The 125,626-nt window shown below is 33.6% G+C and overlaps 2 protein-coding genes across 11 annotated transcripts; one reads left to right on the top strand and one right to left on the bottom strand.

The window, feature by feature from the left end:
* The first annotated feature begins 12,411 nt into the window (after positions 1–12,411).
* Positions 12,412–76,414, top strand: LOC126818460 (centrosome and spindle pole-associated protein 1). Of its 10 annotated transcripts, none has more exons than XM_056100351.1 (52): positions 12,418–12,755; positions 13,640–13,738; positions 14,551–14,634; positions 16,879–16,998; positions 18,358–18,501; positions 19,578–19,724; positions 22,859–23,011; positions 24,126–24,206; positions 25,707–25,931; positions 27,086–27,340; positions 29,503–29,607; positions 30,913–31,044; positions 36,002–36,127; positions 36,993–37,118; positions 37,357–37,488; positions 37,729–37,857; positions 38,506–38,631; positions 39,897–40,040; positions 42,167–42,205; positions 42,820–42,882; positions 43,248–43,322; positions 47,703–47,800; positions 47,945–48,020; positions 50,438–50,481; positions 51,712–51,802; positions 52,622–52,657; positions 53,488–53,556; positions 55,169–55,301; positions 56,354–56,450; positions 57,150–57,308; positions 58,027–58,287; positions 60,478–60,596; positions 60,999–61,116; positions 61,601–61,703; positions 62,736–62,785; positions 63,083–63,180; positions 63,756–63,952; positions 64,537–64,590; positions 65,196–65,345; positions 65,687–65,824; positions 66,116–66,241; positions 66,796–66,927; positions 67,971–67,995; positions 68,294–68,382; positions 69,003–69,076; positions 69,433–69,551; positions 69,849–69,983; positions 71,338–71,409; positions 71,991–72,097; positions 72,780–72,891; positions 73,331–73,397; positions 75,133–76,414. In XM_056100351.1, the coding sequence occupies exons 2-52, from the start codon at positions 13,652–13,654 to the stop codon at positions 75,194–75,196; spliced, it is 5,706 nt and encodes a 1,901-aa protein (XP_055956326.1). In that variant the 5' UTR covers positions 12,418–12,755; positions 13,640–13,651; the 3' UTR covers positions 75,197–76,414. The 10 variants fall into 10 exon arrangements, 9 of the variants coding, with proteins under 9 accessions (XP_055956330.1, XP_050401841.2, XP_050401839.2 ...); XM_056100352.1 differs by lacking the exon at positions 66,796–66,927 and adding an exon at positions 67,551–67,619; XM_056100353.1 differs by lacking the exon at positions 66,796–66,927.
* A 1,534-nt stretch (positions 76,415–77,948) lies between these two features.
* On the bottom strand, positions 77,949–100,518 carry LOC126818049 (E3 ubiquitin-protein ligase HECTD3). The gene is made up of 18 exons (XM_050545226.2): positions 100,126–100,518; positions 97,852–97,988; positions 96,929–97,160; positions 94,884–94,999; positions 94,252–94,365; positions 93,443–93,528; positions 92,627–92,792; positions 91,687–91,768; positions 90,737–90,813; positions 90,005–90,160; positions 88,266–88,434; positions 87,237–87,359; positions 86,542–86,631; positions 85,504–85,707; positions 84,944–85,073; positions 84,357–84,510; positions 83,576–83,644; positions 77,949–82,170 (listed from the first exon to the last, which is right to left on the bottom strand). The coding sequence occupies exons 1-18, from the start codon at positions 100,408–100,410 to the stop codon at positions 82,086–82,088; spliced, it is 2,475 nt and encodes an 824-aa protein (XP_050401183.2). The 5' UTR covers positions 100,411–100,518; the 3' UTR covers positions 77,949–82,085.
* Between the last annotated feature and the right edge of the window lie 25,108 nt (positions 100,519–125,626).

Genomic DNA, 125,626 nt, shown 5'->3' on the forward strand with positions numbered 1-125,626 from the left:
GCAGACATTGTAGATGAATATCACAATAAATATAGATTATTCTTAAATAGGTTAAATGGCAGTCGAAACGAAAAGGCCAAGATAAACAAAAGGATCCTCTTAGGTCAACCAAAGAAGCAGCACACCTCACCATTAAAGGCTTTTGACATCAAAACCTGCTGGAAAGATGAAGAAGAAAGACAATTAGTTGACAAATTAGATACAATGGCTTTGAGGAACATATGGAAGGGAAGCAATCCGGTAGGTGAAAGTCACAATGTAACCCCAGATCCCAATCATGTTTGCAGTCAACCCATAATGAATGTTGATGCTATGACACCAAGTCCGAATTTGGCCAAGACACGAACTGGTCGAACTCCAGGTGGAAGAGTCAACAAGAATATTCAACCAACAAACTCTTGCAATGTTACAACCACAACCGATAGCACGGATGTATCCAGTCAGTTGCCGATGGAGTCCTACAACATATGGGCCAATGTTTGGTCCACTGGAATTCGCAGAGAACAGCCTCCAGATATCACACCTGGACTGTCATTGCATTCTCAAAATATTCCAAGACCAAACGAAAACGTCGAGGAAGGATTAAAGACTAAGGGTACTTCAAAGGCTTTTTCGGAAACAAGTGTATTCCACGATGACGGAAAGTCGATCCCAGTTCTAACGTCAACGCGTCACCAAGATAGAGACAGGGCCCGAGCCAAATCAATGAGAAGCGAATCATCGCTCACAAAGATTGGTACGTCGAATTTACCGTCAGTACCCAAGTTACACTCGCCAAGAGAAACAACCCAGTCTAGTTTTGTTGAGGGCGGTTTTTATTCAGAGGTTTCTAAGAACCCAGCTCGAGGTCGATCAGAGATTTTCCCTAAAGAATCAGATTATGCACATCTTCAGCCTGGTCTGTTTTCCTTACTTCATGAACCTGAAATTTCTAAAGTTCCGAATTCAGATCCCTTTTCGTGGACATCTAAGAACCCAGCTTGGGATCAATCGGAGATTTTCCCTAAAGAATCAGATTATGAACATCTTCAGCCTAGCCAGTCTTCCTTACATCATAAACCTGAAATTTCTAAAGTTCCGATTTCAGATCCCTTTTCGTGGACATCTAAGAACCCAGCTCGAGGTCAATCAGAGATTTCCCCTAAAGAATCAGATTATGCATATCTTCAGCCTGGCCAGTCTTCCTTACATCATGAACCAGAAATTTCTAAAGTTCCGATTTCAGATCCCTTTTCGTGGACATCTAAGAACCCAGCTCGAGGTCAATCAGAGATTTCCCCTAAAGAATCAGATTATGCATATCTTCAACCTGGTCTGTCTTCCTTACATCATGAACCTGAAATTTCTAAAGTTCCGATTTCAGATCCCATTTCGTGGACATCTTCCAGTAGAGCATATGACTTGACCAAAACCCAGTCTCCTTCCTCCAGCGAATCAAAGTTCCATAATGCCTTGAAGCGATATGGATGGTACAAGGAAAATTTCGACACCAAACCAACGACTGAAACAAAAAACACCCAAGGTGTAAGGTGGTCCTACAGTTTAGGACAGGTTTGTGAACCATCGACTGTACCTTATCAGACAACCCAATCTGATCATTCCGTTTCATCCAAACGTCAACTCTTTAGATCACCATCACCAACAAAAGGATACATCAGATCTCATAATTTGGATAACAGAAGAACCTCTCCACAAAAAAGATTCGATCATTTGGGCAGTTTAAATTTCTCTAGATCTCGAAGCACGTCGCCGTCAAAAAGGTTATCTCTTCATAATAACAGCTGGAACTCACAAACATCATCCCCGAATTTGGATTCATCAACATCGTCGCTTATGCTGCAATCTCCAGAGCCAGCAAAAACTGCGTCACAGTTGAATGCTGCTTCTGAACCGTTTATTCCAGCTCATCTCAAGAATCATCCTTCACCATTGTCACCTTCCCCGACCAAATCTGCTACTTTAGATTTTAGTTCTAAACAGGTAATTAGTAACACTTTGCTTTTACGTATTCAAATTAGAGTCATTGTTCTATAGATTATTTGCAGTGGTGCGGAAGTGTCTGGATTGTCCGAGATATTAAGGGGAATTTTAGGTTCTGTAATTTACAGGGATAAAGAATGCGGACTAATTAGACATACTTTTGTCAATTTCTTTTCAGAAAAATTGCCAATCTCCGAACCATGACGCACTCAAAAGACTTCTACAGTCTCCCGAAGTTCTAGTTTCAATGGTGGCGAGTAATGACGCAAAGCAGGCTTTTCTGATCCAGCAAAAACAGCAGCAGATCCAACAACAACCGCCGCAACAGGTTCCATTTAAATCTCCGAAATCAATCAGCAACGTTTATTCAAAAGCTTCTATGATTCAGACACAACCTGCAAACAACGGAGTTCGGAGAGAGACTGTTATCACCCAACGACCGCCGATTATGACTCATAAAGAAACAACACCGGTGCAGTCTCAACAGTCTAGTGTGAACATGCTCAGTCATAAACCCCAACCACCCCACATCTCTTACACCCCACAGCAATTCCAAGTACACCATCAATCCCCGTTTACCCAAACGAACACATTCATTCCGCAATGGCCGTGTTCATCTGTGCCGCCACCACCGCCTTCCAGATATCTTGGTGTCAACTTTGCATTCAAAGAACCCCGTCCGAGAACTGTTCCTCTTCCTCAAAGGTACGTACCTCCAGTATTTACCTGGCAGGCGATTCCTAGTTTCCCACCACAGACGATTCCTAGTTTCCCACCACAAACTAGAGTCATTCATCATCAAGTTTTTAACATGAATAACAACTGTGGTAGCTACGATGATACACAGCATACCAGCAACAGTAGCAATTCTGGATATGAAGCTGACACTGAAACAAAAAATGTGCCTGTTCCTCCTTCACGTACTGCTCGCCCAATTAAGGCAAACCCTGCCAACCTCATTCATATTAGTACCAAATTATCTAATAAATAACTTGTTTTATTTTCTCATATCACCCTTTTTATCGAATGACTATTATTCAAATCTGTTTCTGTTTTAAAGTATTTATTTGTAGAAATGTCAACAAATTTTAGACCGTTCAGCTGTTATTCTTGAAACTATTCAATAGATTCCTTGCATTTTCAACTGTTGTTTAATGTGAGTAAGGATGTATTTGTTAAATTCGATTTCAAATTTCAAAAATTTAACAGGCAAATAGTTAATTTATGTTATGAATTAAACCAAATAAGTTGTGATTCGCGTTGAAGTTTAAATTAAAGTGTTACAGTGAAATATTCGTGATTCTTTATCCGAGAAAATGTTACATCTTGTTACGATAAAAAAGAACTAAAGGGGATATTTTATTTTCGCATCGTTTTAGTTTATAAGATATTTATATTCAATATTGTTATTAGTTTATCGTTATTTTAATAAAGATTTAAATTGTTATCTTGGCGCGCTTGCGGGGTGAATTTGTATCCTTAAAAATTCGTGTAAGATTTAGATACAGATTGATTGATAATAAAATAATGAAAATATATTTGAACTCGGGCATTGCTACCGAGGCGCTGCTAATATACGTCCACATTCCTGCTTGGATTGATATATGAAGAGCATGAAAAATGAAATGACTGCAATGACTATAATATGACAAGTTAGTCTCGGTCACCCAGAACCGCCCAGTCTTCAACGTACAGAGGGTCTGTGACCGTTGTCAATATTTGAGAAAAATCCATTGTAGAATCGAAGAAAGGGGTTTGGTTAGGTTGAAATGTATGGCTGAAAATTGTACGTTTAATTATCTCTAGTTCCAGCTTGTGTATCTCAAGTTTTTCATGAAGAACCTCATACGTTCTTGGGCAAGAGTTTGCCACATGTTGCCCCATCTGTGGTAGAAAGCGTTCTACCCAACGAAAATTTGGGAAAAAGTTAGAGCCAGTCTAAGAGACGAGAATTAACATTAAAGTCAATGGGGAAATAATTAGTGATCTGTGGCCATAATGTGGTTGATTATCCAGTATCTTCTGGCCAAGCCAAGTAACAATCGAGCCCCTTCCCGCCGTAAATCCCATAATTCTTGCATTAATATTTAAACAAACATAAATCGTGACGACGAATTAGGATTAAATTTAAAAAACATAGAAATTGCCCATAAAGAGAGAAATTTTACAATAAAAAAATAAGAGTGTTGGTGATATTAACTGGCGTGCAATCAAATGGATTTTTTGAAATGGCATTCTTGAATTAATTTCATGGGCGTCAACATCTTGTTTTAGGACTAGTTACCTCCCTTGGACTTTGATTATGATAATGTAAAGGACCGGATAATCTAGCTAATTTTCACATTCACTGTAAATGCTCTAAACTAATAAGCGCCTCGAATATGACAATTCTTTCCCGAACCAGATTGTATTTGTTCCCCAAACATGTAAGCCATTTAATTGGTGATTTTAACAGTTTGTTTGCTTTTGTTTAACCTGGCTTTATTATCTATCGATATTATGGAAAGGTATCGCTGCCAATATTAATTGCTCTGCTACAATGTCGTTTCCATTGATTATAGGTAAAAAGTACAATGTACAAAGTCCTAATACCGATAATAATAAAGTCAACGTACCTCTAGGCAAGAGTTAAAGGTAAAACGTCAAATGTTAAGTGTTAAATGACAAATGTTTCGTGGGAAAATGCTTTTTTGACGTGTCTACATTTTACATTTCTCTCATTACATTTTACATTTGCGCTCTGCCACATCCCATTTTTCCTTCACGCTTTCTAAATAGCATCTTTCACACAGTATCGACTTTCATATACAAATGTAGGATATCACGTGACTTATTAACATATACGGAAACCTGGCACACTATAAGCCAGAACAAGGATATTCGCGACACCATAACAGGAAATCAGCTTAGCACACAATAAGGAAATTACTTACCATGACCCTTTGGATGGTATTTTACCATAATTACGGGGGTGGGGTGGGGGCTGTGCAATGTCCAAATACGAAAATCCAGGTATCATGTTACATATTAGTGAAAAGCACGTTCATTTCTGTTTGTAAATATGTAAATAGTTTTCTGGTACAATCGTATTTTCATAATTCAAATCCAATAAATATCACACTATTAAAGGGGTATTCAAGTAAAAATACTGGTCTAAATACGAAATTCCAGATACCATGTTACGTACCACTCTTTTCTCTTTTCAAATATGAAAATAATTTTCTGGCACATTCATATTTGCTTAACTTTACAAAATAAGATGAAAGTTGAAGTGAAGGAAGGGGGGGGGGGGACTAAACTAAACTAAAATAAGATACCGGCCTTAATCAAAACTACCCTTAGTGCATACTAAAAAATGTATAGTCATTCCTCTCTTTGTTGGGCACAATCAATGCTTATATATATATATTTTTTAATGGATGAAAGTTAATTAAGCTCTGCTCAATTCTTGTTTACAGAGAGACCGGAAAGAATGGGGGGTGGGGGGTTAAAATACCAAAATACGCGTATTAATACGAAATTCCAATTATTGTGTTATAAATTACTTTGTTTCTTTGAATCTATCAATTATTTCGTGGCACATTCATGACTACGCACGCTCGTCTAGATAATTTCTTATAGTGTGCGGTGAATATCCTTACAGTCTGCTGGTATATAGTGTGCCGGGTTTCCGTATATATTAATAAGTCACGTGATATCCTACATTTGCATATGAAAGTTGATGCTGTGCGAAAGATATGCTATGTAGAAAGCGCGAAGGACAAATGTGATGTGGCAGAGCGCAAATGTAAAATGTAATGAGAGAAATGTAAAATGTAGACACGTCAAAAAAAAAAAGAGAAGCATTTTCCCACAAAACATTTGTCATTTAACACTTAACATTTGACGTTTTACATTTAACCTTGGAGAATTTTTTACTTTATCTTTATCAGTATTAGGACTTTGTACATTGTACTTTTTACATATAATCAATGGAAACGACATTGTCGCAGAACATTTAACATTGGCAGCGATACCCTTCCATACGATATCACCCAACAATGCATGATCTTAACATCTCAATATATTGAGTTGTACATCCCATTACATTTATTGAGTTATGCATTGCATTGTTTTTAAGTTACGCGATGCAAAGCATTAATCTTTGTTTTTGATATAATGGGATTTTAACTTGTTATAATGAGCTGTCATGTTAACCCGTATATATTGTGCCAGAACATTGATTGCACAATAATTTGGTTTCAAGGTAGAATAGGCTGTGATAGATCTAAGATTCCCTGCGGTCCTGTAATTCCATTCTTTCTTAAATAGAATATCAAAAATATTTGTTTTAGTACCTGTCCCCTCTGTGTTTCCGTATAGCGAATGATACAATTCATTTATAATATCAATACAGATCATTTTGTTTCACTCTATAAAATTTACACAATTAAACACACGAGCTTCAAAATACAGCATTAAATAATACAACTTTGTAAAGTGCCCCAGCACACGTTATATGACAGGGCTCACTATAAGTAGGCTTTAATAATAAAGATAAGACACGAGCTTATCACGGTTTATGAGAGTATATTATGTCACGTGAACAGACGACAGATCATTACGAAATTCAAAAGGATATCATATGGATTACATATTACCAGATCTGCAATAATAAGCTTTCTGTCGATATGTTATTAACGTGTATTTCATTCTACAGGCGGAAGATATGTCAAAAACATCGAGTTTATCCGCTCAACAGTGTAAAAATAACCTGTGCACTTGGGGTAATCGTATATGCAATATACTTAATTATATGCTCAGTTAGAAATACAGCTAGTTCAGTTGCAAGCGAGTACAATCGAGGCGGTTTGCATAGTAAAGTATACAGTTTACCTGTTAGAAAACCGACTATTGTTAACGCGAGCGAACTGTGTGACGACGCCATCAACAGCCGTAGAAATATTCCATTGATGGTGTGTACAGATTATTTGTTGAATAATCCCTCCATTTGTAGCAACGTTAAATACCTCTTGACTTTAATTGTTGTTAATTCAGTACCCGGAAATTTTAAACAACGGGATCGTATGAGAAGTACCATCGGGAATCGAACAATTTTACCGGCACCAGTAAGAATTGTGTTTTTACTGGGTACAGTGTTAAATGGTTCTTTGCAAAATCAATTAAAAGCTGAACATAACATATATGGTGACACGGTCCAAGGTGACTTTTTAGATACTTATAAAAATTTGACATTAAAATCTGTGCTGGGGTTAAAATGGGTAACAGAATACTGCCAAAACACAGAGTTCGTCATTCGATTAGAGGATGACACCACGGCTGATATTTTCTACCTCCTTACTAATATTTTATCAACATATATTGGAAGTACAAAAACTATTTTCTGCGTTTCTAATGTCTTGGAAAAGGCAGGAAATGTAACAAACCAATGGCCCACACCGGACACTCGTTGGTTCGTGTCGGATGCCCGTTTTGAAACTAACACTAAATATTTGTTCTTCAATTGTGTTGGGTATCCCGCCATTATTTCTACAGATTTTATTCCAAATTTATATCTAACTGTAGCCCATGCTCCTAGTGATATGAACAATATGACGTTATATGACATTAAAGATGTTGTAGGACACAATGTGTCCACTCGAGATCATGAATGTTTCAGAAGAAGGCAGGACCCTTGTTTATTCATAAGTGGACCAGAGGGAATGCTGTTAAAATATTGGGAGTACGTTTATGAAAAACGGTATGACTTTATATCGACTGCTGTTGATAATTTGGACATATTTGAAGGATTTTAAAAAAGATACAGTAACCAACTTGGACTTCAAGATTTGGTGTCCTTCTTTATTTGTCCACCTGTAGTCTTTTCATACAATCTGGGGGTTAGATGGCCGAATGGTTAGCACGTGCTTTACTAGATAACAAACCTCACCTCTCAACCCTCCGTGTACATCAGTATATATCTACGTTCTCGTAGCTAATGCTTTACACGTGGCCCATGATTTTGCATGAAGAACAAAATCCCCCCCCCAAAAAAAAAAAATTATATGTGTGTGTTGGGGGAGGGGGTGGGGGGTAGCAGTCCCTCCCAGTGCCACCGGCTAATATAGGGTTGTATGGAACATGATAGAGTCGATTTGTAGCATATCTGACCCATGAATCTGTTTGATATTGGTAAAGCATTATGATTATAATGTTGAAAACCGCATTGGAGCCGCATGATTTTTGCCATTTGCGAGGAGGCGTAAAAACTCAAAACCATGACGCAAAACGTGTCATTGCTTCCCTCTAACTTGGGCCCTGCTTAACATATAACTAGCTAATCCACAATGAAAATGAAGCCGTATCGCATATTTCTATGAAAAGTCCAACAGCTAGGCTACTCGAGATTTTACGATGTAACGTCATAGACAATTTGTCACGTTTCCAGCGAAACGTCGAATCTGATTTTCCAATTTTGAGTTTTTACGTAGTGCTCTGTACATTCTGGTTAATCTGCACTTATGACGTGATATTCTACTACACAGACGATCGGGAGCCACGGTGGCTGAGTGGTTAAAACGCTGGCTCGCTAGCCTGGGGGTCGGTTTAATGTGTTGTTTCTATTTTTATATGGAGCCATGGTGGCTCAGTGGGTAAGACGTTCGCTCGCTAACCTGGAGGTCCTGTTTTCAATCCCTGCCGAGAAAGTTCATCCAGATTTTCCGGCGTGGTTCCCCCCTGTAAGTGATGCAGGACGGAGGGCCCTACAAGGAAAGCTGTCTAGTCCTTTGGGTGATACGAAAAACCGAGGTCCCGTTTATACATTGCCTTGGAAGTCAAGCTGTGCACATGAGCATGCATTCCTCTGTTAAGTGTGGAAGCCTATTGTGGCCATTTCATTAAGAAAACCAGATATATATCCAACCCTTGACAATACTGGTCTTACCTTTTCATTACAAAATCTATTCGTATTATAACCACACGTGTCGCAGCCTTTGTCTACTTCTCTTTTTTGAGGAGAGGCAACTGAACTGTTAAATATGCATGATATTTTATTATCTTTTACATGCGCACGTTTTGTTTTGTATTTCCATATGTTTTGTACCCTGTGTGTGGGTTTTGTACTGTCTGGTTATGTGATTTTATACTTTGTAAGTTTTGTTTCGTATTTTCATATATGTATATATATATGTATCATGTAATGTAGGCAGGTTCTATACTGCCTATTTATATGCGTGCTCTGAATTTATACCCATCCATATTTTTGTTCCCGTCCAAATTTTTGTACTTGTATTTGATATCTTGCATATTCTATGCCATCCTCAAAGGACGTTCCGGTGGAATGAAATTCTTCTTCTTCTTCATATTATACAACGGTACTAGTGATCGTCTAATGAAATCTCCAAACAACCAAATTCCCAGATTCGTCGGCACGCGAAAAACGCGACGAATTATTGCTCTATTCAAAAAAGTCGCTTCCAAAATGTTAAAAGCAGTACCAAAAAGAGAAACTGTTCGGTGCCTATTTTAATGGTTCATGTTATACTTCAAAACCCCAAAAAAACATTTAATTCAATATAATATTGTGACGATATGTGTTGACAAGTATTCGTATGAATCAGTGACGGGTCATGAGGGCGTCCGGGGGTCCTAACTTCTAAGCCGTTAGTGTCGACAGGATTAGTAATCTGAATGAAGTTGTTGCAGATCATATTCCTGAATAGTGCTGAATTTGTTTCTTCGCGAATATATCCAGAGACGATGACACCGGTTCGCGATTCTTCTTGTTGAGCGAGCTGATAGAGTGACAAAACGGGGGCCCGACGAAAATATTTGACAACTGTAGTGATATGCAGTCTATGAGTGCATGTAACCGCAATCTGAACGACAGACTCACCCTACCTGCAGAGAAGTGACTCTGACACAGTGAATAGCCATGATATCCATATGATGTTATCTAAACGTCACAGGTCATGAGGTCACATCAACAAACAAATGTAAACACTATCATTATGATCATTATCAACATTACAAGACACAATGTTACATTGTAAACTACAGCCTTCTTGCAGCCTTTAGGACTGTATAATCCGTACAGAACGTCTTATCGCTTCTTCCAATGATTTTTCACAAAAATAACATCATCTGCAACTCTAGATTTGACGTCGGCATATTGGCACTATTTTGTGCTTCGGTCGTGTCTATTTCAGATATACACAATCAATTCTGTTAATGTTTTTAGCGTGGGGATTGACTAAAAGTTAATTTATTTCAGTTCTAAACAAAAATTTAAAACTTTAACGCAATTTTAAAAAAATAGCCAAATTATGGCTGGGATTACTGAGCAAAATGGCCATTCACTGTATACGTGCGAAAAAAAAAAGCCAGCTACCATTTAATTTTCGTACGTTAGTTAGGTACGATAGTAACCGCTGGCTACAAGTACACAATTTCGTCAGGTGTTCTTATGTGCACTTAAATATTTCCCCATCAGTAATCTCACATTTTGACATAAACTATTTTAAAAAATTTAACTTCTGTTTTGCATGCCAACCAAAACAATTACATTGTTATCACGCGCCACTGAATGCATAAACATTATTAGATTAGAACTTTGTCGATAGCAATTGCCTGTGCACCCATTCACTCGGAACACAGTCTATATTTATATAAACATGACAATCAGAACATACTCAGCTTTTAATTACACATTTTAACAACATGTTATATATAAGCATACAGCGAGACGACGAAAGTAGACAATTATATTAAATATACATTAAAAAGCAAAATTCAATGACACAAAATAACATAAAATTATATACGGACAATATCTACAGTATTATCTTTATCCACTTTTCGAAAAGGTGTCTTATTCTCACCTTATCCTCTATTTAAATTCATGTTTAATGACAGGTGGCCTACTTTATTTTATGGTAGCAATTTTTTTCAACATAACTTAAACCTTACATTCAAAAGTTAAGTTACTTAAGTTAGCCTTTACTCGACTAACATCATAACACTGAAATATGGACTAAGAGTTTCAAAATGATATTAGCTCTAGCTAAACACATATACGGACGACACAAACAACACAAATGCTAGAAATCTAACCTTACCGGTATATTTAAAAGTTAAATTAAATTAATTTTGAAACTTGGACTAAGAATCTCAAAATTATATTAGCTCTACTTAGCTAAACACATAATCGAATTTTATTCCCTATTCCATTTCCTTTATAGTTATACTAAGAAAACAAAAATATTTGTAACCTACCCCCTAGACCCACTTTAAATCCAACTTGACATTTTTTACTCCAGGTCATAAACAATATCATATTTTCTACATTTAAAATACCTAGCTACTCATATTATATTGTTTATAAACTTGTCCATCAAAACTTAATAATGAATATATTTTATTCCCATATAAACTGATTTACATTCAATCGTTTCTGTTTTTATTGAATTTCTAATCAGTTACAGTGTTGGGCGAAATACGCCAAAAGTATCAATCTAATGGCAATCTCTAGCGTCTTGTTATTCCAATCTACATCGATAGTATACTCAAAGCCATTAAAAACGCAATTCCTAATTCGTGAAATATTTCTGGTAAACGTTTTCTTGGGCTTTCCTATTTTATGGCACATAGTTGAAACTTGTGATGGGACTCCTTTTGTGGAGTTCTGGGTTTGAACCCAATATCAGTTCTCGGTAATGAACTTTGTTCGTGCAAACGCAACATTTGTCTTTTTTTACGATATTAAGCACACGTTTTGCACATGCATTCCCTGCACTCTGGCCCTTTAAATACAGATTAATATTTCAACATTCATGACTTCGGAAAAATGTCACGCCTTACACACAAGAAAACAGGAACAGAGCTATTGGCATGTTGGATCAGGGGGTTTCACAGGTAGCCGTCGCCGTTTGACATGACTTGTAGAATAATTATGTCTAGCCGATCGTTCGAGTCCCTTGTTACAAAAGGCGCTGAAACGCATTATGGTACACGATGCGTGTACCAATGGTAAACTGTTTATTTTGTCTTAAATATTGGATATCAGAAGCCCACCTTTTCCCAGTAAGATCACAACATCAATGTTGATTTAAATTGACAACTTTGGTTCAAGATTTTATTACTTACCGGTTCTTTTAAATGTTTAAAAAAATATCACGTTTACTGATCTTTTAGAACTTTATAACCTGCATTAAGCTTATAGATAAATTACAAAAGTACAGAATGCTATAAATACTGATCATCGTGTTGTTCCTAGTCTCACTATATTAACAGTTTCAAATTTTAGTTTGTGTATTTCGATTGCCCCATGCGTCGGCGATGATATTGCCACTGCCCTGGTCAAAAGAGACGCTTGCGTCCATTCTGCCTGGATGTTGAAGACCAACATGGCCAAAAGGGAAACAACTCTATCTTGCTTCCGTGGCGCGCGCTGAACCGGAATTCCTAAATATTTGTTGTTAAGTGAAATATTTCACCATTTATATCTCAAAAGTTACAAAATTATGCTTTCATTTACGAATGAATTAAATGAATTATTGGTGCAATATCATTTCGAAAGTTCATAAATAACATCTAGTGATATTTCACATTTATTTTGGTATCGATTCAATTTGTTTTCCCAGTGTTTTGGTTTGTGTTCACCGTTGCTATCTAAAAATAAATCAATATTGATGCAAATTAAGCGCTGTATGGCGGTCGTATGAATGTTCATCCTTCCATACAAATCTTGTCCCAGCTTGTTTTAGATACCAAAGGAAAACTGGAGAGTTGAAATGGTAAGAAGCGTGTGCTAGAAATAGACAGCAAAAAACAGTTTTAAAAAAGTTTAACGTGATATTAAAGACTGGGAACTTTTTCAATCTCAGACTCAATGCTGTCACAATAAATTTATACCATTACCATATGGCAATTGTAATTGATTGATATGAAATAAGGCAGAATCTACCATCAAATACCATAATCAAGCGTCAATTCATCTAAAAAATAGACAATAGAGTGACAGATTGGGGGTTTGAGGTGGGGGGGGGGGCGGCGGATATTTCTGCATCTTCACATTCTTAGAATTTCTAAAATTTGACTTCCGATATCACGCTTACACTTTTATGATTAAAATTTAACAAAATTAACATATTTATAACATCCAAAGGCAAACCCACCTTCACTGTCACCTGCACCTGATGATATTCTGTTATGTAATTTCTATGCTTTAGGTGGTGGTTGGAACACATCAACAATACAATAGTTTTGAAACAGAAATCTAAAGTGATCGATGATCATAATAATAGCTATATAAGTTTCCCCATACAATCTTGCCAGATTTACAAGACTACATGTACATAGTATTTTTTTCAAAGCACAGCCTTCATGTTTTGAAAGCATGGATTTTTTTATCAAGAGGCATGTTAAAATAGGCCCTGATTATTGTTTGCTTATGTAGGCTATTATACAATAACTGAGATTTCTTATGTGACAACTGAACAATTAATTAGGTTACTTGCATTTAGTGCAATTACATAAACTTAATTGATGAAAGAAATGCTTCAGTTAAAACTATTGACCTGTTTGCCATCAGAAAAGCAACAATGCTTCCTGTTATCTATTTTAGTATTAAAGTGCAGCATCAAACAAATCCTTGAGATTTTTATTGATTTTATTTCAGCAATAATTAAAGATGTCTAGTGCGTTAGTAGATACAGATATAGATCGGTTTATCAGAGAACAGAAATCAAAACTAGCTTCTGAAAAACATGACTTGAACGTAAGTACTGGTTAATGACAAATTGGTATATGATTTCAATTTATCTATGACTTCACAGTGTCTAAAAAAAAATAAAACAAGGTACATGGTATTGTTCCTCTTTGTAAAGTCCTTGATACAACTTTTCATTTGTATGGAAAATTCACATAGCAACAAATGTCATCAAAATAAAATAACTATTCTTCCGTGTACCATGACTGTTCTCTTTGAGTCACCTTTGGTTAGTGGAACTACCTCACATAATGCACGTCTTTTTGATGTTTGATGTGGTTACATCACTTTCTACCACACAGAGATTTATTGACTGCTAATTCTGAATTGTCTCTCAGGACAATTAATTAGTGTATCACCGTTTTAATCAATGTTGTCACAGTAACGAGAGACACTTCATTATTTGTTTATGACATGATTTTGTTGAATTCCTTTGAGGTTTCAAGCCTGATGTAACACACATTATCCATCTACATATATATATTGTTGTTTTGACTTCGCTTGATATTTGTTGTGTTACACATAGTGGCATCAATTATAATACATTCAAATACATTGAACTACATTCACTCTACACCAAAGAAATCATTAATTTGATTTATTGATAAGTAGAGAAAATATATGTAGAACCAAGTTTTTAAATAGTCTAGGATAATATTTCAGGTACAGCATTTATGTCAAAAGTCTGAATTTTCTTTTTTAGGACAGATTTAATGCAGCTGAAAATATTTGGTTGATTTTTGACAAATTTTATCTTTGTATGTCTGGAATTTATGTTTTTTATCTTTGTAAAGTCATGTGATATTTATATTGTCCAATAGGAAGATGATAATTACTTTAAAACTAGTCGTCGACAATGGGCAGAGCCTGATAAAGAGAATTTTATAATAGCCGGTAGTAATGAGGTACGAGTGATGATATTGTAGGATTGACTGTAGAATAATAGCATTGTGAAAACCCCTTTGTCTCTCATTAACAAGTCAATTCTGGGTTTCTGATAGCAAAAACAATTGTTTTTATCCAATAATTTCTGTACAGCATAGGATTTAAAATAATTATGGAATGGGATGACTTGCTCAGAAAATCCATGACATTTTCCGTTTTAAAAAAACGTTTCAGATGACTCAGTCAGTAAATCCATTACATGTTCCATATAAAAAAATTGTCACTAGCAAAATGAATGTTTTCACTATCTTGAACCCAGTGGAACAATACTAACTGATAAAGACAATAGCCTTACGAAATTGTGTGTCACCTTTCTTCTAAAGCTATTTTTCTTCTTTACTCTAACCATGTTCCCGTTTATTGTTAGGTTACTAATATATTTATGAACTTGTATCAGTGGCATAACTAATGTTCAGTTTTCATTAAAATAACTCTTAACCATTCTGTGTTGATGCTTTTCATACTTGTGTGCTCCAGCTACAGCTCAAGCAATTGCGATTTAAAATACTGATTGTTATAGTTCTGTCTCTGTCTCTTTCTTCATTCTTACTTTGTAGATTTAGCAAATCTCGAACTGATGAAATAGTAATTATTATTAATTTCATTTTTAAATATGAAGACATGAAAAATATTATTGATGTAAAATTTGTTTAGTTTCTCTAAGATTATTTCCTACCTGTAACTCACTATGCTATGCAAGTTTGAGCCCCAAATATAATCTCGACAGTGAGTAGTATATATGCAAGCTTCCTGTACTGCTTTCTTTATTTGCTTGTTATCTTTTTAATTATTTGTAATGTGGTTATACCGGTATATTGTTGTCACTTCTGTCCGTCGGTCTGCCCGTTGGCAGGTACTTGGTTAGTCTTATACTATAGTGTAAGTGGGTGGTTAGTATTGGGGTACTAGATGATCCTCATTGATTTTGACTATTTCGCAAAAGTAGTTACAGTGTTAAGATCCCTTAAAATGAGTGTTGATCAAAGTATATATTACCAATCTCATACTCACTCCATAGTGTGCGTTTCTCAACCGATTTGAACAAAATAGTTGATAATGGGGTAAGGAGGATCACTATAGATTTTGAGTATTTTCACAAAAAACATGTCATTTAATATACAGCCATTTAAGTACATAGATTGTATTGTGGTAAAAAATCTCTTTCAATTGGCAGGCATTTTTGCAAAAGTAGGTCCCTGACATATTTTCATTAATAGCTTACAATTCTGTACTCTTACTCACTCTAGAGATTACAGCTTCCAAACCATTTTCATCAAATTTCAAGAAATCTTTAGTAATGTTTTGAAGATGGTCTTTATTGATTTTCGCATTGTCACAAAAAATTAGTGCCTGAGGTATTGTCCCTGCTTGTAATCTCTCCACAGGTTACAGTATTTACAATATATTTTTTAAAACCCAATCAGTACCAATTCAGAGGCATGCATAAATTCTTCACAGAATTATTGGCATTGAAACTTTGTAATTGATCTACAGTTAAAATATAAATAATTTTTAAGATTTTTTTTTTCAAATGTACTGGGACTGTTCAAATAGGTGTATAAGGATTAATGCTAACGAAAGTCATAGTCTTTGATCATTTATTTGCAGAGTTACTGCCCTTGTCACTAAAACCATGTAATCTCATGTCAAAGTTTTTTACATTTTTTTTTTCAAACTTCCTGGGATTGTTTAACTACCACAGGTATTTCCCTTGTCATAGAAACCATTTAATCACCCTACAGGTAAAGGTTGTTATTCCATACTGTATTATTTGGATATTCTGGAAAAATTATTTTTAAAACTTCAAAAAGGCTTGTGGTGGGAGTATGTTTTGTTTCCCCGCAAACCGATGTTTATGCTATATCCACAAATACTTTAATCCTTTACATGTGAATTTTACTTAAAATTCCAATTTTAAAAATTTCACTCAGATTGGTATAAGTATAAGTAATTTTGATTTTATTATTGCAATTTATCTAAAAAGACTTAATTTTGATGAAGATGGGCACAAATATTGACACCATATAATCTTTAATATTTCTTTGAGTAGATTTATGTACTCTAGGCTCAGTTATGACTTTGATTGTATTAAGTTAACATTCAAATCAATGCAATATAATGTATATGCACAGCTGAATAAGTGTAATTTGTTTAAAACTAATTGTCTAAATAGTTATTATTATAATAATATTTTGGTAACACAGAGAGATGAACGTGCTGAAACTCCTGCACACCAAGGCTATCCTGTAGACAATCGCCAAATAATCAAGCAACGTAAAGAATTGTCTGATCAGAGAAAACAAGAATATAATAATTATTTAAAGGTATATACTGAATATAATCAGAACCATTAGCCGCAATTGTTTGAGTTTTCATACCTGTGTGAACTGTGAACCTTTGACTAATTGTTTTATTCTAACCAGTAAGACGTCAATTCTCAACGAACCGAAAGGATAAAGATTAATTGATAAAAGATCATTCTAATCAATCTCTGCAAGATGGATGTACAATTAGAATATTTGATTGTCGTTTAATTTCACAAATCGGGGAATCCCAGTTAGACTTCACTTCCCTGTTAGGCTCCACAACGCAGAAATATATATCGGTTGCCCGAGTTGTATTAATTCATTAACAATTAACTTATTTTGAATATCTTAGAATTGTGGTCATAGCCATTAATTTGTGTCCTCTGGAGGTTTACAATTTGGAATTGCCTATTTATGATAATTACTATAATATTGTTGTTACTTTTTGTAGTCACACTCCCACTCGAGAACAATAGATTTTAAATATTGTAGAATGTTGGCCATTATTATTCACATGCCACTACAGGATATATATCAAGAATTTGTTTGCATTATAACTACCAGTCTTTAACTTGCACTCTAGGATGTGATGGTTTATAATTTGTAATTTCCTATTTATTTTAATGAAATAGTTATATACATCCTGATAGGTTAAATGCATCCCGATAAGTTAAATGCATCCTGATAAGTTAAATGTATCCTGTTATAAGTTAAATGCATCCTGTTATAAGTTAAATGCATCCTATGATTAGTAATTAGTTAATTGCTAACATGAAGCCAATCCCAAATTGTAAACCTGTCCGACACAAAGTTAGTGGTACTGGTTGGTATTAATTACCACAGTGCACACCTAGACCGCAGGGATGGGGGTGTCAGAATGGTTTAACGTGTACACATTAGATTATAAGGTCTGTCATTGAGTCAAGTGGCGTCATTTGATCCCTGCTTGTGTGTGACAAGGAGTAGGGTCGCCTGTTCAACCTTGTGGGTTCCTGTGGTTTCCTCCCACTGCTAAAGACCCCTACAAGCATGTGGATTAGATGTTGTAATGTTCACAGTTTGCATTTATTTTTATTTGCACCTCTTGCACATTATAAAGTATTTACCACTGAGCATGAAAAAAACCAAACAATTCTAAGAGTTGTTTTAATTTTTGAAAATAATCATTGTGGATGCTATAAATTTGAGAGAACTGCAAACACTTTGTCTCATTTTTTTGCAAAATTTAGAATGTATAGCCGATTCTGTAACCAGCAAGTCCACTCTCTGGACAATATTCTCTATACTCAATTGTTAATATTAATGAATAATAAAAAAAAAAATAACACACTTCTTATCTGGAAAATCGTCAAAATCTATAAAAGCAAATATTTTCAGACTCATACGGATAATCGGAGAAAACCAAAGAATCTCACACCAACTCAAAAGAGTATTCAAGTTGGGGAATATGATAATAAAATTAAAGAGAGGTTACATGGTCAGAGAAAGAAGGAATATAATGATTATTTAAATAAGGCACAGGTAGCACTTCAGTTTCTTCACCTTTTGTTTAGAATTTTTGTTTATGTCTCTATACAATGGCTGCGAATTTGAGGAAAGGTTCCATATATATTTTCTAATATGTATTAATATGTCAATCAAATTCTGAAAAAGGTCTACATCTTTTATTGACAATTGACAAAGTATTATTTTTTGAAAGGCAAAGAAAATTTTTCAAGAAATAGTAAGACACTTTCGAAAATTTAATTAAATTATATTGTGTGTATTAAATTTAAAATCCTATTTTAAAACCCCATGAAATTTGCAGTTATTGTGTTAAAATTATCTTGTGTGCTTTTTTTTGTGTTTTTTGTGTGTTTTATTTTTTGTGGTGTATTTGTCACTTCTGTGCAATGCTGAATTCCTTAGTAAATGTTTTATTGATTATATCTATTTGGTGGGGTGATTTTGGTTGAGGAGCCCATTTTTAACAGGTCTTCAGCTAAACAAATTTAAAACATGAATATAATATACTAAATCTTCCCACTCTTTTTTTTTTTTTTTTTTTTTTTTTCTGTTCCAAGCGAAAAACAATCCTTTAATTGAATATGATTTTTATAAACCTACATTGAAATTTGCTTGTTCTGGGTATATTGTCGTCACAACCGTCTATCTGTCCATACATCATCCACAATTGCTTGTAATGTGGATGCTCTAGATGATATCATCTGATAAACTTGAAATTGATACATGGAGTTTATATTCATGATATAAAGACTTCACTGATTTTCAAGAATTTCTGATGATAACTTTTCAGTGATGTGATACATAGTCGGTGTGTTCATTAGATGAAATAACCTTGATAACTCAAACATGTAAAGTTATTAGCTTTAACAATAAACTTGTTGGCCCTGATCACTTTTTAATCTATGCTAAACACTGCCATTACCAACAAAAGAGTAAATATGTGACATCCTCTATGGACTACTCAAATGACTTAGCTGCTGTTTTAGCATTGCATTAGAAGATATTTATATAGTGCACCTTTGTTTGTTGTGTATGGTTTTTGTTGTTTTTTTTGTTTTGCATGTGTGTTTTGTTTATATCACTATTCACAGAAAAAGGGCAAAACTAAAAGAGGAAGAAATTTTAAATATCACAATCATAATGCAGTTTTAACAGATCGTTTTGATCAGCATGATTATGATGCTGTTGCTAGGCAGCATCAGGATGAAAACTATCATGACTACGATCTTCATCTTCAGGTAGAAACAATGTAGAATGTAGAACATAGATTAGTTTTTACAAAACATTTTATTTTCAGGGCAAATCTCAATACAGTTTGCGATTATCTTGATTTTGATTTCTTTAAAACGATTTCCAAATCTCTTGCTTTTCAGAGAATATAAATACACTATATAGAGCCAGAAATATTGAGTATTAAAACATCTTCTAAACAGCTCAGACTCATAATATTCATTTCATTGTGACTTGATCAGCTAATTTAGATGTCGGCAATTGAGAATTATTCAAGGAAATTTTGTTAGAAATAGGATGGGTATATTACTGGAAAATAAGAAAATGTTTGTAATAAGTATTAAGAGAAAGGACAGTTGGTATTGTATTTTTGGGAGGAGGGGTGGGGTATTTGTTAGTTGCCCAAAACAGAATTTGTGGAGGCTTGAGATGGTTTGTTGTTTTTTTTTGGTTTTTTAGAAAGAGATGATTGTTGGTTTAAAGAGTGATAGTAGTTGTTTGATCTGAAGTGTTGGTATTTGTTTTAATAAGCATTGTAGTTGTTGAGAGGTTTTAATAAAGTGATGGTAATTGTTTGAGAATTTGATTGTAATTGTTCAATAAAGGGTTGGTAGCTCTAAAAGGATATGGTAATTTGTTGAAATGTATTGTAATTGAAGTTTGCAGGTGAGTGGTTGAAAAAAAAAACAGAACTGGTTGTTGTTGGTAAAAACTGTGGATGCTATTTTATTTGTCTTGACAAACTTCTGGTAATACTGTGCATTTCATTTGAAACAAGGATAATAAATAGCAGTAGATTTGTTGGCATTGGTGTTTTAAGTTAAATGTTTTAATGTCTGTCTGTATAAATAGTAAGAATTTATATTGATTAATAGAATCACATGTTGTGATGCTGTGTCATGTTGTTCTCATCTCTGTCTTCATCTTGTATAGGATCTACATATAGTTGGTGTTAATATTGATTATTTAACATATTATTAATTGGTTTTGTCTCTTGTCATAATGGTTACCTGGAGGTTACTATGGTAACACATCAACAGTAGATAAAAGTAAACATGGAACTTTTCAATTCAATAAGAACAGGTTCTTCAACCTTTCATAACACATTGGGTATTATTTTAAAGGAAGAGGTTATTCGTAGCCACAGTATTTAGGGTTAGGGCAACCTTTTTTTGGAGACATTTCATATAATAAATAATAAAAACAAATACAAGGAGCGTCTGTAAGCTTCAATGAGCTATGGTTGGGGTTAAGTCATCAAGGCATCATAACTATTTAAGTATTTACAAGATAATTGTAATTCATAAATGAAGTATTTACGAGGGGATCTTTATTCATAAACCCTGTGGTCAGGAATAATCTCTTCATATTTTGAAAATATAATTTTACAGATGTAATAAGATAGATAAGATGAGATATCGATTGTATTAAAACGTCCATAAAATATGTGCATACCATTAAGGATACAATTTTAAAGAATTCCCTGTTAAGCTTCCACTTTACAGTTTTCCATTTAAAACATTGAACTTATCACTGATATACTAAACCTTGGTCTATGCACTTTCTTTTTAAAATTCTTCAGATAGATATTCCTGGGTCAGCACCTATCTTTTGATAATAGTGATAAGTTATAAGATTTTCACCCATTGTACATGTACTGGTACACAAAAAGGATTTGCATTTTGATTGATACATGATTGTGAATTATATTATTATAGATAAGCTTATTATAAGAAATATTTGTTATATTTTCTCAATTATTTGAAAAGTCATAGATTATGGATATTCAATTTTATACAAGTAAGTCTATTCAAGCAGAGATTCTTATGTAAAGGGACATTTTGAAAAATATTCGCTGAGGATTTCTGTGAATAGAAATGAACCTTTGAAAATATCAAATTTTGAAAGCCAGAATTTTTTAATATTCTAGATTAATACCTTAGTTAAAATGGTTATGACAAAAAGATACATAAAAAAAATATCAAAGTTCTGAGTTTGTAAGACTCATTTAGTCATAATATGATTTCCATTGGTGAAAAGTCCCTTTAATAAATAACAACAACCAAACATGGTTTATAAATCATGGAATATTAATGATGTTCAGGTTATCCAGTCATCTGGTATTCTCTTATGGAATCATTGATTTTTGTCTGGATGATATTGTCTATCTGTGATTGTCTCCATCCGTTGTCTCTGAGCTGTCGTTGATAGTGTTTAGAGTTTGTTGATTAGTAACGAGGCACATCAGTAGTCCGGATTCCATCATCTCGTTATATCTTGCTCATTAAATACCCAGACACATCAGATTCTAACTTTTTGGATTTAACTATATTTCCTTGTCATGTAAGTTTGTTATTAAATCTTTATGTTTAATTGCTTGAGGATTGATTTCAATATTTTGGCTTGCATTAAGAGCGGATTGGTGTTAATTTATTTGTTGAATTTCTATGATTAATATGCATACATACCAAGCATACCATACATACGTACATACATACATACACATACATCCTTGAGTTGCTGAAAACTGTATCTACATGAGTCTCCCAAAAGGGTTTTAAATAAAATTTAACAATTCTGGTCACAAAGGGGTTTCAAATGATTATGAATAGTTTGATAGTTATATATGAAAATGTGTTTTAGATTATCTAATTAACTTTGTATTAAAGAAATTTTTATATTTTGTGGCCTTTCCTGTCAAGGACTACTGTATAATTCTTTTAGATAATACTTAAACACCTGCGTATTTATCTGATTTTATGATGTAGATTAGTAAATAAATCTAGTTTTTTTTTAAAATTACAGTTGTTTTATGATTTGACATTGATGTAAAATAAGATGTATGAGATGTAAATGATTATTGATTTTCTAACCTATTGATTTTTTTAAGCTTAGAAATTATGTAATACTACATTAATTATATTCTCCTGTGTCTTTGATTCCTGGGCAGTTGAGTTTTCCTGCATTGTATACTCGATCCAGTCGCAAATTAGCAAAAACAATTTTTTGATCAATATATAGAAATGGTAAATTAAATAATGATTTTTCTTGTGAGATTTAATTTAGATTGCATTTGCACAATAGTGGTATTTATTGATTAATAACTTGTGATTATGAAATGATTAAATGTTGTTATATACAGCTTGGATCTCCGGTAGAATATTATGAAACGAATGATGTTTATCCTGATAATGATACGTCACGTGTCGCTGGTTTACCAGTTGGTCAGTATGAAGAAAATAAAAAACGTAATGCTGAGGAAACTAAACGCAAATATCGTGCCGATTTAGAAAAGGTAATTTCTAGTTAGAGATATATGAATATGCGTAGATATACATGTATATAGATAATAATAGGCCTACTGACAAACAGGGTGAAAAATCTTTTATTAAGTCCAATAGTATTACAGTACCTTTATTGAAAGGTGGCTCTTTGTTAACATTAAAAAAAAAAATACTTAAAGATGCATTATGTAAGATTTAGATAAAGAGCTGACATTTCTCCTTATAATAGTTAAAAAAATAGTACAATGAAAAGGGAATATGTTGAAAATTTCTGTCAAATTAGTTCATTCTGAGCTGAGTTATCATCCATTGCAGAACAGTGTAGTCAAGATTATCAAGATTGTCATTTTTACCATTGTTATGATAATAAACAAAGTATTGATTATCCCTTTTTAAATTAAATCATTAAGTGCCAATCGTATTTAAATTTGTTGAAAATTTAGAGCATCTGATGGCATCGAGAGTTGATTATGCTCTTTGAAAGCTAATAAATAAATGTCTAATTAATAATTTATATAACATTTAAGGCCAAGAGAAAGACCTGCAATATGCAGATTTTATCTCTTGAATAATGCATCTCTAACATACTATATTTGAAATCAATGGGGGTGTCTTTTTAAAATTACTTCAATGACTAACTGACTATTTATAATTAACACAAAATACTATTTTATGGATACACAATTAAACTATAACACATACTTATGGAAGAACAATTACTGATTTATTTGGGCAACGTTTCGAAGAGTATTCTCTCAACGTTTTCAAGCAAGAGGAAAGATCATTATCGTCATCAGTATGGAGATGTGGCAGTTTCCTCTTGCTTGAAAACGTTGAGAGAATACTCTTCGAAACGTCGCCCAAATAAATCAGTAATTGTTCTTCCATAAGTATGTGTTATAGTTTATTGCTCTATCCAGTTACTAAATGCCTCTATGTGTCGTATAGTATTAAATCCAGGAATTGTGTATTCATTAAATTGCATATTATGTTTACTAAATGCCAATCAAAGAAGATATTTTAGAATTGATGACAAATTTTAATTTTAATGGAAATTTAACTCAAATCATACATCTCTTTAAGGATATACACAGTTTGTTTATTTAAGTGATTATCCCTTTGTAGCAATTGAGAGAAAAAGAAAAGATTATAAAAAGACAACATGGTGTTAAAAGTAAAAAAATCTCTCGAGACGAAAGAGAAAAGGTATAAGTTACATAGCTAGCTACTCTCTTCAGTATTGTTATGTGTTACAAAAACTACAAAGCATTTACTCTTGGTTAAATCAGGTTGTTTGATTGGATACGACCCTTTGTGATTGACGGTATGTGTGAATATAACTGTAAAGGTTATTCTTATAGGAGCCGTATTTCTGAATGCAAATTAAAACATCCACTATTTGTGCTTAATAATTAGGGGTTTAGCTGCTAGGTTTGGTGAGTTTGACACTGATTAAGGGCTTTAAGGAATTGAGAACACTTTGAATAATAATTATCTATTTTTTGTTGTCTATATATTCAAAATCATTTATTTTTTAACTTATATTCATTTGTGCCATGCAAACTATTCTGAAATTGGAATCCTTTTAAGCTGTCTAAATATTTGGGGTATTTAATATCAAATGCTAATATTAAACAGCCATTGCTGAATATAAATATCATATTAGAAAAACATGATTTATACAATGATCAACTTAATCAGTTTTCCGAAATGTGAATCTAGTCAATGAATTTATCTGTCAGAAATTAAATGAAATGGGGTTTAACATCCTACTCTTCTGCTCTGACTGGGCTAATAAAGACGGATCTGTCAGACAAACTATGCTATAAAAGTATAAAAGAGAAGAGTAAATGCTGAAGTAATTTTTGCACTTAACAATGTGAAGATAAGAATTAAAATAGAATGAAGTTATTTACTTACTTAAGTAGAGCTGAACTTGAAATTTTTAGAATTAGTATATAATTACTTGAAACATAGAATTCATAAATCAAATAAATATTAATTGGTTGCTTCTATACTCTTCAAAAAAAAAGTAGGGAATATTGAAATGCAAATACCTATGCAGGTTGCGATATGATAAATAGTCATGGACATTTGACATGCTTTGAGAGTATGTTCACAGATGGAGAACTTATTGCCCCAACAGAACCACTGATCTGCACATGTGACATGCAATAGCGCCATACACGTGGAAGGGGTTCATTGTAAAATTTGACATTTCCTAAGGAAGGGTTGATGAAAACTGCCGGGTGCTGGTTTATCTATCCATGTTTGCTTTCCTATCGGTTCTTGCATAAGATTTACTGTTTAACGAATCTTTGTTATAGTGTGTTTAATTTGATCAGGAGACGTGTTTGTAAACGTAAACCGACAACACTGCAAGAATTGGTCGTGGCACTGCAAGAGGAGTGGGTCAGATTGCCCCAAATCGTGATTGGACGGTTGATTAGGAGCATGCCACGACGAATTGTTGAATGTCTGAGGATTGGTGGAGCAATTACTCATTATTAAGACAAAAATCAAAAACGTCCATTTTCACTTTTGACGGTGTATCTCTTGGAAACAAAAGACGTTATTTTTTTTTAAATGTTCATTCTGGTGGAGTCTTATGTATGGCTAGTTGATCCTTTTTAAATGATTAAGGTTTATTAGTATTGAACAGGTGTTTAATGATTAATAATACCCAGGTATTATAAAATATTGTAGCAACTGAGGATTAGAGAGGAAATGTTGAGGAAACAACTGAGAGTTCAGGGCAGCCCTCGTAGATCTATTGAGAAAAGAGATCGTAAGCTGTACCAGCCAGTGCAACCACAGCGTTGTACATGTGGTTATAATTTTCCACGAGCTGATGCTGAGGAACGAGCATATCTTGACTTTATACATCTAAGAGACAAATATGACTTCAGATATCAAGATGAATATGATGAGGTAGAAATTCAAAACAATTCGATTTACTTTTATTAATCTAACAAACTTTAGAGTAGATTAAAGCTAATCGTTTTCAAAAAACATACTTTGAATCTGACTATTGAAAATTTACAGGGAGACCTGTTAATGATTCTTTTCTTGTTTCGGTGTCACGGTTTGGCTCAGTCAGCACTGTGAATCTTTTTAGATATAAAATATGCGACTTTTTGCAGTTAAAATCTTTAGCGCACTTAATATATAGGCCTACTACAGTACTCAGTAGGCTTAATTAAGGATAAGTAAAAGAAGAAAATTATGCAAATCAAAGGTTTATACTGATAATAAACAATTCGGGTGGACGAAAACAGTATTATTAACAATAGAGAGTAAATCATGTATTGACAAAGGAAATCAATGAAGCAATTGCTAAAAAACAAATTAGGTGATTCTGTTTCACTTGAGTGCCTTGCTCAAGGATCTGAGCAAAATCGCATATTATCAGACATGACACCGGGACATGAAATGAAGACATCAGATTAATTCCATAATGATAATGTTGTCAATTTTATCAGAAGAAATAAGTAGTGTATCTATTGAAATAAACATATGTTCTGAGTGGTCACCTGATGATGAGGCTACAAATGTGCATGATGCCCTGAGCTAGTTTAGTGGTCAGTTAACAGTTTGTACAATGAAGATATTTATTATATCTTAAAATGTCTCTTTGAGCTCTCTTTTCCAAATAAAATTAATTGTAAACTACTAATATTTCAGTCAGTTTTGCTTTTTATTAAGAAATTAAGAATATTCAAAACTTCCGGTCAGGCCATGTGGCCATAAGAAAGATGATTTAATTGATAATTAAGATTAAATATTAATAAACCATACTGACTTATTTCGTTAGTTTTAACGTGGTTGGGGGGAGGCTATTTCATTTGTTCAATCAAGTGGAACAATTATTGATCAAGATGATGTTAATAGTTTCTTCAAGGTACTTTTGTGTAAATAATGGATGTAAGCAAATCTTTCGATGTAATTATATTACAGTTTATTAGTAATGTAGCTTAGATGATATTTTACATTGTTGATTTTTAATTTTGGAGAATATATTTCTTTAGCAATTATGTTCAGCATTTCATTTTATTTATGTATCCAAATGACATTAATTTATATAGTGGCAGAGACGTCAGTTGGCAGCATTGTCAGAGATTGAAAGACGACAGTTAGAATTGCGTCTGAAATTGGAACGAGATCTCGCTCTCCATTATTTACAAAGGGATGCTATGGCACATCTCTCAGATGAAGAAAAGGAAGCGATTCGACATTGTCCAGTTCACATAGCAAAATGTAGTCCCTGCGCTAGTCGCAGTCCAAGTCCTCATATTGACCCACCTCTCTACGATCCAACTGAAGCAGAGATACTACGACAGGTATATGTACTACCATATTTGGTCAAGTCTGCCTTGATTTATATATTGTAGATTCATGATAGATATATGTTAATTGGACTAACAAATCAGATATTTAGTAATATTGTAGCAATATGAAAGCACATCACTGCACAGCAGTTATTATTTAATAGGGTTCAGGTAGTAGACATTAACATCAGATTTTATGGTCATTAGGTGATTAGAATATTTAAGTTTTAGTCACTATAATCAGAAAATTTGGATGTTCCTGACATGCTGTGCATGCTTTCATTCAGCTTATACTAATATTTCTCAGCTTGAATTTTATTATGTTATAGCAGGGCTTTTGTTTATTATATTTGACTGATTTTTAACCAAATTTGAAAGGTATGTTTCTTGTATGGCCATTTTCTCATAGACAGATATTATTAATATATTGGTAGCTTAACCCAACCTATAGCTGGGAGATTAAGCCCACTTGTGCTCTATTAAAAAAAAAAATATTCATGTTTGCCTCTATATATTTTATAGTTATTCTATGTAAATTAGTTTATAAGTTGAATCAACCGGTAAACTATTCATAGTTTTAAACAGATATTATGACCACTACATAATATGTATGCTAATACGTACTTTCCTGTTTACAGAGATGTTTTCCATAGTTCAATACAGAAAAATTTAAGAAAGTGCATTTAAAACTTCTGTTTTAGTATTATCGCGCTATATGAATAGAATATTATTATTGTATTAAACATTGAAAAAATCAGACGTCAAAATTTTAAAGCAAGAGTCCTGTATGGTAGATAGTATTTCACATTGTTACTGGGATGAAAATATTGTAAATCTCATAATATTAATAAAGCTTTTTGTATACATATATTTGTACATATTCAATGTAGTTAAATTTTATTATTAACAGTATAGTTGAATAATTTTAATGTTTTATTTTTATACCCTGTTCAGTCCTTGTTTAGGAAAGTTACATGTAGTGATTAATAAATTTATTACCGGTAATATATAAAGTATTGTAAAAATTTATAACCATAGTATTTGCATGTAATTTATGTCATTTTTAGAATATTTAACATTTTTATTACGCATATTATTTATTAATATTGATTAAAGCTTGTATTATTACTCTGGTTCATGTATACTGTTTTGTTTTTTTTAATTTTGTAATAATAATAATCTTAGCTTAAAATGGACAGTTACACTACAGTTTCTTATATATGCTCATCCTCCTCTTAAAATGGTGTACACAAGTACTACCCTGAAAAATGTAAAATTCAGGAAGTGGTTGGACAAAAAAATAAAATCTCACTCATAGGTCATTCATTTAACGCTGGATGCTTATTCCAATATATAAATTATACAATTGTTATATCCTTCATTATTAATATACAGGGTTATTAATTAAAATATTAACTGAAGCTCACAGACTTTGTAAAGAAAACATATTGATGATTCGAATTGTGTACCACACCTTGATACTGTAACTATGTTTACTAGTCTCATTCATCAAGACTGTGATAGATAATGGGACTATAGACTTGTTCATACACATAATAAGTGGCAATGCACACATCATTATGACAAAATTAAATGAGTAATGCAAACTACACTGCATGATAAACAGCAGGAAATTTATTTGCTTCTGTGGATACGCTAGTTGAAAAATGTATATTTACAAAAATATATTCTTTGATCTGTGTTGATTGAAAACGGGAACAACCATATAATTTACAATTTATTTTAAAACAATAATATTTTCATTATGTAAATAATTCAATAATACGGTTTTATTGGTAAGTAGTAATGTGATTATTTTGCGATATTTCATATTCACAAGAAAAAAAAAATTCTTGATCTTTTTTTACAGCATTTTCTTTCAGATAGCAATCAATTGTTTCACACAAGCTCAGATTACTTTCTATGCATCACTGAAACTATATAAATTGCAGCTTAAAACAATTTTACTTCAATAATAAAATTCATAGTTCCTTCTAAAACAACAGAACTGATTAAAATATTTATATAAAATAATATTGTGTTTATATTTGTAGATAATTTATAAAGAAATATTTTGATCTTTTATTAAACAGCAGTGTCTGTTAAGGATAAAGAATTAATGACATTTTTGCTCATTTTAATATGATTCTGATTTTATTTTTCAAATTTTGCAGTCATCAGAAACCCCCGAGCGTCTATTGATAGGAGAAACATCAACAGAACATCGTGAGAAACTAAGACAGGAAAGGCAACGTGAATACAACGATATGATGGCACAGGTTAGATATTTTTTGATAATTTTACATGCTTATGTATAGTCACAACTGTCAGTTACAAATATAACACATGTGACATATGTATATAATAATATATACAGTATTTAAATTTTTGTTAGGAAAAATGTAGGCTACCACTGCATATTGTTCAAAAGTACAAACATGTGTTACCATTTCCACTTTCACAGAGATTTTGAGATACATTTGGAATTTTCTAAAAAGTAATTTTGTTTTTATAATAAAATTATCCTTTTTGTTTGGTAATCGTTCGAAATATGAAATGAAAAATATAGTGTTGTACTGTGGACATGATTTAAAAAAGAATAAAAAAAATATGTATATTACATTTACTAACAATACATTTTTTTTTAAGTACATGTATTAGCTAGCATATTTAATACATTCTCAATTTATTCACACTCGAAACAACACATTTTACACAATGCTTGATTTTATGCTCAAAGGAAACCTAAACATGCTTTGTCTTTCCCTTCAAACACTAGCTACTATTCTTGGTCACTCATCACTTTTTTTCCTTGAGACACTGTGTTATGAATGGATGATGAGCTTTTAAGAATAAAAACCTACACTTTAAATTTCAATTACACCAATACCGTGATAAGCGTTTATTTCCATTTTAGGCCAAAATATGCTTATTTTTGATTTTTATTTCTACATTTTAAAATCCCCCCTCCCCCACCCTACCAACAAAATAAAAATATTGTGTGAGAAATATTATGTGCATATATAAACATAGTGTTTCCATATTGCCATCTATCATCTCTTCTAGCATTTTAATTCAATTTCTTGGTATTAGGGTGCAACACAAGGGCTCTGGGTGTAAGGTACTTACTTGCTAACCTGGATATCCCAGGTTTGATCCTTGTGATTTTCCGCTGTGCCCCCCCCCGGTTGGTGGTGCACTACAAAGGTCCTTGAAAGGAGCAGAATCTAGTCATTTGAATGGGACAAAAAAAGAGGTCCCATAGGTACACCTTGCCGTGCACGTAAAATAAACCTTGGTAGTTAGAATTCAATTGCTGTCTGGACAAAATTTCCCTCATAGCAAATTGCATGGCGTATGCCCTTCTTCATTAGCCCAGTTTGAGCAGTAAAGTAGGACGTTAAAACTCATTCATTCATTCCTAACTTTTGCCATTTTCCCTGTTACTTAAATTTCTAAATACATCTTGGTACATCATAAATTTTTGATAGTTGTATTGTTACACCCTAATCTTGATTAGTTTCTTAACACAGTCAATGTAGATTTAGTTGCTTTCTGTTAACGCACCTTCCTTTCATATCCAGAAGAGAAGCAGAGCCCGCAGAAATATCCTGGGCGATGATGAAGATAGTGGGTGGGGCATATTTGGTAATCGGTCGGAGGATGACCGTAAACTAGCCAATCAGAGACGTGATGATTTACTTATTAATGACAAGGTAGATTTATCGTGGAATTTCATTGGTTATGGGAATGTTTGTCTACTTATTATGTTTATCTTTATTATCATTATCATTTATTCACCTTCACTGGAGCATGACGACATTAAACACTTTTACTGTAAAGCAAGAATTGTTTGTGGTACCAGAATGTGGCTTGAAATATTCTCATGGGTACAAATCAATACAGTTTTTTGGTCTTGATTAGCTTAAGTAAAGAGTAGTGATAAAAAGCAAAAATTCAACAAATGTAAATATCTTGCTCTACAGTATTAGTTATTTATCTAATATTTATGGCTACTGACTGGATGACCCCATGTTTGACAAATTGTTGCTATTCTTTTATAATTTTTAGTCCAAAAATGGACTGTTGCATGGCTAAAAGAAATAACGTTTCAAATTGTTTCATACCTCATTTTGTCTGATATTTATTTTCATTATTTCACTAACTGAATTTAATTTACATGTATGATTCTTTATTTTTTTTGTGGAAATTGCACTGTTTAAAAAGAATACAAATTTTAATAACAAAAAAGTGTTTTTATTTTCTTGCACATAACATCCTCCCCCTCCCCCTGCCAGGTTAAGATTTAATGCATGCAAACTCAAATACACACAACTTTCAGATATATAAAAATAATGAAAAACAAATGAAAAAATCTGTTGTTTCTATGCATGGCTGATGTGGTAATATAGGGTTGTTTAAAGTACACTCAAAGAAACATATTATTGGTTACTGTTAGGTTAGGAGCTAATGTGATGATCATTGAACAGATCTGTCATTTAGTATTTGTTATTTAGTATTTAAATTTCTCTTATGGCATTAGGATGACCCTCTATTTTATTATCTCAAACTTCTATTATAATGTTAATAAGAAATGTCATGTGCATTGTTAAAAATATTTTGAGTCAATTTGAACAATTTAATTGTAAAAATTAGATTATGTTTGTGGCAATTGTTTACCACCCTGTTGAGCATTTTATTTATTACTTTCTTTTTTAAGAATGTATGGTATGTTTGTTATAAATCCATTTTCCCTTTAGAAAAATAATTGTTTTGTACTTATAGTTGATAAAGGAACATCATCAGATTGTCTGGGCCTCCAGGGACAGACATAATGTCTTTTATTGCTTTTAATTTTTAATGCAACTGTATTGTGAACCAAATTATTCAGATGTTATAAATTGAGAGAGAGTTACTCTGACAGTAATATCTTAACAAATACTTTTTAGAACTCGGTTTACAATACGATAGTTTATCATTTATGGAATAAAACTTGACACACCCCGGCCAAATAAATTTACAATCCATCAGCTTGAAGCCCTTTACATAGTTTACTTTTTGCTCATTTAATGCACTTGGTTGATTATTTATTTCAAACTTTCCTATTTAGATTCCTCCTCTTTTTGATACTATTCGATAGTTGTGTGTATATTTCCAACTGTAAACTGGATATAATTATTTAGTAAGATGTTTCATTTATTAAATCTAGAATCAAGGAGCTGAACGTCGTCAATGGGAAGAACCAACCAGTATAAAACCTGCTGAGGATAAATCTAAAAAAAATCTAGGAAACTCGGGTGGATATTTCCCAGTAGATAACAGTCATATTCATCGTCAAAAGATGGCTGAAGAGAGAAAACAAGAATATCAAGAAATGTTGCAAACATCTCAGAAGATAAACCGTCAACCACTTCACAAAAGAAACCAACCTGAACAGAAACCTAATCCTCAAATTCAAGTTCAAAACCCTTCTGCACAAACAAATGGTGTTCAGAATCAAGAGTCAAAACCAGCTGATCAGAGTTACACACCCTCTAGTCCAACGAAAGAAGCAAGACCTGTTCAAGAAACAAATGGTTACGCAAGTCCAACAAAGGAGTCACAACCGGCGCCCAATAGCAATGGTGTCTCAAGCCAATCAAAACCAGCAAGTCAAAATGGCAACCAGAAAGGTCAAGGAAAAGATCCCAGGAGAAGAGTATGGAAAGAAGATTCTCAGCTAGATTTCTTCAGTAGTAACCGTTATGAAGTTCGAAAACAACCAACAGATAAGTTTCAAGCAGCTTTGAATACTGATGTTGGTTCACATGGTCAACAACCTGAAAAGAATGGTTATGTTCCTTCTGCTGCTGAAAAGGCACGTACTCAAGACTATAATGAACGCCGTGAAGAGTACAACAACATGTTGAAGAATCAGTCACGTCCAAATCAGCGAAGATATTATGAACCAGAAAATGATGAATTCATGAAGAGAAGAGAAGAAAGGACACCACGTCAGGCACCTAATCAGCTGGAAAGTTTCATTAAAACTGGTCCAGCTCCAAGTGGCAAAGAAAATCACCAAGTAGACAACCAACTGCATGCTAATACAAATAACTCAAACATCAGTGCTGCTGAAGAACAAAGAAATGACTACAATAACATGATAAAAAACAGCAGCAAAACACCTCGGAGAGTCTACAAAGAGCCATCAAGCGATGACTTCTTTGATTTTGGTAGAATCCAGAAAAAGAATCCTGAAGAGAAGCGTCCTAGAGAACGAGCACCAGTTGATGAGGAGAGACGCCAAGAATACAATAATACAATTAAAAGCAAACCTGCACCCAGAGCAAGGCCTTTCAGAGAAAATTCATCAGATGATTTCCTCAAATACGGCGGTCCGCAGCGTAGAGTAAATCACAATGGATTAAGAGTTTCCCAAAGTGAAACGTTTCAAAACCAGGAGAAAAATTATCAGGAGAAAATCAAGGGTGGTGGTCAAACTCCCCGTCGCCGAATGTGGCGTGAACCATCTAAAGATGATTTCTTTATTGGAAGTACAAAATATCAAGTAACTCCCAAAAAGCGCAATAACGATTCGTTCCTTCTGTAATTAAAAGCATATTGGGAGCTCAGTAAGTGTCTTGCAAACTTTGTGTGCACATAATTATCTATATGTTTAAAGGTTTATATATAGTTTTTTTGAGGTTTGATTAGGACAATTCTACCTATTTGAATTGTTTAGAAACTTATATTGTTTATAATGTATTTTCTATTTACTGAGATACTTTTTTGGATTGAAATCAATTATGCAGTTCACTATTTATTTAACAATATTTTGTTTTTTCTAAAGATCTGCTGATACTTTTTTTTTTTTTATTAAAATTAAACGTTAGACTCCGCCCAATAATCAAAAGTATACTTTATTTTTTTAAATTTTTTATTTACAAATCTACAATTTTTTCATTGTTATGTTTTTGATGTGTTAAGTAATATTAATACTCTTCTTATCTAATTGTTATATAGTGTTTGTTTACATAAGTATTATTCGGTAATCTTAATGTACTTTATATCTAGATTTGCACTGTATATATGTGCATCTCTTAATTAGATATTAAATCTGTGATAAAATTTTATGTAATTTGTATTTTGTGCATTAGTATTGATATTGATATTGTTTGGTAAAATATATTTTTTCATATTAAATGGGTTGATATATTATCAGTAAATATTATTTCACACTTCAAAAATCTATAATACTTAAAGCAGGAAGGTAGATAATGAATAACTTTTGAGTGCAAGTTTTATGTGCAGCATAGAAAGCTTTTAAGCTCACAATATATTTAAATATATATACAGTGAGGCTAACATTCCATTGCACGTGCCTTATGCTTTACTCTGGTCAATTCTCAAAAAATGCATCATTCATCAGCATTAGTCAGATGTACATTAGGCCACAGTGGGCTTTAAAAAAACCTTTAGAATTTTTCAAACTCACTTGTTAGGGGTGGTGTCTGCAGATTTGTTGGATAGAACAAAAAAAAAAAAAAAAAAATTCTACTGATCGGCATATCATATATATATATTGAAATGGAAAATGCCACATGTTAATCTCAAAATGACTGAGGTATTGTGTTGATAATATTTCATTCTGTCAAGAATTAATGTAATTGTAATTTTAAAAGGAAATACCACTAGGTCATCACTTAGCAGTTCATGCTCATAACATGAGACACAGTATTTTTAACATTCTCTGAAATGCACCAGTATTAAATGTAATGGTCAGAACAAAAAATATATGACAATAATTGTTTTTTTCTCAATGCATCATTCATATTGTATGCCTTTAGGATTAGATAATGCACCAACATCTTCTTGACTAATAATGCACCTTGTTAAAAAGCTAACAGATGATTTTGTTGAATGATATTTTGGATTCATGTTATTTACACATATATTTTTGTTATTGGTAGTCTTTGTTGGTTATCGTTTAATATTTTTACCTATGGACCAGGGCTCTTGTTTTGTCTATATGCTAGTCTAAATATTATGTATCATTACAAAAATCTTTAAGATTTAAGAAACAGTTTTAATAGTATCATTTTATGTGTCTATATAGTTATAATGAAAACATTCTTAAAATTTAGAAAGTGCTTGGCTAGCATAAATTTACAAAAGGCCTGATCATTAATCAAATTTCATATTTTGGAAACTAAAAGAGGTAGTCCTGCAGCTTCTTTCAAAAACATATCAAGTTTAAATCTTTCATTTATAAACTTATTAGGCATGAAGGAAAAAAAAACATTCATTCTGAATAGTCAATAATACAATGACTTAAAAACAAGGATCAACAAAATTTGATATCAGAATTTAAAAGACATTATCGAATTGCATAACTGCCTCTTTTTATGATTTAATTTACAAACTAATTTTAGTCTACCTTAAAAATACTTCTTATGATATCTTGAATTATATGGAATTAAGTGCTTCAAGAACAATCTGATATTCTGTGTTCTGTGCAAAAAAAACAAACAAAATCATCTCAAAAACATCAACAATTTAAAAGTGAAAGAAACGGAAACCGCTTAAAGTGAAATTGTTCTGTGCTATGGACTACCTCTTGCGTTCAATTGTGCTAAAAGCGATTCTAAACTTTTCAAAACAAAAGACTAACTTTTTGATATTCGTCATTAGAAAATGGGCACTCCTCGGACATGGAGAGAACCGTCGAAGGAAGAAATTCTATTGGATGACAAGAGAGAAAGTTATCGCAAAAAACTTGAAGAAGAAAGGAAAAATGAATATAATGAACATTTGAAGGTCAATATATACTTTATATATAACTAATTATAAACTTTTGTGAACAGTTACTGTGTTTTTCTTTAGAATTTGAAAAATTTATTATTTGGCGTTTACATCTATTTGATATTAATATGTTTATTAACTGCTTGTTTAAAAAATAAAATCTGTGAATGAAGAAAATATTTTTATCTTAAAAGAAAAATAAGAAGTCAGGTTATCAAGATTGAATTACGGTAATTTAATAATTTTTAGAAATTCTCAAAAATCAGTTTTGAAATTTTGATGTAGTTAAAATGATGGGAATAGAAATTTAATCTTGAAATCTAGCTCTTTTTTTTTCTCATGGAAAAGCAGTATTTAATTTTGATATGTGTTTGGTCTGTGTTTGGCTTCTTGCTGCTGTGCATGTATGTCTACTATTTTTTACCCTATAGATAGCCATCAATCCATTTTATCCATATTAATGTTTTTAAAACCTGAACCATTCTGTCTTTACACTATTGATGAAGGGCGGACTACCTATTTCTATAACAATTTTACATATGCAATAGGTCATATGATAAGGGATTAAAAAAGCAAATTAAAGAACCTGACTGAGAACCATCCAAATTAGATGGAACAACTTTTAATCAAAGAAAAAGACAATTAATATTAAAAAATTTGCAATTTGTCAAAAATGGCAAAATGCTTGGCTAAATCTTTGAGAACTACATGTATATTTTACTTTACAAAGATAATAATAAGGTCACAATTGTATCTGTTATGGCAATGCAAAACTATTTTTCTAACAAAAAAAAAAGGAAGCAAAGATATCTTATTGTGCAAAATTGAAAAATTATAAACTAGTGATAGAAAATTTAACTTAGTGTTGATTTTGATGTAGAAAACAATGACAAACAAGAAAACATGGCGAGAACCAACAAAAGAAGATTTATTTATTAAGGATTCAGATGATAGAAAAAGAAAATTACAGGAAGAAAGGAATAAAGAATATAAAGAATTAGTACAGGTTGAAAAATAGATTATACTCTAGCAGGAGATACATCTCTAAGGCATTTTATTTTTTAAAAGTAGAACTTAATTTATGCTAGACATATGACTCATGCAAAAAAAAGAGTTACATTAATTAAATCTTATCATTGAAATGTAAGTAATAAAGCAGCTTTATACAAAATCTGTCTTTAAAAAATGACCTGTGACATAACATAACTAACATGTCGCTCAAACATAGAAAATATTCACCATAGAAAAAAGCTGGAATTGGGAAAAGAGACTGGCGAGAACCATCCAAAGAAGATCTGTTTATCAAAGACTCAAATGATAGAAAGAAAAAATTACAAGAAGAAAGGAATAAAGAATATCAGGAATTACTACAACAGGTTGAAAATCTTAAATTTTAGTAAAGGAAAAAAATAACTATAAAAAATTTTAAATGTTTAATTCAAATTTAAGACAAATTTTGAAAAAAGACGAAAACAAAACCCAACACAATATTCAAACATAAATTTTTGAAAATCATAATACCTAGGCACATTTATGCAAACTTAAAACTAACTACAACTATCCAGACAAAAAAAAATCCCCCTGAAATATTCCAATCAAATTGTTATACCCCCTAGAAAAAAGCAGCTGAGAAAAGTCAAGACTGGAGAGAGCCTCTGAAAGAAGATCTTTTGATCAAAGACACTGCTGATAGAAAGAAGAAATTAGAAGAAGAAAGGAAGAAAGAATATCAAGAATTATTGGAGGTTGTTAATTCTTGTGGTCCAATCAAACTCTTCACTTAAATCAACTTTTCAGAACAGCAGTGTCATTCTGAAACCAGAGTATACTTACACTATTTGGAACTCCTCATGTACAGTTTGCTGTTAGAACTGTGATACTTTCCATTGGAAAAGTATATTTACTAGTATTAGATACACACATGTCCATTTCTGAACTTTGAATTAGATTGCCCTTTGGATTAGTGGTATGTTTAATTTCCTTTCATCCAGTGCATTATGGTTATGTACCCGAATAAAGAGCACCTTACTAAAACTCCACAGTTCACATAAAGTTGTAAAAATAACAAAAAAAATAGTTGATTTGTTTGAAGAGTTTTGATTTGTAGTGTGTGGGACATTGATCTTCAAAGATGTTTGAATAAAAATAGAAATCTATTATACATGGTACTGGGAAGTAATGGTGACGGAACATATTAAAGTGTGGCTTTAAATTAATCCTGTGTGATCGCAGTTAGGGAGTGCCCAAGCTGTTAATTACTAATCTGTGTAAATATGTATATGTACCTCTGCATGTGTGTCTTGTGATCTTTTATATGTGTGTATCAGTGTTGGAACTATTTGCATGTGCATGCTTGTAATCTGTACCATCTCTATTGTTCATTAACTTCTCAGAAAAAAAATCTTCGACCAAGAGAGTGGAGGGAACCATCAAAAGAACAACTTTTCATATCAGACACATCAGACAAGAAGAAGAAATTACAAGAACAGCGAAAAGAAGAATATAATCAGTTACAAAAGGTTCGAAACTTCACGTGTTGCCACACCTTGCATAAAATCACACCCTGTTATGTGTTCTCTCTTTTTCATTCTTTGATGCAAATACACCCAGACATGACTTTAAATAAGGCACCTGTCACAGACACTATCAGGCACAAATTCAGACTTTGTCACTGTCTCTCTGGTGTCAGTCATTTTGTGTAAACTTGTCCTGTTATTGTTTGTGAACCCACTTTTACAAAATAAATGAGTACAACATAATTGTTTCCTTTAATTATATGTACCTTTGTTTTTGTGTCGTTTTGTTCAGTTTGTCAAGTTTATATGTGTAATATTTTTACATGGTTCAATTTTATTCTTTATATGTATTTATGTGATAATTGCTCTGTGAAACCAAATACATGATTTTATCCTCCTGTAGTTGTTTTGTTTAAACTGAAAGTCTTTTTGTGTTTGTATTCTGACATGTAGATGTTTTTATTCAGTTGTTGATTCATTTTTGTTATATTATATTTATTACAACAGATATTAATTTATTTCAGTTTGTTTTGTTAATTAGTGATTTGTTGGTTCTTTTTGTTCACTTTTTTTTCAGCACTTCAATAGAATAATTCCCTGGAAAGGGGTTCACCTTCCATGCATTTGTTTCTTATTTTTCAGCACAAACGGCTATTGAAATTTAACTATTTCCTACTAATTACTTACTAACAAATTATTTTACTTAACTAATTAATTGTTCAAATTTGCTTTCTACCAATTATTTGATAACAAAATATTTCACTTAACTAATTAATTGTTAAATTTTATAAATTTCGAAAATTTTTCAATGAACATAAAATAAATTGAATATTTAATCTAATATGATGATAATTTCAAAGAAGTTATGCTTAACCATAATGTCAAATCATAGGATGAGAAGATAGCATTGTTCTTGATGTGGTAAAAATATCTTCTGTCGGTATTGATTAGCTGTTGTTCCTTATTCAGACATGAAATGAGGATTAAATTTTTAACTTAATTGCTTTATTGCTACATGTACAGCATTGTCAATGAAATTCTATTCTGCAATCTTTCCAAAAAAAAAAAAAAAAAGGCTTAGAGAATGACATGTACTGTACTAGATCTATTAAAAACTTAACATAGGTCCAGTTCCCTGGCATTCTGTGTGCTAATTCAAATGACAATATAGTCTAAATTCATCAGCACAGAGTCACAATATGTTTGAAAACACATGTACCAGCACAAATTTATTAAATAATATACCTGATGTGACATTAATTTTTCAGAAACAGACACAAAACAGATATCATGATTTACCACCTAAACCTGGTACACCAGGGGGATTCTTAAATAAACTTGGATCACATGAAAAACAGCGACAGAAATTACAAGAAGAAAGACAGAAAGAATATAATCGTATGCAGGCAGAGGTAAGAACAAAATGAAGATGTTTGATAAATTTGAATTCATTCACCATTTAATTTCAATGATCTTGAAATTTTAGCAGTGGATATATAAACTGAACTGTATGGGAGGTCAGGAATCAAGATGTCCTGAACTCAATGACCTAGACAATTCTGTTTTGTTCTCAAGAGTACAGTGCAATAGGTGACTCCCATAAATCTGCACACCTACAAAACTTTAAACTTAACAGACCATTTCATTGGCTAATCTCCCACATCAAACAAAACACGATTTATTTAAAGATACATTATTTAGATACAAGATTTAGATAAAGAGCTTGCCATACTTGCTATAATAGTTCGAAAATAGATAGGGGGGGTTGGATGGCTGAATGGTTAGCGTGCGCGCGCTGTATCATAAAGTCTGTCATTGAGTCAACTGGCATGGTTTCGAATCTCCGGTTGTACGTGGCAAGGAGTAGGGTCGCCTGTCCAATCTCGTGGGTTTTCTCCGGGTCCTCCGGTTTCCTCCCACTCCTAAAGACCCCTACGCGCAAGCGAATTATCGAAATAAAATTAAACCATATGTTAGTCCCGAAATGACCTAGTTTGTGTCGAGTGGACGTTAAACCCCATTTCTCTCTCTCTCTCTCTGCTTCTTTAACCTGAGACTGTATGTATAATACGTCCAATAGCTTGTTTTACCCGTGACTGTGTGATTTGGATTGTTGTTGGTAGCTTCAAGGACCTTTTTATCTGGAATTGGTGAATATTTGGTGAAAATTTGAATTCTTCGAAAATAGTTTAAAATACGACACATCAAAAATATTCAAACTTTTATCTTGGTAGAAACATTTGACGTGGATTCATTTAATAATAAATTTGACATGGCTTGAAATTGATTTTGTTTATTTGTACATATTTCTAGAGAATCAAACAATACACCAAATGTTTTAAAAACATGACAAACAAGCAACACTACAACATTTCTTTCACCATCCAACAAGTTATTGTATGACAGATGTCTAGAAAACAATACATTTCTAACCAATAATAAAACAGTTGTTTTGCACATGTAGCATTAATTCAGCCATTTTGTAAAATTTCCTATTGATTGAATCAGTGAATATTTTATTTAAACCTCAAAATAAACTTACAAAAAAGATATAGAATAGATTGTGAGAAACCTTTTCCAAATCTTCAATTTATCATGTGCCCAGCTGTATTGATTTTCTCGCATGTTTTTATGTTTTATTCTTTACATAAATAAATATAGAGTTTAATCGGGGTAATTTATCCAATCACCCCGTAGAATCAAACACTGGTTAATGTATCAAAGTAGAAGCAGTTTGATGAACTATCGGCAATTATTCCACTTCTAATGATCGCAATATTTGATGATAAGCCTACTTACTTACTTGTACTTATGTGTTAAACATCTTATACTTAGAACGAAATCTGCATATTATATAAACATGGTTAAAGTCATCTAAGCCTATTGGTCCGTCGTAATTAAAAAAAATATTGTTTTTAGAAATGATTTGAAGTCGGTAATACATTACAAGCTTCACATACACCGTACAATAGGAGTGACATTAACCAATACGTTTTCTTTAAAGAGAAGACTTCCCACGTTATTTGTCCTAACGTTTAATAATAATAATAGATAATGTAAAATAAATAATAATTTTAAAATTTCATTTGAATTACTCTATTGCGAGCGAAGATATTAGCCTTTGAAGATTTGACAAGACGTGTGCAATAATTTCAACGATCGTACTGGTTGTTTGAAGCTAAGTCTCGCTCCTCCATTTTTAGCTTAAATCAAAATATGGCTGAACTGTTCTAATCTATAATATCGAAGAAATACGTTGCCATTGAGAGTTGATTACGGCCTGGATAAGTTAATTAATGTCTAATTAATAATTTAGAAAACATTTCAGGCATAATGAAAGACCTGCAATAGGCAAATTTAGCTCTTGCATAATGTATGTTTACGGAATTTTTCTAGGTCCTACTTTTACTCTACTGCCAAGATAACTATAGTTAATGATATGGGATCTACATAACCCTAAGAAGACCAGCAAAAGTTGTTATAATGTATTCTTTTGCTCTTTAAATAATTTTAGCATCTCTGTTGTTTTCATTTTCAGAAATTAGGTCTACATGATTTTGACGATCACAGAATGTTGGTAAGTTTACTTTTTGTTAATATTTGTTAGATTCATTTATAAATAGAATGAACAAATAATGCCAGCAACATAGATATATTTATTGTCAGGATATAAATATTAGCATTTATGTATTTGAATGGAACAGTTGAAGGAAAAGAAGATGCTACACTTCATTGAAAATTTAGCAGTTCATCTTACCTTAAAATTTGATCAACCGCCAGTAGATCAAGTTTTATTTTTTTGACAAATACATCAGTAAACATTGATACATTATTAAGATTGACAATCAGGCTGATGTGAATCAAGTTTATATACTTGTAGTAAGCTTACTAATAGAATTAAATTATCAATATATACCGTATATGTAATACGACATTGAAGTGTAGATATTTTTTTAATTTCTCTCCTAATTTTTTTACAAATAATGTCTAATAACTTTTAAGTTTTCCTAATAATTTTTTCCTAATAATTTTTAAGTTTTCCTAATAATTTACAAGTTTATAAAATTGATAAACTTTTAAAATTGAGCTTCATTAACAAGAATATTTTCTAACTTGATATAATATAGAGAATATATGTCTAATATTAAAATGTTCAGTTGAGATTGCACTTAAAATTTAAATCTGCTACAGAAAACAAAAGATGAAGAAATATTTGCAACATTACCAGGACTAAATTATCATGGTAGTGCCACGGTGAGTTATGTTTCATGGTCTACAAAAAAAACCCCAAAACAGTAAGATGTATCCATAAAAAAAAACTTCTGGTGATCGAAAATTAGACTTGTGATTTAAAAATATAATGTGCATTACAGATAAAAGTGCTTCCAAAGATACTCCAATCACATATAATTTGTTATTTTGCCATGGCTACTGTTACATGGTTACTCAACATGTAATTGTTTTATTTAATTTTTAGCCAAGATATAAACATAAATCAAATAATTTTAGTTATAAACTACCTTATTCTAACTTTATTTTGCTTTTAGTCAGTTTATTTTATTTAATATTGAGTGCTTTTTATTTATTTACTTTTCTACATTAACACACTGTTTTAATAGCAAAGAGCAAAAGCTAGAGAGAGAAATGAGGAATATAATGACTTTAAGCAGGTGTTTGATACACCTAGGATGGGTGTAAGTACATCAGCAGTAAAAAAGACACTTCTTATTTCAGAGTTATCTCCTTTTATTATCTTGGAAATGCAGAGCTTCTTGGATAAATATAAATATATTTATCGTGGTTTCTACTCTAGGAACTATTTGTTAAATATAAAGCCTATAATAATGCCTAGTGAAACAGACATCAAATTAGCCAGTTTGAATTTTATTCCATTTTGGAATGTTTTTACTGAAGCTTTTCTCCAATTTACTGATTATGAGCGACAACAATAATGTTATCGATCAACCTCTGCATTTACCAAAAGGTTTAGAGAGCAGTAGTAAGAAGTGTCTAGTTACTTAGTATGGTGTAAGTATTCCTGGATTAGTTTGTTATTGTGCCAGCTAGCTTGACTACCATATACCTGTTATACCAATATATTATAAACCATGAATACCAATTAAATTGATTTATATTACATGTAGACTGAATAATAAAATGTGTATGGACACTTTAGTTGTAGCTCACGTTATAGGATGAATCACTTATATAGAATAATAGGTAGGGGTACTTCGAGATGTGTATTTCATCTTTTTATTTTGGTACCCTGGGTACATGTACCTTACTGTAGCAGTACACAAGGTTTGACAGATGGCCCTAGTGATGTCATGTACAGGTGTTGAATTGATGTGTTGACAACATCCCTAAGATCTGCAGCGCACGTCTTTAGACCATTTAGAATAATATATAAATGTGATAGAATTGAATTTAGAATCCACAACTTACGCCATAGTCTTGGTGCTGTTTATAAAGTGACTTTGTTTTTAGCATATATATAACATGAAGATAGGTTTGCAGGGGGTAATATACAGATTAACCCTTTCAATGCTAGACGTAAATCCACTGCCTGTGCTAGACCCTTTTTTGAGGAAAAAAGGGAGGTTGGAACTGAATGCCAAGCAGTACTTATGGAAGCTTTTATGAAAAATCTTTTTGTCTGTTGGGATGGGCATGAGGTTGGGCTAAGAGGAAAAAATAGAATTTTGGAAATTTGCATAATAATGTAGTCACGTGACATCATGGCGGCCATTTTGGATTTCTTATTTCTCACTAAAGCTAACACGAAAACAAATTTTTCTCCATGAAATACTTAAAAGATATTGTTTTTTTCACTGGATTTTGATAAAGATATATAAAATGAACAAAAATATCAATAGCAGCCATGAGCAATGCCGCCACGAACACGTGCATCACGTCTCCCGCTGCCATGACCACGTGCGGATTGCAATACCTTGTTTTTACTTTCACTTTCATCCCCAAGTCCCATATCATTATCAATATAGTCAGTCAATAGATCTACACGTTCGGGACTCAGGAATTGCCTACGTCTTTTACGATCCAGCAGGCCAGCATTATTATCAACATCAGAATTATTGTCAGAATCTACTGCAGACACAGGGCTATCGTGTTCACATTGGGCTTGTTCATCATGCACGGGACACATAGCTAGCCATGGGCATAACGACGCGCAACAAATCACACACTTCATAATACCAATCACTGTCCTGACTACTATCATTATCAAGTAACTGGAAACGAATTATGTGTATCACCCGCCTCGAAATTGTCCACGTGTTGGTCAGCAAGGCGTCATTCACGACTTCGTCGAGAGTGCATCGTCGACGTTGTCACTATGCACTCCGCCATTTTACGGTTTGCCGCTTTGAAACACGTGGAAATATGTTCTAGTGTATAGAAAATACAATAGATGGCACTTGCAGTTACGGTACTAATTTTAGCGAGGGCTTTACTGAGTACACGGTAATACCGGGTACGCGCATTTTACCGACATTTTATAATACCCGGTACTACCGGGTATACGCAGTGAAAGGGTTAATATACAGACTACATCTGTTTCATAAATCAGATATTTACTAAGTTCAAATCAAAGGACATCGAACTCAAAGGACAGTAACCAGACTGACACTTTTCGAGGCTATGCCCCACTTAAATATCTAAATGTGTAGATTACCATAACTGAATGTCTACCCTTTGGTTGTTTCTATATATATTAATATATATTACCTGTTATATATATTTATCCATTTTATTAATCATGTAGTTATTGTAAATATTAGTAAATATATAAGTAAATTACTAACCAATGTAAATTGGCTATTGCACACTTAGTACAGGTATAAATTTCTATGTATCAAAATTTTAAAGGGCAAGAAACTAGATGGTTAAAAAATACCTCAGAAGTAACATTTTTTGGTATTTAATAGTGAAGACTAATATGCACGCTTGAGTACACAAATACTATATAGAAATTTGAATGGCTTGTATGGAACGACTTTGAAATTATCGTTACTTTTATCTGCGTCGCATTAAGATGACATCACGGAATATAAACTAATGTACCTGTAAGCTTCAAAAAGCCACAGCTTACGTTAGAAGTTACTGATTTGATTACATCTTGAGCGTTTTGCTGGTTATATTTCACTGCCATACATGATGTATGATTTATTTTTTTAAAAGACTCATTTTGGTTCAGTTTGCAGTGTGTCTGTTTGGTAAGAATTAAAAATTTGATTGTGTACACTGTACAGTCTGAAACACTATTTCACTTCTTGTTCCTTTAAAATTTTAATCATAATTGTAAGTGCCTGTTGTTTTTTTTAGAGCAAGAGTAAAACTAGCAATTAATTCAAGTAAGAAATTAATGTGTTAAATGCAACATCGCCAGTCAAAACAATGCAACATCGCCAGTCAAAGCAATACATTCAAATCAATATCATCTGATTATCGGTAATCAGATTTTGGCTGATCATTTTCATTGATAACATCATTGATTTCATTATCTACTACTTGGTTTCAAACTTACATGTTGGATTAAAGAAGTGAATCTTTTAAAAAAGAGTGCGATATGGCAGTTCATTGATTTCCTTACATCCCACTTCTACGTCGTTGTCAGTGGCAACCTTTGATAAAATTTTCCTGTTTATTTCCAATACAGGTATAAAAGTATCCGTGTATCAGAAATGAACAGTACGCTTTCCAGAAAGAGTACTGTTCATATGCGACAAACGAACACTTTTATACAAGCATTGAAAATAAGCAGGATGAAAACTAACGCCTAGAAAGTCATAAATTTTATTACAAATCAATTTCAACGGACGAACCATCCGCCGATGCACACTTCACCAGGATTGACCCACGTTGGAAAGTGTCCTTTACACTACGTTTAATATAATTGCAGTCCTCTACACCAGGGACAAGTTGTTTTGACAATGTGGTTGGCTCTTTGTTCACCGACTTCGTCAAAACAATTATTGTTTTATGCTCAGGGTAACGCAGCATGACGCACGTGTAAATACTACTCAGGTCGTTTCTCCACTGCGAAATCATTCTACCACGAAATGTAACATGAGGCACAGAAAGGGATAAATGAAAGAGCAGAAAGTATTTGTCATATTTCGCTTGACACGACTCGATAATAAATACTATTTTTCACATTTCGCTTCACAATACTCGATAGAAATGTGATGTGAGTGAGTTATTGGCACCTTTCCTCGGTGTATCGGTGAAGATAAGGACATTTTTGGTCGGGGCCCGCCTTGGCTCCGCCTCGGCTGAGCCCCTCGACCAAAACTGTCCTGATCTTCACCGATACACCGCGGAAAGTGTGCTAATAACTACTACATACACATTTATACTGACACAATTCTGTTTGCATTAATTTCTTATACATTAATTTCTTGTCTTACAGTATTGTCATTTATTAGCAAACATTAAAGAATTCAATTAGCCTATATTGTTTATATACAGTAAAAGTGCTTTAATCGACACTAACATTTATACTTGTTTTGACAAGTACATGTGTATTTCTTTCCAACAAAATGGTATTTTGTGTATTGTTAGCAGATTTTACTGTTGTAGGCTGCCTACATGTTATATTACAATATATATATATTACCAGTACTCATAGCTTTTAGATGTAGTAATATTTATCATTAACATAACCAATAAATATTATATCTTAAGTTTCAATACACTCCAGATTCATTAGTTCTTAAACATTATTGAAGAATAACCAGTATTAGATGTAATTATTTCGACTTGTAATATCATTAGTCCAAATTTAAATCATTGAAGTCCAGATGATATAAAAGAAACTTAAGAATGGGGTTTGATATTAGTGTTGCTATACATAAAATAGTAGCGACATACTACTGTTCATAACAATTACAGATTTTGGTGTGCTGCAGATTTTTAGATGAAGCAAAGGGATGCAGCTAGGAATACACACATCTCCCAATTGCTTAAATTCGACTATTTTATATGCCTTAGGTAGTGCATCAGATCATATAATTAGTACTGTTAAATTTGTAATTGAAATGGGCTATTTTTCGTAGAGAGGTGAAGAACCACCAGGTGCACCTAGGAAAGGATGGGGAACACCAACATATGAAGAAATGTTAGAAAAGAAAAGAAATGAAGAACAGAGATACAGGTAAAACAACTATACTTGCTTATTTAGGTATATATTTTACTTAGGCCTTGCTAGGCCTTGCAATTTTAAATTTGTCTTTTATGCAATATAATATTGTACAAAAAAATAATATTTTTTCCTTCCTATTTTTTTTTTTTTAACCAGACGATTAAATGATCCAGACTATTCTCGTCCTGGATTAAAAGCCTATAACAGTGAAGGGGCACTCCACAGACTTGAGGTAAGAAAATTTGGTAATTTTAATAGTTTAATCATGATAAATAGGCATTATTGTTGTACACTGTCTGCATTTATGATCAGATATGTTGTTTATATATTAGTAATATGAAAGAGCCTATTACAATTTTGCAATCTATTGGTCTTTGTTAAAACAACAAAAGTTATCTTTCTATCTGTTGTAAATGTGTGCAGTATTGAGATTAAAAGAAATGAAATGAAATGAAATGAAATGGGGTTTAATGTCCTACTGTTCTGCTCCTATGCTGGGCTAATGAAGACGGGCATATGCCATACAGTGTGCTATGAGGGAAATTTTGCCCGGGCAGCGGCACTATCGCCTACTCTTATATCGACTAGACAGCTGTCCTTGTCAGGCCCTCCGTCCTGCATAGTATTGAGATTAAGAAGAAACAGAACCTTATTGAGATTAGGGGGGTTGGATGGCTGAATGGTTAGCACGTGCGCGCTTTATCATAAAGCCTGTCATTGAGTCAACTGGCGTGGTTTTGAATCCCTGGTTGTACGTGACAAGGAGTAGGGTCACCTGTCCAACCTCGTGGGTTTTCTCCGGGTCCTCCGGTTTCCTCCCACTGCTAAAGACCCCTACGCGCAAGCGAATTATTGAAATAAAATTAAACCATATGTTAGTCCCGAAATGACCTAGTTTGTGTCGAGTGGATGTTAAACCCCATTTCTCTCTCTCTCTCTTATTGAGATTAAGAAGAAACAGAACCTTATTGAATTTAAGAATTTTTATTAATTACTTCTAGAGTTATGGCTTTTGGCCCTTGTTCACTTTGCATAAACTTCTGTATGCCTGAGCCACAAAATGTTACATAAAAAATATTTTATGTGCATGTATTTTATTCTTTAAAATAAAGGATTGACATTAATGTTTTGAATAGCCATATAATTTAAATGAATATCTCAATTTACTACTCTGCCGCAGTGTGTTGTGTTTTCTTAATGAGTGTTTTCTAGTTAATCCTTGGTTTGCTAGAATATTTATAGAGGTTATTTGGTTCTTTTCACAGTGTTACTCATTAATTTAGATATGTGTGATGTAAACTGTTCTTGTATGTTGATGAACTTTCCCCAAAGTGTATTTTGGTTTAGTTTGTAATGTGTGACTTCTGAGTGATTCTTCTTTCAGACATATTTTTATACACTCACATTTTATGTCCGTCCATAATTTCTTGTGACATATTACCATTCAGGATTCACATATTGTGGAATTGACCTTTCCACTTAGGTTCAAATTCATGAAATCCTGTGAACATGATATATAGGTCACAGTTCTAGGTGTTGTTGTTCATTATGTCCGTCCATAATTTCTTGTGACATATTACCATTCAGGATTCACATATTGTTATTGTAGAATTGACCTTTCACATGAAATCCTGTGAACATGATATATAGGTCACAGTTCTAGGTGTTGTTGTTCATTAGGGTATGAGGAATAAACTGTATTGATCAACAAAATTGATGGATCGTAAATTCCAAACATGTTTTGTGGAGTCACATTTTGACTTTTAAAGCAATACAAGGCCAAAGTTCGTAATGAAATGCTTTAAGACTCCGTGGGATTATTCATTTTCACTTTTAAAGCAATACAAGGCCAAAGTTCATAATGAAATGGTTTAAGACTCTTTCCATTGTTCATAGCCGCCATAGGTTTTTTTTTATTGATGATGATTTAAGTTATAGTGCAGTTAATTTTGCTGCTGGTAGGTGTATTACAGAACATGACAAGTTTCTATCTATGTTCTGAACTGCATTCTTACAATTTGACTGATTTATTGCCTTGGTGACATTTGACAAGAAACTCTGTAAAATGATACAACCATCACAGGAATAATTTCTTTAAAATTTAGCCTGCCTTATCTGTTTACTCGTAGCTTTACTTTCTGCTATCTAAATCTAATGCTGGATCTAAACTTTGTATTAATTAATCAGCCAAAGCAAGCTATTTTGAAAGATTTGAATGTATTTTGGATTGAAAATATGTAATTTTGAACCGTTTTATTCTTTTACTTTTCATTTTAGATTGTGAATTGTAAAATTGCTTGCTTTGGTACCATTATCTAATAAGCATTATATATGTAATCTTATATTTTGTAGTATTATTATCTGCTAAGCTTATCAATATCTTAACTGTGTGGGATTACAGAAATACTTGCTATTGTCTAAGTCAAGATGAATTGTTTAGACTATGCAGGATTTTTCAGTTGATTAATTTAGATATCATAACATACATCCTAAATATATGATCAACCTCCTGCAAGATATTAAACCTTGACTTACACAATAATGAAGGTAATCATCAGGAACTACTATAGTTTATTATTATTTCTTTGATCCTATACAATCTTAGTGTGTAGAGTTTTAATTATTTCTTTTACTAACCACATAAAACAGGATGAGAAGAGATTAAAAGACATAGAGAAAGATATATCAACAAAGTAAGTAATTGTTCTTCTGGTATTTTAATTAGGATTTATTGAACATTCAGTATAAAGCAAATTAGTACCGAAACGATGGTTGTTATATGAACAGAAATCTCTACAGTTTTATTATGTTTAACAGCAACATCTTTGTTTGTGATTAGTATAGTATTGCCAAAATAGTTCTTGATTTTGATATATTTAATTAACTGGTTATACTAACAGGGACAGTATACCACCTATTGATCTAGACAACAATGAATTAACTACAGAACATAAAATACTGGTAAATCTAGCACCATAAATTTCTCTTCGTGTAAATGTATCAGTGATCGGCACCATCCTCAGTCTTCTACAATCACTTTCTCAATGTTTTCCCCTTGAGTATGTAATCAAATTGAAATAATCATGATAGACTGGTAGTAATGTGGGAATTCCACAATGCAAAACACAATGCAAAACGAAGAGTACCTTTAGTAAGCTTAATCTTTAGCAAAAAAAACCTTTATTAATTTAATTAAAACAACATAAGTGCAGTTTTTTGGTTAAAATTAATTAGCATCTTTTTGTCAGATGTTAGTTTTCTCTTTCTGTAATTTTTCATCTGTATACATTTATATAGATGTTTAATATTTGTAACTTTTCTACTTTATCGCTGATGTAGATTTTGTATTATCCTTAGAAATGGTATTTTTTATTGCAAACTGCTGAATACTTTGACTTCATTTTTGATTTTACCGGTAATACCTTGACAGAATAAATAGCATATGCTTTTGATATTAGAAATAAATTTAAAAATTCTTTTTCATTTCTACCGATAAAAATACCACTTCTTTGGATCTTGAACTAATCTGATTTTATTAGTATTCGCATGGAATACTTATTTTACTATTTGAATGTTCAAGTCAAATTCAAATTTTATTAAAATATTTGATTCAGTTAACATGAGAATTTTTTTACCCTTTTTTCAAATCTATTTGTTTTCTGTTTCAATTTGTTTACTTCATAACAGACAAAAAATCAAAATTAGATCAGATTCCATTAGTCTCAATTGACATTGAATAATGAATACTAAAATAGGTTTTGAAAACCTTTTTCTTAGTAGCTGTAGCCCTTATAGATACAATTCTAAAATTGATTGGGGTTACACAGACTGTGAAACATTAATTTCAGATCAGTTCTATTAATAAATGTCAATAAATGTATGTGTAATTTTCTTTGTGATGACTTCTGCTTGCACTCACTCAGGAAATCTGTTTTACAAAACGGAATACTGGATGATCCTGACTGGCTTCGATCAAGTCACGAAGCAGAGCACGATCGAACCTATTCACGCCTGGTAAATATTTCTTCACGCTTTCTATGTGTGGTGTAACTTAAGGTGTTGTTTATTGGTTTTCATAGTTTTTCTATTGGAAAATTATATCTACACATACTTATATATTTTGGGGGGACCGGGGAGTAGGAGTCAATGATATATTTGACAAGTCAATTAACAAGAAGTTGATAAAAAGAAAAAAAGTAATCCCACTGTGTTAATTCAATAATTTCCTTTCTTTATCTGATTTTCCAGCTCTAATCTGTATTTAAACAAGAATAAATACATTTCTTCTCATTTTGACAACTATTCTTTAGTAAAGCTTGAATTATTATATTAAAGTTACAATTTCAGATTTTTAAGTTATATTTTTAAAATGTATTAAAATATAGTCCTAAAATATATGGTATCTATAAACAGTCCTACCTTGTTAAAGAATAATCCTATTAATCCTATAATTCACTAATGCCAGTTGAGAAATTGGCAAAAATATCATTTTCAACTTCAAATTCAAACGTTTGAAGATAGCTATTCCATGGTGGGGAATTGGAAAACAAGGGAGGTAATTGTGTTATTATTTTCGGTGTGGAGATTTTTAAGTGTGAGAAAGATAACCTATGATCGCATAATAGTGAGTTGACAACCTATTGAGCAAAAGACATAGAAATAATTATGTTTTGACTTTCTTAGAAAGTATGAAATTGTAACTTTAACAAAACCTTAATCTTAACTCCAAATTTACTACAGCATCTAATTACACAAAATCTTTGGTATCTAGACTCAGTATAACCCTAAAGCTATATTACTCAGACTAATGAAAAACTATTGTTTCATTATTAGCTCGAACGATTAAAAAATTGGAATGATGATACACAGGTGAGAGTTTATATGTAGTAGCATGCGTTGTTAATGTTTTTGTCTACATGTTGATAATTCATAGCATGACTGTGTGTATATCTTGGAACTCTATAATATTCATCGATTTATAAGGACAGTCATAGATCTGTAATGATGGTCCTACTTTCTTGTAATTTACTGGCGATTGTCCCTTCCTACATCCCAATTAATTATCTTGTTCAAATCAAGTGAAATGCATTTTTTGGCAAGCTAATATACTCTTTCTTGGCAAGCTTTACTTTTTCTCTCTATTACAAATGTGTGTGTGTAGAAATTTAAATTGATTTATGGCTTATATTGAGTCATTTTACTCTATCTGCTAGTATGAGTTTTGAGTGTTCCGTCTCATCTTTTATCATAAACTTATGTTAATCTCAAATTATTGATGTTATATAATTTCAGTATTTTGGGCTGGAAAAGTTTTTTTTTTTCTGTTTATAAATTATTTTCTGCTCTGTTCAAATTATAAAGGCTGATGTGAGCTAGCATGATTAAATGATTTTCCATTTATTTGTTACCAATGAAAAATATGGCCTTTTCAAATTAAACTTCCAAATTAGAAATTGTAGAGTTTTGAATTATGAATCAGATAAAAAGTACATCAAATGACTGGGTGACAAGTTTACATCTAATGAACTTTATTCCAGGACATTTCAATACATTACAAAACTGGATAATATGTTGATGTCTTGTTCAGTTCTTGTGCATGGTTTTTGAAATTGAAGGGGAAAGTTGAAAAGTTATTTTGTTTACATATTGTTTTGTGCACTAACAAATGCCTGTATTATTTGTTTTACTAATCTATTTAGGAAGATGATATTAAAAAGGAGGAACCGACCAAGGAGACACCAGTTAACAAAAAAGCATCAAAGCAAGATGTAGGCACATGTGACGTTTAATGTTTCCCTGCACTTAAACTTAATACACTTTGTGTCATGTTGTGATGTTTGCCTGTAATATTAATTGATGTCAGTCTCTTTATCTTATTATAGAACTGTCTTCCCAACTTATACTTATCTTAGAACATGAAGTTCAAATGCATGTGTCACAGGCAAAATATGATTACTGTATTCTTCGGTATATTAGGCGCATGTCTTGATAAGGCTCAGGGTGAGTTTGGCAGAGGTGAACCAGGAAAAAAATAAAAGCGCATGGTTTAGGTGCACCCTTATACAGCGTCTTGTGAAACACATGCCATACCAAACATGTCCCAATTACACCCTTCTCTTTTCATTAATATTTTAAATTATTTACATACAAAAGTTTGGGCTTTTAATTAGGTGACTGAGATTCATTGTTTGATTGTAAATAACAACTTAGTTCTGTATATATGCTTCTTCATGTTTACCCACCACTGCTAAAGAGTTCTGACAGTTTTTTATTAAAACTTGTCTTTCGATATTATTGTATTAAAGATACATTATGGGAGATTTTTATAGAGAGTTGGCCATTCTTGCTATAACAGTTCAAAAGTAGATGATGAAAGAAGAATATATTGAAAAATTCAGTCAAATTACTTTATTCTGAACATAGTTATCATCATTGTAATATTTGCCGAGAAATGGTAGCGAAATGTGTCTTCACCTTCGCCGATCGTTTGATTGACAGGCGTTAACTCCACCTACATATCTCGATTATCAAGTAAAGTTTTCAATGGCATACGGAAACGCTTTACAGCGGCCTCGCTAAGTACACTCTATCATTTAGCCTCTATCTAACTGACATATTTTCATCAGGTTACCCCTTATTTGATTTAATCAATTAGTGAAATCCTATTTAAATCCGAGCTGTAGCCGAGCCATCCGTGGGTCTACAGAGTTGATTTTGGTCTTGTTGTTTAAATAAAGATCTAATTTATAATTTCTATAACATCTGAAGCCTAAATTAAGACTTGCAATAATCAGATTTAGCTCTTGCATAATGCATGTTTAATGGAGTGATCATCTGATTAAACAGATTTAGATAGTTCTACATGTTGTAAAGAATTTTGTTAGTCCCAAGAAGATGGTCTCGTGTTGCTTAGAACTTAATTTATCTCTTCCTCTGAAAAAATCTATTCACACCAGTAAAAGTTGTCTTTCAAATGAAGTATTTGTACTGTATTGACCTATCCTTATATAGTTTATTTTGTGTTGGTGTTATTATCAATAGATATCCATTTTATTGTGTGTTTTTTTTTTCAATATATCTATACAATATAAGGTTACTGGTTACTAATTTCATAAATATCTTGTTTATATACAACCGAGCGACCGTAGGTGGTTTATTTTATGTTAAAATTATTATCGTTTTATATGTGGTATGTGTATATGTTTTATTTACAGATCATATTCATAACATACATTTTTTTAATTCCACCTTTAGAAATGAAAAATTTAAAAATCGGAACATTTTAACCACGATTCATATGATTAAAACAAAATCATAAATGTTTGTAAGTTATTTACCTTTAGGAAATTTATGAATATTGTTTTATCTCTATGTTTACAGAAGCACTTACCACCTCATGGACCAGCAGCACATGCTCCTGTATATCATGATTATCCTCCAAGAGGAATTAAAGACGCTCCGGCATATCTCCCTGATGCCAATAAACATCGTTTTTATGCTTCATTACCTGTTGGTAAGTATTATTTATAACAACTGGAAGACGGTTATTCAAAATCTTTCTTATTCAAAATCTTACTTCTGAATAGTATTTCACACCAAATCCCCCAAATCCAGAGTCATTTTTCAGCATTGTTTGGCATTTCAGTGCAAATGAACATTTAGAGCTCCTAAAAGAACTATTGACACCTGATTTCTGTCCAAGAGGTTCCTCCTTTTTTTATGCAAATGAGGGCTGTTGAGTGGCCGAATGGTCTAATCTGTGCACTTTAGATCATCAGGTTTTTCATTGAGTCAAGTGGCGTGGTTTAGATCCTACACTTGTATGTAACAAGGAGTAAGGTCACCTACCTAACCTCATGGGTGCTCCCTGGGTCCTCCGTTTACCCCCATGGCTAAAGACACTAGCAAGCATATTATTGAAATGAATTATTGTACCATATGTTAGTCTTAAAATTACCTAGTTTGTGTTGAGGTTAAACCATCCTTGTCTCCTTACTCATGCAAGTGTCAATTTTCTTGCCAATGCTCATTACTGCAGGTTAGATTTGATATAAATAATAGATAGAGCATGGTCTAGTATTTGATTATTGTTCTCAGAATTATGTCATGTTACAGTGATGATATTAGTTGAAATGTTGGTATCAGGTTTGGAAATAATGGTTTAAGATGCACCTGACAAATTGTCAGGCACTAATGAAATAGTATCTGACATTTTCGACTTAGTGCCCGGCATGAATTAATAATATCAATAAAAAAGACAAATCAGTGCCAGACAAAATGACAGGCACCAAAGGTTTAGTGCCTGACAAAGCCTGAATCTTTGCCTGACATTGTCTGTGACAGGTGCCTTATTTCCAGGCTTGTTTGGTATTATGGTTAATGGTAAGCCATGCTAAAAAGCAACGAGGGACAATATTACATGGCTATGAATAAATTTATGTTATTTGATTTGTTCTGTTAGATATCTGTTCGAGATAATCAGGTCATTATTTTCAGGTACAGTAACATTTGAAATGAAAGAAGTTTGTGAAATGTAAATATACATAGTGTTTTTTTTATAAACAGGTGAAGGGGAATCCCAGAAAGAATTACAGAAAAGAAAAGATGCATATAAAAAAGAATTAGAAAGACAGATGCAAGAAGCTGAAGAAGCTAGAAAAAAGTAAGCTTAAGAGATGGATGGGGGGGTAAATATCAGAATGGTTGAACCCATACTATATAAGACCAATTATTTACTGTATGCAAGTAGTTGGTTAAATTTCCGATTCTTATGTATGGAAATAGGAATATATGCCTAACAGTGATCCCAAACTGTTCTGTTTAGTGTTAAATAAGAGCAGCGATTCTCAACCGCGAGATCTTTCTAAGTGTGCTGTGAAATTTCGAACGGCACACTCAGTAAATGCGAAAAACCATGTGATCCCAAATGAGTAGTAACTGGTGTTTACGTGTAAGTTCATAGTTGTATTTTTCTTTATTTGGTTTAGTCATTCTATATATATTGTCTATGACTAGTCTGTGTCTACGGTTGTATGCCGTCTTTGACTTGACATGATTTTATTTTGCAAAATTCAAATATTTTTCATATATATTTAGCCGTGTGTGCTGCTATTTTTTCATGTGTTCCTAGGTCTGGCGTTGCCAAAAAAGTTTGAGAACCACTGAATAGTTAAAGAGTTAAAAATCATTTTCCTTTGTCTCTCTTTTTAAGAAAATGTTAATGGTTCATACATTTTTGAAGTTGAATCTTCCAATCTTGATATCTATGAATCTGTTAAACGATGAAAGAAAATAAAGTGCAAGGGATGAAATATGTGGCTTTTTTGAATGTGACAATTAATTATATTTTATTTTGATTTAGAAATAGAGTAGTAGAACCTCCTCAAGCTGAGGTTGCAAAACAGCAACAGCCAGTTCAACCAAGGGTAATTGTTATTCCTAATGTCCAAAAACAACCTGAAGTTATACAAGCTGCTGCACAGCAACAATATCAATTAGCAACAGGTGGTGATAGGTTAAGGTGAGTAGACCTTCAGTTTATCAACATACATTTCTGGTTTGCAAGATACTAAAGATGGGTTCGCCTGTCCAACCTTGTGGGTTTTCTCCATGCCCTCTGGGTTTCCTCCCACTGCTAAAGACCCCTAAACACAAGAAAATTATTGAAATAAAATTGTACCATATGTTAGTCCCGATATGACCTAGTTTGTGTCGAGTGGACGTTTAACCCCATTTCTCTCTCTCTCCCTCACTAGAGGCGGGAAGTAACAATTTCACTAACAAGGAATGATAAAAATTGCATATTGAAAATTGCCAGTTGTAGATTAGACAGGGGAGGGGGGGGGGGGGTTGCCGAATGGATATAAGGTCTGTCATTGAGTCAAGTGGTGTGATTTCGAATCCCCACTTGTACGTGACAAGGAGTAGGGTTGTCTGTCCAACCTCGTGGGTTTCCTCCAGATACTCCGGTTTCCTCCCACTGCTAAAGACCCCTGTGCTCAAGCAGATTATTGTAATAAGATTGAACCATATTGTGTTAGTCCCGATATGACCTAGTTTGTGTCGAGTGGAGGTTATGTTAAACTCTCTCTCTTTCTCTGTCTCTCTCTCTCTCTATTTAAATGTTGAGAATATGATGTAATACTGATATAATACCAAAATGATCCCAGTCCCTACAGAACATTGTAATGTTACTTTACTTTTCACCCAGTCTTAATGTGTGTTTGTTTTTTTTATAGTCCAAGAGCTGAAATGTTGCTGGGAAGAACTCGTGATCTGGAGAGGTTGGAGAGAAGACTGAAAAAAATTGAACATCAACAGCATGGAATTTCACAGTTAGATTTAGCAGAACTAGATTTTATGTCACACCGTGATCCAAGAAAACAGATGCATCAACCAAGTCATGGAACAACTGGTATACTAGAACAAGGCTTTGATAGATTGTTAGATCCACCCAAAGCTGTTGCCAAACCCCCAATTGGTCTTGCTTATCAGCCATCGTGAGTGTTTTTTTATGGACAATTTTTATTAGTCTTATTCATTTAATTTTTTGTTTAATATACTTTTAAATCATGTACGATTATACGATTGACGATACAGAGAGAATTGTTTGACATTTTTCTGCACCACATTGTAATTTAACATACCGATTCTTATCATTCAGTGTGTAAGAGTTTCATTGATATCAGCTAATGACAGGCCAAATGATTATGAATTTACGGTTCTACTGTCTGAACCATCGTAAATTTTAAACGGATTTCTTCGCTTATGAACAAACTACTTAACTTTGGTTATTATAAACTTACCAGTGTGTTTGAAATCAACTCCAGTTAAATAATTTCATTGCACAACTAAATATCCCAACGATTAAAAAGAGTTCTCTCTTGAAACATTTGACTTATTTAGTTGTATTTTCAACTGAGTTCAAAACAACTTGCTTTCGTCACATGTTGGGCCAAACCAATGCTGCTGTTGCGGGGGTGATTAATTAATTTTGACAGATAGTTTGACAACCACATGTTGCAATCAAAACATAGCGCGATCATTGCGATCGTTTGAGTTTGGGCTACGAAAATATTGTCTGAAGGCAATTATATAATAGATTTATATTGAAACAATTGATTGCCAGTCAATCAAATTTTATAAACAATGAAAATATCACTGATTGCACGGATACTCGTAAAAATAAAGTCAATATTTCCTATCTTCTTTATGTTATTAATTATGTAACAAGGATCATAAGCTCACCTCCGAAATTTCCAAGTGTATTGTCATTTTTTCGATCAAATAATAACCGCTTCATTAACATCTATAAGCGTGTAGCGGCAGCCCTAAAACGTAGTGCCTATTGGGAGGGTTTATAATTATTATCACACAATCACCCCATAATTGTAAATACCCAGTATACATATGTTAAATCTATATATTATCGTTTTGTATATCATATTAAAGATAATCATGGGTAATTTTGTTTGTTCAAAAGAAAATTACTCCATCCGAGTCTCTAATCCAATAATTAAAATAAAATATTTCAAAAGGTAAAGTTATAACTTTTGCACAGATTTTACTACAATGTAAAAGCCGATAAAAAAAATAATGGAATACGGGCAGTTATGTTTGTAAACCCTCAAACCCAATGCCGAGCCGAGAGTTAAGCTTATTCTTAAACCATGCTTAAATTGTCGTAAAAGTACCGGAAACCGTTTTGATTTGCCATGCTGTCACCCCTTTATACGAAATGATATATCCCGAAGAGTGACGTAATCAACTTCCATTTTGGTATTTTTCTGTGTCAGAAGTTCGTGGGATTTCAATTTTTCAAGATCGAATTGTTTTTATTCGTTGGGATATTTAGTTGTGCAATGAATTTTATTTAACGAGAGTTGATTTCAAACACACAGGTAAGTTTATAATAACCAAAGTTAACTTGTTTGTTCATAATCAAGAAAATCCGTTTAAAATTTACGATGGTTCAGACAGTAGGTTTAATCCTTGTGTTAGCTGAGGACATCATCTAGTCGTTTGGATGGGATGAAAAACCGATGTACACATTGGCTTGCACGTGAAAAAAAAAACCCTTGACAATTGGAAATAGATGAATAGTAGTTGGAATCGCCACTTTTGTGATAAAATTTTCCCCATAGCACATACTACATAGTAGGACATTAAACCCCATTTCATTTCATTATAGATTGATTGCTACATTAACTAGACTCCCAAAATTGCCCACAAAATGGAAACCCTGTTTACCAACACAGACCATTTAAAAGGGGGGGTTGGGTGGCCGAATGGTTAGCACGTGCGTGCTGTATCATACGGCCTGTCATTGAGTCAACTGGCGTGGTTTCGAATCCCCGGTTGTACGTGACAAGGAGTAGGGTCGCCTGTCCAACCTCGTGGGTTTTCTCCGGGTGCTCCGGTTTCCTCCCACTGCTAAAGACCCCTACGCGCAAGCGAATTAATGAAATAGAATTAAACCATATGTTAGTCCCGAAATGACCTAGTTTGTGTCGAGTGGACGTTAAACCCCATCTCTCTCTCTCTCTCTCCATTTAAAAGTCAATCATTCATATGATGTGACCTCCTGTTAAATTAATGTGCATTTAATTGACATAGGATTAATTATAATCAGATTGATATTACTTCTAAAACTGTATTTCATATGTGTTTTTTTTTTTTGTGTGTTCCAGGACATATGTAACAGGAGGTCAAAATTTTGATAAATTTAATTCAATAGATCAAGTTTATCAGTATTATGGTGCACAAAATCCATTGGACATTCCTGTTGCAGCTCCAGCACCTAATTATGGTATGTATTCATGTAATTGTATATTAAATACAGCTTCGACTATTGTTTAGATTAGCTATATGTGGAGATGGGTGCATTGTACGAGGTAAGGTATATGCTCTTTCAAGAAAATCCAAAACAAAATATTTTGAAAATTCACCTAACTGTTGACACAGAGTTAGCATGATGAGTTTGATGGCCATGTTCAGTTGACGGCCTGGTTTCTAGGAGGATGGTGGTGGTGTGTGAGGTTTGACTCTATTGGTGATCCGATAATAATTCTGTTGGGAGAGATCCTATATGAGGCTGTCTTTGTACATGTAAGTTGAGTGGAATCCTGTCATAGCTACTGTTGGATTTTATGATTTTTAGATCGACTTTTGCTTGATTGTCTATTTTAATTTTGGTTTAATTTTGGTTTAGGTGTTGCACCAGCTGTGGTTCCTAGTGGAGGTGTTATTGTTGATAATTATAGAGCTATGGGTGGAGGTGGTGGAGGAGGAGGAGGGGGATATGTTTCACCTACAATGGCATATAATGAGTAAGTATCATCGTTGATTCAATTTATTTTATCACTCAATAATACATTCTACAGTAGATATCGCTTGTGTGGTAAATTTCATAATCTACTGGTCAATCAAAAAGGAACTACTTTTTTTTTATTTTCAAAGAACAATTCATTTTTATTAAAGAAGGAACTATTTTTATTTAATTGACTTCCATGGAAACACTGGGTCAATATAAAGCACTTTGCAATGCTTGAATTGCTGTCAAAAAATGATGTATCACTGTGCCGTAATCTAATCAGGTTCAGTAAATATGAAATCTATAGCAAAGAATTATATTATTTATTTGTGCATGCAAGAAAGGATTGAGTGATAAATAAAATCTCCTACTCGTCTTTTTTGATATAAAAAAATATCAACACTTGTCGATAAAGTAAAAAAAAACGAGGAATAATGCTTGAAGGAGTAATTAGTTTTTATAGGATCAATAAACTGAGCAAATGTTTTATATATTTTTAGTCTACGAGGAGTAGGAGATGCAGACCCTAATGACGGCACAGAAGCAGAACGTAAAGCCAAACGTGCTCAAGCTCAAATCTATCAACGAGAATTAGAAAGACAGGTCTGTACTGGTAGTAACTTCATATTTTAAAAAACCTAATCTGAATCATATACCTATTACTAACACAACTATATATTGATTCATATACTATTCTCTTATTATATTACATGCAAGTTATATATGACTATCTTGTATGAGCTAAACCTCTGATAAATGTTAATAAAAGTTATTGAAACAAGGTTGATGTGATGTGTTATATAATTACTGATCTATGCTATTAAATTTTTATTTTGAAATATTTTAGTTTATTTCCAAATTTTAATTTTGTTTATGCTATAGACTTTAGCTGTTGATTGTATATATATTTCAACATGGGGACTATCTGTGGAAATGTTCAATTTACATTACCGGTAATATTTTTAACACAGTTCAAAGTGGTTTAGTTATTTTAAGCCATAGAAAAAAGAAATCAGTTGATCCTTGTTTGCGGTCCAAAAATTACTGCTTTGGTTTGAATTGCTAAATATCTATTGAATTAAATCATGTGATTTATGTACTACTAGAATAATTTAGGGAACTGTGCACGCAACCGTTCAACAATAAACCGAAAAGTTAGATCTAAAAATTGTAATTCAAAGTGATTTTTCATATCAGTTATATAATCATGTACGAACGTATATATAAGTAATATGATCTTCTTTGAGCGGCATTTAGCAATTGACATACGTAATACAAAAACATAATATGGAACACAATTACTATTCTATTTAAAGCGACGTTTCGTTGGAGGTTCTCTCAACGTTTTCAAGCAAAAGATAATGAAAATAATGTACAGAAGGTTTATATACAAAAACAAGTAACAACTAATTAATCTGAATTGATTTAATATGATAAATGGTTTCCCTATTGATTAAGATTAATTAGTTGTTACTTGTTTTTCTATATAAACCTTCTGTACATTATGTTCATTATCTTTTGCTTGAAAACGTTGAGAGAACCCCCAACGAAACGTCGCTTTAAATAGAATAGTAATTGTGTTCCATATTATGTTTTTGTATTAAGTAATATGATTATAATGTTTTATCATTTTAGATGGAGGAAAAGAAATATAAGAAATCTTTAGAAAAACAAGAGCGAGAAAGGTTTTATATTTGTTTTACATTTTTCATCATATGACTTTGATAGATATGCCCTTTTCACAAATTTTTATTAACACGTTAAAAGCGACATTATTATTATGTTTTTTTTTATATGAAATTTCATATGTTACCAGCGGTACATTTCACAGTTACATCATTTGATTACAAAATCATGATTAACATTCCAGATTGGATTTTGTTGAAGTTTTTCTGCTATCGATTTCCAATAATATTAATGAAATTGTCACACTTATATTACAAATAACATTAGAATTGTGACAATTTATATTTTTTTTTTAGATATGAGCGTAAATTAGAAGAAGACATCAAGAATTATAATCCCTACGGTCGAGGTGGGGCAGGTGCTCCTATGAAAGATGCCCAGGGCAATACTGTAGGTTAGTAGTGGGCCATAGTTGTCTCTTTTCAAAGTAACTTTCCGTTATATCCCTTCATGACTTGGTACTGTGTGATCATAGTGCACTAACAAATATTAATTTTTGTCCCCCACCTTTCGAAGACAGCAGGGGACTATTAAAATGGGTTTGTCTGTCTGTCTGTCTGTCCGTCACACTTTTTTGGACACAATAACTCTCTTTCTAATTGAGCTAGAATGTTTAAACTTGGTGTAGGTGTTTATTAGGTCAATGCCTTGATGGAGTTCGAAGATGAGCATTTTCTGCAGAGATAAGCAATTTGATGGTTGATGCTTTGGGACACGATAACTTTAGTTCTAATTAAGTGAGAGTGATGAAACTTGGTGTATAGTTTCATTACATCAATACCTTGACTAAGTTCGATAATGGGCATTTTTTAGGATCTAATTTCTTCTAGCTTAAGAATATTACATTCCAAGCATTTAGTATTTAGTCTAATGTTGTGAGATACAAAGATTTGACTCTTTTTCAAATGGATGATGATGATTGACATTTCTATTATTTTGATTCTTTATACTTTTAATTTAAATGTACAGCTGACTTGAGGGCTTTACAGAAAGGATACAGTCCCAGATATGATACAGGCTACGTTGATCCATATATTTCTCCACGAGGTGTAGCTCGTGCAGCCTCACCTAAAGATGATTTGATAAAAACTCCACCTGCCCAAACCACAGCACTTGGGGAAGCAACACACGCTAGAGGAGGTCATGGAATATTTGGCCATCCAAAGGTAAAATCAGCTGTCCTGGGTAATAACAGTGCATGTTAAATAAAGGGGTTAAAATGGAAAGAGAAAAAAAAGAAGGGTTGCATATTGTTAGTTAAGAAGACCATAATCAGCTTTGATGCCATCGGATGCTCTAGATTTTCAATGGATTTAAACACGATTGGCAGTTTATGATTTAATTAAAAAATGGATAATTGAGACTTTGTTCACTATCGTAACAGCGGTAGCAACTAGCAATGACAATTGATACTCCACTATTCTTCAAACAGCCCTAATGTCGCTCAATATATTGCCATTTCATTATCTAGTTTTTAACTATTTTAATGAGAATTGTCAGCTCTTTATCTATTTAAATCTTACATAATCCATCTTTAACATCTTTCCAAGAATGCATGTAAACATAGCCATAAAAATACATAAAAAAACTTCTATTTATATTAGACACTCATTGAAATAATTACTTAGCATAATGTATTGTAACCAGTGGTCATAACACAAATTCCAATGGATGAATTGCGGTCAATTATATCCCAAGAATTAATTGTTGTAAAAAACAAATTATTATTTTTTCTTATTTTTTTTTTTAGACAGAAGCCGAGAAAACTCAGGCTGATCGTTATAAAGAAGAATTAAAAAGACAGGTGAGATTTTTAAACATTGATTATTCAGACTTCGCCTAGTCAGTGGTGTTGTCTATTACCAAATTTTGTAGGCATAGCCTGACAGATTGTTGTTAGTTGTTAACGTGACAGGAAGTAGGTCCGTCTGTCCAACCTCGTGGGTTTTCTCCGGGTCCGCCAGTTTCCTCCCACTGCTAAAGACCCCTACGTGCAAGCAAGTTATTGAAATAAAATAGAACCATATGTTAGTCCCTAAATGACATAGTTTGTGTCAAGTGGACATTACATCCCATCTCTCTCTCTCTCTCTCTCTCTCTCTCTCTGTCTTACTTACTCTTCCCTTCTGCTTGATAATATTAGTTTTCCTGACTGATTCCTTTAAGATTTTAGTATGTTAATACAGAAGATACAAGGAAAGCCATGTTCAATATTGGTGGGTGGTGATATGTGTTTTGATTTAAACTTTTTTTGTCGCCAGATAGTATAAGTCTTTCTATTCTGTTAATTATAAGAGCTTTTTTCTTTTATGAAATTTAGGTGTAATATTTCTCTTGTTTGTATAATGAAATAGGATTTAAGCTATAATTTTTTTCAATTGGTTATTGTTTTTGTATATATTTTAATAGATTGATAGAAAGAAGCGAGATGCTGAAATGGAGAAAGAGAGAGAAAGGCGTGAAGAAGAGAAACAAAGTAAAATAGTCGAAGAACAGAGGAAAAAAATGCAGGAAGAATATGACGAAGAAAAAAGAAGAATTATGGCTAAAGAGGAAGAGGTAGAGTGAAATTCCAGCTAAATAAATTTAATATCCTTATGCTGCACAAAATGACTTTTCCGGATCTTCATACGCATATTTTATTTATAGTGTGAATTATGTCTATAGCTGTCTGCCTTTTTTATTTCATTCCCAGGTTGTAAGTGACAAGGGGTAGGGTCGCCTTTCCAAACTTGAGGGATTTTTCCCACTTCTAAAGACCCATACGCGCAAGTGAATTATTGAAATAAAATTGAACCATGTGTTAGTTCCGAAATGACCTAGTTTGTGTCGAGTGGACGTTAAACCCCATTTCTCTATCTCTCCCTTTTTTATTTCATTTTTTTAAATTTTTTTTACAGGCTCGACTTAGAAATGCAGAAATAATCAAAATGCAGGAAGACAGAAAAACAGATGAAGAAAGATTAAAAGGAGAATTAGAGAAAAAGAAACAAGATGAAGCTAGAATTGATTATGAAAGAGAGAGGTTGGCCAGGGAGGTAGGAAATTTCATCTAGATATACATTTTAAAATTGCTTCAAATTTATTTTATAAATATCATTTATCATTATCATTATTAAGATAATATATGCATGATTATATAGATAAATTCATATAGGTAGATATACATAAATACAAGCACTAAAATATATCAATATAACCATATTCATAGATCTTTATCTCTCTGAAATATAGAAATATCTTACTTTAATTAGCTATGCTTTATATTTATTTTCTTATAATATAGTTTAAATTAGCTGTAGATATTTTACTAATAACATTATTTACAGGAGAAGAGAGGGGAATCCCCACCAGTACCAGCCATCAAATCAAACAATCCGACCGATAAATCAGAAAAAACAGATGACAATAAAAATGATAAAATTCAAACAAAAAATGATAAAAATGAGAAACGGGTAATTGCAATATAACATACTTTGTGTGATCTTCCCCTTTGTGTGACTTGGAATCTACCCAAAAATATTTTGTTCATTCTTCCCGTATTTTTCATACGTTAAACCCCATTTCATTTCATTCCCCCAATTTATTGATGTATAGAAACAATCTCTTGGATAGAGAACTTTTCAGTTAACCTGGAAGAGCCTTCTAGGAATATTCTACTTCACAAAACAGTGATTGTTGATTTTGTTTAGAAGTCTAGATTGTAGAAACAGAATGCAGCATTGTACGACCTAAGCCTTGCATGTGATATGATAGAGAACATTTAGAAATAACATAATAGTTCTCTATAGCTAGTTAGATCAGATTTTAGTAATAGATTGTTTTAGATGCATTGAAATTGTGGAATGCATGTGGTTATGTGGAAGTACATAGATAGAATATATCACATATCTTCCTTTTTAACCTCACAGAGTTCGAAACTATTGAATATCTGTAATCTTAACATTATTTTTCAACTTCATCTTAATATTTGACCAATGTACCATGTTTCTTCCATTTTCATTTTCAGTCATCTTCAAATTCTGCTTCACCTAAACCTTCCTCGCCTGTCAATCAGTCTGTTGCCATAGAGACAGCCTCTAAATCTCCGCCCATTCCTGCTGTCAAGACAAACTTACAAGATACTAATGCTTCAACTTTGGTACTTTCCACTTTTCTTTTAATATTCACAAAAGAGCTAGTATTCAAATCCAGCCTAATCTTTTGTACCTTTAGAACTTTCAAGATTATATTACAAATCAATGAAGTTTTTCTAAATTATAATATGAAAATGTCTAATGAATGATACAGAAAATAGGCCTCAGTTTACTAGCTAGCTTGATGTATTATTTTCCTATTTCTATTTTTAGATTTATTTCACAATCTGTATATTATTAATACATATATTTATAATACATATATTTATAGTCTTCACAACCATTCCTTTTTTTTTTCCTAATTTGTCATTTATCTTACATAGCTTTTATTTATATATATATATATCTATGTATGCTAATTCTTTTATGTCTGCACCTGTTTTTTGTTGAAATTAAGTGGAAATGGAATTCAGACTGTTTAAAGATCTAGGCATGAATTACTTGTAGATTTTTTTTAGCGTTTCTGTATGAAAGATACTGTAGTATAATTAACTACAAGATGTTGAGACAAATCTAGCTATGTCTGAACAACATTCAAAACTTTCTGATTCCACTCCATTTGCTCACCACACACACAATTATTTTCTCTTCTGTTTATTATGTTTTATGTTATTTATGTTTTGTTTAGTATGCAGCACGAAACGATTCTCCTCTTATACCAACTTTACGACATAGAACAAACGAAGTTTACTTTGACGTAAGTTACACTGTGGACAATTAAGTTGTTCAAGTCAAATACAAAAATGTAATTTATATAATTATCATTAGGTCCATTTGAGTTCTGGTTAACTTATCTGGAAGAGAATAATTTTCAATCTTTTCAGAAAAAAAAAACCTTAGTATTTTCACTTCTATTTAACAAGTTATGACTTATATTGAAACTATAATTATTTGTATTTTTTTTATTACTCTTAAGCTTGTATTTTTATTGAATTTCTGATAAGAAGGAAGAATTATACATTTTTATTAAATAAAAACATATTGGAAAAAAGTGTCAAATTAGTAAAATTTAAAATTATTGTAACAATCTTTTATTATTTTCTTTTAGACTGAAACAGCACCTAGAAATAATAGTAAGTGAATGAATTTATTATTGCCATATTGATAGTAAAGTAGGCCTCAACATGTCAATTGTTTCTGATACCTAGATAAACGCTAATTCAGTGGTGACTTCAGAAGTTTTTGTCAGTGCGATTTTTTGTTGAATGAACTGGCTTGGGGCTTCCTACATTATAGCGGTCTCTGATTCGCTGTATAAAACTCAATTATTCTCAAATCAAGAGGTTAATTCAATATGCTATGATTTGTTGTGGACATATGTATTTTTACAAAATACAATGGAAGTTATCATTCATATTTTAACACTTTCAGGTGCTGATGTTTTGAATCAACTTGCCCATATGAGACGACAGTTACAAAGTGAACGAAAACGAGTAGAAAATATGTTGGAGGAAACAAGGGTAAATTTTATTTATATTTATATCTAACATTTATTGTGCCAGATGAACTTTAAACAATAATCCTGTTACAAGGTTACATAAACCACATTTGTCGCAAGAATATATAACACTTGAACATATAATGGAATTACAATTTTTATACGCCCACATTAATAATTACTTCCAGGGTTATGGCCCTTGATTACTTGAGAAATCTTGTGGATGCGCTAGAAGCTAAAGTTAATATTAATTTATACACAGTGTTTAAGGTCATGAGATGAACAATCAAATCAAATTTTAATGATTTCTGATAATTACTTAATGGGTTGTTGTTTCTCGTAATCAGATTTTAGTCTGTTGTAAATGTTTTCATTACTGACTAAAGCAAAAATATGCGACAAGCTGACAACCCTTTTTGACTGCCCGAATAACTAAGCTGCTGTGGTAGTATGTTTCCTTGCCTGGCAAATATTTATTCTGAATTAAATGCATAATAGTGGTGTTCTGTTCTAAAAATATTAATTTAAGTAAAGTATATCCAACATTGTACATGATAGAACTTTCTTCTAAATGTGGGTAGTTTATTTAGTATAATGTTCTATTTACTGAGCGAAGTATTAATGATGTTTTTATTTGTGTAGAATGAACCTGATGTGTATGATCCTAGATTAGTTAATAGAGTAGCTGTACCAGTACAACAAACACAACAATATCAGTAAGTTATATTATCTAAGGTTATCTTTTAACCAAATTATGTTGCTTTGGTTTCTAAAATCTAGGTCAAAATTAAATTATCAGCCATAATAATATGTCAGGGTGTAGAGAGTGTCTGGTACAATTTCAAGAGTTTGATTGGCTTACAAACTGTGGTTGTAATTGCTGCAATTAAGCAACCTCACAGATTTTCTCTGGGTCCTTAGGTTTCCTCCCACTGCTAAAGACCCCTATGCGCAAATGAATTATTGAATTAAAATTGAACCATGTTAGTCCTGAAATGATCTAGTTTGTGTCAAATGGATGTTTAATCCGATCTTATTTCGTATGTGACATAGTTTATAATTGAATTTTCAGGAAAACTGATATATTTGAAACAGCGCGCAACAGGAATGCAGTTCAGGTTCGTCGAGCACCAACAGCAGATCATGCAAATCCCAGTGTCTTACAAGAATTTGATCATCTTAAACATAAAGGTAAAATATTCAGATATTTTCTCTTTTTATTGGAAAACACTTTCAAATAAGTCTGTGTGCGTCATAATTATTGTCTTTTGACACTCTTTTGTTCAGTTTTTTCAACTACGAAAACTGTCTTTTTATCAAATATCATTTTTAATACTATGTTATTTTTCACAAATTCAGTTTTTTTATTTCATGTAAAAATTTCTATTGTCACTGCAATTCTTTTTTCCGAGCTGATCTTTCTAGATTTATTTGGATTGTTTTTTCTTGTATTTTTGATGTATGCACCACACTGATTATTATTTTTAGCGGACACAGATTCTAGAAAACAGTTCCGTAAATTATATCCTGTTGATCCACGAACACAGGAAGAACTTGAATCCCAACAAGCAGCATTACTCCGACAACAGGAACAAAGATTGATGGGATATGGACATTCTCCAAGTTAGTTTCAATCATTTCCTTAAAAGAGCAGGAAATAACATAAATAAAGATACTAGCATTAAATTTTAAAACTTCTGAAAGAAATGCTCAGAATAATTCTGGTTATTAAAATAGTTACCTATTTGAAACTCTAGATTCTTTCATTGTAGCACATTTGTTTTTATTTGTAACTTTTATGCAAGGTACTATCAGTATGCTAGTTTCTTTTGCAGCACTATTAGGGGATCACGTGGCTAAGTGATTAAGACGCTGGCTCGCTAGCCTGGAGGTCGGTTGTGTTCGATCCCTGCATTGGCCGAGAAAGTTCATCCAGATTTTCCGGCGTAGTTCCCCCTTGTCAGTGATGCAGGACGGAGGGCCTGACAAGGACAGCTGTCTAGTCCTTCGGATGAAACGAAAAACCGAGGTTCCCTGTATACATTGGAATGCACGTAAAAGATCACTTGGCAGTTGGAATTTGATATAAGAGTAGGCGATAGTGCCGCTGCCCAGGGAAAATTTCCCTCATAGCACACTGTATGGCGTATGCCCGTCTTCATTAGCCCAGTATAGGAGCAGAACAGTAGGACGTTAAACCCCATTTCATTTCATTTTTGCAGCACTATTATCTGTTGTTTGTTATCGTCATACTTTATATAGTATATAAGAACAAACGCAATCACATGCACTATAAAGCACGTTAGACCATGTATTATTAAGTATGGCCATTTAATATTTATTTATTTCTCGACACCCGATTATAATTCGTAAGACTTCTCTATAGTAGCACAATCTAAGTTACTTTTATCTATAGTAAATTTACTTATCTAAAATATCTGGTGCAAGTTTCATTTGGATATCAATCAATATCATCTCTTAATTGACTGGTATATTCTTTTGATTTTAAACTTGGAGTAAAGATGAAGGGAATGGTTTAAAGCTGATAGAAGCTTATGCGAAATATTCTTGAAATCCCCTTGCCAATCTGATAACAATATATTATCGATGTAAAGAAATGAGATTTTGATGTTTTAGAAATTCAATATTTGGTTCCAAACATATTAATTCTTGGTTATCAAGCTTTGTTAGCAAACAATTCATGGCTTTAATGTCAAATAACTTTTTGTATTGGCATGCACGTAAAAGATCCCTTGGAAGTTGGATTGCAACATAAGACTATGTCATAGCATTGCTGTCTGGGCAAAATTTCACTCATAGCTCACTGTTTGGCGTATGACTGTCTTCTTAGCCCAGTTGGAGTTGGACGTTGAACCGCATTTCATTTCCTTCATTACTCTCCAAGTTTTATATGTATATATATTTATTTTCTACCCAGCACATAGATATATGTTTAACAACCTGTATCTACCTTCAGGTGACACAGATACTATAGGAATTAATTCTACTAGCCCTCAAGCCATGCTTCATTCAAACAGTGCCTTTATAGGTTAGTTTATATACTCTTTCTCTTTAACTTCTCTCAGCACATAGATCATATACTTTCTTATAAATAGAAATTGTTATTTCCTAGACTATATACATTGCTTATTTCAAGTTCAAGCGCTTAGTGTTATTTATATGCATTCAAATCCTAAGTCAATAATGAACATAGCAAGGAAAGGAGTTATGCAGTTAACCTGTTTGAAACTTAATATGGATGACTGAAAGCCACCCTGATTTAGCCGTGGGTTTGTGGGCGAAAATTTTTAAATATATTCTCTTATAATATTACAAGCCACTTCAAGGTCAATCCTAACTTGAGAATAATTGTTTTGTTTTTTTTATAAACAGTATTTTATTCAGGGTATCTGATAAGTATTGAATTTTGAATTAAAATATTATTGACTACAGACATTGCTGGATTGGGATTGGGTAACAGGCTTAGCCTATGTAAAACCCCTTGGTAACATTTTATTGTATTCTACTAAGTTATATAGTTAATATCTACAGATCTCAGAAAGGAATGGGATTTGAGGACAGGCTTCGCCTATTGTATTATGAGTCATATATATAATATTTTATCTACAGATGTTGAAGGAATGGATAGAAATCTTTTCCCTGATGATTTTGACGATTTTCCAAAAAGGAATGATTCAGCCAGACAGAGAAGACGAGACAGAGACCAAGGTAGAAGTGTAAGTTGAAATTATCATATTATATTTAACAATAAACAAAGTAAAGCACAAAATCTGAATTTGATATGCCCTCATTTAATGTGGTAGCATATTGTTGTCATCCATGTTTGGTGTCTGTCACATTTTTTAGTAAACAAGTAGGGAACCACGGTGGCTAAGTGAGTAAGACATTGGCTCGTTACCATGGAGGTCGCAGGTTCACTCCCAGGTTTTGACCAAGACAGTCCATTGGGATTTTCCAGCGTGGTTTCCCCTTGTCATTGGTGTATGATGGAGGACCTGACAAAGACAGCTGTCTAGTTGTTCTGATGGTATTAAAAATCAATGTCCCGTGTACACATTGGCATGCACGTTAAAGATTCCTTGATAGTTGGAATATGATATAAGAGTAGACTGTATGGCTTATGCCCGTCTTCATTTGCCTAGTAGGAGCAGAACTGTGGTCGATGATTTATCTTAAATCATTTGTAGTTTAATTGCATTGTCCATAAAGATATGCCACATCTTGAATGTATGCCATAATCAAAACAATTCAGCTTGAGCGAAAAAATTGCTGGTTGTTTCCAATACCTGGCAAACTGTGTTTCTCAACTTAGTTGAAAGAAAACTAAACTGAAACTCAGCTTTACAATTCTCTGGTTTTAATTTATGTGACTGAGATATATATTCTATTTTATTATAGGACCCTGAGATTCCACGTAACTATAATCCTATGGGTTCTATCACTAGCCTGGACGTAGATAAAATATCAAGGAAAAATGAAGATAGATTACAACGACTCAAAGAATTACAAGGTGAGTTAGTAAAATTTCTAATAGGTCTACTACCAAATTTAGACAAGTTTCCCACAAGCTTTGTCAAGTTGCAGTCATTCTGGTCTCAAATGAAGAGAAGAGAATACTAGTGGTGATTAGACTGTGTATGATTCTAACACTATGGGCTGATAAAGCCATCTGTTGTATTAAGATACATATCGCCTTTTTATCTTTCAAAATAGTAGTGAATGATAATCAACACTAGTAATATTATAATTTTACAATACGGATAATTAATATAGCAAATTTTTTTCTATCTGAATAGAAAGTCGAGAAAAAAATCCCCACTTACCCACCCATCAACCTACTATATGTAATGACACAGTGGATCTCAGTTCATCGAGTCCCAAATACATTATACTCCCAAATGCTTATTTACCAGTGCTGTCTTTATTTGAGATATTTGATATAATTACAGATGATGTATCACTGTATGATCCTGATGATGTTTTAAATAGATTTATGGAGAAACAGTCCCATAACAGGTAAAACATATAATAATATTCAATAGTCATAATTTTCTAATTAAGTTTTGCTGTGTTTCATGTTTTGTTGTGTAGTTGCTGTGGTTGTTTTGTTTAATTAAATGCATGTTCTATCAGTTCACTAGTTTAATCCTTGAGTGGCATTTAGCAATTAAGCACATTAATAACACAAAGACCATTTATACAATCACTGGTTTATTTATCATATGGATGGTGCAATGTTTTGACAGTTTTATCTTATTTTCAAAATGATAAAAGGGCACTTGTCGAAACATTGTGCCCTATGTATAATAAATCTGTGATTGAAAAATGGTCTTTGTGGGTTTATTTTTAGTTCAAAAGTGCTTTTGTTATCATCTTCATCTTCAAGACTATAAAAAGGACAATTAGTTTTAATATGAAATGATCTTAGAAGATAATTCAAGTATGCATTCAAGAAACTTTATATAATATTTTGAATAATGTTTTTAAGTCGTTATGAAGCTGACGATATATCCAGAATATTAGTAAGTTTAATATAAGTGTAGGTGAGGTAGACATTGCAGTAACTAATGCTCTCTTAATGTAGATTAGTCTCCAAATAATATAGGTAGGGTTATTATGGGTAGATGGAAAAGAAAGGGGGACTATTGTTGAAAAATGAGTGAGCAATGCTACTTGTAAACATTATAATATAGCCTTTTGAATGGACATTGCTAAACTGGTTAGTTGAATTGGATTCCTTGCACAGTTCCAAATAATTAGTAGTAATAGGCAGAGAGAAAACAAAAGAGGGTGTTTAATGTCCATGCAACACTATATAGGTTATTTTGGAACTATATATTTCATATCATTGGCGTGTATGCAGGGGTATGCAAGAAACTGGAATACTTGCATTGATTACAAATCATATGACCTACAGTGCACACTTGGCCACCTAACTCCTGTAAAGTAGATAGTGTAGTAACTAATAACAATAATCAAAGTTTTTGACATGGGACATTATTTCATGTATGTTAAAATTACTATTGATTATAAGTCTATGCAACATACATGACACACAGAAGCTACCTGTAAAATCCAAGTTTACTCTTAAACCAATTATAAGGCAATACACTTTAAATATATTTGCTTAAAACTTAAATTTTCATGAAAAAGGCCACTAATTTTTTTCTACAAAACAATATAAATTTGGAAAAATATTGGTTTATTGTTTTAAAAAAAAGTCTTTTCTTTTTACATTCCAGAAGAACTTTTAATATTTATCTTTAAATTAATATCAGTATTTCCCTTTTTATGGATAATGAAGAATAGAATAGATTCGCTTTCCTGTCTAATAGATTTAGAACTGTCTGCATTTCTTTTTCACGATTAATACAAACGTATAATTTTTAATTTCTGTACCAAAAAATTATCTTAATGATAGACTTAATTAAATGTTTTTCTGTTGTAATATTTAAGAATATGTATAAAGATATTATACATTATTAATAATGCCTCAGTAAAACCCATATACTTTTATGCATTATAAAGGGCAGATAACTAGCTTATGAATTGGGATACATGTATATCATAATTATGGACTAAAACTTGCTGATTTTTGAACATGATTATTGTTTATTTATCAAGAATATATTATTTCTGATTTTTAATTGATATGTAATTCACAAGGCTTGCAGAAAATATCAATTTATTGATAGATAGAGAAGAAACTTAAAACATCCGATAATAGTGTGAAATGAAAATATATTTTCAGACCCCCGAGTAACAACACTTTACAAGATGATTCATGGCTTTTACCAGGAAATAAAAAAATATGAGTTGAGAAATGTTCTTGAACATGTGTTGGCCAAATATGATCTGATGCTGTATATGCAACAAGACAAGGGCAGACAGCAATACTGTTACAACTGTCCCTTCTGAAGATATTTCAAGTCACATAATAATTGTTATATAATTAATATTTTTATTTATTTATTTTAGAAATGTATTAATGAAGAGTTATAACAATTATAAAATAAAGAAACCAAATATTTTTTGTTTATATTTTTAATTCATTACAATTGTTTTCATTAATAACAATGATACCAAGTGCTCATTATTTATTGAAAATGGCAATATTTATTTATGTATAGAGAATTGTATTGTTTATAGTGTACATATATACCCTAATACATACAATATATTCCATGTCATATTAGTCATTTTATTTTGTGTAAGATAATGATAACTAAAATTATATACCATATGTATGTATTGTATATATTTTATTTTACTATGTATTGTTTAATGGTCGAGAGCGAGACATTAAGTAATATATTGTAACAACAAGAGGACCGTCAGGTCCGAGTGTTTTTACAATATATTACGCAATGTCTCAGCTCGAGACCATTAAACATCTTAAAATACAGACACTCCGCACGTGCGTTTACAGTGAAATACGTCACTCGAGTCTAATATTTGACAAGGTACGATTGGCAAGTTGCCCGTACGATTATTTGAAATAATGGTACGCCAACATCAAAGGGTGACGTCACATCTGTATTTTAAATACACTTAATTAACAGTAAGGATGAATAAGGAAAAGTTGGTTTTACTTAAGTGTACTTACAAATCTTTCCCCAAGCCAATTTAAAATATAACTTACAATAGATAAATGTTACATGTACTGATGCTTTATTGTCATCTGGACTGCCAGTTATTCATCTTGATAAATTTTAATGATAATTTAATATTTCATTGAATTTTGATTGATCTAAAAATGGAACTGATGTTTTTTTTTCTATCACTAAATATTGTATGTATATTGTTGAATAGACAAATTTTAATCCCTCCATTATTGATCTTAAAAATTTGCACAGAAAGGAAATCTTTATTTTAGGGATAAATATTTCCAAGTGATTTATTATTTGAATGTATGCTTTCAATTCCCTCCACGGTCTCTATAAATGTATCTGTGATATTCTTTTACTTACAATTTGTGAAAGAACTTGAAATAATATTAAATAATATTAGTTATAATAAATTATCTAAATGGAGACTTTGTTATGGCTTGATATTGTATGCTGGTACTTGTGTTGTTTTAATGTACAGCTTTATTGGTAGCCAGCCAATTGATCGAAAAGCTGCCCTGGGAATAAATGAACCAAGAAGACCCTATCATCAACATCCTGTGCCCTTTTATACCTAAGATGTACTGTAGTAAAATTTGTTTTCATGGAAACACAATCATTAAATTTGTGAAATATCTAATTAGCAAGATCCACAACTACTATAGTAGGTTGATGTTTGTTAAAAGTTTCAGAAAGTTATCTTGAACCTTGGTTTATTAGATATGCTCCAGAATAAAACTGGGGTGAAAGAGACCTTTTTAGTATCCCTTCATTAACTTTGTTCAGTGTGGGATAATAACATAACTTATGGTGTACTTATGTTGGGTAAGCTGTACTGCAACTACAAGTAAAATTGTAATCTTTGTATGGGCAGCTTGAGATAACTTATTTAGCAATGGAGCACAATCCCCCCCCCCCCCAAAACACCGGTTTGTACACATATAGCATGACACTTCGACAAGTGTTCTTTTATGATTTTCAAGCATAAATTTAGGCACACTTGAAAGAGGTTGAGTTCATTGAGCAAACCGTCACTCCATACAACTAGCTACAAGTTGGCAGGACATGCTTAGAAACTGGAATTTGTTGATTGAAGGTGTTGAATTATTTGTTATTCTGATTAGCGATTTGGGGTGAAGGGTGGAATCTTTTATATGGTACATTGGATTAAAAATCAAATTATTTGCAAATATTTGTTTCATTTTTGAGGTAAAAACAAAATAGGCTGCGCCTCAACAAAAAATTTTGAAAGAAAGATGCAAATCTCGCAAAGTATTTAAACAACTAAAATTAAGTCATCAACGCATACTCAACTTTGGCTGCCTGTCTACAGTTAATTCGACTGGAGAACAGACATTAAGCTAAAGCTAAGCTAGTTGACCAACATTTTAAGTTCTAATTTGATGATTGTAGTCGAAAACAGAAATGAAATGAAATAAAATGGGGTTTAACGTCCTACTGTTCTGCTCCTAACCTGGGCTAATGAAGACGGGCATACACCATACAGTGTGCTATGAGGGAAATTTTGCCTACTCTTATATCGAATTCCAACTGCCAAGGGATCTTTTACGTGCACACCAATGTGTACACGGGACCTCGGTTTTTCGTCCCATCCGAACGACTAGACAGCTTACCTTGTCAGCCCCTCCGTCCTGGTAGTCGAAAACACTAAGTATATTTACTTTGCTTCCATTTAATAAAATTGTAAAATGTTTATTTAGTCTTTATATGTATGACAGATACAAATGTTTGGATATGTGAGCCATTTAGGGCAGAGATCTATTCCCGAAGTATGAAATCAACGCTTTAATATTTGACCCAAATAAAGTTGGTTTTGTGGTTTCATACCCTTTTTGTGAATTGTTTTTTTTTTAAAGGAAGTATTTTACACACTTTAGAATAGAACACCTTGTCATTCTGTAGATGTGACCAATAAATAAATCAAAATTATTCATTATATTAATATTTCACAATTTATTTCAAAAGACATCAAGCCAATGAAATTAATTTCCATTACATATGTTTATAAAGAACGGTATATATATATATATTTAAATTAACCAGTAACAAATGCTTAGTACAGAGTCGTATCGTTTAGCATTTTGACTTGCTTTCATAATATTGGCTTACAAATCAGACTATTGCTGAACTCTTAATAAATTTCTAGCAAACTTTATCTTTCAACACCTATTCTAGACAGCTGATTATAAGTCTTAAGTTATACTTGTAAGGGGAAAAAAACTTGTGGGTATCAAAGACCTTTTACTATAGAGTGCTAAACATTACATACTATTATAACAGCAGCCATTAAAAGATCACATGATAATCAAAATCGTGATTGCATTTATACACTGATTTAACTTGGAATTTGAGCAAACACATAGAAAAATTTAACAGACATAGGTCTAAAAACAATAACAAGCAAAACATATTAACTAAATTTTATCAATCATCATTTAAACACTGGGTAAAATAACCTATTTTCAAATGATTCAAACCTGGAAGCAATATATATATATATTTGGTTTAGCTAAATCAGTTAATATAGGGTGAGTAAGAGTAACCACAGGAAGGTACATATTAAAATAATTCTACTTTTGTTTCAACAGTAGAAAAATACAAAATCTGATATTTGTTTACAAAAATGACACCTTCATATTTGTCATCAAATTCACACCCCATTCCACACATAGATGATTCCTCTTGTCAACACTGTCTAATCAAAAAGATAATTATACATACACTATGCGAAAGCTAAATCTGCCTATTGCAGGTCTTTCTTCAGGCCTGAAATGTTATCTAAATTATTAATTCGACATTAGTTAACTTATCCAGACTATAATTAACTCTGGATGTCATCGCTAGCCTGCGATATTTACTGGATTAGGATCCGATTTGCTGCTCAACTTTCATTCATGATTAAATCATGAAATGGATAATCAAGACTATATTTTTTATCATACAGACTTTAGTAATGATGATCGAGGCTAGGCCGAAAATTCAATCAATAAATTCTTGGTTCAGAGTGGATGAATTTGACTGAAATTTTCAACAAATACCCTTTACATTATCTAATTTTTAACTATTATAGTGAGAACTGCCAGCTCGTTATCTAATCTCCCATAATGTATCTTTAACTAAACAGTATACACATGTTTTATTATATTGGAGTATTATTGAATACAGATATTTTTTAACAAAATCTAGGACTACTCTGCATTAGAAGAAAAAACAAGCAAAATAATTTTTACATGTAGAATTTACTGTCTATGTTAGTAAATATTTAAAGCATTAAAATCGATGCATATAGTAATGTTCATATTATTCTTTATTAAAATGGATAACCCTCTTGCATTTGGGTCACACTTAAAATCTTAATTTTCATTGGAGTTTATATGCTGATATGTTTTTTAAAAATGAAAATCTGTGTTCCTAACAAATTTTACATCTAAAGATAAAGTCAGTGTTACAATTTTGTATTCTACTGTATTACTATAACTAGAAAACAATGACTTCCACTTTATCTTTAGAAAACAACCGGTTGCCATGCAAAATATGCCCACATTTTGTATTCTACTGTATTACTATAACTAGAAAACAATGACTTCCACTTTATCTTTAGAAAACAACCGGTTGCCATGCAAAATATGCCCACATTTTGTATTCTACTGTATTACTATAACTAGTAAACAAGGACATCCACTTTATCTTTAGAACAAAAATTAACTATACAGGGCTTGTGCAATTACAAATCAAAATAACACACCAGACCAACCCAATTCAATATTTTACTTTAATCGACATAACACATCAGATCAACCATATTCAATACATTATTTTAATCAAAGAGGTTAAGCTCCTTCAAGTTGGTCCATTTAAAGATATATTCCCTTGAAGTTAATTAGATCAACTAAATATACCTGATTATATATTAGTAGGTTTACAATAAAATAAATAAGAAATCCTTATCTATCAAGTGCAAGTTTAGAAGATGACTGAAACTAAAAGCTAGATTAAGCACACTGCTATAGGCCAACACACACTCACCTATCGTAAGTGAGCAGGTAAGTGACCACTCTGCTCGTTCCTAATGGTGGTATTTTTAGATTTGAAACATTATTAACATGTTTTGATTTTGGCAACATACAGTATTTCTTTATAGTTTGAATATAGTCTTTGAAGATGGTTATATAAATAGGAGATCGAACATCACAAGAATAGATCTTTAAATTGTAAACAGTATCCTATTCAGTATCTGAAATTGTATTGGGGAGCAGACTAGCTCTGTATAACACTCTTAACAATACAGGGGTATGCACATGCAACTCAAAATAACACAGGGGCCTTATTTACCGAAAAATTGAAATATTTAATTGGTTGGGGGTTACAATCCTCTTACACATTTTACTTCTTAGCCAATGAAAATTAAGATTTCTTAAATAAGGCTCCTGGTCATGATTTCAGTCATATATTTTGTTTCTTGTGACCTTCCAGTAATTAAATAAAGTATTGCTGGAGGCAAGTTAAAAGCCATTATGAGACACCACATAATATATTATGAATATATTCAATATTTGCATCAGAACAAAAAAGAATGCATATTATTACTAATAAGTCTTCTTCACTCAAAGTATGGTATATATTTCTATTGAGCCATAATATGCAATCAAAATAATTAACATTATATATCTTAACATATGCGATATTAAAATACAACAGAATTAAAGTAAGTAAGTAATAATCTACAGTTTGGTTGAATTAAATAAAATTTGACTAATTGGTAATATTCATTGAGATGTTCACCATAATGTTGGATACAATGTTCCGAATGCAAAAAGGAAACCCTCCATGCTGCACCAATAACATGGGAAAAACAGACTGCAAAATGCCCAAGATCGAACCGGGGATCTCCTGGTTAATCACTGAGCCATCATTGCTCCCAAATTTTTAAACTCATTTCACCAGAATGTTGTGAACCATGATACAACCAATTGAATCAATTCTTATAATAACCCGTTGAATTAACTGTTAATGGTCATTTCACCAGAATGTTGTGAACCATGATACAACCGATTGAATCAATTCTTATGATAACCCGTTGAATTAACTCTTAATGGTCATTTCACCAGAGTACCAGAGTGTTGTGAACCATGATAGAACCTGCTAAAATTAATTCTTATAACTTGTTGAATTAATTCTTAATGATCATGATACAACCTGTTGAATTGATTATTAATGGTCATTCCACCAGAATGTTGTGAATCGTGATACAACCTGTTGAATTGATTTTTAATTGTCATTCCACCTTAATGTTGTGAATCATGATACAACCTGTTGAATTGATTTTTAATTGTCATTCCACCAGAATGTTGTGAATCATGATACAACCTGTTGAATTGATTTTTAATTGTCATTCCACCTGAATGTTGTGAACCATGATACAACCTGTTGAATTGATGATAAATGGTCATTCCACCAGAATGTTATAAATTATGATACAACCAATTGAATTAAAATTTTAATTGCCATTTCATCAGAATGTTGTGAACCATGATATAGAGAGAGAGAGAGAAATGGGGTTTAACGTCCACTCGACACAAACTAGGTCATTTCGGGACTAACATATGGTTTAATTTTATTTCCATAATTCGCTTGCGCGTAGGGGTCTTTAGCAGTGGGAAGAAACCGGCGGACCCGGGGAAAACCAACGAGGTTGGACAGGCGACCGTACTCCTTGCCACGTACAACCGGGGATTCGAAACCACGCCAGTTGACTCAATGACAGGACTTATGATACAGCACGCACGTGCTAACCATTCGGCCATTCGGCCATCCAACCCCCGAACCATGATATAACCAGTTGAATTAATTTTTGATGGTTTTATAGAAACATACCTGCATACAAATAATCTAATCATTTAATATTTGTTCATACAAGCATTGCATTGAACATTAATAAATTATCTTCTAAAACGAAACTGTAATAATGCTATAAATAATATATAAAATATGTTAATATATTGAACATCTAATTTATTACGTTACATTCTTATGCCAATAATAATTTAAAAAATATATGTAAGCTGATATTTAGTCCCTAGTCATCTTGAGGATGCATATCAGTATCTATAGCAACACAATTATAGATGGCGTAGCGAATTCTTTCCTCGGCTAATTTGGCACTGAAAAGATAAAAGCAAAAGTTCAGTAAAACACAAATGTGTTACCAGGCAACGAAACATATGCCCACATGTAGCTAACTAAAAATCAGATAATAATTTAAGCCTCTACAGTGTTAATAGCGAGATAGAGAGATAGAGAGAGAGAGAGAGAGAGAGAGAAAATGGGGTTTAAAATCCACTCGACACAAACTAGGTAATTTTGGGACTAACATGATTCAATTTGATTTCAATAATTCGCTTGCGCAGGGATCTTTTGCAGTGGCCGGAAACCGGAACACCCCAGGAAAACCACGAGGTTGGACATGCAACCCTACTCTTTGTCACTTACAACCAGGGTATTGAAACTACGCCAGTTGACTCAATGATTGACCTTATGATACAACACGCACGTGCTAACCATACGGCCATCCAACCTCACCCCCACAGTGGTAATAGAAATTCGTAACAATGTGGGTGTAGATAAAATTGAGTTATTATTATAGACAAAAATTTCATGTGCACGCTAGACCACCCAACTCCAAAAGGCGTTCAGCAAAAATCTGTTGAGCAAAACACATTCGTCACTCAGAACACCATACTGATTTTATGTTAGGCAAGAATTCTCCAAGGCTTGCATTGTAAAATGTGATGTTTATGTAAATATACAGCGACATTTTTCAAAGGCATAAACAAAGACACAACTTTGTAAATGGGTGCGTTTCAAAATAAATTCATCAAAATAAGAGTAATCGGCGGGGACACATAATGGAGAGAGAGAGGTTACTTAACTAAGAAATAAACAGGGGTAAAGGATTTTGGGTTTTGGGAAATATTGAGGATATAATGCGGCTGATTGTAGTGAGGCACAAAAAGTTTTAGGATAATCATTGTGTTTTGTATAAAGACAACAAAACAGGGCTTCCAATAAACCTTAAAGTTCTCTTCCAAAGAACAGAAGATTAAAGATACATTATGTAAGATTTAGATAAAGAGCTAACCATTGTTGCTATAACAGTTCGAAAATAGATAATGTAAAATGAATAATTTCAAAACTTCATTCAAATTACTCTATTGCGAGCATAGATATTAGCCTTTGAAGGTTTGTCTAGATGTGTGCAATAATTTCAACCACCGTACTGGTTGTTCGAAGCTAAGTCTTGCTCCTCCATTTTTAAATTAAATCAAAATATGGCTGAACCTTTCTAATCTATTTAATATCGGAGAGTTGATTATGCCTGGATCAGTTGATTAATGTCTTATTAAAAATTTAGAAAACATTTCAGAATTAAAGAAAGACCTGCAATAGGCAGATATAGCTCTTGCATAATGTATGTTTAAATATCTTCCTTACAGTAATAATGATGTTATTCTGCTGCAGGATCAAATAATGTTAAACAATGAAAGTAGTTATAGTGTAGCTACCTACCTAGAGTAAAAAGGCAGATATAACATGTTAGCGCAAGTAGATGATTCAGGTAAACTGTCTATTGCATCACTGAAATAAACATATAACAACATCCTTTAAAAAAACTCTCTGTAGCATCTCACTAACTACTTAACTCTTAAGTGACCTGGAGGTTTGATGTAAAAATGTCATAAAACCACGTCATAATAGTAATCCATGATTAGCAGAACATTTTTATGTAGGCCGAGACAATATCACCATTTTATTGTAATTTTTCAAGAAGAAACCGTAGGATTTTTAACTGTGAAAATGTCAAACGGGAAGTAAACAAATGAGTGAAAGTTGTCTGTTTATAAGGGAAGTAACTCTTATTACACTAGGAACGTTGCATTCGGCTAACCAGTTTTTTCGATAAGTCGCCATGGGTAGGCCTACTTAACGGTAATGTTTTAGGTGTCAACGAAAGTCGACTTGGGGTAGCTAAGAGTTAAACGAGGACTTAAATCCACAATTTGTGATAAGAAATCCACAATTTCGAAAGGGATTTTCCCACTTACCAAGTTAACATACATTGTATAAAGTAAGGTAGGGTTTAAACGTCTAAGCTTTGTATTAACCACATCAGCAAACTTTCTGGCATAGTTTTGTATCCTTCCAACTACCACAGACATTAAACCAGACAAGCATGTGTCAGGCATCCAACACGTGGCATGGAACAAATCTTTCATTGATAATTAAAGAAGTGTCTTTTCTGCACAACAAACTTCCCTCCAACAAATTAATGAGTGGTACAGATACATACCTTTTCCCTGATGTTACAAAAATAGAAGCTGGTAATCTTCGTCGTCCAGTCACAAATTTAATAAATTTACTTCTATCTTCGTTAGAGAATTTCTTTAAAGCTTCCCACATATATTTAATTCTTTCATCTGTTTCTTCTACTTCATCATAGTGAGCTAAGGAAAAAAAAAAGAATCTTATGTACATATTTCATTATGAATACACATACGTATCACAAACACTTTTCTGTTCTAAATAAAATCAATCACGCATTGTGTTAGCTACCGTGTGTCATTGCAAATCGAAGATCAGCAAGAAAACTCAATCATTGCATACTAAAACTAAATCAAATTTGTTTTCATTGAAACAAAACATTTCTTATTAGCAAAAGGAACAAATACCATAATAAGTTGATGTATCATTTAAAGCCACACCACAAATTTTCATTAGTAAAAGTCATTAGTTCATACATGAACCTTATTAGTTTAACAGTGTAACAATCTGCATTGAATTGACAAAGTTTACAAAATCTGCATTGATAAAATGATAAAAGAAAATGCCAAAGTTAATCAAACTTAAATTGATAAAAAAAAATCCAAAATAACTTACTTGATTTTTTGAGTGCTTCTAAGGATATTTTTGGATCTCCACAAACTCTACTTTCAACTTCTTGCCATGTTAACAGATCTAAAACAGCTGGGGGTATAACTTGTAATAAACCACTTCTTATATAGGTTATCTATAATTAAACAATACATGTTTAACTTGTGATAAACCATATCTTATATAGGATATCTATAATAATACAAGAGAGCGAGAGATGTCCACTTGACACAAACTAGGTCATTTCGGGACGAACATATGGTTCAATTTCTGTGCTTGCGCGTAGGGATCTTTAGCAGTGGGAGGAAATAGGAGGACCCGGAGAAAACCCACAACCGAGGAATTGAAACCAGGCCTGCTGACTCAATGACAGACCTTAAGATACAGCGCGCACGCACTAATCATTTAATTTCAGTCATAGGTGATAGCTAGTTTTCTCTTTTTCATGGTGCAGAGTGACAATGTTCAAAAAATTTACTTTCTTCTTTGAAGTGTGCACATTAAATAATCTACATAGATAATTTATAACATATGTCCTATATAAAAGGTTAATAAAATTGACTAACTTGATCATCGAATTCCTTCATTCTGGCTTCCTTAACTTTCTCACAATATTCTTCTCTGTCTTCATATTTTAATACAAGAGGATTTCCACTCTCATCCATTTTTAATATCACAGTTGTTCCATTAGCTAAAGTTAAACTCCATGATCTTGATGCAGATCTGAAGGTCACAGCATCCATCTTTTCTAAGTCATCAATTAATTTTGTCTGAATTAAAAGAAATTGGTACCAATTGTATTGTCAAAAGTGATGGAAGTATGTTACAATTTGTAGGTTAGTCACGAAAATGCATAATTTATTTTTTAAAACAATATCTTATTCAGGTTGTATGAATGGGATTGGGAAACAGACTTAGCCTATGTAAAACCCCTCTCCCTAAATAATATATCATTATTATTATTATTAATGTAAATGGGTGTATATACATAGTTAAAATAGTATTACTATTAACTCAGTAAATATGATCTTCTTAAGAGCTAACTGACAGCTAACAATAAATCTTAACAATGCAATCCATGTGCATTGGGGGATAACTTCAAACTCCTAACTGTATCAAGCAGGTGTCATATGACCTACCATAATGATATATGAGCAAATACTTCCTTATTATGTCTTATTTGTAGCATTTGAAAATCACATTGGGGAAAAGTTATAATGTTTTTATTCTCTATAATGTACTTGGAGTTGACCTATTTGCATAAGATTGCGAATAAATTCATTTTTATTTAACACAGTAGCAAGGCAGTATAACAACTGATTTTTATGGATTATTGATATGGTTACCTGAAAGGCCTATTTGTGAGATTAACGTATAAGCAGTAAGCTGGTTGACTGAGACTATTGTATAGTCTTGGACCACCAATGATAGGTGTGGTTTATAAACTCGTATATAATTCCTACATTATATTGCCTAAATTATGATTCTGATCAGCTTCAAATCTTAAAATGGAAAGCTCTATCATAAGCTCAACATCTCAATCTACAGGTGTACTGATATATTAATGTCAATATTCAGTTCAACCTATCTAATCTAAACCTTACCGTCATACTGTCAACAGTTAAATAGTCACGACTCCAACTCAAACTCTCACCAATTAATTTCTTCCAAACAAATGATGATAATGTTAAAACCTAAAACATAGCAATCAAGAATTAAGATACGGTTCTGACTCCGCGAGTTTTAAAAAGAAAAGTGCCAGAAACTATGAAACGGGGCGAAAACACTGAATAATTAAACTATATCAATACCAGCTTCCACATTCTACATATTGTATAATAGTTTCTCAAGTTATGTTTTTTGTTAGGGATTATCTTATGTGGAACTCCTTTAAAGTAGAAAAAGAGACAGAAATGGGGTTTAACGTCCACTTGACACAAACTAGGTCATTTCGTGACTAACACATGGTTCAATTTTATTTCAATAATTTGCTTGTGCGTAGGGGGCTTTAGCAGTGAGAGGAAACCGGAGGACCCGGAGAAAACCCATGAGGTTCGACAGGCGACCTTACTCCTTTTCATGTACATCTGGGGAATCAAAACCATGCCATTTGACTCAATGACAGACCTTATGATACAGTGCGCACGTGCTAACCATTCGGCAATCCAACCTCTTCTTTAAAGTAGAATGCAAGAGTCTTGTAATGTAGTCCCTTAAAATGACATTACTTATTGGTAGAATAAAATTGGTAAAAATTAACAATAGAAGTTATTAAAAGTCATATTAAATTATAACATACCAAATTTTCTCTTCCTCTAAAACAGGCCCCCATGAGTTGACCTATCCATATATATTTATCTTTATCTGTACAAGTTGAGTTTGGTATAAAAACATCAGTATTAACATTACCATCTTCTTGTTCCTATAAACAATATATAAAATATATAAGCTACAGGGAAAATGGGAGTCCTTAAGAAAAATGCAACTAGGCCTCTAATTTGGGTTGGCAGCCACAATGGCTTAGTGACAGCCAGGTTTCCACTTGTCAGTGGTGCAAGACAAAGGACTTGGTGAGCAGCATTATCTAGTTGTTTGGACTAAGGTAAAACTGAGATCCTGTGCATGTAAAAGAACCTTGGCTAAGTGACAGCCTGGTTTCTACTTGTCAGTGGTGCAGGACAGAGGACCTGGTGAGGAACAGTATCTAGTTGTTTGGACTTGACGTAAAACCAATAAAACCAAGATCCTGTGCACGTAAAAGAACCTTGACAGTTTGAATTTGCTAAAGAGTAGGCACAAACGTCAATGTCTGGGTAAAATTTCCCTGTTGCCACACAGCATGGCAATCTGATTACAAAGCAGATCCTATTCCATTTCGTTTTTTTATAGTCCATAATTTCGTTTTATTGGTCTTCACAACACTAGGATCTGGAAGAGTTGTTATATAACACACGTTCTGGTTGAAGTGAGGGATTAGCCAATGAAACGGTATGTTAAGGCGAGTTCTTGGCAGCGATGCACGGAACATTGGGTAAACAACTAGAAACGTTAACGCTGATTGATTAATCAATGTCTGACATCAAATGAACAAAAGCTGCTTATATGACTCCTGATGCGATCTTCCACTACAACTGGTCAGATCTTTATGTAGTGTAGAGCATTAAAAGTATAAAGTATAGCCTGGTTAGTGCAGAAAAGTAGAACCATCATTTCATTTCATTTCCATGCAGCACTGACATAGCGAAACCATGAGAGAAAATCCTGATTAATGTCTTACTCACTGCTTTCCATTATGGTATATTGCGACCATACTATATTTTTTACTAACCTGATTGGGTGCTCGTATAAAATAAGGAAGTGGAATGGGACTATCAACAGTGGAGGGACATAATTCTTCAGCTAAATCTGATAAACTATCACGGAATCCACCACCTTGGTCGATTATACCTTCTGATATAAATTTACATTCCCACCACTGATCATGTCGATGTGTCCACCTGAAATTATTTAAAATTCAATCAATGCAATACATAGAAGAATTTAACCCTGAATTGTCTCCCGTGCCAAAGAATAGCTACAGACATGCAGCTAAAAGTCATTTACCGATGGAATCAGGGCTCAAACTAGGATCAATTTTTAGGGAGAAGTGACTTCTCCCTACAGGCAAAATAGGGAGAAGTATGGGGGATCTAGGGAGACTACAAGAAGAGGTCAGATTTCACAAATTTCAACGGTAATGGTACCATTCCATCTTGTTCCGCAATTTCACCATCTAAATTTAATTCTAGATAACTTTTATGCATTTATTGTGGTATAACAAGATCACATCAATATCAGCATTTACATGTATCAAATGTTTAAGCTTGCAGGTAGTCGAATAGATCCTATATATATAATTATGCTAGGTAGCCCTAAATGTTTCCATTTCTTGCTTTAAACACACCACTGAACCAGAATTAAGAAATTACTAGTTGTTTAAATTTAGGATAGAAAGCAATGGGAACTAATTAAACTATACACTATGTAAATGACATCAAAAACATTTCCCTAATAAGGAACAGACAAAATAATCATTTATTTAGATACGAATTCGTTCTTTTACTTTAAATTTAATACATACAATATAGTGCAAGCTCAAACTACATTTGTGTAAGTCGATGTGTAACTTGACTTGTAAGTTATAAGTAAAATAAATACGTGTTGACGTCTGTGGTCCATGCTAAAAATAGATATATCAATATTGGGCTTTCATAGACCTTCAAGCACTAATTATGGCATTGTATGCAAATTTCTATGAATTGTATTCATTTTATATATAGTCTCTTTGTATATAGAACAAAAACAAGCCTGTTTTCGTTGATAGATCTCAATACCACAAGAAAATATTGTATCCACCGCCATGTTTAATGGGGTCGTTGCTGATTGGCTACAATTTTCAGAGTTGGATAGAGGTTGCAATGGAGACAAAATAAATAGATTCCTTGGCTATATTTTGAATTATTATTGTTTTTAGATGGATTTAAATTAACTTTAACAAAATAGTTAAAATAGCCTTGCCTAGTTTCTCATATAAAGATGTAGAAATACGTCTCCCAAACTTATTCACAACATGTCTAATTTTCACATTTCCCTTCGAGCCTCACAGTGAGTCACACGTGTTTGTTTATGTACGGTAAATCTGTTCCCTTCACTAAATATACGGCGACACGAGGGCGACTTCAACTTCGCCCTAGGTTCTTTGGAGGGTGAAATCAGTGGTGGTTGGGCGACTATTTGAGCCCTGGATGGAATTAGTTTTATCACTGGGTGACAAAGTCAGTATATTTTATTTGTAAACTTCTTTTAATTTTGGGTAGCTAAATGCACACATGAATTACCTAGGCTCTAATACGAAATACTATATACAGCCAAAATGTTTGATGCTAAATGATGTTTATATTTATAATGCACTTTTTAGAACATCAGGTACCACTTCCCATTTGTTATGCATTTATATTAATCTACTGTTGAGTAACAAACAACCAGATTGGTATCATTCATTTAGAGATTAGATATGTATTACTCTACCTATAATCTAAGGGTTTTGCACTTCTTTCTCTTGGTTTTAATCCATCATATAGTTGAATAAAAACACTACTTTTACAGGTGGGGTCGTTACTAGGGTTACACCGGTGTTCCATAGCTATTCTACGATTTATATACACAGTAGGTTTCTCAGGAGGTCTGAAAATTATAAAATGTTTAAAATATAAGAAATTCAATTTGTATAAATCTGCAAAATTAATGTTCAAGAAATACATCAATGGTGTTTTAACAGGCAATCCCATCCCAACTCTCTTATATGCTACTAGTAGACTGGCCTAAAGTCTTTGGAAATACTAACTTTCTCATTATACTGTAGTAATTTGATCAAGTTTTGTCATAGACTGAATGGAGGGAGTGAGGGGGGTTTCCACAATGATTGACATCTCAAAAGAATCACTTAATGACATTACCAACCGATTCAAGGCAGTCATTAAGATTATTTTCCATAGCAACAGTGCCAGTGGCTATGAAATGAAATGGGATTTAACTAGGTCTCACGAGAGGGGCACACCCAGGGCCCATAAGAGTCTATGGGGCCCATGAATATCAAAGTTTGAAATTGAAATGGGCAATTATGCATGCTTTATTGCAATCAGCTAGTGAATCATCTAGATATGACTAGTGTTGGAAAGAGAGAGGGGGTGGGGGGCGAAAAAAAGCACATTTTTTTTTACTCTCTCGGGCTCTGGGTTTAAAGTCCAACTGTATACTTACTCATTTGCTGAATCTTTTAAACATGTATCTACTAAAGACATTCTTTTCTTAGATAGAGGTAGCAGTGGTCGAATTCCCTGAAATAGAAAAAAACAGTGTATGTTAATACTTGAGTTAAGAAAAAATAAGCATTTACACATAACATGTAGTCCTACAGCTCTTAATTCAATGGCCTGGATGGGACAAAAAAAGAGGTCCAGTGTACACATTGGGGTGCATGTAAAAGATCCCTTGACAGATGGAATTCAATATAAAAGTAGGTCGTAGTGCTGCTGTCCGGGCAAAATTGTCCTCATAACACACTGTATGACATATGCCCGTCTTCATTAGCCCAGTTGGAGCAGTTGGTATTATTGACAATAAAGTCACATGCTGTACTTGGGATTGATTTGATTAAACAGGAAGAATAGACACACTCCCTCAAAAAAGCTCATGTATCAGAAGTCAATCCAGCAATGGCCAGAGAGGGATTTCTCGGGCAATTGCTTCCATAATATGACATATTCTTGATACAGGTAATTTCCAAGATGTAACAGCCAATCTGATTAAAACACAGATCCTATTTCTTTTCATTTTTTTATAGTTCAAAATGTTGTTTTACTTGTCTTTACTACACTAGGATCTGGAAGAGTTCTTATATAACCCGTGTTCTGGTTGAAGTGAGGGATTAGCCAATAAAACGGTCTGTTACAGTGAGTTCTTGGCATACGGTGCACGGAACTGTGGGTCCTGGGTATCCTTCTAGAAACATCAACGGTGATTGGTTAATCAAATGTCTGACATCATAGGGTCAAAAGCCGCTCACATGACCCCTGACGTGACCATCTTCATTTAGTGGAAGTCATCGAAAGTATAAAAAACGAAACGAAATATAGATCTGTATTCTAATCAGATTGTGTAACAGTGGAATTTATGTCAGTAAAATAAAGAGACTGTAAGACTTAATTTACCGCTAGTGGATTTTTTGAGCTTGTAGATGTATGCCAGGATGGAACCAGAAGTTGAAGTACACTGTCTAATAATACCATAAACCTACAAATATACATTCACAATAGATATAGGTCAAATAAAAAAGATAGGAAAAGTAGATTGTTAATAACTACATGTTATATTTACATATGTATCAGTCCAAGAGTGATTGTTTTCTTGGTACCATAATGAACCTGCAATTCCTTAAAGGCTTTGGGCCAGTGGTTTAACCAAGAATTTACTTAAACATACATTATGCAAGAGCTAAATCTGCCTATTGCAGGTCTTTCTTTAGGCCTTAAATGTTATCTAAATTATTAATTGGGCATTAATTAACTTATCAAGACCATAGTCAACTCTCGATGCCATCATTAGCCAGTGAAATTTAGTGGATTTGAATACGTTTTGTGATGGATGATTTAATGTAAAAATGGATAATCAAGACTTTGTTTTTTATCGTACCAATGGTAGTAATGATGGTCGAGGCTAGCCTAAAATTGAATCGCTAATATCTTGGTTCAGAGTGAAGCAATCTGACTGAAATTTTCAGCATATTCTGTTTTCATTATCTCTTTTTTATCTACTATAGCGAAAACTGTCCTCTAATCAAAAGTTCTGAATTTTCAATAGGATTCTCCCTTATGACCAAATGAACAATCTCTGCCAACGTGAGAACAATCCATCAAGAACCCTAACCTATAGAATAATCACAGGATATTGTGGACAATAGACAGAAAAATGGCAGTAGATGACAACACTTCAATGAGAGAGCGCATTAAAATCATCAAAAAAATCGATTACGAATGTAGTTTATATAGCAATTTTGGACCAACTGTCTGACAGAGACAATACAGAAAACCACATTTAAATGTGAACATATAAAAAAATAAATCTAAAATAATTTGAGCAGATAAATCAAACCTTTGTATAACTTGTGATCTACGATAAAGTTGATCTTTACTATAAGATTGCAGCAGTGGAAACCGGATCAAATTTTCACTTGTAAAAAAATCTATATCAAAACCATGATTCTTCTCACCAGTTGCTGTTATTTTTATTCCCCTTACTCTTGTATCAATTCCACCGGCTGTAAACAAAAATATGTTATTTTTGAATTATGCAAAATAAAATGAAATGTGGTTTACCGTCCTACTGTTCTGCACTGACTGGGCTAATGAAGATGGGCTTACGACATACAGTGTGCTATGAGGGAATTTTTTACCCAGACAGCGACACTATGGCCTACTCTTATATCGAAATTCCAACTGCCAAGGGATCTTTTACGTACATGCCAATGTGTACACAGGACCTCGTTTTTTTTCGTCCGATTTGAATGACAAGACAGCTGTCCTTGTCAGTCCCTCCATCCTGCACCACTGACTGGGGGAAACCATGCCGGAAAATCCTGATGAACTTTCTCGGCCAACATCGGAATCGAACCTGCGACCTTTTGAATCATGTAGAGAAATTTTTGTACTCTGTAAAGCATTTTATACAAATCTGAGGATATAGAATATGCTGTGATGTATTTATCTCTAACATTACACTGTCTAAAGAACACATATATTCAACACTTAGCTAGCGCGGATCGAACTAGCAAAGGTTTATTCATAGAACTAGCACTTTTTTCCTCTGTGCGTTTTTTCTTCCTGTTGTGTTATTTACTTCAATGAAACAACAGATGTTTTTTTTTAAAAAAGAATCTAAAAACAAACCCAAAGTTTGTAGTATACTTACATTTACATTCTTTAAATCTAATTTTAATAAGAGGATAATGTTCTGTTAACCCTGATAATAATACCACATCTTGTTTACCATTTATCCTGAAAAAAAAAAATAAAATGAGAAAACATTTGATAACTATATCAAAATCCAAAAATAATACTTCTCAAAATTTACATTGTTAATGAAAACAATCTTATAATATAGACCCTTAATAATAAAAAATAATTTGGTCATATTGTTACTGGAAACAGTTTCAAAATTCAGATTGCTATTAAGATGCATTATGGAAGATTTGGATAAAGAGTTGACAAGTCTCGCTATAATAGTTTAAAAATAGATAATGGAAAGGGAACATGTCGAAAAATTTCAGTGAAATTACATTATTCTATGTGAAAATATTTAAAAAGAATTTAATTAAACATGCATTAAGCTAAATCTGCCTATAGCAGGTCTTCTTTAAGGACTGAAATGTTATCTAAATTATTAATTAGACATTAATTAACTTAGCATGACCATAATCAACTCTCGATGCCATCGGATGCCTGTGGTATTTAGTGGATTTGAATACGTTTTGTGGTGGATGAAATAACCATTAAAATGGATAATCAAGGCTTTGTTTATTATTGTAACAATGGTAGTATTGATGATCGAGGCTAGCCTTAACTTGAATCACTAATATCTAGGTTCAGAGTGAATTAATTTGACTGGAATGTTCAGCATATTCTCTGTTCATTATGTATTAACTATTATAGCGAGAACTGTCAGCTCTATATCTAATCTTACCTAATGCCCTTTTATAAAACTATAATTATGAGAAATACCTGTCAGGTGTAATGGTACCAAGTGTTTTAAGATTATCAACTTCTCCACCTTGTACTAGAATCTTTGATGGTAAATAATTGTCATCATTGCTACATAATGTAATACACAATTTCCTACACAAAAACAAAAACAACAATAAACAACTGTTGAGGAAAATACATTGCAAACAAAAAGGTTCCCCACAACATTATTTATTATATAAGATGAAAGTGTGACACATTTGCCCTCACCAATGAACCTATTAAAACAATAAATGAAATTTAATTTACATCATAATGACACCATGTTTAAAGAGGTGCACAAATTTTAAAATCCTGACCTATGAGCTCATGAAATAAACAATACAAATTTTGTACAATTACGATAATTATTAACTAAAATACCTTAGTATAAGTGTTCCATGGTACCAAAAACACTTTTCTGTATTATGAAAGTGTCTGATTTACACTGTATATAAAAAGGTTGATTTACAATAATTGTTATGTGATAGAATAAGTCAGGGGAATTATTCTCTTCTAACATTAGATCACTTGTCAGAAAGACGTATCCCCTTCAGAAAAGATGATGGATTAACCTTAATTCCAAATGCTGATTAACTGAGTAAAAAACTTGAGATAAAAATTATACTTACTTTATTATAGTACCTTTCTTCATACGTAGTTGTATCCAATGTTGTCCCTGTGTACCGTCACTCTCCCAGTATGTATCAGGATCATTATCTGTTAAATTCATTGGTCCATCATCCTCCTGTCATAAATATATCAACAATGAAAGACACTGAATGACTGGGTAAAAATAAACAACGACTTTTAGGTTCCTCTCCTTTGCCCAACAACAGCTAAATTGTTGAGGCTAGCAAAAAAAATCAATCTCAACCCATCCTGCCAAGACATTCACAAGTGTTAAAGAGTCAAACTCCATGGATCACAAACACGTAATTCTGAAAATGCCCATTAAATCTTATAGGGTTCTTTTGTCATCGACTAATGAACAATCGTCATTATGGTGTAACGGTGATAGATTCAAACGTTTTATTTAATCGGATAAAAATTGTGACCTCTAGAGGATCCACAAGCTAAAAACGTCACTTTTTGTATAATTAGGGACCATAATCGATGAAGTTAGGGTCCAATTAATGCCAATATCGAAATGAAACAAGATCTTTGGGAGATAGACCTATATGTCATGTTTCATCAAAATTGGATAAAAATTGTGACCTGTAGACTGTCCACAAACAAATCGCTGACGGACAGATGTCTGGACGGATGGGGACGATGACAATATACGTCCACATAAAAATGTGAATCCAAATAAATATAAAGAGAGAGGAATCCAAAACCATTTGAACAAGCCAACAGTGAGGCTGATGTCCCCCGCTGAAATCCCGAAATAAATAGATGACATATATTAATTAATTGCATGTTTATCTTTTTCAAAAGTATCCAGCAATCAAACTGATTATTAAGTATACATTAAGTTTCATCACTCTCTATCAGATAGAATCAAAATAAACAAGGCATTGACCTAATAAACACATACACCAAGTTTGAACATTCTAGCTCAATTAAAAGTTATCGTGTCCCAAAGCATCAACCAATCAAATTGCTTATCTCTGCTTACCCTAAGCGGAAAATGCTCATCTTCGAACTCCATCAAGGCATTGACCTAATCAACACATACACCAAGTTTGAACATTCTAGCCCAATTAGGAAGAGAGTTATCGTGTCCCAAAGCATCAACCAATCAAATTGCTTATCTCTGCTTACCCTAAGCGAAAAATGCTCATCTTCGAACTCCATCAAGGCATTGACCTAATAAACACATACACCAAGTTTGAACATTCTAGCTCAATTAGGAAGAGAGTTATTGTGTCCCAAAAAGTGTGACGGACAGACAGACGGACGAACCCATTTTAATAGTCCCCTGCTTTCTTCGAAAGGCGGGGGACAATAACATAAACTTAGATGGGATCCAAGTCATAATAAACTTGATACGGTGACACCAGTAGTAGGTGTGGTTAAAAACAAAGTCATAGGTACATGTATCACAAAACCATCTTTTATAGCATCTAACGTTTATCTATATTTAGCTTATTCTTTATATTATGTCATCAAAGTTATGATGTCATTTTAACATTATGACATCATTGGTTACCATAACTAACCTTGTACTTCAAATGTATCATTTGTGTATAGTTGTATGAATTCTCTAAAGAAGTAAGTTTTTACACTTACGAAAATTTAGATGCTATAAAAGATAGTTTTGTGATACCCATGACTTTGTTTTTAACCACATAAAAATGTGGGCATATAAAAAATGAAAGAAGTTTGTAACAGCCTAATCGAGACACAGTATACTTTACGGCTTTCATTATTTGAAACACAACTAAAGCAGTATTACAGTGGGACCCTTGCTTATTATACACAACAGACATCCTGTTTCTTATACTTAACCACTCCTTACAGTGAATCACACTATAATGACATCTGATTGTATGTAATAGTATTAAAACGAAGTTACATGTAGCTTAATGTGATAATAATAGTCTTGTCTAGACAACATATCCAAATTTTATTTTAAATATTCAATTGTTACAAACTCAAATAACTAAATAAACAATTAAATAATTAATTTAAAAAAATTTCGTTTCTGTTTTGAGAAAAATATTTAACTTACACACGATGTAGAGACATCAAGTGATTCCACAACATTTTTGATGCTTCCTAGATGATCATTATCTGAAGGCATGTGTTGTGCCATCATTAAAACCAATACTTCATCATGCTGAAAGGACCATGAGGGTGGACTCTGTCTTAATAGATTCACAGCTACAGTATCCGGTTCAGGCAGTGGTGATTTATGTTCACGTAGTTGAAGTGCATAATGTTGTTCTACAATCTCATCCCAACTAACCCAAAATAAAACACCAAATGTATAATTCAAGCTACAGTTCAAGTTTGACCACATAAAAAGTTTGAAATGCTATTAGTATTAACTACATGTAGTGATGGCTCAAATTTGTATCTGAAATTAATCTGTTAAATATGCATCAAGTAAGATTTAAATAAGGCACTGGAAGTTCTTGCTATCAAGTTCAAAAATAGATAATGAAAACTGAATATATTGAAAATTTCTTTTAAACTATTTTATTCTGAGCAAAGTTATGACTGTTTGAAGATATAGCATAGATCATTCATTATAGTAGCAATGATACTTGACAACAGAGACTTAGCCTTGTTTGCCAATTCTATCATTAAATTTTTAATTCTTGTGGATGTTTAAATTCAGTCCAATAGTCTAGACAGTTGATCATTGACTTATGTTGATAAATGTCTTAAATAATAATTTATATCACCTTTGAAGCCAAAAGAAAGGCCAGCAATAGGTAGGCTTAGGTTACATAATGCATTAAAAAAAAAATCATTGTATCCATGCATGTGAGTAATATGAATTGGTATGTTAAAAAATCCAGCATTTTTATTATTTCATCTCAGAAACTCCCTTTAATGTTAAATTTTCCTGATTAAGAAGACCTTGATGTCAAAATTTAATTCTAATATTATTAAAATTTGATAGAACTTAATTATTAAAATTCATACCTAAATAAATAAGGAGAATGTTTTTTAGCAGGTACAATTTGAATAACAGGTGTGTCCTCTGATGTTTTATTGCCATACATTAGATACCAGTACTCTTCTTTTAAAATTTCTACATTAGATGATGGTGATGCTCGGAACTATAATTAAAAATATAAATTACACACTAACACTAATTATGGAATAACAATTACTGGTTTATTAAGATGCAATGTTTCGATGATGATACTCTCGTCTTTATTAAGCGAGAGAGAGAAATGGGTTTTAACATCCACTCAACAAAAACTAGGTCATTTCAGGACTAACATATGGTTTAATTTTATTTCAATAATTCGCTTGCGTGTAGGGGTCTTTAGCAGTGGGAGGAAACCGGAGGACCCGGAGAAAACCACGAGGTTGGACAGGTGAACCTACTCCTTGTCACGTACAACCAGGAATTCGAAACCACGCCAGTTTACTCAATGACAGGCCTTATGATACAGCATGCACATGCTAACCATTTGACCCTCAAACCCCCCTCTTTATTAAGCATGTGCTTGATAATGATGAGAGTATGTTAACAAACCAGTAATTGTTATTCCATAAATAGTGTTAGTGTGTTCTTGCCCAATTACAAAATATAATCTTTAAGTGGCATTTAGCGATTGGGAAACACATTAACACAATTTCTATGGGAAAACAATCACTGGTTTTATTCTAAAAGCACAACATTTTGACAAGTATCCTCTTGTACTTGATAACGATAAGAGGACACTTGTCGAAATGTTGTGCTTTTAGAATAATACCAGTGATTGTTTTCCCATAGAAATTGTGTTCTGTCAATTACTAAATGCCACTTAGAGAAATATAAATTATTAGGCAATGACGTGACAATAATATCTTAATGAAAGAGAATATCTGACAATAATGTGTCAAAGTTAATTATAAGCCTGGACATAAGGCACCTATCACAGATTTTGTCAGACACAAATTACCTTTGTCTGGCAATGTCTGTAACAGGCGCCTTTATATCCAGGCTTATACACTGTACAAGTATTATATATACAATGTGTGAAAATTTGTACTTGACAAAGTCTGTCACGGGTGCCTTTTGTCCAAGCTTGCTTTCAAGTATATGTAGATGCTCAAAATAAAGACAAAATGTCACTGTCTATACATGTAGATGTACTTCATAAAATCAAGAACTACAACATGTAACTACAGGTAACTATAGGTCTTTGAAAGCAACAATGGCACCACATCAAATCACAGAATAAGACTCTTGATTAATACTAATTTCTATAACTCTGAGTATCTTAACACATTTATAAATGTAAGGGGTGAACTACATAATATGGACTCAGATCGTGTTGTCATAATTATAAACTGGTTGGTAAGATGTATAGTTATCACTCCTTGTCCATCATACACATACACTTAATTGATCATTTTAAGGTACTGATCATTATGAGAAGAAGACTCTGGCTACATACTAGAACTGTTTGATTATTTACATTAGACACCATACCAAGGGTTAAAGTGTCCATCCCGATTTTAACAGAGTCTCAGAAATAAAAGTCCTTCTACGTATGAAATTTAAGCGCCAAGACATAGAGGAATGTTGTATTTATCTTGTCTCAAAATTTGAGCTCAAAATATTTAGTCGTTTGAACGTGAACGTCAAAACCCCTTATCCGGACATGTAACCCTTTTAAGATTTCAGGTCAATTTTTTGGTTGGGTGACCTGATAATCTATTGCCATTCCTTTAGAGGTCTGTACAGTGCACGGCCCACATGCTGTACTTGAAAACAACAGGTAAATGTCACCTACACATTATTTTTATAAAATAAAAATCTGGTTTTATCCAGGCACGGTATAACACAACTTCTGAAATTCCTTCACTAACTCCACGAGCAGAAAACTAATGCACTTAGGCCAGCCATATATTTCTAACCCTGACTGACATTTAAGACAAAAAGCTAACTGAGTCCCTCAAATGATTGGTGTAAATCCCTGGCAAAGCCATATCTGGTACAATACAGGTCAATTACTAATTAGACATTTGATTATCCTATCATTAGCCCTGAAAAATCATTAGTCTACAGCATGGACGCCTACTATATCAGGTATTATACACCAACCTGCCTGACAGATAGGTCAGATATTTCGGACTTATAAATGAGTAATTTAGATTTGTAGAGGATTTAGTCATATTGAAAAATATGTCTCCAAGCCAGTCACAGATAAGATTGGATTGGAATTTGGATAGGGTACACCTTTTCAGTGTTACACAAACCTTCACAACACGAAGCCATTTTCCATGTGAGTTACAACACTCTTCTCCACTCACAAATAGAATGGATTCTGGTGTCAATGTTAATTCTTTTGCCTTTTTATTATTTTTCTGGGGTTCACTGTAAAGTTTGATCGTGACTTTAGCTTGAGTACAGTAATACTGAACTTCTTTAGCAACGAAACACACGCTTTCTGGCATGCTCAAATTTTGTTTGAAACATTTTATACATTCCTGCACACATCGCAGTCTTGTAATTTTTCTTCTGGCTGGTGGAATATGCGACATATTTAGTTGTCAACAAATATCACTAAAGAATTCATTCAATAATTGTTTCTATAACAAATAACACGTAAAATCATTATCAAGTCACACTTATTCCTGAACGTCCGTGTGGACTACGTCACAAACAGGTGCGATGAATGACGTACGTCACTAAAAATAATGTGTTGTACGTCATTGTAATATAAAAGGGAGACAACCGTTTTGTTGAGGCTAATAAATGGATTTACCTCCCATTAATCGTAAATTATACATTAATTAACTTCCACAGAAAGCGAAGAACGAAACTGATCAGCAGGTATATGTTCGTTTGGCCGCCAATATGACTGCCAGGGACGACATCGGAGCGAATTAATTAGCCCTCGATGTTAACTTTTTTTTCCTGCAAATTAAATCATGAAATTATTTTTTTAAAAATATTAAGAAAACCATAATACAATAAAGGTGTTTGAAGGATATCTGGCTGGACACAATATAATTGGTACACAAAAAAATTAAATAAAGAAAAATTAATTTTGATTCATTTTATAATTGAACGATTCACCAATTAACTTATTCCACTTTACCCAGGCAAATTTTTACAGGAATTATCTATGGTAGAAATATACTGACTTTAACCTTTTGTTGTGAAAAATTCGATTAGTGAGGCATAGATGTGTGTGTATTATAGATATGGGAATCACACCATTGTACAGTGTAGCTAACAGGGCGATTGTTTGGATACTCTTCGTTACCTAGTTAGAGCTCTATATGAATCATAGTTAATATAGAGATAAATAGAGACGTGAATCTAGATTGTGATTAACAGTTTATATATAAAGAGAGAACGATGAGACAGTTTGATGATTTACTTGCTACGCTGTACTGATAAATACTTTGTAGACGTGACCGCTGTATGACTGACCCGTAACTGACCAATATTACTCTAGTCCGTCAACTCATCTGACACTCGTCCTTTACGTTTGACCCGTTCAAACTAATTCTGATTAAGAAGAGCCGATGGCCGCCATTTATACAATTTATATTGGTTTTTATACGTCATTGATGGACGATATCAAACATATAAATTCTTCATTAATAAGATAATCAGGAGTGCAATTATTCCATGGGCTTTCCCGGCATTTACCACCCCAACAAAACCTCGAACAGAAATGATCCCGAGTTCTGCTAAGTTTGACCAATAACCCGAATATCCTGTTTGTCCACAGCGGTGATAGCACAGTTTAAACTATTGAGCGCATTTATGTCAGCCAATGAAGCCTTGAAAGCTGCAGATGCGGATGCAAGAGGGAGCATGGGTGGGGGGGGGCGGTGTAGGGATAACAAACCGTCTCGCAAAGAACTAGGGGAGGGGCTGCATAGGCGTACGGGCTCGATGACAGTTAGGGGGGCAGAACCAGAAATGCCCGAAAAAATTTTGGGTTTACAGAGAGCGCCGGTCTTCCTTGAGAGGCGAAGAGAGCGGAGCTTACCTTGCCCCCCCCCCTCAAAAGAAAACTTTGGAATATTTGACGGCTGCAAACCCGTTTTCCTGCTATTTCAGCCCGTGAACAGTAACTTCAAAGTGGTCTAATATAACCTTATTAAGGTGGCTGACTCGAATTCCAGTCAATCGTTTACAGTCCACGAAGGCGGGACCGTGAAAATTTAACTGCCGCAAACGCGTTTTCCTGCTATTCCAGTCTGTGAATATAGCAACTTCAATTTGGTCCAATATAGCCTACCTGGCTGACCGGAATTCCAAACAACCAATCAATCGTCGCTGGGTTCGGGGGTATACCCTCCCGGAGAAAATTTTGAAAATATAACCACCGCAAATCCGTTGTCTGCTATTCTATCCCATGTAAACTCCACTCTGAATTCCAACCATCTAATCAGACTGTTGCAGCTGCATTCACAAACAATAATCGATGCCCGAAAAATGTCGCACAAAGTAGAGTGGCTCCAGGCAACATTTTTTAATCCATAGTCAACTCAGTACAAATTCATGGTATTCAATTAAAAGAAAAGTAAAATTAGTGTTATATTAGGGCTCGATAACAGTAAGGGAAGCAGAACTAGAAATGCCCGAAAAAATTTCGGGTTTACAGACAGCGACGCCGGTTTTCTTCAAGAGGCGAAGAAGTGGAACTGACCTTGTATGGAGTCCCCAAGAAAATTTTGGAATATTTGACAGCCGCAAACGCGTTTTCCTGCTATTCCAGCCCGTAAAATTAGTGTTTTATTAGATTTCAGGCACTTTATTTCGCCAAGTAGATGAAATAAAAATTTCTTTTCACTTTACCCATCTGCCCAAAAAGTCAGCATGACTTTACGATTCCCCCACTATTGTAGACTTCATCATGAACATGGACTATTTAAGAGATATGCCCCATTTCGCAATATTGTAGGTGGGGTGGGGTGGATGGCCAAATGGTTAGCACGTGCGCGCTGTATCATAAGGTTTGTCACTGACAAAGAGTAGGGTCACCCGACCAACCACGTGGGTTTTCTCCGGGTTCTCCGGTTTTCTCCCACTGCTAAAGACCCCTACGGGTAAGCAAATTATTGAAATAAAATTGAACCGAAATGACCTAGTTTGTGTCGAGTGGACGTTACCCCCCCCCCCCTCTCTCTCTCTTGATCATGGAATATGGACTATTTTTCCCCCCGGCGTTAGAACTAAGACCGCGTACAAGATCTCAGATACGTTGGAGAATACAGACAGTACACAAGAATCCCGAATTCCGACCGAGATGTGTCGACTAATGACCAGCAACTAGAAGAGTAATCAGACAGACCTTTACTCATAATTCCTTCCAATACTTATTTGTTCTTTTAATATAGACGAAATAGTGGATCTTCAAACTAATCAATTTGAAATTCAGGCGCTTTTTTATGAGGGGGGCCTCGTCGGCGACAACATATCTCTCTTCAGCATAACGTTAAAATTTCACATCCCACGTTAGATACTCAATCATAATAGGAGGAGGCCAAAGGACAGACGTGTCAAAGGTCAAGGAGAAGCGGGAGCCGATTCGAACCCATGAACGATATCGTTAAAAACAAACGCATAAATCAGACTCAAGTCTGGTAATTCTGACCTCATAAATGTCTATGGAACGATTCCGTTCAATATTAGACTATAAACTATGTTCCTGTTAGTTTATAAGTGTTTTACTATGGCTAATTTTAGGAGCAATCTACTGGAAATCCAGACACGTAACTAGCAGAAACCCCTGTGTGAAATGCACATGCCTATTAATACGTCGTGCTACGGTACACCCTGGCTATATTTGGAAGTAATATTTACGTTTATATATGATGTGAAGGATCCATTTAAAATTAAAAATATTTTATGTATATACACATTTACCGTCAATATGAACGCAAATATAGACAGGGAGCCTAGAAGCACACCAAATTCTATCCGGAACCTTAATTAAAACCACTTGTAATATGGATGGGAAATCCTCCTCTGTTCTTTTCGTTGAATAAGCAGATTGTTTTCCCGCTAGTAGATTGGGTGGAGCTTTTATAACCGTGCAATAACTAGACATGTTCAATGTTATTGCACACTTTTGCTGGTTTACACTAGTTTTAGTAGAAATCATATAGAGAAGTGGGGTGGGTTTTCTGTGCAATAACAATAAGCATGTTGATCAGTTGTCAATGTTACAAGTCATTTATAGCACGCTTTATTCGTTAACAAGTTTAACCCCTCGGCCTTTGGCCTCTGATTAAACCTGTTAACTCATGAAAGCTGTGCTATAAATATAACATAAATCATTATTTCGTACACGAGAAGAGTTTTGAGCAATGGACAGTACCAAATTTCATCGAAATCGGATGTACTGGACCCTATATACTCTTTAAAAAAAAGTAGGGGATATTGAAATGCAAATACCTATGCAGGTTGTCATATGATAAATAGTCATGGACACTTGAAATGCTTTGAGAGTATGTTCACAGATGAAGAAATTATTTATCGCCCCAACAGAACCACTGAGCTGCACATGCGACACGCAATAGCGCCATACACGTGGGAGGGGTTCATTGTCAAATTGACACTTCAAGGAAGGGTTGATGAAAACTGCCGCTTGCTGGTTTATCCTATCCATGTTTGCTTTCCTATCGGTTGGCATACGAGATTTACTGTTTAGCGTATTTTTGCTTTATTTTAATTTGATCGGGAGACGTGTTCGTCGACGACAACGTCAACCGACAACACTGCAAGCATTGGTCGTGGCACAGCAAGAGGAGTGGGTGCCCCAAATCGTGATTGGACGGTTGATTAGGAGCATACCACGACCAATTGCTGAATATCTGAGGATTGGTGGAGCAATTACTCATTATTAAGACAAAAAACAAAAACGTCCATTTTCACTTTTGACAGTGTATCTCTCCGCGAGTGAAATGGGGCCGTCAAATAAGCCGCCCACACAGTGGCGGCGCTAGCCGTCGGTGGTTGGAGGGGCAAAGCTGGGGCAAAGTTCAAGGTTAAGGGGGCAAAGGCACGAGCTTTAACTAGGGGTGGGGGGGGGCTCCCCAGAAATTTTGAAAAACAAGCTGCCGGAAATGCAGCCTGGCAGTATTTCAGGCACTGATCGTTGAGGTAAAGTGTCAAACGAACGGACTTGCGAACCCCGACGTAGCCCATTCACGAGCACCAAAGTAGGGAGTCCTTACGGAGGGTATGGAGGACCTCCCCCAGAAAATATTGAAAAATAGACTGCCGGAAATAATGTCAGACAGTATTCAATCAGGCACCGATCGCCGAGATAAATAGATCTGACCAAATATCGTCCGTCGCCTGATCACTAGTTTACAAAATGTCAAACAAAAGGGCTTGCAAACCTAAACGAAATAGAGAGTCATTGAGGGGGGTATTGGGGACCTCCCCAAGAAAATTTAAAAATAGACTGTCGGAAATGCTGTCTGACAGTATTCAGGCACCGATTGTAGAGATAAATAGATGCCGTCTGTCGTCTGATCACCAGTCTATCCGACTAAATACTTTTTTTTTCTAACATTATTGGGGGGGGGGGGGGCAAACAGATGGCAGACCAGATTTATGGGGGGGGGGGTAAATGACCCTCCCCCCCTTGCCCCCCCCCCCCCTTGGCGCCGCCACTGCGCCCATATGAACTGTTTATGTTCATGTGTAGGCAATTGGCCTGTTATTAACATACACTGGTTACCTCTAATAAAAACAGCAGTGCATTTCCGCAGTTTTGTATTGTTTCTGAATATCCCCTATTTTTTTTGAAGAGTATATAATGTTTTTACCCTTCTTTACCCTTCATAAGTGTTATGGGTAATAATCCCACCAATTCACAACACTCGCTTTGACGTCGAAAAATCTTTTCTGTGAACCAAATGAAATATTTCTTCAAATTTGGAAATAAAATGTCAAAAATCGACAACATATTAAATTTCTAGTTAAACCACGATTAGTCTTTGAAAACACTTTTCCTTATGTCGATTGGTCCATCGATCACACCTTTGTTTCATGTCGTTTTGTCCACCGTACCTTTGCTTTTGTCGTTTGGTTCATCGGATAAATTGCACCATTACATGCTTGATAATGATTTCCCCTTTATCTACATTTTGAAATACAAAGAGAAGTATCTGTATATACATAGGTACGAAATTATCAAGGTCTTTCAAATTTAATAGCTGGAGTCTTAGATGTACTCACTCACCCCTTTAATAGTGCCAATGGGCCCCAATAATAACTGCGCACTGCCAATAGCTCATTCGAAATTGGAGCCACGGTGGCTAAGTGAGTAAGACGCTGGCTCGCTAGCCTGGAGGTCGGGCGTTCTATCCCTGCATTGGCCGAGAAAGGGCCTGACAAGGACAGTTCTCTAGTCGTTCGGATGGACAAAAACCGAGATCCGATGTACACATTTACGTGCGCATAAAAGATCCCTTGGCAGTTGGAATTCGATAGTGCCGCTGCCTGGGCAAATTTCCCTCATAGCACACTTTAAGGCGCATGCCCGTCTTCATTAGCCCAGTAGGAGCAGAACAGTATGACGTTAAACTCCATTTCATTTCATTCGAAATTTCGCGCCGTAATCAGTTTCTTAATTCAATTTCCCCATTTACACAGGTTTTGGGACGAGAACCAATAACCATTAATCTGAGCTAATCTCCTCAACCACCAAAGGCCGGACCCAACCACTCGTTATTGGAATGAATAATCTTATCTCATTACTTGAGGTGGTCCTGCTTCAAATACTAAATACCAAAATTTTATAGACTGCCATACCCAAATTAATCCTTATAATGTCGGATTCCTTGTCATTGAAGTGAATCTTTTCATTTGAAATATAGGTTATGCATTGTGTATACACTTCTTAACTGTCACATCAATGTAAAGTTTCCTCAGGTTGAACATCATCTATATAATTTCCGATTCAAAGATGTATTCAGATTGATTAAAGGGGTCTATTTTAAACAGGATATGCTGCCACTGTTGAATATGAGAGCTGGTTGATCTACCGTCCCAATTTGCCAGTCGTTCCGTGTCATTGCTAACATCTTCTTCCAGCCTTTTACCATAAACCTAGTAATTAGCTTAAGTTCATTTTGACGGAAAGATAATAAAACCCAGCCTCTTCAACTGTCAAAGCAAGTGGCGTATAACTTCTAGACAGCAGAGACCGTTACTAATAAGCCTATTGAACAGACCGCCATTTTGCTTTCATATATTGATTAAAATGGTCGCCGTTGACCTTGAGGTCGTACATCATATATGGTCTCTGCGCCGAAAAGTGACGTGAAATTAGCGAGTAAAATCAGGAAATACACGAAATTATCATGGTTCTGTATAATTTGACAATTTATGAATATTCTGCTTCGAAATATGTACTCTATAATTCTACCTTGTATGAATATGTTTCACCCATATAATCATCTTATATAATGTCGGGAGCCACGGTGGCTAGGTGGTTAAGACGCTGGCTCGCTAGCCTGGAGGTCGGGTGTTCGATCCCTGCATTGACCGAGAAAGTTCATCCTGATTTTCCGACGTGGTTTCCCCTTGTCAGTGGTGCATAACGGAGGGCCTGACAAGGACAGCTGTCTAGTCCTTCGGATGAGACGAAAAACAGAGGTCCCGTGTATACATTAGAATGCACGTAAAAGATCCCTTGACAGTTGGAATTCGATATAAGAGTAGGCAATAGTGCCGCTGCCCGGGCAAAATTTCCCTCATAGCACACTGTATGGCGTATGCCCGTCTTCATTAGCCCAGTATAGGAGCAGAACAGTAGGACGTTAAACCCCATTTCATTTCATTTCATTTTATATAATGTCGAGTAATGGCATACACAACATTATTGGGTCATTTTTGGTTTTGAAAAAGGTAGCACATCTACAGGAACCAATGATATACTCATGCATTGGGACACGGATTATTCCCCCCCCCCCCGCTTCCCCTTCCACCTTTTACTGTAAATATTATAGTGATTTATTTTAGAATTCAAAGAGTCAGTGGTACATTTATTTCATTATAAACGGTTGTTCCTGTCAGCTTGTACCAATAGAAAAGCGAAAAAAAAGAGAGAGAGAGAGAGCGCTTATTCACCTTTACTAGTTGACCTACAAGTGGACTCGTTGCATAAATGAGGAGAAAATACAGCAATATATCCCACCCTTCACACTCTATATATCCACCATAGTTGTTATTATAAATTAGAAATAAGTTCGACCAAACTGTAACGATAGAAGACATAGACAATTTCTAGGAAATTCTTCTGAACGTTTGTATGGTAAGTGTCATTGTCGCAGTAATTTTCTTTGCTCGGACCAAAATATCCACATGAACATGCTCTGGCGATGGCTTAAGGAATATACACGTTATAAGTTGGCCTCTGGTGTATCATAATTATCCCGCCCACCCCGACACCTTATCAACGTCTTGAAGTTTATAATTTACATACTAAAAAATATAAACAATATAACAAACGATCGACCCAAAGCGACCGGTGAATCAGGTAAAGTATACGATATTGAGCAGCTTCTCTACATTTGAAGATAGCCACTAGTGTTTCAAAAACACTGCATTGGCCGAGAAAGTTCATCCAGTTTTTCCGGCGTGGTCCCCCCTTGTCAGTTATGCAGGACAGAGGGCCTGACAAGGACAGCTGTCTAGTCCTTCGGATGAGACGAAAACCGAGGTCCCGTGTATACACTGGAATGCACGTAAAAGATCCCTTGGAAGTTGGAATTCGATATAAGAGTAGGCGATAGTGCCGCTGCCCGGGCAAAATTTCCCTCATAGCACACTGTATGGCGTATGCCCGACTTCATTAGCCCAACATAGGAGCAGAACAGTAGGACGTTAAACCCCATTTCATTTCATTTCATTTCATTTCTACTGTATCAGTCTATATACTGTACTATGCATGTTTTATACCATAAACTTGGCAAACAGTCAAATTAAGATATGACTAGATTGTATTGTCGTGGACAAATAATTTATAAAAAAAAGTCTGAACTATAAAACGATGAAATTCATATAGGATCTCTGTGTTAATCGGCTTTCTTGGCAAGTGAATAACATCTTGGTCTATGTTCTCTTAGTCTATTAACCGTTTATCAATGTCAAGGGTATTTGGACTTGAAACCTATAAATTAACAGTGTGACATTCACCTAATGGGTTTTATTTTAAACAAATCTAAAATAAAAAGCTCTTTTTACCATGTCTACATGAAAACGAAATAGATGCTGGATTAGCTGGATTAGAGTACCACAAACCTGCTCAAGAACAGATAAATATTTGTTTTTATCCCACTGACAATTTAAAGCTGAAACCATGAAAGCAAACTCATCCCTGAAAGATTTAAAGAACCATCAAACTTTGCCCGTTTTCGATTTGGGTTTGGACAAGTTGCTAAAATAAGTTAACATTCTATAAAGATTAAATTCCAAACTATCTTCGGTAATTATTAAACAGAAATAATGCATGCAGCATATATATGTAACCCAAGTTAATTTTAAACATTATCATTAATTGGTTGGTTTTCTGTTCCAATTTATATTGGTGACTGTTAATACTACCGAAAACATAATATTTGTCTCCTATTGGCCAAATCATGGTAATTTTTTCAGAAAACCCTTTGGGTTGTTGGATGCCCAAGGGTATTTCCACTGACCAATGGCCAAACGTTTTACATGGTTATGGTTTGATCGCTGTGTTCTCAGCATTGGGTTTGATCCCGGTGTTGGCCGAAAAAGCTGGAGATTTTCCAGCCCTAAGCCCTTGTCAGTGGTGCAGAACGAAGTACTTGGCAAAGAAGAGTGGCTAGTTGTTCTGATGGAACTTAAAAATGGATTCCCTTGTACATTTTGACATGCACGTGAAAGAAACCTTGACAGTTGGAATCCTATGAAGAGTAGGCGGAAACACGACTGTTTGGGCAAATTAAATGTATGACATATGCTTTTCTCCGTTATCCCGGTCGGTGCGAAAAAGCAGGACGGTAAACCCTTTTTCATTTCATTTCATTTCAAATCTACCCATCTTTGGCAGTCTCTGTAAAATATATGGACGTCTATATTATGCAGCTTGATAATAGATGGCCCCTTTATCAAAGTGTCAAGGTAGATTTCCGCTGTAACTGTGCCACCTCTGTAAATTGTTATTTCTATGTGTGTATTTTTTCTTGATGTAGCTTGGCACAGTGCGTTTTATTGCCAATGAATAAAGCTTTTAAAACCTAGTAGTAAAATGTTGCATTAGTTAATCATGTGTTTTAACGGTTTCAAGTGAAAATCGATAAATACAACGACTATCAGCATCTGTTGATGATAATAATGTTGTCTCGTGCTATCCACGGGGAGATAATAATCAAGGTTTGTAGAACGTCAGTCTCGTGCCAACCCTCCACGATATCTTATATAACAAGCACAATAAAAAGATGGAGATCACGCGAAGCGAGCATTTTGAGAATGACAGAACGTGAAGGTATTCGGTTAATATTGCAGACAAACTTTGATTAAGTGGCGTGTTTAATACTCCATATGTTCTGTTGATAAAACACATAAAAGACTTTATAGTCGCACACTCGTCTTATTTTTACCCATTTCAACACTGATTGTAGAATATTAAACCATTTAGTATTATCAATCCGCGGTTCGCTTGATAATTTGTTTCACTGAAAGAATGATCCACTCCACTGAAGCTTGAAGCTCTTTCAGCGCATGGGACTAAAATAGATAACGACGGTATTCGTCTTCCATACATTTAACTCTCCTATCGTCAGATTTAGGCAAAGCTATTAAAATCCATAAACGGCCACTTTCCACTCTTATCGTCAGATTTAGGCAAAGCTATTAAAATTCATAAACGGTCGTTTTCCACACGGGTTTTGTTTTCAGTACTAGTTTGTCCATTTATAGCCAATGGTATACTCGTATCTGCCAAACCTGCTTCATTAATTGTTTTTAAAAATTTGGAATATTATTTTAAAATTTAAATCGGCAGACGAAGTTAATATTTCCACCTCATTAACTTTGTACTTTTTCACCCCTCTCAGAAAAGTAGGAGGTTGAACCCCTTTTCATTTCATTTCACATCACTCAGTGATTGTAACGATTGAATTCTCTGCAGATCTGACGTTGGGGGCTCCAATACGCTCGTAATGCTGAGGTGCAACTATTTCTGTTGATTGTGTTCGTTCTCCAGGACACCCTGCAATGTCGTCTTTGTGAAGCCCCAACCTCTTCCCTTTCCGGACAATCCCTACGCCACCACTGCTAATATTGCTTGAATCAGATAACTTTCACACTTCTATATTTTTATATTATGGATTTTAACGCACACACATTTAAATGTGGCCGTAGATTACCTTTACCCCCTTCTTATAGACAGCGCTTAAGTTCCCGATGATTTCAGATAATTACTCGTAGAGTTATTGGCCATAATGATTAATTTTAGAGATATCGTCCGTGTTTACGTTCAAAATTCTTTTTCACGTTCTAACGGCTAAAATTAATATTCGATTGATTTAGAATTAATATTTGCATAGTCTGAGGATTTCCAACGTTTATGGGGGCTAACTAACGCATCTATAGCGTTTTGTGGCGTTCCAAAAACTCGCCATTTCAGCGTTAACATCCACCAAACTTGAAATGCCAATTTCATATACGATGTGTATGGTGACAATCTATCTTTATATTTTGATTGCCCTTTATTTTTATCCATTCGCATGTTTTATGTTACAATCCTTATTTTCAAAGTACAGAAATGTGGGTACAGATTAAATGCCGGTGATTAAACCGAGTTTAAATTGAAGAGAATTGAAATGAATATATAATATGCTGTGGTAGACAAAAATCAATTATTCAATACAGTTAAAGGGCTAGATATTCATAGAAGCAATGTTTTGAATAATATTGGATAATGTAAGGCCATAATTGCGTGAAACTTTGCATATTTGGTGCATCATTACATATTTCACTTCCACAAGCCTACAGTTTTAATTTAAAGGAGGCGAGTGGCCAACTCAGTATCATCCACAGTCTTCGACATTGCAAACACTACACTGAAACCTGTTGGATTAGCTATTCCACAAGGGAGTGGACTGGATTCTTATATATAGTTAAACTTGATGAGAGCTTTTAACTAAATATTTTTGTAAATGATGTATCTATATTTTCGGGAAGTGAATTTCATAAAAGTGATGCAGGTGAACCGAAACCCAACTACAACTCAAATGATGTAAATAAGTTTTGGATACAGAGAATAAATGTTAGCTGGAAAATCTGTCTGGTTAATATGGTACCATTATATCCTGGAGATACGATGGGAAAGTTTTTGATAGCCTGGATAATCTTGAAATGGTAAATCCATTTTAAAATGGAACATCCCTTGGACATTAACTAACACTGTATCGTCCTTCTGAGATGTCGAGCACTTTCAGTTGAGTTATAAAACCCCAAATTCCTCACGTATTGGTAAATATAATTCAATAAAGTTATTTTTCCATCACTGACTCACCTTAAAATGTACTGATTAGATATAAATTAAAGGCGTCGAGTACTAATACAGTTACGTTCAAATCAAATCCTCCTCTTTTCTGATTCTCTGTAAGCACATACAATCAGCATCTATAAAACTCACTTCCAAATTGGCGTTTATACTTAAATAATTCCTGGTGGTCATCAGTGCACGGAAAAAATTCTATAGAATACCATTAGTGACCTGTGACATTTGACCCCTGTGTCATGCTTGCTCGTGAAAAGGTTTGTTTACAATGGTCTGTGCTGGATTCCCCCCACTATTGAAAGAAGCACGATGTTTTGTGGACTCACCGAATTATTTTGGATGGTCTAACTGACACAGTTTTACGTGCTTGTCTGAAATTGGTCTTGTCCAGCCATATCAGAAAGACACACAGCCCGATACAGACTTACTTAACAAGGCCCTGTCCATATTTGAAACCGATGAACAATCATTATTTGTGTACGTACAGGGAGTGTTAATATAAGAATCTTCGATTTTACTGAAATCAAAGTCTGAATGACATAATTATCCTAAGTCAGATACACGTATATATAGCCTCTAAAAGCTCATTGTGGTTGAATACTCACAAAAATCGAGCGATTATAGAACTAAGCGTTTTTATCTCACACAATCTACTGAAACTTGACAGTTGTTTTTACCTCTGGATCGATACTAACGAAATCCTTCGTTTCTTGCTGCTGGATTCGGGATGATAGCCATGCAAGTGGCTGTATGTCTTATTACCAATAACTCCTTGACTTCTTCCTCAATGATGCACTTGATTGAATCATTACATTTGAATGTCATCACACATTTCAGTTTACACATTGTTGTAAAAAAGTGATATTAACAGTATCATTGCAAAATTGTGTTAAAATTCTATAGCGAATTCCGATAATATGGTGTACCGCGTGAAAAACGTGTTGTCCGTGTCTTCATGCAACGAGGATATTTTCTTGGCATTGACATATTTTAACTATCTAAATATGTTTGGGGTTAACTGTACATGTGTACCTCTTTATAACAATTTGAAAAGACACTTAGAATTTTGCATCAAAGATTAGATTAAGAGTAAGTCAATAATCACAGCTAGGGACACAACAATAACAAGTACGATCGTACTATGGACCAGGAACTGACCATATTTTTGGATGAAATTCTAAAATCCATTTCACCAAATCGATGCAGGATTGTTCAAAGAAGAAGCATGCCATTTTTCATGTCGCATGTCGATTGGACTTGAATTTACGGAGATTTTCGCTATTTCGAAGAGCGTCACACCAAGAACAAGAACAAGATGAGTGGCGGTTGGCGACCAGTTCCTATTCCAAAAACTATGGCCCTTTTAGCTAGAAATGAAATTATCATTGAGACTGGATGTAACAAGCTACTGTAGTCTCGCTAAATTTAGTGTTGATAAAACCAGCTATTATTGTTCAGAAAGCAGAAAATGTGAATTATTCGGGCAATGTAACACTGACGAATGTCTTTATACACGATCAATATAAGAAGCGGCATTCGGAAATGAACTTGAAAGATTTTTACATGCAACTGATAAAAAAACAACATTGGCACAAATTAAAAGTACTGGAGATGTCTATTTCTAGTGTTAATATGCTTGTCGAAATTGCTTGACGTGGATAGTCAGACAGTAATCCTAGAAACCTGATGAAAATCAGGTTCTCCTGGGAATTCGAGGAAGAGGGATCATAGGATATTGTTATCCATTCTGGTCTAAACCATGACGCCGTCCTTAATACATACAATTCCTAATACTGATGAACTATTTTTTTACCGACCCCTTGAGATATGTCATATAGAGAGTAGGCCAAATTTGTGGGTTTCGTGTGACAAATGAGAGAGAGAGAGAGAGAGAGAGAGAGAGGGGGGGGGGTTAACAATGTAATGACCACTCGGCACAACCTAGTTCGCTTCGGAAGAAACATGGTGTAGGCCTGGGTTTAGGGTCTTTAGAAGTGGAATCATAATGGAGGACCCGAAGAAAACACAGGAGGTTGGGCGAGCGACCCCACACACGTACAAACTAGGGTTATGGTTACTTGACTGAATGATAGAGCTTATGGTCTAAAGCGCACGCGTTAAGACACTCTCCAATCCTCTGTAGTGTAGATTAGCGTCGACACGTGGTTAATAATTTAAAGCACTTTTAAAATTGCTCTTTTAGTACACCCGAGATTAAACATAATCAATCTTGGCGGCACATGCCTTTTCCACGGCGTTGGAGGATGTTGTCAGATATTGCAGCCTGTTTAACGATGCAATTTGCTACGGAGACCAAAGCTGATGCTCTCAGCTGAAATCGTCCTAATGATAGGACGTCGCAACAGGACAGTTATATTGTTTCCATTCGTATTCAGATCGATGTCCAGTTTTACGAGCGATATGTAAATGCAAGTAAATCCCTTGCGTCTGGAGAGTGACTTATAAACTCTTTGCATTTAACGTTTAAAGGAGCTAAAACTTCAACTGGATATTCCCCATAATAGCCACCACGAATTAGTGTTCCGTAGAGGCCCATTTCATCCAATATTGGTGTTGTTATCTTGCTGTGAAAATATGGGATCGTAATATCCAATATTTAAGGCACGATGAACATTTTATAATCAGTACACGAGTCGTGTATTCTATGGATATAATGGTTTCTAGCACAGTTTGAAATGAAAAAAGGAGAACATCTACCAGAAGACAACGCGGGGGTAATTAAAAATTAATAACTACAAAATAATAACAAAAAAAGACCTGTATAGAATGGACTAAGCAGGCGCAAATGACTGTCGTTCAGTTTGGGTTGTTCCCGTATTTCACTAAATGCAATTAGTTAGAAATTACCACATTTATAACAAATTGATAATAAATCACTTTATATAAATTCATATTACATTAATATGTTCTTTTCGATCCAGTTCGTCTATTTAAGGTTCTAAAGAATAGAGCCGTACGCCATTTAAGGTTTATGTATTATGGCGCAGGTACGTATAGCCCCAATTATCCAGACTACACCTTTAAAAGCTGTGGCGTCGATACGTTTGAAAGAGTTAATAATACGAAATTAAATTTACAGGTAGATCTTTTTTTTATTGTAGTATAGAGCCGGAAGTCAATGATATACCCCCGCCCCCCTCCCCCCCACACACACACTCACCCTCCACAACTTGACACTGTCCCTTTAAAGGGACAATACACTCTTGCTGGCTTGAAAGCTCCAGAAAATAAATAATATCTCTATCTAAGTACTAGATGTTTAAGTGTCCTACCTGTTGTGTAAATTATCCATTACATCCTATTTTACTTGTCCAGAGGGTTCGAAAATATTTTTAAATCGAAGTTTCATTTGAAAAGGTTTACGTTAGACGTTTCAAACCATTATGTTGAATTTTTCAAAATTTTTAAATAAGGTGTGTTAAAATGAAATTTGTATCATCAATTAATTGAAATATTCTAAAATAGTACAATTTGTTGACCAGAATAAAGATTGGGACATATTATTCAGTTACAACAAGAGTGGTATTGAGCCTTTAAACAAACTTTATCCTAAGGCAATTGCACATAACTTGTCATTGACAACAGAACACATGAATACATTAATCATGGACATAATTCAGAATAAAAATTAAATTACTGGTCTGTTTATAGATATTTACATAGTTTTAACACCCATATCACGGTTTGTAAAACATCATTTAGTTCACTTCCAAATATAAAATATTCTCTTTCTCAATCCTAAAAACCAATAAAACTAGAGAAAAATACTGTTTCTTTTTTTGTTATTGATTGGGATTTTGCGCTAACTAAAGATTGATTCAAAATGGTGATATGGGGTGAATAGTGGACCCCGACACCAGTGACATATTTGATAGAACATGATCCCACTATTCGATTGGCTGATATAACTGGTATGTGTTACCAACAGAAATAAACAACTGCCTTTACCATCGATTGAAACTTCACCAAAATTTCTGCATGATTACATTTTTGTGCTTTGATTAACATTTCCAACGACTGATAATTCTGTTATGTTTTTTTTAATGGATGCAATTTTTGTTAATTTTGGAATGATGAGAAAGAGCCAGTTTATTTATCGCGATTTAATGTAAATATCTCAGTTTTGATCAATGAAGATAAAGTGGAACGCTGGGGTTTTTTTTGCAGTGATTCATTGGGGTTTGAATGGTCCAGTGGTCTGACACGTGGGTTTTAGATCATCAAGTAAGTGGTGTTGTTTCGATCCTACCAGACTTGTACGTGACAAGGAGTCTGCCTAACCTCATGGTATTCTCCAGATTCTCTGATTTCCTTCCACTGCTAGAAACCCCTGCGCGCAAGTAAATTATTGAAATAAAGATATGTCATGTTTTGAGTGGACGTTAAACCCCATTTATCTTTCTGTATATAGTGATTCATTGTAAATACTTTCTTTTACGTGTCAGATCGCTAAAGTTTCAGAATAACCTCATATTTCAAACTGTAAAACTTTTCATATTTTAGATCACTGCATCTAAACACAGACGTCGTAGTTTTCCAATTATGTTCGTAAATATTTTGTTTTCACGAATGTAAAGAGGTACCTCGGGATTTGAACTATTTTTGTAAATGTTTACTTTTCACATTTTCACATTTCGAAATACATGTACTTGTTATATACTGATTAATTGTATATACTTTGTTTTGACATATACACAAAATTTCCCTCATAACACACTGTATGGTGTATGCCCGTCTTCATTAGCCCAGTTCAGAGCAGAACCGTAGGACGTTAAACACCATTTCATTTCATTCTGACATCTACATCATATAGAGAAAGAGGTGAGATATATCTTCATTTACGGATATACCAGGAATAATGCTAGTCTGATTTTCTATGAGTTCGGCTGAGTAAAATGTTGGAACTTAAAAGACGTTAGAAACGAAATAAAATACAAAAGTATTAATAAGTCTTGTAATATTCAACATCGTATGTGGTCGTTAGTGAAAATTATTTATTGGTCCCCCTCTTGTTATTTATCGGACCACCATCCTCTACTCATGTCTGGATTTTTAAACCAATCTCTATATATTTACCAGACATTATATGTTTTTAAAGGCGCAAAAATCCCTTTATGACATAGATAACACCACGCCATGTTCAAACGTAATCAGACAAATTTACATATTCTGGTAAACGCAAATTATCCGTTTTTCGAACAATAATTGCAATGTAGATTTTAACACAGTTTGTCTCTTTTAAAACGAAATTAGAATTTACATTTTAACGCATTAAGTGTCTTTTGAATGTATTTGCAATTTACATTGAAATGGAATTTTTGTTGACAGTCGATTAAAACAACTTTTCTATTGTATCGATGGTTTTATCGATGCTTGGTAATCTATTTCAGTTAATAAGCGCTGTAATGGGATCTCATGCCAGAAACGATGGAAACTCTTAAAGTTGTTACAGAAAGATTGTTTTGTTTTCGATTATTTGTAATCTTGAATTCCAAATGAAAGTGATAAATATCTGTCTGAAAGCGCCATGGACAACATGCATAGCATGCTCTACCAAAAAACAACATGGCCGTTGGTAGGTAAAGAAAGTGTTCATCTAAATTTTTATTTTGGATGGTTACCCCCAATCAAAATGAAACGCGGGAACATGTCCATGCCCACACTGGCGACCAATCTTTAAACTACATCGCAACGAGATTCACCCCGTACTTTATAGGTGTCAGTGGACTACGAAACCATAATTTTGATCTGTGTTCAATATGGCATGAAATATCTTCCTTCCCTCATCCCAGTTGAGTTGTTTTATTTGTTGAGGAATTATGACTAGTCGATCACTTCATGTCTTCTGCTTTCATATTTTATTACTTTCAATTTCAACTTCATCTTCTCTCAACTATTTTAGTACGATCTCTACATGCTGCTGTCATATCCTATTCTCTTCACTTTGTCTCGTTTTTTCCCCAAGCTTTTGGTTAGATTGAACTTCCCAATGACTGATGAAGTGGAATATCCATCCATTCGTTGATGGTGGACGAATACAAATAATTCTTCACGCTATACGAACAAAACACCGTTATCTGTAAGGACACAGCTATCATTCATTTTAAAACCCCTCGCTTCCAGTTAGACAATTATTTGATAATCTGTACAGAAATAATTTTAGTTGCGTCTGAAATGTCGGATTGGATAGTAATGTATTTATATAAAATACTTTTCAGGATCTGATGAAGAAAAATTGTCTCCGTCTTCCAGCCCAACTATATATGCATATAAAAGTTCCAACTCCCATATATATCTGTATTTATTAAATACAAAATTAAAAGCATAAAGATAGTATCTTCTACTTATTTAAAATGGAAACAAAAAAGACAGATGAGTTCAATTAGGGATTACATTGGTAAATAAAGAAAGGAAAGGGGGTGTGCGGTCCTTTGATAAGTTAACAAATCGTCCAGTTTTGGATATTTTGTGTGGACAGAGAGAGAGAGAGGGAGAGAGAGAGGGGGAGAGAGAGAGACAGAGAGAGATTGGGGTTTAACGTCCACTCGAGGTTGGACAGGCGACCCTACTTTTTGTCACGTACAACCGGGGAATGGAAACCACGCCTGTTGACTCAATGACAGACCTTATGATACAGCACACACGTGCTAACCATTCGGTCATCCAACCCCCGAATAAAAGAGGCACTAAGTAGAACCCAGGGGAAATCTGGAAAAAGGGGTGACGCGCGAATGGCACGTGACCGTAAAGATGCTTCAAAATGAGAACATGTCATTTCTATCACAGAACAATGGATTAACTATTTCATACTTTATCTCCGAATTGTCAATCTGACCGTAATTTTCATCAGTGAAATCAAAAATATTCCATGATTCATCAGAGGTAGGAAACCCAAGGTCACATCGTTAATTTACCTTTGGCTTGAAAGTGGTTAACTTAGAGAAGTAATTCAATTATTGCCTTTATCCATATGTCCACATGTCTGATAGACAATTGGCATGGTGGAAAGACCGAATCAGACTAATATTTTATGGATTTTTCACAGAAAACTTGTAATAGGAAGATAAATATTATTTATCGAAGGACGTGGGTAGTCTGGTTTAATATTAGAAGAAAGTCCATTACCCTAATAAGCTTAGAAATACCTGAGTATTTAAGTCCCTAGGGGATGGGAGATTTCTGGATTAATACGAAATATAAAATTATTTAAATTAATGGGTCATTATAGAAACTCATCAACCATGAAATAAAAAATGGCAGTATGACCAGATTTGTGCTATGGTCTGGTCATTGCAGTTTAAGATTTGGCCTAACAGTATAGCAAAATCTGGTAACCTAAGAATTTCAATTACATGATCAAACTTTAGCAGGGAATAAATAAGAACAGTTCTCAATCATATATTGACAGTGCAGGAGACTGTGGTATAGGACAAAAACAGGAAGGAAATAATTTAACTAGGCGCTTTGTGAACTTACCCCCCCCCCTCCAAAAAAACCCCAAACCAGAAGTGGTGTCAAGTGTTCCAACTGAATGAACATGTAATTTGGAAAAATATAGATAATATTTGTAAATTTCTTCCTACCTCGTTATAAACCCGTTAGATTAAAATTTCACTAGAAATAAAAGTAGGCACATATTAAGTATATAAATTTAGGATAGTGTAGTTTATATAAAAGTTGGATAGTGTAATGTATATAAATGTAGGGTAGTGTAGTGTATATAAATGTAGGATAATATAAAGTATATAAACGTAGGATATTGTATAGAGTATATACATGTAGGATAACGTAGTGTATATAAATATAGGATAGTGTAGAGTACATAAATGTAGGATAGTGTAGTTTATATAAATGCAGGATAGTGTAGTGTATATAAATGTAGGATAGTGTAGAGTATATACATGTAGGATAATGTATATAAATATATAAATAGTGTATATTAATGTAGGATAGTGTAGTTTATATAAATGTAGTTTATATAAATGCAAGATAGTGTAGTGTATATGAATGTAGGATAGTGTAGAGTATATACATGTAGGATGATGTAGTGTATATAAATATAGGATAGTGTAGTTTATATAAATGTGGGATAGTGTAGAGTATATACATGTAGGATAGTGTAGTTTAAAAGTTGGACAGTGTAGAGTATATAAATGTAGGATAGTGTAGAGTATATAAATGTAAGATATTGTAGAGTATATACATGTAGGATGATGTAGTGTATATAAATATAGGATAGTGTAGTTTATATAAATGTGGGATAGTGTAGAGTATATACATGTAGGATAGTGTAGTTTAAAAGTTGGACAGTGTAGAGTATATAAATGTAGGATAGTGTAGAGTATATAAATGTAAGATATTGTAGAGTATATTAATGTAGGATAGTGTAGAGTATATACATGTAGGATAGTGTAGAGTATATAAATGTAGGATAGTGTAGAGTATATAAATGTAGGATAGTGTAGAGCATATTAATGTAGGATATAGTAAAGGTATAATTTGGGATCTGTTGTTCTAGAAAGTGTCTTATTTAAACACATGTTGTTTTTATAAGATTTATAGAATATAACGGTGTGTTGGTTTCTTTTTCAAATTGACATCTTTAAACCATTTTACAGTGCTTGCATGATTTACGAAGCCAATGGATTCTTTTCTATTCTCAGTCTCAATTAGGGAAATCAAATTTCCTTATTTCAATATGTAATCTGTGAAGAACGTTTGAAATTGAAAAGAAAATTCAACACAGAATCTGTTAAATAAATACATAAAGTGAATCTCAACACGCGCTCATCTCGTCACACAGCCTCTTTTTATCTAATCTGTTGAGCATGACGTAAGAAGCTGAATGTGACTGTTGGAATGGATTTTTTTTATTCAGGCAACGAAACGAAATGTAATTTAGTTAAGTGAATTGAGTAAATTTTGTACCAGAGAGAATGTTCAGACTGTCAGTCGGAATCAGATAAAATTTCCATCAATTCAAGATCTACATCTGGGGACTTATTGACCCTTATTTTTTGAATCGTGTCCTCTTAAACAATGCCTAGAGCGCCCTTAAATATGTTAATTAAGACGAATATGACGTCATTATGTGACTACGTTTATTTCTTATGACACTAAATGAAACAAATTTTTAACGAGGCAGGAAGAAATTTTCAAACACTAACTATAGCTTTTCAAATTACATGTTTTTAAAATTGTAACACTTGATACCACTTCTGGTTTATTTGAAAAGTTCACACTGCAGGGACTACCTAAATATTTTCGTTGTATTTTTGTCCTGTGCTATAAAGTATGTTAAACAATGTCCCATTGCCAATGTATAATTAATAACCGTTCTTGTTTATTCCCTGCCCTTCCCTGTAATAGAAATTTTTCTGTTACCAGAAAAGCCCTATTGATATCGATGTATAATTTCTTAAGGTAGACAATTTCACAGTGTCTACAGCCTTATCGTATATACTACAAATATTTGCTTGATTTAGGGGTTGGGTGGGTGAATAAAGAAATTCTTTTGATCTAGTTAAAATTAAACTGAAAACATGCCAATTTTTCTGAGCACCAAAAAGTTTTAATACTGCACCCCCCTCCCGCACCACAACTTCCCGCCCTTTTTCGTTTCATTAAAGGATATCTGTTGATACAGATGGGCCGATATAGGCCAATCAAATGCCACATCTAGATAAATAAAATCCTGTTTGTCGATAATTGGTAATTGGGAACAGAATAAACACACTTCGGGGAGTACATAGCAATCTTAATTCAGACACAACTACAGCTGTCTGTCTACAAAATGGTCACGGGGCTTTATACTGCTGTACGAGACAATGGTATTTGTTTCAACATGTATGAAACTGTCGTAAAATATGCAATATGTATAGAAGAACAACGTTTCGATAATAACTTATAATCTTTATTTCAACAAGTAATACCAGACACTCTCAAAAAAACCATCAGTCAGATATAATTCATAAAATCATTCAAAATACAATATATATGGTTTATGATCAAATAATACATTATCATGATTGATTAAAATAAAATGAAAGTAGGATCTAGGCTTATATTATAATTAATATCACTGCTAAACATTTTCGTCATATCCAAATATTTTTTGTAGAACATTAACCCTTTCCATGCTCCACTTGGTAAAGCATATGCACACTATATTACAGACAGTTAAGGTAGTATTTATATATATATATACTACTAGGTACACCCAGGCGGTATGAGTGAATGTGATTTGAGGATATTGACAACACAATTACTACGTAGATGGACAGCGCTGATTGGAGCTGATTACCAAACTAGTAGTGGGGTTTATTAGGTGTAACAAGCGGAAATAATTTCTTCAAGACAGTTAAAATGGAAACGGACAAGTTCCAAATAATGTAATTGATATTATAATACAATATCGCCAAAAGGTTTACAATAAAATAAGATATGAAATAATCTTATGATTAAAATACTAATTGTATGTTGTTTTTCTGTTGTCTTTATAAGTCGTATTCACCAAAAAACACCTAACACGTGACTTATGCTTTTCTATTTCATTTCATTTATTAAGGGTAGCTTGTGCAGATATTCTGATATATTTAATATTTTATCTCGACTATTACAGTATTATACACACGTTGATTCCGTCGGGAAGAACTGGTTTTAGTGAATGCAACAGACACCAACGCTTACCAATCAGACTGAATTGGTGTAATTAAATATGTGCAGATGGTCTTGATGTTGGGACTGTTATTACGACAATGTATTCGTAATTTAGTTAATATCTACAGCACAGTTATGTAATTTCATAGGGTTGACAAATCTGACGTCAGAAAATTCATTGAATATATGCAAATGTGTCACAGGTGTTTGCCTATATTATGTGAGCGTGAGTGGCGTAATAAAATGGATATTTATTTGAAGTTCTATAGAATCAGCCAACGAAAAGTACAGTTATTGCGTTTTAAATGATCAATCAATCATCTAATAAAATATGTGGAGGTGGCATTTATCGTTATGACGAATACAATTCCATATTTAGTTGATGACTGTTAAAAGTAAAGTTATTGCACTGCAAATTAAATTACAATAGACCAATGCAATATACCGGTATATCACTCATATTCGAACATGGCTGTTATAACGACTGTATATTTCAAAACCTATTCAACAGAAATAAAGTTAGAGTGTCTCACGAGCGCGGGTTTGTGCTAATAAAAGTATATACCCGGTTTTCTCAAAATCCGTTTACCAGAAATAAAGTAATTGTGTATCAGAGTGTGTGATGGAAGGACGAAAAGACGGATAGATTCAAGTTAATAGCCCCCCCCCCCCGAACACACACACACCCTGTTTTGCCATAAGGGTGGGCGACAATAAATTGTTCCGTCAACGGTACTCCATAATCACTATTTCTTAGCTTGCGAAATGTTTAAACAGACCTTAATATTACTTAGATTGTATATACCTTAGTTTGTCACGCATGGCACCTTCTATATACACAGAGAAGGAGTATTGCAACAAACCGTTTTGAATATAGTGCTAGTGGTATGTTCGATAGTTTACGTTCTGGGAGGTATTTAAAGGCGGAAAATGGATGGAACCACAAACAACTATGACCGGTACACATCAATAGGAAATTTGACAGTTCAGCTCATTTCATTTCATGTTAAAAATCTGGTGTGGCTTCCGCTAGTCTGAATCACTTGTTGAATGCGATCTCCTCCTTATTGACTGAATGAGGCGTTAGGTCTGAGCTGAGACTGCGTTAGGCTGTTCCATTCCCCGTGTAGCATCTGCTCCCAATCGTCAAGATTATGCAATGGTGGATGCCTCTGACGGATTTTACGCCCAAAAATATCCCTGATAGGTCAATTGGATTCAGGCCAGGGATTCTTTTTGGCCATAAGTAGTGTAGTAACGGCCTCCTGGCACAGAAAATCAACAACGGCACGTGGACGATGTGGTCTAGCGTTGTCCCCCATAAAGATTGTTAAAGTCATGGGGCATTACAACCCTGTCAGCGATCTCTGTTTGGTACCGTTGGCCATTGAGACTCTAACTGTTACTACTAGCAGCTTTCACCGGTATGCATGTTGGACAGAATATGTCAAACGTCAAAATTTTAATTTCCCTTTCAAATATAATATGTATTTACGTGAATAATTTTATTTTGAGTGCACAAACATTCGGATGATGCGATACTTTTTCTTGTGTATTTCGAATTTCATATAATATTCTGATATTCTCAAAATTGTCAACATTTATGGATTTATTTGGCGACATTAATTATGGTTCCAAAATAACAGTTTAGCTTATATAAAACTGGTAAAAGGAGATTCTATGAATTAAACATACATTATGCAAGAGCTAAATCTGTCTATTGCAGGTCTTTCTTTAGGCCGGAAATGTTATCTAAATTATTAATTAGACATTAATTAACCTATCCAGTCAATAATCAGTTCTAGATGGCATCGCTGGCCTGCGAACTTTAGTGGATTATGAGCCGATTTACTGCATAACTTTCCATCACGATTTAACGATTAAATGGATAATCGAGACTATGCTGTTTATCGTACTGACTATAGTAATGATGATCGAGGCTAGGCAGAAATTTCAATCGCTTAGTTCTCGGTTGATAGTGGATCAATTTGAATGAGATTTTCAGCCAATTGCCTTTACATTATCTAGTTTTTAACTATTATAGTGAGAATATCTTCCATAATGTATCTTTAATTAACCACAATGTAATATACGCGGAAAAAAGAAATATTTTTCCATTACGGGTTTAAAGATGGACAGAGTTGTGTCACCCTAACATGCCATTCCTTAGTTCAAATATCAAACACTGTGTTGGAGTTGTCATGAAATTTTAACACATAATTTGGTTAATTAGGCAAATATATTTATCTAAAAGTGTACTTGGAAGAATAAAATAGTACAAGGCCCTTGTTATGGCCTGATTTTAACCATGTTAGACATAACATTTTGTCCGGCGACAGAAAACGTGCGGTGTAGGATCAAGTGTGATTGATGTATTGAGAATTACCGACTATCTTGTGGATCTTTAATATTAAACACGTATTGCAAAGGTAGGGCGGATCCAGACAGGGGGGGGGGGGATTTGGGGGTAAAGCAACACTTTTTATGAGAAAAGTGTCACGGTCGTGTGCTTTATCCTTTATCATCAGATGGTAGGATGGGATGGGATGGGCAGTAAAAAG

The sequence above is a fragment of the Patella vulgata genome, chromosome 4 (genome assembly GCF_932274485.2).
Source record: "Patella vulgata chromosome 4, xgPatVulg1.2, whole genome shotgun sequence".
Lineage (NCBI taxonomy): Eukaryota > Metazoa > Mollusca > Gastropoda > Patellidae > Patella > Patella vulgata.

Bases quoted from the DNA above. Each gene is read 5' to 3' on its own strand.
- LOC126818460 (XM_056100351.1), top strand. From the start codon at position 13,652: ATGTCTAGTGCGTTAGTAGATACAGATATAGATCGGTTTATCAGAGAA. The intron at 24,207-25,706 runs GTATAAGTTACA...AAAATATTGTAG, and splicing joins CTCGAGACGAAAGAGAAAAG to CAACTGAGGATTAGAGAGGA. The intron at 61,117-61,600 runs GTAAGTATCATC...ATATATTTTTAG, and splicing joins CCTACAATGGCATATAATGA to TCTACGAGGAGTAGGAGATG.
- LOC126818049 (XM_050545226.2), bottom strand. From the start codon at position 100,410: ATGTCGCATATTCCACCAGCCAGAAGAAAAATTACAAGACTGCGATGT. The intron at 94,366-94,883 runs GTAAGTATAATT...GTTTTTGTGTAG, and splicing joins AAGAAAGGTACTATAATAAA to GAAATTGTGTATTACATTAT. The intron at 86,632-87,236 runs GTATGTTATAAT...GCTATGTTTTAG, and splicing joins TTAGAGGAAGAGAAAATTTG to GTTTTAACATTATCATCATT.